Source organism: Phaethon aethereus (assembly GCF_964289735.1).
Source record: "Phaethon aethereus genome assembly, chromosome: 2".
Classification (NCBI taxonomy): Eukaryota; Metazoa; Chordata; class Aves; order Phaethontiformes; family Phaethontidae; genus Phaethon; species Phaethon aethereus.
Window position 1 is genome coordinate 65,675,685 of NC_138582.1, and position 135,089 is coordinate 65,810,773.

The window sequence follows — 135,089 nt, forward strand, 5'->3', positions numbered from 1 at the left end:
CCCAACTGACAAAGCATACTGGATGATTAATAAATGTGTTATGTAAGTAGAAGGATGAACTGCTAATGGCAAGTCACCGTTTGTGCACCAATTTCTTAAAAAAACATGTTGAGTAAGGACATATTTGTGACCCAATACACTTGCATAAAGACATCACTACTGCTTGACTCGATACTGAATACTGAAAAACATTTTTGAAAAATAATCAAGAATTCCAGTCAGCAACCAAAAAAAACCCTTATCCTACGATGTTACAGTTGCACTATGCAAGCTAACTGAAATAAGCTGTTTGCTAAAAGGCTATTCAGAGAAGACCATCATCAGTGCCTGATAGCTGACATGGACCATTGAGTAGGCAAAGCATCTATGTTCTGCAGAATGAAAACTGCTTACCTGGGACAGATCTATTAGGCTGTGCAGCTTCATTGATAGGAACAGAATTATAGCCATGACAGCACCACTGAGGATATTAGATCATAAAGGAATGAGACTAAAAGATTACTGTAGTAACTGATGGAGTGTTAAGGCCTGGTAAGTCTATTATTTTTTCCAGTCCTGATTTCTTAGCATTGTCATTCCACTGTTAATTACCTAATTAAAGGAGCTGTGTGATATTAACAGCACATCTACTTCTTGTGGAGAGCTGAGAAGACTGAAGATGAAGAACGCATGGTCTCTTGCCACCTTTGGAACAATGACAGAAGCAACATGAGCAAAAGAAATAACATACTTTTTGTTAAGAAGTCCCTAAATTCTCCAAGAACGAGTTCATAACCTGCTGACAAACAGAGCACCTGTGAGTTAACTCCAGGCTCAGAACACCAAGCAAATGCCACATATGTCACATATAGTAAAATGCAAAGTTGACAATCCCAGTGTAAGATGAGAGGAGCTAACACTTCATGGGGGAACAGGCAATTCATCTGTCATTTTAGGTATTGCATACCATGATTCACAGTGTCAGCATTTAGATGCAAGCTTTTACTCAGCAGCTTGCAAACAACTGTCAGCAAAGTCTTGGGGTGGCTTGATTTGCTGATAGGCTTGGGGTGCAGACAGTGCTCTCAGTGGGCAGCTGAGGCCGAGAACCCTAGAAGCAAGATTAGTTCACAAACATAAAATGGCAGCTGAACCTGATGCACTGCTTGGACTTCAAACAGAGCATTTATTAACTGGAGAGCTATGTAAGACAATGCCATGTAGAGCAAGCATGAAAAGCTTTCTGGTTTGAACCTCTTCTCTCTAACAGTGTGAGTAGGTCAAAAAGCAGGATGACTCTACCGAAGCAGCTTAACTTTCTAAAAAATAAAACATGGATCAGTAGTTTTAGCAGTATTTGATTCCTATCCACTCTGTGCCAAAATTATCAACAACAGCTTATTCCTCAAGCTTGACCTAATTCACCATCTTCTGCTAGTGATAGAGTGGCTTAATTTTTAGATGTTCAGTTAGCAACATCTTAAAAGAATAGATCTCCTTTTGAAAGGCAAAGCAGTAATTCAGCATTTCTAGAGAGAAGAGTGCAATACAGGTCCCTCACTAGGTGCATAAAATTGATGCATGCAACTGTTCTAATTGCTTTTGAAAATACTGACCTTAGTGTTGAGCAAAATAAGCAACCCATCAGGAGAGTTGCACATTTTCCTTTAGCCAAACTTACAAAAATTCCCTTCATTTTACCTCCTACTACTCCCTTCCATTTCCAATTTCTTCTCTTGCCTTGTCTGCAGCCCTTCAAAAACATATAGTCAACACTACCCACAGAATTATTCAAACAAACAAAATGACAGTAGTGGGACAGTTATTGATCCCATCTTTATACTTTTTAGATTGTGCTCAAGAACCGAAAAATGGGTTTTACTTTGCTCCATGGCCAATAGTATGCTTCACAGGCTAAAGGGACTCATGCAGGTCATCATAAAATGTTTCCTTGAATTTCTTAAATATTATGAAATTTGACATTGTTCTATCACAAAGTCATTAATTTGAGCACATATCCATTTGAATAAATGGTCAATTCATACCTGAGAACGATACTTCCCATTTTATACAGACTCAGAGGTATACATTCTACCTTTACTTCCGTCAACTCAAAACATTAAAGAAAATCCTTCCAACAACTTCAATTTAATGATGTTCATCATTACCATCAGTAACAAGCTGAGATCCTGGAATACCAACAAAGTGTTAGCTCTTCATTGTGCCCCCTAATATTTTTTAAATATATTGCAGAAACTGATCCTTCACACCAAATGTTTCCAAGCACAGCCTCTAGAAGCTGCATTAAAAACTGGTAGCTTATCAATTTAGCCATGCCGAAGAAAGTTTTTACAGCAATTTTTCACAGTACGTCCAAGGAACATTGCGTTTCTCAGAAAACATTCAAATTAACCATAGTTTGTTAGTCCTTAACATATGGGAACCTACAATTTAAAAAGACAACCAAGTTGCAGCATACTGGTGTCTCAAAAAGGTCCAGCTGCAGGTGACCTTAGACAGCTCCAAAATGTTTTGTCCGAGCATGAAAGACTAGATTTGTCATAGTATTAGTCTGCACTATATACGGTAGAGAGGATTTAACCTAACAGCATATTCAACCATTGAGCCGAATAACTGCAAATTTACTTCCAAACTCATCATTTTGAGTACCATAACAGTTATAGTTTCCTCTAAATTCTTTAGTTGAGATTATCAGGTTACAACATTTATTGTAACAGAAGAAAATATTAAATAAACCAATCAGTTCACAGAATCACAGAATCACTAGGTTGGAAAGGATCTTTAAGATCATCAAGTCCAACCATTAATCCAGCGCCACCATGTCCCCTAAACCATGTCCTGAAGTGCCACATCCACAGGTTTTTTGAACACTTCCAGAGATGGCGACTCTACCACCTCCCTGGGCAGCCTGTTCCAACGCCTGACCACCCTCTCAGTGAAGAAATTTTTCCTAATATCCAATCTAAACCTCCCCTGGTACAACTTGAGGCCATTTCCTCTTGTCCTATCACTAGTTACTTGGGAGAAGAGGCCAACACCCTCGTCGCCACAACCCCCTTTCAGGTAGTTGTAGAGAGCGATAAGGTCTCCTCTCAGCCTCCTCTTCTCCAGACTAAACAACCCCAGTTCCCTCAGCCGCTCTTCAGAAGACTTGTGCTCCAGACCCCTCACCAGCTTCGTTGCCCTTCTCTGGACACGCTCCAGCACCTCAATGTCCTTCTTGTAGTGAGGAGCCCAAAACTGAACACAGTATTCAAGGTACGGCCTCACCAGTGCCGAGTACAGGGGCACAATCACTTCCCTACTCCTGCTGGCCACACTATTCCTGATACAGGCCAGGATACTGTTGGCCTTCTTGGCCACCTGGGCACACTGCTGGCTCATGTTCAGCCGGCTGTCAACCAGCACCCCCAGGTCCCTTTCCGCCAGGCTGCTCTCCAGCCACTCCTCCCCAAGCCTGTAGCGTTGCATGGGGTTGTTGTGGCCAAAGTGCAGGACCCTGCACTTGGCCTTATTAAACCTCATACAGTTGGCCTCTGCCCATCGATCCAGCCTGTCCAGATCCCTCTGCAGAGCCCTCCTACCCTCCAGCAGATCAACACTCCCACCCAACTTGTTGTCATCTGCAAACTTACTGAGGGAGCACTCAATTCCCTCATCCAGATCATCAATAAAGATATTGAACAAGACCGGCCCCAGAACCGAGCCCTGGGGAACACCGCTTGTGACCGGCCGCCAGCCGGATTTAACGCCGTTCACCACAACTCTCTGGGCTCGGCCATCCAGCCAGTTCCTCACCCAGCGAAGAGTAAACCTGTCTAAGCCACGAGCCACCAGTTTCTGCAGGAGAATGCTGTGGGAGACGCTGTCAAAGGCTTTACTAAATTCCAGGTAGACAACGTCCACAGTCTTTCCCTCATCCACTAGGCGGGGCACCTGGTCATAGAAGGAGATCAGGTTGGTCAAGCAGGACCTGCCTTTCATGAACCCATGCTGGCTGGGCCTGAGCCTTTGGTTGTCCTGCAGATGCCCTGTGAGCACTCTCAAGACCAACCGCTCCATAATCTTCCCTGGTACAGAGGTCAGGGTGACAGGCCTATTGTTCCCAGGATCCTCCTTCCGGCCTTTCTTGTAGACGGGCGTCACATTGGCAAGCCTCCAGTCATCTGGGACCTCCCCTGTTAACCAGGACTGCTGATAAATGATGGAGAGTGGCTTGGCAAGCTCCTCCGCCAGCTCTCTCAGTACTCTCTGGTGGATCTCATCAGGCCCCATAGACTTGTGGGTGTCCAGGTGGTTTAGCATGTCCTTGACTGCTTCCTCCTGGATTATGAGGAGTACATTGTGCTCTCCATCCCCATCTTCCAGCTCAGGGGGCTGAATACCCTGTGGATACCTGGACTGGCTATTAAAGACTGAGGCAAAGAAGGCATTAAGTACCTCAGCCTTGTCCTCGTCCTTGGAGACAATGTTCCCCGCCATATCTAGTAGGGGATGGAGATTCTCCTTGCCTCTCTTTTTGTTGTTAATATATTTGTAAAAACATTTTTTATTATCCTTTACGACTGTGTCCAGACTGAGCTCTAGCTGGGCTTTTGCCTTTCTAATATGTCTCATGAGCCAAAACCTTGTCAGAAGTCCCAAAACCTTGTCAAAAGTCCCAAAACCTTGTCAAAAGTCCCAAAACCTAAAATTCGTTCATCCAGGCTGAGGTTTCCATAGTATATTTTTACTAACTGCACCATCTACTGGCAGAATCTTACAACTGTTTTCAATCGATTCCCCCTACACACAAATTTTGATACTTCAGTTGTTCTCAATCATCTAACAACCCTTGAAAGATCACAGGCAATTTCTGTGAAGTTCATAAAAGGCAGTAAGAAAAGCAAATCCATTTTCCGACTTAAATTAGCTATTAGTGTGACTTTACCTCACCTGGAAAAAGGTACTTAAATCAAAGAAAACTGAAATCACTTTGTTCAACTATTAAAACAGTAGTGCTTCCTACCCCTAGCCCCACCCACCAAAAGAAAACAAACAAAAAAAAGATTAAATATTTCCACAGGTCAGGTTAGTGTAATATCCTGGGTGGACACACTACACAGGCCCCCCAAAAAGCAGGACCACAGTAACCAAACTTTGAAAAATAGCTGCATGAGGAAACAAATCTAGATTGTGTGCATGGTAACTGGAACAGCCAAAGAAAATATTATCATCCTTAGTTTTACTTTTTCATGCACTTAAAGCTTACAACTCATACTCCTGCCAAAGCAGGCAAAGTGAAAACAAGCAAATAAGTCACCTGTGTACCATCTAACCCGTAAACATCAACTGGTACATACATTATGTCAGCAACACCAGTGACTGATTACTGGAGCATCACAGCAATAACAGGTCACTGGTAGGCTTTCCCCAAACAAAACACTACTTATTTCCCAGTACTTTGCAGTTTTTAAAAAAGTTTTGTAATGCAGACTGGATCTCTCTTAAATTGTATAGCAACAGGAACAGCAAAAAATATACAGTTCATCTTCAGAAACAGTCACTGATCACACTAAGCTTCTTTCATTTTTATCAGGTCATTTACACCCACTTCTGTCCTTGGCTATATTTCATTGGGCTCAAAGTCTTCCCCTACTCTTGCCTGCAGTGACCCTGCTGCTCTTCACTAGAAAGAAAGAAACCAAAACACTGGGCCAGTTCTCTGCCTGCTTCTCTCTGACACATCACAAGATGTCATCACTTCTATTTGGAAGGGACATTTGTCCAAAAGGGACACCTTTGGAAACATAAAGTGAAGATTTTCAAAATAAAAAACCTCAGTGTACAATTTAAGATACCTTATTAGAGAGCAATCATCTCTCTTTTGCACATATCTAAGAGTTTGTTTTCTAATTTCAAGAGAGCAAAATACATGGTTCAACTGGATAGTGTCATGAGAACTTTTTGTGTGTGTGTGTGTTAGAAGAAACATAAGGATTTGTTGATTCAGTGAAACACATGGTCATATTCAACAACTTTGGTAGTCTTCACTAACTCCCTAACTAGAAGCACCTCTGGGCAGTATAAACTACCACAAAATATCCCTATCAAGTACACAAAGCCACTTTCCTGCATCTAAAGTGAGGGACCTAGCAACACTTCTGAGCTTCCAGTAGAGATCCACACCATAACTGCATAAGTCTGTAACAGAACAAAACCTGGAAGGGTTCACTGCTCCCTCACCCTTGAGCCTCATTTTTCCTATGATGAGAAACAGGAATAAGAGTTACTACATGCTCTGGCCAAGCCCTTGATCTGGAGGAGTCTGGATCAGAGATGACAGAACATATGCAAAGACAAGGGCGTTGTGCAGTTGCATTGTAGCATGAGGTTGTGCAGAGAGGAGAATGGAGAGCAGTCACGCCACCCAGAAAGGTCATCCAGCTATTTGCTGACATACAACAAATGCTGGCTTCTGAAGGTTAGTGCGCTGCATCGCATCCTTGCTAGGTACCTAGAGTAAGCTCTGTGAATATTTTCCTCACTCTCCCACAAAGTATTTGTACCAGCAGTTGACAACAGGGGCCATACCATTGCTCATGTTAAAAGGCCAAAAATGTAACCATCATATGCAGATGTAAAGAGAAGTTAGTCCAGGCCATTCCCAAGAGCTCAAATTAAAAAATTGCTTGCATCTTCCTTTGAAGTTTCAGCCACTGAACTAAGCAAAATACAAAGTTAGGTAAATTACTGACCCTATTCAGAAAGGCAACATCTATATTCCTCAAGATCTACATTACCAATGGGCTGTTTTTACCTCAGAACAAGGGACTAAACAGTCTTCCTACACACACCAATTGCCACTAAATTACCATGAGATCTACTCCAACCCACACAAGAATCTATTTGTATCCTCACTGCAGTTTTGGCAGTACATCAATTACTTTGACAACCCTCACAACTGTAAGAAAACGTATAAACCTTGATCCAAAGATGAAATACTCCTTTCATTAGCTTAAAACAGTGTTAGATAAGCAAACCTGCCAGCTATATTGGAACACTGCTGTTTTATTATGTTCTAGGGGAACCATCTCCTCCCTTTTACCTCTGTCTTTTTGGTAGTTTGCAGCAGTACACCAGGGGATACAAAGAGCTTGAAACCTGCAGCAGACTCTGACCTCTGGAATGTCAACCATGCTAACTATTTACTCCAAATGGTTTTTATTCAAATTTAGTGCCTTGCAAACATTCACTGTCCATTTGTTAGGTGAAGGTAAAGTGGTGATCTTTTGTTCTACACAGTTTTAAACAGCAGATAATTGCAGACAGATAATCATGGGTATAGTCTGTAGCCTACCATCACTCCAGAAGAACACCCTGGTGACTTGCAAGAGAGACAGGAATCAGTATCAGAAAGATGCTGCCTTATGAATTTAAGGGGCTCCAGGGGAGAAGGAAAGGAGGCACTACATACATCTCCATTTTTAATGCTTTCTATTAGAGATTATTTCTGATGCTTCTCTGGTTTGAAAGATTTAGGGGCTGAATAAATCAATTGTTTGTGCTATGCGTTCTTGCCCCTCCTATCTGTGCAGCTCAGTAATTTGTCCCCCCCCAATGTAAGATTGTCTTAAGCGTTCTCAAAATTATACGTGACCAAGTACACGTCCACTAGATGACTCCAGGTGGCCCAACAGTGCAGCTCACAATTTTGCTTCATAGCTCCTGCCCACTGCCACCTTTCCCAAACTGTCCTAAGTTACCCATACTAGGATCAAAGAGGCTGCTCTACCCTGGTCACAACCGTGCAGCTCCTATTACCCTGAAAAGGCTCTCCTTGTTGTAAGGAGTGGCAAACATTCAGAGCAGAGTGACACTCGCCTCTTCAACACTACCCATTTGGGAACCATTATCTTAAAGGCTAAAGTATGAGTCTTTTTCTCTTGTCAGTTCAACATCTGCACCACCAAGAACTGGTCCTTGTTTTGCCTGGGGTCTTCAACTGCCTCCTTGCTTCTCCTGCCTTTTGTATTGCCAGATCTCTTCCCCACTACGAAGTACACCTGCCTAGAGTATATCAAAGCTAACTGGAATGTGAAAAATTCAGATGGTCAACCAGAAGTCAAGGATTACAGAAAGTGGAAATTTTCTGTCTCTGACATATTAAAACATTCAAACAGTCTAATTGGGAAGGTGGTGAATATAGTACCTGCAAAACGGCATTAAAAAAAATGGTTAATCTCCTTGCTTTTAAAAGAATTGCACAGGATTTTGAGAAGAAACATACAAATAAAAAAGGTTTTTATCCCTCCTCCTATTGACATTACACCATGAATACTGTAAAAAAGTTAATTAAGTTACTGATATTGCAGTAAGATTGTGAAAGAAAATATACCACCCAGCAAACACTGTGCAGCAAGTAAATAATCAAAGATTATTTAAGAATAAAAGATAAATGGAATGCAAGAGGGAATGGGAGAAGAAAAAAATAGATGGCAATTCCTGTGATGGAGGAGTATTTCATTATACTGTTGAAATAAAATAGCATTTTCATAAGGCAATTATTCCACAGAGGAGGAATGATTTCACTAGAAATTTGCAGTTTTGGCTTGCTGGGCTTGAGCAGGCAGAAAGAACTTTTATCTCAATGGTCCCTGACACAATATCGCCACACTAAGATAACACCTTCTAACTTTTTTAATTAGCTCCACATGGAATTCCATACACATTTGGAAATTAGGAAGCAGAAGAATGTATTATCCCTAAAGTCTTAAAAGAAGAAAACATCATTTTGTAAAGTTCATCTCCAAGTAAAAGAGACATTAAAGTCTGCATTCTCCCACCTAACCTCCACTGGTGTCAGGAAGCAGATACTCGATCTTCCTCTACATAAAAATCAAGAAATATGGAAAATTGTAGAAAAGCAAAAAACAGTAACCCTATCTAGGCTTAAGTGACACTAAAACATTAGCAGCCACTCACTATTCCCTATAGATGTGTATATTATTACAGCATAATGAGCCTTTTGCCGGTTTCTCTACCATTATGATTTCATGAGGATGCAACATTCGTCTTAGACGCGCTCCTATTCCCTCTCTGCCTAAAAGGGCTCGGGAAGCTCTCATTAGCTCAGCAGCACAGAGGAAGGACTGAAGGCAGGTGTCAGGGAGCAGGGGGCTGCTCCGCAAGGAGCTGTGGCCATGGCCAGGGCAGGGCAGGGCATTGCCCCACCAAACAGGGGGCAGCCCCACAGCACCCGAGCAGAGCCAGGGTGGGGACAGTGCCCGGGCTGGGGACCACCACACAAGGTGAGGCAGGGTCAGGGCCAGGGTCAGGTGTTCAGGCAGCAAGTCAGGACTGCTGGAGGCAGGGCTGCCTGTCTGGCCTGAGCTCTGACCCGAGCTCCTGGCCACAGGTGGATGTTCCAGGTGAGGCTGGTCAGGGCAACCAGTTAAGGCTCCCAGTGTCCTCTGGGCCATGGCAATAGGCACCCGTTGCAATGGCATGATGCCATGACAGCAACCACAGCTTATGGCTTTTGTTGGTTTGTTTTCTGAGGCTCTACGTCGCCTTTCTCTGTACAAGTGCCTTAGTCAGCACTGCCTCTTTGCTCTGAGATATACACGCTAGCTATTATTTACTCCAAACTTTTTTCCATTTTCCTGCAAGAAAGGAACACGCCTTACAGGACTATCTTCTTGCCTCTCCTGGAACAAATAGCTTGCGCTCTTCACAGGAGGATGTGGAAAAATAAGGACACCTTACTTCAACCTCAGCTGCAGGACTCTCCTTTCTTCCTTAGTTCTAGTCACTAGCAACAGTCATTGCCTTATCTCTGGTCAAAGTATTCAAGCCATAACAATTAGTGATTATTCACCAGTTTCTTCTCTACCCTGTGATCTTACTGACACCTTCTGCTCTGACCAAGCTGCAAAGCTACAGGACAGCAGCCAGACAGCTATTTTAGCTGGAATAGCTGCCCTTCCATATTCCAGAAAGACAGCCCCAGAGTTGACCCTAACCAACATCAAGCGGAATGATGCAATCTGCATTCTACAGTACAGGAAGAGCACAAGGAAGGTATGTTTTTCTTAAAATTCACATTTATACATTTTTGGAGCAATAAATAACATATGCTCCAGAATACTTAACAACAAGTTAAACATTTAAATAATGCCGTATATATTGAATCCAGAAACACAAAGGATAAATAAGAGACACTTGGAAGGGAAACACACCTTCCATGGGCTAGTTAAAAATACTTTTACATTATCCAATTTATTGTTATTTGAAAATACCTCACCTATGTGTCATAATGGCAGTATCAAAAAGTACTTTGTGAAGGCAAAGTGATGTACTTTTATTCTATTAGGTACAACTTTTTTCCATTTGTTAAAGTGGACTTCTAGGCGCTGAAGGTGAGCAGAGTTGTTTGCAGCTGCCTCAGATATTTCCCAGCTCAACTGAGGAGTTTCTAGATGAGAGAACCCAGTAGGCCAGTACTGTGCAATCACACAAACTCATGAATGCACATGCATAAGCTTTGTATACAATTCCAGAACAGTCTGTCAAATATAGCAAAACATTTTTAACATATCAGGAGGGGGAATAAAGGAGTTCTTTGGGCTTTGAACCAGTATTTGAGTTCCTGATGTCCAAGAAATTTTAATAAAAGCCTGTTGAAAGAACACCTACCCAATACTTATCTCATTGACCAAGTGGTATAAGGATCTAAAAGTTAGCTGCAAATTCAAGGGTATAAAGAGCAACTTCTTCACCTACACATGATTTAGCTTGCTGTATTCAAACCCACAGCCATCATTTAGACTAAGAATCTTCTAACAAATATATGGAAACAAGACTGCCCAGAATTGTTATTTCACAATACTAAAAAGCATTTTAAGAACTCTTATTTCATGGTGTGGAATAGTTACTTGGTGTATGTTAAAATGAGCTGATGTTCAGGGAGATTAATCCAGCTCTTCCACCTGTATGAATCACATGCTGCTTTGTCTTATTCAGCATCTGTGCCTTATTTTGAGCACAACTCTAACTGTAACAGCCATGTAAATATGGAATAAATCCAGTAAAGTTAATGAACACGATTCAGATATTTACCAGTTTGAGAGGAGTTTGGGCCTTCGGTAGACAAATGGACCACAGGCTGTGAAACAAGCATATTGAGAATGAGAAAGTCCATTTGTTTAAGGACAAGGATGAAAATAAACATGAACAGCTGCCTCTATCACTCGCCAGTCCATCTAAATAAGGCAAGGTTCCAACTGGAAAGAATTGCACAAATATATTACAGAGCATATGAAAGCACTAAAGGCTGCAGAGACAGCTTTACTGTAGATGTTTCCTGAACTGCAGGGTCTACTTGGCAAAACTGGAGCCTGTTTGCAAAATAAAATCCTTAACTTCATAGTTGTTTGAGTAATTAAGTTTTGAAAACTTCCTCCTTGGCTCTCTTTCCCTACTTAAGTAAATCAAAAGAAATTAACTTAAGGCTTACCTAGTTGGAGATCTGGGGTGGGGGGGTAATTCTACTAGACTGTCATTTGCGTTCAGCTCTAATTTTCCTTGAATACATATATGTGTATATTAACCCATATAGGTTTGAGGATCCATTTTTTGTGAGCACTTCAGAGAAGACTCAATGTTATTTAGCACCTACCACCCACAGAGATCCTGGTACCCTGCTAGAGTTCCTAAACAAGTAGATGGTATAATTATAAAAATAATACTTCTACATAAGAAGTTTTCAAAGTTAGCAATCTAATTTAACATTGTTCCTAACATATTCAGATCTGTCTATATATTTCTACCATCCTCTTCAGTTAGGTAAATACACTAGCAGAAGAGCACTTTCTGGGGGGACTATTACAGTAGCAGCTCCTTCAATTTTCACTTTGTACAGAAATTTCAAACAGCCATAGCTGATATATGTTTTCAGTGATAACCAGTAAAAAGCCTTGAGCTCAAAAATCTCCAAAGAAAAAACCTCCTTTGCCGAGTTAAGTGATTTTACAGAATCACTCACAGAAACAGAATTACTCACATGAAGTGCAAGCATTGCCACTTCTAACATGTAGTCTTATGTCCTCATCCTCCCATCCCTAAGCCTGCTTGCTCTCTGCCATCTTAGCTTATTTAAAATCCAGAAGAATAAAGCAGAAACTCACTTCAGTTATGATTCACAAATGTTGTAACACAAGTGATCCATATCCAGCCTGTAAAATCAAACTGGAACAGCATTTAGCAGTAATTTTAACAGCCTCTCAAAAATTCACATTACAGGCTGAGAAGCTTATTTAGCACAGTGGTTCTCCTTTGAGGTTGAAATATTCTGTCTGCAGGAAGTAACTGTCCTGTCTGGGCAATTCAGCAGCTTAAAATACCCTGAATCTATGTCTGTACATGTAAACTAAAAAAAAAAAAAGAAAATTTCTGGGAACTTTCTACTACTCGTGCGCCACTAGTCAAGAGTCAAGCCTTTGTAAAAACAGTCCACAGCTCTGTTTGCAGTAGTGCCAAAACTGGATACAGCTTTGAGAGGGAGATGACGTACTAACCAGCATCTATCGTGGGTGTCAGTACAAACTGCAACCATTAGCAGCCAGTACAGTGGTCAGCGTGCTCTTGGAGCGACCCCAGGACATTCACGCCAGAGCCCGATACAGAACTGCAGCACTCTATCACAATAGCTCTGATTGCGGATTACATTTTGGAGCAGTATGTCATTTTCCTGCAGATACCTTTTCACATCATGCCAGAGAAAGGAAGAAGAATATGATGTAGCAGTGGATGCATGAACTGCTCTACAGCAGGAGAAAAAGCAGGTGGGGAACAGCTTTCCTGGTACCAGTAAACCTGCTTTGGTAAGGATCGCACAATACGCGCAGTTTGGTCACTATGCCACAGGCGGCTGTCCTCTCCCAGCTAATCCTGGAACACTGTACATCAAGCAACACAAATTTTCCTGAGATTTAGGAAGATGAGAAGTAGCAAAGCAAGTATAGGGGCATACTGCAGTAACTAAGCATGGTGAGCAATATCCTTTCCTCTTTACTCATTGAATCATTAATTCAAATTATCTTCAGTATGCATTAGCAATGCCCAAGGAGCGGAAGCAGAGTACAAGCAACAAACAAAGCTCTTTTCTGCTAAAAGTTGTCAAGTTTCAAATAAAATATTTTAAATACCAGTGATCTTAGGGTAATGGATCTCATTGAATTAATTGCTAGACATCTGAATATTTCAGAAGCTATTAAGAAAGCAAGAGACTCTTCCACTAACTCAATAAGCTTTGGGACAAGTCCCAAAATCATTAATACTTAGGAAATTTACCTATGCTCAATCATTTCTATTCAATTACTCAGAATTCGGAAGCTGCATCAAGGAAAAATCCCCCCAGCAGCAAAACTCAATGCATGGTTTTGCTCTGCAGTCCATGCTATACTTGTTTAGTTTGCTGGGTAACAAGTGCAGCCGCTTGAGTCATTCAATACAGCAAGCTCTCTAAACCAGAGTGATGCTCAGTGAAGTTTTTCAGTGAAAACTATGAGTTCCTTAAAAAAACAAATGCAGATAAACAGTAATGCCTGCCACCAAGAAAGCATTGAGGTTTTGCAGTCAAGGAGAAATGGCTGCACAAGGAAAGATTAATTTTACATATTTGCAGTGCCTTCTGCAGGTATTGTAGATTTGAAACATCAATACCCTGTTGGAAACAATTTGGGAAGTCATGAGAAGGCAAAAAAAGGAGCCATAAACCAAGCACTGTAATCTGTTGACAAAATGGATAATAGCTGCTCTGCTGCATAATAATAAATTTACCAGCACATTAGCAGATCACCTTTCATCCAAAGGACCTTCAGTTAGCCATAGGCAAAATATAACCCACACCTCTGCATCAAACTATACACACCAATTATGCATCTCTACACCCTGTGCATATGCACACAAACACTCCCTTTCATTAAATTACAGCAGTTGCTGAAACAGTCACCAGTATAGCAAGGGCTTAATGTCACACTCTTTTCTTGCATATTGAATCCACAGACTTTCTTCAACAGCTGCCAGATTCACCCCACGTTCAGTCAGCAGGATGTGAACCTTGCTGTTTAAATGGTTTTAAGTGAGTCAGAAACGCATCTGTCCAGTCGCAGTTCTGCTCCAGAAATAGCGCTGTGCTCATTCTGAAACATTTCAGCAAGAGATGGGCCAGGTATCTTCCAAGTCTTAGCCAAGAAATTATCTGCATCAAGAAGCTATACTAATTGGTATTTACCATATTCAATTCATTCCAGCTGTGGGGAGATACAGACCAAACCAAGAAGAGACAGTTCCACCAAGGAATAGCATTTGCTCTGACTCTGGGAGAGCCCTGCTATCTTAATAGCCACAGGTGAAAGTGGCTATGAAGGTCAGCAAAGTAAGGCATGTACTTACTGTATTAGTTAAGCTCTAAAGGTCTAATTTAACCTTACCTTTCTAGAACATGGCTACATTCAAGTCTTCTCAGTCTTTTCTACTAAATTGGAGTTCCTTTCTTTCCCCATGGAAGTATTACAAATGCAGTAGTTTAACACTTAAAAAGTCTCCCACATGGCTTTGAACAAGTCAGATAAGTCAAGTTTCAGAGCACTTAACAATTTTTATTCCCTAAATTATTTAATTCAGTCTTTAAAAGATTTTGAGTATGTTTAGATATTTGGCCAAGAACTTCTGACGTTTGAAAACTGGACCTACCAGAGGAACCACTGAAAAGGAAGTCAGTGAACATGACATTGAAGAAAAAAACATGTTCAAAAGCAGATTACTACAGGTCAACATTAATGGATGAAACCACTTACAAATGTTAATAAAAGACTAAGCTCTCCCCTGAAGCAAGTCCACATCAAGAGGTGTAACTGAATACTAGGGGGAAGAACGAGATTTGCAAGGGATCTTACCATCCTGATAAAGTTTTCTGTTTTCTGTAATAGAAGTAGATGGATTGGAAACATATATCAAGTGTAAGACACCTAATCAAAGATCTGTTGTCAGACCTCTGCTCTCCGAGCAGAATAAACCAAAAGTAGCAACTGAAATGTTCTCCTGAACTCAGCTGATTCCAGTTACATTGTTCTATTTCTGTCATGACAGGCTAACACTGAATAAAACATTTAAGTTTTTCAAGAAAAATCTTAAGAAAGGACTAGCTGACAAAAATAAAGACCTTCATTGCTGTAAATCAATTCATAAAATTTACTGAAATCCAAGCTCAAGGTGTACAGAAGTCTCAATCTATGCACCAATGAAGACTGAAAATACACAAAAATAGACAAGGCATACACTTAGGCAGAAACTCAGATAGTTTTACATTCATATAAACAAACTCACTGTCATTTAGTGAGACCAGATACAAGGCAGCAAGAAAAAAAAATATATTTTTGAGCTTTAAAAATAAAATAATAATAATAAAACATTTTCTTGAAATACAAATAAGATATTTTTTTCCTAAACAGCTGAATATCCTTATTATGTGCTGGACAAAAGTAAGAGGGTAATGCTAAGAAACTCACTCTAACTATGCATTTACTCATGGTAGGGACTGGATGATGCAAAATATGACAGCATGCTCCACACTGTGCAGTAGGTCAACAATGGGAAGATAATGTTCTTGCTTTCTCTGTAGCATTCATTCATCATTACAAATCAAAAACACATCTAACAAAAACCTCACTGAAGAGGATGGCTGATGCCTTTATATATATGTTCTAAATGAGAAAGCTGAGCTGTAAAGACAATCTCTAGTTGAGCTGAGCTGCTCATTCTTATTCAAATTTTTGAATAAATTTTGAAACTAATTCATAATTATTCAAGAATAATTCTGTTGAGGTTAGGTGACAGGTTTTTCTTTTTTAAAGTACCAATTAAATGACAAATATATTCAGCAAATCAGATTCTAGAGTCATACAACGAGCAGATGCAACCAACACTTGGGAAGCCACAAGGTCAAAGACAGTGCACAACCTAACTGTTCTTTAAAGTAAATTTCATATCCTTCCAACATCCTCCAGCCGATTCATCGGCATGGCTAATATGAATCACACCTCCCTTGCTTGCCAGGAAATAAAGAGCACAGGTATTCACAAGGTATGTGAGGTAGAATCACAGGTATTCCAGGCAAGAAAGGTGGTGGCATGCCAGCTCTGCTAGAAAAGCAGTTTCTTGTAGGAGGCATATCAGTCTTGCAACTGAGAAACAGTGAAAACAAATTTTCCTGCACAAAAGCGTAAAAAACAGCCCTCCCAAACTTTATATCTTTTCTTCTTTTAATCACAGATCCACTTTCAGAAAACAACCTCATTTTTGCTTTAGTATTTTGAAATGAAGTTCAAGGTAAGGCACTGCAGTATATCTTGCTCTGAAACAAGGCTGAACACAATCAGCATTTACAGGTTTGTTGGAATTCAGCACTGCTCAGGGGAGCATTTCACTTTAGCACCTACTGTTGATCCTGAAAGACTGGTGGGATAGCATGATCGTGTTCACTGCTCAAGGCTGTATGCCTTGGAATTGCCAGATTTGTCCAAGACAGTATGACCTCTTCTTTAGCTTGATTTCAAGTTACTTCAGTATCTAGAGAGCGATAGCTGGCACCATTCCCTTGTATAAAAGCTAGTGGATGACTTTGTCCAAAATGCCCACCACTGAACCTTGGGCAATTTGCTACACCACATTCTGAACTCCACCAGAATGCTGGGACTAGAAAACAAAATTGTGATCCTAAAAACATCAACATGGCTTTCAACAGCTAACCGTCTGAGCTTGTCACAGGCCTTTCAGCTTTCTGTTTTCAATGCCCTTCAAACAGCAGAGGTAGTGAGGAAAGAACAATTTAATAAGAAGTCTCTCTCAGGGAAACAAGCTGAATGAACCTCAGACTCCAAGACTCATGCCAGCACTCTAGCTGCTGAGGCATCCTTCCTCCCTATGTTCCCCTCTGCTGAAAACTCTTGCCCTGGAAGAAAAGTCTCTCACTAGAAGTTAATTTACTTGCCTTAGATTATGTTAATTCAAACTGTTATCTTCACCCAAAGGAAAACATCATGAAATGACTCATAGGAAAAAAAAAAAAACAAACATGTTTGTTTCTGCACTTCTCACTCTGAAACTCTGTCTGTCTCATTGGGATACTGCCATAAGGGCATGCTATGATATAACACTGAAGCCAATGCTGAATGTCACTTACCCCCTTGGCAATGACAAATGCAAATGCAAAGAAGGCCAACTGTGTGTTGACATTTTGTGTCCAATTCACATGTTTATACACCTCATTTGCTGGATTCGATATTTGTATTCTCTCAAAATGAGACTGAAAAAGGGTTGTTTCATTTAGGGAAAAAGGAATTAAAACAAAAATTAGTGCAGCTGACTCAAGAAATAAAAAGATGGAAAAAAGAGCGTATTCTTAAAGTGTCAAGACTATTTCTCTGCTTTTAAACTTCTTGGCTTATGATTTTCACAAAAGACTAAGTCAGAACTCCTATCAACATTCCTGTCAAGTCATACATTTTATGGAAACAATTAGTTATTTAATATCATGCTTACTACCATTGCTCATGAAAACTGATTAAAAGACATTTGGTCTCGTGGCAGTCCTTAAAGTCAGCTTTTGTGCTATACTGGCATTGGAGAGATTTTGTAAACTTGCATGAGTGCTGAAACCCTGGCCTTACTGTGAGAAACTAAAGTTCAAACAGCATCTCTTCACCAGAGGCAGGAAAACCTATGCTAAAAAACTTTGACTCAAACTGAGCAAGAGCTTGAGTCTGTATATCCCAAATCCTAACATCCAACCACTAGACTTCTGTTTCCATCTCTGTTCACTGAAATCTCTACTCTTCAGGCCTTCCCAATATTACCTATTAATTCTACTCACATCAAGCCTAACTCCAAGATCTCAGAGGTAAATATCATTTCTTAGCATCTGTTTTACATAACACTCCTTTAACAAGACTGTGTATAAAAGTAACAGTACATCAGTACACAGGTGTATGCTAGGAAAAGAAGGAATATCCCAAAAGACAGCACTACATTTCATGTGCAGGAACCTAACTAAGAAGTAGAACATCAAATCCTGATGCAAAAGAAGAAATACTGCTGCAGAGCCTTTCTGACAGCATAGCACTTAATTTCTGTCTAATCAGCAGTCCAGTAACTGTGAAACCCCATGTCATTTCATCAGCCCCTAACTACGGTCATCCCACAAAGCATAAAAAAATATTTGAACATGACCCTGCAATGTGCGCTCACAGAAGGCCAACTCTGTCCTGGGTTGCATCAAAAGAAGCATGGCCAGCAGGTCGAGGGAGGTGATCCTGCCCCTCTACTCCGCTCTGGTGAGACCCCAGCTGCAGTCCTGTGTCCAGCTCTGGAGCCTCAACATAAGGACATGGACCTGTTGGAGAGGGTCCAGAGGAAGGCCATGAAGATGATCAGAGGGATGGAACACATCTCCTATGAGGCCAGGCTGAGTGATTTGGGGTTGTTCAGCCTGGAGAAGAGAAGGCTCTGAGGAGACCTGATTGCAGCCTTTCAGTACTTAAAGGGGCCTACAAGAAAGCTGGAGGACTTTTTACAAGGACATGTAGTGATAGGATGAGGGGTAATGGCTTTAAACTGAAAGAGGGTAGATTTAGATTAGATATAAGGAAGAAATTCTTCACAATGAGGGTGTTGAGGTACTGGAACAGGTTGCCCAGTGAAGTTGTGAGTGCCTCATCCCTGGAAGTATTCAAGGCCAGGTTGGATGGGGCTTTGAGCAACCTGGTCTAGTGGAAAGTGTCCCTGCCCATGGCAGGGGGGTTGAAACTAGGTGATCTTTAAGGTCACTTCCAATCCAAACCATTCTATGACTCTCCCCAGTGTCAGTTTGCTGAGGACAGGGATTATATAGCTCTGAAACATCATTGTAGTTTCAATTGCATGGTATTTTTCCGATTTGATAACACAGTGGTATTTGAGGAAGAGAATCACCACCTAAAATTCAAGATGTAGTGAAAATTCTTTGTTGGAAACACAAATTGTATTTTAAATTATGTGTTTTGCTTTGTTTTAAGTAGAAGAAATCTATTTTATAGGTGAAGTTTGGAAAGGGATAAACTGATACAGAAAGAAGAAAAATTTTATGTAAGCTTTCAATTATCCCTACAGTCAATCCAAACCTTTAATGCTTCCCCACCAACTCCTACAGTTTCCTAAACCTGGTTTCCTGTGGTTTAGGAAACCATGGCTTCTCACTGTAGGAAAACTATAAGGATTTCTTCTAGTACAACACTGAACTGTACCAAGAAGCAACTAAGTATGGAGTTGCAATAAAATCTGTCAACTAGTTAAGGAACAGAAGATCTTTATTTCCTCTAATCAGTGTATGTCTGCATTTGAGAGACTATCAAATTTTTATTGAAGATGGACTATGCTGGAGGTTTTTTTTAATAAAGAACCTTTTTTTTTAATGTGAACCTTTTCTCCCTTTCATATCTAGCAGTAATTTGCAATGTTGCAGCTTGTCTTGTCCTTTCACTACGCTCACTGAAAACTGTGGCTCCATCTTCTCTATAACCACCTGTAAGGTAGAAGACAGTAATTTGGTCCCATTAGCATTTTTGTCTTCAGTCTAAAGACATCCCTTTCCCTCAGACTCTCCTTGTGTATGCCCTGTGCTCCATTCCCCAGCCATGTTAGTGTCCCTCCACTGAACCATCTCCAGTTTATCAGTGTCTGTTGTGCAACGAGGAGCCCCACACCGGACACTGTTTCAGGTGAGTGTTTGTAGGTGCTGCACAGAGGGAAGTAATCATTAACTACTAACTATAACTATTAACTACTATTAACTACTAACCTTTTGACTGAAGACAAAAAGGCTAATGGGACCAAATTACTGTCTTCTACCTTACAGGTGGTTATAGAGAAGATGGAGCCACAGTTTTCAGTGAGCGTAGTGAAAGGACAAGACAAGCTGCAACATTGCAAATTACTGCTAGATATGAAGGGGAGAAAAGGTTGACAGTGAACATGGACAAGCACTGGAACAGATTGCCCTGAGAGGCCTGGGAATCTACATTCTTGGAGCTATTTAAAATTCAGCAGGCAAGGCCATAAGCACCCTGACTTAACATTGAAGCTAGTTCAGCCCCTGTTTCAAGCAGGGTTAGATGGTCTTCATTGGTTCCTTCCAATCTTATCATTCCATAATTCAAGGATTTCTGGTCTTTATTGTTGAATATGGTTGGCCAATATTATACTCTAGATAAAGCTAGACAAGTTATTCTTTCATGTTGTGAAGTGCTAAGAATGATTCTAAACAGATCAAGCATCCAGCAGGTATGAAGAAAATCAAGGTGTTTCCCACCCAAGGACTCACATTCTGGTTTGCTTGTGAACTAGGGCAATGATAGGTGTCACACAAACAGGTGGAAGAAATGGAGTGATCTCTTATGCCAGGAAAAACACCTTTATGTAAACAGTTCTTGGAAAACGTATCCAGTCATTGTAGCCTCAGCTTTGTAGCTGAATTAAAAAGGATTTTTTTTTTTTACTTCAGATTTGTTATCTATAGCCAAACTCGGTCCTCCAATGTCAGCCACACGTTAGTAGTAGACATTCTCATCATGAGCAATCACACAGAATATGGAGAACAACCTGCACCATCAACTTGGCCATTTTATAGGTTTCGAGTTAACTGCACCTACCAAACTGTTTTAACAGAGAAGTTCAACTTACCCTGTGCCACTTGATTTCAGTGATGTAACTGCAAACAATAACCTTTGTTTGAAAGCCAATTAGAGAGTATGGTGGCTTCTATTTTGGTAGAATAAGAATTTAATTATTTCAAGAGTCAAGAAATTGGAGGACATAGAAGAACTTGCGGGAACTTCCCTTTGCAGCAAAGATCTTCCATACCTTCTAAATTCAGTCTATTTGTTCTACCCCGCCTGGTATGATACTAAACACTTCATATCCCCAAAGAGTATCATCTGATTCCTTCCAACAAAAAAATCTCCTTTTCATTAATTAAAAACAAAGAAAGCAAACTAAACTTATTGTCTAGTGACGGATACCCTATCTTAAAAATAGCTACTAGGATACTGTGTCATCATCTAATTACAGCAATACTCAGGCAAGTGGAAACCATGCCCTGAGGGAATAACAAAATTGCCTGAAAAGCTCATTTATCCAAGATAGTAAGAAATATATGTATTAATGGATTTAGTCATCAGGATTAAACATTAATCCAGTATTTCAGTGGAGTATTAAAAAAACCCTTTGAGTTTGCATTTGCGTCCAACTAACATTTATCCTATTTAACATAGTATTGGTTCACACTTCCTCTTCACTTCTATGAAGAAAAACACATTTACTCTTAGAAATTTATTTATGAAAATATAACCCTCTCGCTGCCCACTAGGTCAATTTACTTCTTGTGAAAACCTACACCTTCCAATGTATTTCTTGTCTCATTAGAAGGTAATGCACACCCAGCAGTCACAGCAACACCTCTACTGCCCCAAGAACCCTTGGACTTGCTTCACAGATTTCTTCCTGTCCTTAAGCAGATTAAGGAAATGTTCTGACAGCACTCTACTGGGGGAAAAAAGACTGACTAGCCCTCTGTAGAAAGAAATATCATTATCTGGAAAGTAATGAACAAGCAGACCAGTTCTTCAGCCTCAAGATCAAGTGACCTTTCAAAGGGAAGCCAGAGCTCCAGTCCACGTTCTCAAGATGTTACTGTTTTGATTATTACACCCACCCACCCTACTCCCTGGCCCTTACTGCATACCCAATGGCTAACCAAAAAGCATGTGACATTTTTCTTGCTCCCTCCCCACATTCACAGCAACATGCAAAAAGTCCAAATGAAGAAGCAACAATTGTCCTCCACCTCTATGCAATAATTTGTTACTTACACATCTAAAGAGATGAAAACTGATGTTCAACTCCTTCTGCAGCTGACAGGAAGCATGCCTTCTCCTGTGTGAGGAAAACAAAGAATGGTATTACAAACTGTATTTTTCCAACTATTTTTGATATACCAACCTAAATCTGTCCAGGTACAACAGGTACAATATGAGACTGAGCTTCTGCGGAAATAAGCTGCTATGCACACGACCTACTGTTAAGCTCCCAGAAGAACCAGAAGGAGGCAAGACTGTCAGCTTAGGGCAGATTCTGGCAGGAAGAGTTATAAAACAAAGCTAAACATCCTAGAAATAACCAGAGTTCAAGTCAGAGAAAGTCAAGAAGAAGAGGATGAAGGGACCGAGAGCAGCCATGCTGAGAAGGACTTGGGGGTACTGGTGGATGAAAAGCTGGACATGAGCCACCAATGTGCACTCATAGCCCACAAGGCCAACCATATCCTGGACTGCATCAAAAGCAGCGTGGCCAGCAGGTCGAGGGAGGTGATTCTGCCCGACCACTCCGCTTTGGTGAGACCCCACTTGCAGTACTGCATCCAGCTCTGGAGCCCTCAGCACAGGAAAGGAGGAGGGTTGGAGAGGGTCCAGAGGAGGGACACAAAGATGATCAGAGGGATGGAACACCTCTCCTATGAGGCCAGGCTGAGGGATTTGGGGTTGTTCAGCCTGGAGAAGAAAAGGCTGCAGGGAGATCTGATTGCAGCCTTCCAGCACTTCAAGGGGGCTTATAAGAAAGGTAGGGACAGACTTTTTGGCAGGGCCTGTTGCAATAGGACACGGGGTAATTCTTTTAAACTGAAAGAGGGCAGATTTAGACTAGACGTAAGGAAGAAATTTTTCATAGTGAGGGTGGTGAAACACTGGCACAGGTTGCCCAGAGAGGTGGTAGATGCCCCATCCCTGGAAACTTTCAGGGTTCAGTTGGATGCGTCTCTGAGTAACCTGATCTAGTTGAAGATGTCCCTGCTTATTGCAGGATGACTAGATGACCTTTAAAGGTCCCTTTCAACCCAAAGGTTCTATGATTCTAAGATGCAGAGAAAAGCAACAGGCCCGGAATATTTTGAGGGGTGGCAAAGGAAAGGATTGTCTTATTGCTACTTAAGCATCAAAGCGTCATGTAATTTGGATGCCTGATCCTTTTTTCATATATAGCTGCAGAACCAGTAATATTACAGACCAATCTGACCATTTCATAACAGGCAAAGACTCCTCAAGAGAAAGTTTATTGCAGTAATACTGACGTTCCTCATCCTGTCAGGATTAAGACAGTTATCGTTCAAGTTTGCAATGTTTCTCCATAGATAGGAAAAATAAAACAATAAAAGATCAGCTGCCAGAGCACTGAACACATCACTGCTTCCCACACCCAGCGGCCTTCAGTTGTGGGAAGGCTCATCCAACGGAGTATCTCACCAGACTTCTGACAGACTCAGAAACTTCCCTTAGCCAAAGAGATAATAAAAAATGAGCACTGTATGATTCCCTAAGGCAGAAGGAAAATGAAATCAATACTTATTTCTGTGAAAGTGTCATAATTTTCATTGAGAATCACCTGCTAGTGGCTGTCTGGTGCTTACCACTGCTCTTCAGCAAACAGTTCATTACCCTGTAATAGGTCAGAGAACAGAGGTGTTCTTCTTAATGACTTCCATTTCCAAACAAACACACCAAATGCTGCACTTCCAGGTTTCTCTACAATTCATTAATGTTCATTCTCTTAATCAAGTAAGGCATTCTGCAATCGGGCAACAAATTCTTAAACAGAGAGCTTGCCCAGCTTTCCTTATAAGCCTTTACTTTTATCCCTGAACAGAATTCATGAGTGTCTCTTTCCCACCTCTTTTTTTTTTTTTAAGATCTAGCAAGTAATTAGCTGCTGTTCCCAATACTTTTCCCTCAACAGCAAGGCAAGTGTTATTTCTTACATAGCTGTACCATGGCTGCATTCAGGGATACTCTTCAGTATATTACAGAACCTTGTTTATTGTTCTCACTCTTTCCACAGGCTCTTCCCTGCCACATCAGTTTTAAAGAAGAGCAACTAAAGTCATATCCTTGGCCACCAGATACCATGCAACACCAGCTGTTAAGAGTCATAAGCAAAACTCATCCTGTTGTCATAGGAATCAAACAGCTGCAAAAGAACAGACAACTAAGCCTTTACCTATCATAATTTGGTAACAATATGGTAAGTGTACATAAACATAATTGTTAAAAGGTTGCATATCATGAAGTACAAAGGTATTTGGACATCTTTCCCCATACAGGAGCCAGTTTCAAATGACGCCTCAACCACATGCTGAAACTCACAATAGGAACTTCACAGAAGTGCTGATGAGAAGGGGCCAAGCACAGCTTCATCAGATTCATGGGTTCAATTCAATACTTGTGGCTAATGCAAGTTTTTCTACCCATGTGTATTTTTATATTGGAACAACTCTACTTTTCAGATGCATAATATTCTGTGTGTTGCTTCCTGTGGATGCAGTGCTTCAAATGTGATTTTGCCTATTTCACAGAATCTACTTTTGTATTTTAAAAATTTCCCTTTAATGGGGATTACATGGTGATTTAAATGAAAAAAGGTCACTACAAAGGAGTACTACATATACCCACATATCCTCACATTCAGAATCATCAAGTAATTGCAGTGATTATTCTGACCTTGTAATTCAACTTAGCAAGGATGCTAACAGAAAAAAGTCTTGACACATTATCCCCCTAGATAATTTGATATTTTGGATCAAATAGTGATTTGGTGTTCATCTACCTCTTCTCTAGTCACATACAGTAGACAGAACTACGCCAGTGTTAGCTCTTACAGATTTTTTCACAACTGTTGACTGAACCAAGTGGAGATGGTGGTAAAACAGCCTAGTACTGACATCTTCTGGCACAGGTGTCTGTCTGGATTAGGCCAAAAGCACGGTTAGGTCCGTGAGCCTGTCACAGGGTTTCTCACACACACACACACACACACAAACACCAAGGCCTTTGGGAAATATGCAGGGTTCCCGAGTTACTGTCATCACAGACCCCATGACATTTTTTATTTCACAAAAGATACACTAAGTGTGTACTCAGTGATATTATTCAGTCAATGAATGTGATCATTTGACACTGCACATTTAACGTTCTGGTATCACATTCAATTGGCTAAGACAACTTTACTCCTAAAAAAAAAAAAGGTGTCCAGTTCAGCATAAACCCATCATCTTCCTCTCTAGAGGTACTTTTACTTCAGTGACAAGCAATGAGTTTTTTATAACCTAGGCCACTGGTTTTGTGCTCTAGGGTGATGCTCATGAGTTATTGTAAAAGGCCCATAAAAGATAACCAAGAAAAACAATCTTATTTCTACTGGAATTTTATGTACAAAACCATAGAATAGAATTCTGAAATAAATGCAAGAACAGTCCATTGCTCAAGCAGACAATAGGTGAAATGCTCTGCACACTACCTTGATCTAAGGTGGTACAACACTAAAATGTATAGTTTCACTACTGACGGAAGACATCTCCAGATGTGGAAGACCACATTCACATTTGTATGATTGCCCACTTGTAATAAGGCTGTGTTCTGCAACTCATACATGTTTTGAACACTTTCCTGCAGCTGTAGCCTCATCAGACCTTCTAAATATGCTCTAACTCTTCTAACATTATTCGGAAACAACTCCATTTAAAAGAGCAGAGCTGCTTGAAGATGTTCAATTCAGTTTAAAAAAAAAAACACAAAAAAAGCACTTTTTTTTCACCCTAAGAGCACTATGATTTCAAGGAATGTATAATTGCTTCACATTTATCCTCTGCATGTAGAAAGATACAGGACTGATGAACTGAACACCAAAAAGCTTGAGTCACTGACTTCAAGCAATCTAAAAATTCTTGTGGAATCTTTAAAATCATTAATTACTTAGAAGGCTTCCTCTTCCCTCCACCCCTTCATATTACAAATAGAGAAGAATAACATGGAGCTTTATCTCATAAATGACAAGTCAACAACCCTGAAGAATGACTGGTCAAAAGACAGCCAAAACTTCTCGTTCAGCTTACTCATACAACCCCAATCTTCCAGATGAAGTGAGCAGGAAAGAAGTTGACTCTCACACTTCCCAAAAGTTAGGGAGGGACAGAAGAAATCTAGAAGTACATCTGCAGATCTTGCAAAAGCATTTGCAATGCAAGGATACATTGATGTTATACATTCTACCAAAGCTCATACTCCCACATATTCAGCCAGTTCAGAAATTGAACGAAAACTGAGAAACTTTCTGGACAACAAGAAGAAAATACACTTTGAATAAGGAATAAACTGCTATAAAAATGGTTAATAAAGGGTCAGATTTCAATGGAATAATGAAGTCAGTCTGCTTGTAGACTTTACATAAGCAAAGCTGAAAGTTCAGATGAGACACAGGCAGTAATTTCTCCCACATGAAGCAGGTACAACCTGACCTAGGTGCGATGTCAGTCAATGTTGCCAAAGGAGCACTCAAAAGTCTGTACATCATTTTTAATCACCGCTAAATTAGTTTGTTGGAATTTTGGAACTATTTTACCCACACACATACATCCACCCCCCCAAGTTCATGAATGCAGAGCAGCTTCTGTAGGCTGAGCAGCCAAGATCTGGAAGAAGAGGAACAATGACCTGAAGATTTTCTTATTTTGTTTCCAAATGACACATTGCGAGTGTGGAGGGAGATAAATATATCGATATCCTGAAGAGCAATGAAAACAACTAGTCTGCCAATCTGAATAAAAGCATTCAGTTTTCTTTTTGAATCTTTGCAAAAGGCTATAATTTATACAGTAATAAAGCTGACTAAATATTACTATGTATTTGGTTCTTATAAGATAATGAATGCTAAATAAAAATAGTACTTCCAAGATACATACAGGGTCGCAGCTCCTGTGCCAGGAAGTAGCTTGTTTCAGAGACCAAAATATCACTACCCAGCAAAGAAAAGCAAAGACATTTGGGAGACTTACCCAGTACATATCCTCCACCTTTAAAAAAAGGCAAGATTGTTTCTACTTATACATACATAAAATGCTTTCAGATTCTATTTGCTCTATTCTATTTTATCCTTATCTCCCCCACCTCTCCTAAATCTGTGCCTAAACACCAACACGATGCAAGGAACTGTCTAGTCAACCAATATAGCCCAAGTCATATAGCAGAGACAAAACCAGTTTTCCTGCTATTTGCTATGGCTGCTCCCTCTCTCCCTATCTAAACACTGTTCCAAATACACCTATATAATCCATACCCTACCCCCCCAAAGAAAAATCAAGAACAGCTCTTCCCCAAATATCCTGTATAACAAGAAAATAAAGAAACATTCTTGAAAACCTCTGAAAGCGCTGGTGTGCAGGGCAAGTCTCTAAAACCATATAGATATATTTAAAATTTTGGCACTTTAGAATTTGGCTTCACTGCATAGGAGTGTTTTGACAAATGATCAAACTTCAAGGTCATCAGAGTATTGGGTTATCCTCTTGTTGGCTGCTAATTCATAAACAAGCAGAGTTACTCAGGAAGCTTTTAATCAAGTAGTGCATTATGTGGCATGGTGATGATAATTTCATCAATTATCATACCTTTCCTAAAGTGCAGGACTGGAAAAAAGCTATTTTCCCAGTTCTGTTCTACCTGAAATAGACTGTAATTACTAATCTGAAAGTTGTAGCTTCTACAATGTCTTTTTCTCAAAACTATTCTGAATAATCAGTAGACATTGTCAACTGTCAAATGCTCCTGAAGGCATAACTGAGGACAAGCAAAATGAACCTGACTAAATGCATGGTTGCTTTTGTATCTTCCAGACGTCCAAAGTAAACAATTCTGTCATGCAATGTGATAACAGCATCTTGTAAAATTAAAAAAAAAAATAAAAACACAAACAGAACATTAGCTAATTGGACAAATGTTTTCATCCATCAGATGTGGAGGTAGCTGGTTCAGAAAGAGTCAAGACTTCCAGTTAATTTGTTGACTTCATTTGTAGTGTGAAAGACCATCACTAACTTTCTGCAAAATCATTATAAAAGTATGCAGTCTGGTACAGACAACAGTTTATTGGTCTAAGATTAGATAGAATAAATAATAGTAACAGATTAAATTCTAGTTCCACAGTGACCATTGCCCCTTATTTTCCCTTTTGCTTTTCATCATGTATCTCTCCTCCCAGCTCTCATGGATTCTATAAGCCGCTTCATTTGGAAACCACCACAGCTAAGCCAGCAATCTTCCCACCCCCAGCACCAAGCAAAAAGGGAAGGAGCACAGTCACTCCATTAACATCTGCCAACTTCCTCCAGGCTGCTTCAGTTAGAACACATTAAAAGCAAACACTTGCACAAAGATTTGTCAGCAAGTAGCTCTTAAAGAACATGAATTAAAATGATTGCTTAGTGGATGGCATAGCAGTCATAAAACCAAGAAACATGAATCTGAGACACCACCCAGTTATGAAATATTTATCCCCGTTGCACCTCACTGAAGAAGTTACACATCACTGAAAATGGTCCTAGATATTAATCATCCACATTCTTGCACTTCAAATGCAACTCGCTGATCACCAAATGACTTTGCGCTGTCTGTCCCCAGAACATCCAGCACTGTAACACACCAGCTTTCTTCCTTTGCAAAAAGGGGTTAGGGACTTGAAAAAGGCAGGATTAGCAAAAACTTCTCCCTGGTCACTTCCCCTTCCTAGCCACTTTTTTCCAAAACATTGTAACTAAAACAACCAATCAGCCATTGAACAAAGTTTTCATGCAAAGATTTCAGTTTTTCAGTCATTCCTCCCACCAAGTCACCTCTAATGTAACTTTTTTCATTCTGAAGTCAGCACTTGGCTTCAATTAAAAATAATGACTCAACCTAAAAATGTTGCGATTCAAAACCATGGGTTTAAAAAAAAATGGTTTCAAGTTGTGCTAAGATTGTTTAAATTTAAAAAAAGTTAATTTCTTGTAAGAGCAGATCTTTCCAGATCACTTGACCCTAGGAGCTTCAGTGCTCCACTACCTATCACAAGACAGCCTAAATGAACTCTGGAAGCCTTGACCATTCCATAAGCACCAACTCAGATTTCAAGAGATACTCAAATAAAAGTATGAAAATAAGGAAGGTAAGAAGGTTAGACTCATGCAGCGTCACAGGAAAGACTCTCTGAAGATGAAGAGTTCATAGAAATATCTGCTTGCTTTTCATCTCTCTCTCCAAAGTTTTCATACAGTAGTCTACATACCCACAGACAACACCGCACTACACTGAGTCAATGTCACCACTGAGTTCATACTAGAAATTCACTTTTGAACAGGATAGCCCAATCATCCCCTCTTCCTATGCTTTGGTTCAATTCCTGAAGTGGTCGTAGAGCACGTGAGCCGGTTCCTTTCAGGTGAAGAAAAAACAAAGGTGCAACAACTGCTTATATGCACTCAGTCCACTAGAATAGTCTCAGCTAAGATCCCTACATCTACAGCATGGGTACCAGATCCTCTGCGCCAAATGTTTTGCCTTTGTGAACCACTGAAAATGAGCTCCACTACTTCCCAACATATACACAGGCAGTCAGTGTTCCCCCAGATGCAAGTTACTTGTGCGTGCTCAACCACCAACATAAATGAAACTTTTGAATTGCTCTCACTGCGGAATTTGTGTCTTCCTAGTTCCGTAAATCAATAAGGTCAAAACCAACTGTCCTGGATAGTTATTATTACAAAGTATAACTATATAGGGTTTATTTTCAGAAGCAGAAAACCGCACTCATTCTTGTTGCCTCTCTGCCAGAGGCAAAAAAAGCTTAACTTCACAGTCCTGCTCTAAAATCCAAGCTGAATCCTTTGCAAGCTCCGCGCGCCTCACCAGTGAGCAGTGACTCTATAGCTTGTGTCTGTTGTTTCAAGCCATTGTGAAACCCAGCATTGCAAAGTAGAACATATTAGAATCATAGAACAGTTTGCACTGGAAGGCTCTTTTAAAGGTCATCTAGTCCAACCCCCTGCAATGAGCAGGCACATCTTCAACTAACTGACAGTAGTAGATATTGAAGGGTATCTGTAAGTCCAGAGAGAAAGTGCTAAAAGTGTAATTTTCACTTTGCTTGTCCTACATTAATGATTAATTTTATGTCAGCTGCAGTAATTGCTGCTCAGCTCCTCACATCTTCATCACAGCTGGAGGAGAACACATTCAGAATTAAATATTTACATGAAGCAATCAAAACCTGCTTTAGATTGCTATTACATACCCACCAGTTACTAATTCAACTGCACTTTAGATAGAACATATACCTTGAAATAAACTTAAAGCTTTCAGCCATTCCATACTTACATATATTTTCAAAATATGACAACCTTGCACTTTTTAAATTAGGTTTACCATAATAAAAATCCTCTTTGCTTCATTTCTAGAGGTCCAGCTACTTGAATCAAATATCTACCTTAAGTTTCTAAAAAAAGGTAAGAAAAAGGCAACCTTGCCCTTCAAAAAACACAGCTGTGTTTTACAAAGCCTTCATTGAACAAAGATGCCTCTAGTCCCAAACACTATAGTTTCCTAAAAGGCATCTTACTTCCTTAAAAATAGGTAAGTGGGCTAATAGGTTTTTTTAATTCTGTATTACACTCCCATTTTGTGGTAAATTGGAACATGCAAGGGCGGTTGTTAAAAATGTAACTCAGTACAGAATCATTGAGACCCAAACAAGGCTTAGTATCACACTCCTAATACACCATTTTATTTAAAAGACTTCAGCACTTCTGTGACACAGCAGCCTTCCCATATTCAAAAGAAGAGCAACATGCATGGGGTAATGTAGCATTCAGAGAACTTGCAGAAAAGCATTGGTACCGGAGCCAGAAGTGGTGTGGTATCTCACAGCTTCTCTAAGTCAGCCTTTGGCATGATATTACAGAACGTGGAACTATTTTTATAGAAGATAAATTATTGCAAAACATTAAAAAGTATCAGTTTAAAAAAAAAAAAAAGTTCATTTCTCTTAAGTTTCTGGTCCCTCTCAAGTGACATGGAAAAGCACTACAGCAAAGTGTAATCCCTGGCTTGCAGCTGGGGTCACTGTTCTCTGAACCCTCTTCCTCCATGCCGCGCACGTGGACTCAGCAAGGGGCTGCCCCTTCGACTTCCTGCTTAAAAACAAAGCACAAGAGAGGTCCTGTGGGAGTAGATGGACAAATACAGCGCAATGCTAGTTTAAGACAGTACATCCTGTCTTTTGCATGAATTTTATTATCCAACTGCATAGGCCAGAAAAAACGCTGCCACACACTCCAGCCCAGCTACAGAGGGAGTGTCCCCGACGCGTCTACCCAAAGACGCTCAACCTGCAGGCAGCCCTAATGCACGTACTCGGCCTCCTTGCGTACCCAAAAGCACCACGGTCTGCCGGAGGAGGGCCCGGTGGACGGAGCAGCCATGCGGTACACAGCTGGTCAGAAGTGCGACCTTTCGCTCAGAAGGAAATTCTGAAGTTTCTAAACTACTCTGAAATTTGCCAGCCAAGTCAAACTCGTGACACCAACTGCACCGCTTCCAGGCCAACGGCAAATGTCACATCAGAGTTAGCAGAACCTTAGAGGAAGCAACTTTTTTCAGCCTTTGCCACCTAGGGATTTAGTTTCCATTAGAAAGGAAAAACCGAGTCAGTCAGTAGTGACAGAGATGACTAACAGGCATATAATTCTGCAACGCAAGGTGTGTTACTTGCCAATGCTATTATCAATAGCTAAATGACTCAGTCACAAATCAATACAACTAACTCAGTTGCTCTTACACATACATAAACATTCCAAATGATTTAAAACACAGCACTAGATTTACCTTGTCAGGGCAGAGTTTGGGAACAGATGAGGTCTGCGTAGTGCTCACACTCTCAGAGCTCCACCTGCAAATCTGGAAAACAAAGTGTCAGGTGACCTACGCCAAAGCCATCAGGCTATTCCCACATAAGAAATATTGCATTTTACCATCTGCAGCTGGTTATCTAGAGGTCTTTATATGTCTCAGTATGACAGATTCCATTTTCCTCACTTTCTTTATCAGGCAAGCTACCTTAGAAACTGAAGATCATCTTTGCTCTATCCAACTGTGCAGATGAAAAAAAAAATTGATCAAGGACCAAAAGTGGGTCCACATTTTGTCACAATTGCAGAAGTTATTCAAGAACGTGCTTAACCTGTCACCAGTCCTAACAAAGTGAAGGCACTCATATGCCCACCCAATTCAGCAAGGTACATATCCATCTTTGTGTTCAGACTGAAAACATCTTCAGCCCACTAATTAAAACATCAAGATGGATGAACAATCAAAATGAGATGGCAAACTCCTGCAAATACTGATTTTAGATATTGATTCAGACATTTAAACTACATTTGCATCAAGCTTTAGTTAACAAAAAAAAACCCTATTATGCATAACGCTCTTAAACACATTCAAATAATAGTATACAGGTTAAACGTATGAAGCCAAAATATGCTCAGGCTTTCAAATTCTCTTTGGTAATAAAGTTTTTAAACTCTGATTACACAAAGCTTGGGTTTACTTTTCATTGAGTCTTCTAACAGTCTCATTACATCATCAGCTGGTTTTTGTCCTCCAAAGCCTTTATATTACATTTACCAGATAAAAGCCTGAAATGTTAAAGCTAGAATTATTGAAGATCTGACAAAAGTCTTTCATCTCCAGGGATTCTGCACAGGGTAGAAGAAAGAGGCCCAGAACAACTCTTCAGCCTTTTGTCCACCGTGTTTACTGGAGCTTCAGCACTTCAGCCTCCTCTATGCTCCAGTTTTTAATTCCTTAACCATGTGTTGTAGCTTAATGAAGAGACCATCTCACAGGTAAATCAGTGACCCTACTGCGTGTGACATTTCCTATGTTCCAGCACAGTAAAAAGCTGAGTATCATAACCTGGTCCCTAGGGTCCTTCTCCCTAAACTAAGTACAGTATACATGTGAACTGCCTATGCATGGATAGGCAGCTTTCGTACCAAAAATAAAAATATAAACCCAGTCTAAACCCCAAATAGACCTATAAAAGAAATCACACATGAACCATTATGTGAATCCCTTTAAAAACAATACTCACCTATATGTAACTCTAGGCAGAGAACAGCAACAGTTACCACATATAAGACATGACTTAAAGATAGCCACAGGGAGTGGAAAAATACAGAACAAATTCTTCTGACAAATCAGGAAAAACATAGAGTCAAGTGCAAGTTATATAAAAAGAGTGCTGAAGTATTCCGTAAATCTGCTTCAGACTTTTCCACAGTATCAAATACCTAACTCTATTGTCAAGCAGGCAATTAGCAACTAAATCTCTGCAAGAAGTGATCAAGGGAAAGTAATACAGCCCGAGAAAACATCTCAAGGCCAGTTAAAATTAGTGTGGACTTCAAGGCATAGGTCTGCAACAATGTTGGTCTGATGTTGTACTGTAGAGAAATACCTCAGAATATATGGAAAATTATTCACCAGCAAAACAATGTACCATCTTTTGGAGATTAATTGAATCAGTAATCTGTTACACTAAATTTCTTAGAATGAAACAGATGAACCTTGATTGCATCCCCTGGCTCACTGGCTGATGTAACCCAAAACATCCCAGGTAGATTCATCAGAATGTGCAGACCAGCAGCAAATTTTATTTTTTATCTATAAGCTAGGTAGAAGCTGTTTCTGAGGCCTCTATTCCTCTGAAAGGAGGAAATTAATTTGAATTTATACTTGAGAAGAGCACAAAGTACTGTGGGAGGACTGGATGCGGTTGGAGCAGTCTGTGGTGCCCACCCTACAATCTCTTCTTTTGAATGCCCCCAGATCTTCTGCAAATTGAGCTGAAACATCACAAGTTCTTAAATTAGAGCTTTAGGCAGAGGCCTAAAGCCAGTCAGACAGAGTCTGTCTGTATTGAAACTTGTTTTAGTTAGAACTGTCACATATCTAATTTTAACAATAATTTCTTTGATTTATTATTTTATTATTATTATTAAATTAATAATAAATTAATGAAAACATTATTTAAGTTGTTTAAATAATTTATGACATGCTAAGCATGTGAAGTGCATGACCAAGGAACTGTTTCCAGAAAAAGAATATAGGTGCCACTTATTGAAAAATCAAAATATTTTATTTTAAAAGGTAAAATCTCTGCATATGCAAATTCAGCTGTTATTTCAGGCAAATGAATTCCTATATTCTACAGTTACGGTTAACAAACAAGAAAGACCAGCTTTAGTAACCAAATTATAATTGCAGGGAGCCCTGCACTGAACCAGCTTCAACGGACTCCTACTAGCATCAGGACACCTATGGTCCTCCTCCTAAAACGGAGAACTGGCACACTTCTAAGGGATTAACAGGGGCAAACACATCCACTGGATCTATGAATGGAAATGATGTGGCCTCAGAAGGACCAGCATTACGTTCCCTGGCAACTCTATATATGAATAAGGAAGCAACAGCAAGCATAAAGCATTTGCCATGTTATCCCTCAAAGCCCATGAGATGACACTGCACGCTTGATACACACGTGAAGATGGATCAGCTAGATACGTTTCAGTCATTCCTTGCTCTCTTTACATTGCCAAGGTAGAAATGTGATAAATTGCTGCTACCCCAATTTTTGCTGAGTAAAATGTACCAGAAAGAAGGCTGCCTGCCCCACTGCTGGGGCGTGAGGAAAAAATTGTTCCTCACATACAGCCTGAACCTCTTATTTCAACTTTTACAAATTGCCTTTCGCCTCCTGCCCATGTATGAGGTTGTTCTCCTCAATAACCTCCCCACAAGCATGCAAGGCTGCTGCTAGCTGCCCCCGAAGCTGTCTCTGCCCCCGGCTGAACCAGCCCTGGTCCCTCAGCCTCCCCACAGGGCAAGGGTTCCCACCCTGACACCTCTGCTGAACTCACTCCAGCACAGGAGAGACATGGACCTGTTGGAGCGGGTCCAGAGGAGGGACACAAAAGTAATCAGTGGGACCGAGCACCTCTCCTGTGAGGACAGGCTGAGAGAGTTGGGGTTGTTCAGCCTGGAGAAGAGAAGGCTCAGGGGAGACCTGATTGCAGCCTTCCAGCACTTGAAGGGGCTTCTAAGAAAGATGGGGACAGATTTTTAGCAGGGCCTGTTGTGATAGGACAAGGGGTAATGGTTTTAAACTAAAAGAGGGCAGATTTAGACTGGATATATGGAAGAAATTCTTCACAGTGAGGTTGATGAAACACTGGCACGGGTTGCCTAGAGAGGTGGCAGATGCCCCATCCCTGGAAACATTCCAGGTCAGGCTGGACGGGGCTCTGAGCAACCTGCTCTAGTGGAAGATGTCCCTGCTCACTGCAGGGGGGTTGGACTAGATGGCCTTTAAAGGTCTCCTCCAGCCCAAACTATTCTGTGATTCTATAATTCTTGTATTGGGGAGGGGGTTGTCCAAAGCTGCGTGCCGTAGTCTAGATATGGCCTAACAAGTGACAAGTAAAGGGGGATAATCACTGCCCTTGATCTGTGGTTAATGCAGCTTGACTTGTAAGTTACGTGACCACAAGCAGAGTTCTTGTTCCTCCTGTTTGTTTCCCAAGCTGCATGCATTTGTGCACATATGTTTCATGCAGGTGTCTTTTGCCCTGTTTTATCATTCTGGAAGATTCTCTTCTACCTGCTACTCTGCATCCTCACCTACAGTATCTTTACTTCCCACGTCTTTCCTTACTTAAGCTCTCCTCACCAGGTTGGCCAGGCTGTCGGCAAACATGCTTTCTCCCCATTTGGTCAGGTAGATTCTCCTCTCCCCAGCAATCCTTGATCTTCAGAAAGATCCCTGCAGTTGTAAAAACCAGCTTTCCGTCTACAACACCAGCTCTAGCTGGGTCCCTACACAGACATGTCAACCTATTTTCCGTCATCCCTGGTGCGGGACAGATGGCTTCCCTCCTCCTGCAGCCCCTCAGCCAGCACACCCCTCCTGCAGGCCGGCCACCGCATCCCCCCACCCCTGCCCCAGCCCCAGCCCGACCTCCAGGGCTCTGCGAAGGCCCGTGCTGTACCAGGGGAGCCGCGGGAGCAGAGACCCTGCCCTGCAGAGCAGCGCTGCTCAGCAACAGCGGCTGAGCAGACCTGCACCGTCTTCAGCAGAGTCTGGCCAACCTCTAAGCGCTTAAAGATTTAGACAGTTTCCTTAATGCAGATTCTTCCTCCAAAAATGACCCCTCTATCTGTCCCCTGATAGAAACAGCCCCTGGAACAGATGGGGCCCATCCTGATCCAACACGGCAATCCCTAAGTGTCATTCCGCCCACAGGAAGGCTAATAAATAAATTAGGAAGGTCACATCCCTTTATATTGCCTCTTCAAGAAACAGTCACTACCCAGTTTGTATCTGCACCTAGCCATAACACAGGCCTCTACCCTCTTCTAGCTTTTCAGTCGAATAATAACTGATAAAAAAGGGAAGCCCAAACAACTTGCAGGAGGCTCAGAATGGCACCATGAGCAGAGAGACACAAACAGGGCACAGGCACACAACAGTTGCACTCGCCACAGCCACGGAGAGTAATCGGTACTTAAAATTATTCAAGACTATCAAGCCAAAAAACAGACTACTTATAAAGTGAATTTTTTTACTTCCAGTGGTGACAGTCAGTGCTGTTGTGAGAGCTGTAAGAGCCCCCAAGGGATGGCAAGTATATAAATGCACTTTTAAGCACTGCAAAATGCTGACACTTATTTCTGTCCCAAATCCTATTGAAAGGCCTGTATCATATGCTGAATCTAATGGTCACTCTCTCATATACGTATTTTAGACACGTACCGTTATTATATATCAATGCTAATATAATGACTGTTAGCTATCAAAACGTTCTTTAGAAAAAGCTCCCTGCAAATTATTTCAAATTGAATTTGAATAAGCACTTTTCTACAGAGAAGTGCTCTACTGAAACTTTAAAAGGAACTTGGAATTCATTTTCTATTATAACAAACCTGATGTTCTCTGCTCGCTGGCTTTGCCCAGCTCACTTGTATTCTTGCTCCTGCACCTTTCACAAGCTCTGCCAAAGACCATTCAAAATATCAGCATTAGGCAGAACTCTTAACAGAACAACTGTTAGCATTTTGGAGTTGTCAATGCAAACAAAAACCAGCTGCAGCCTTACTCCAAAGGAGTTTATTTTCCAGGTAAATCCTTTGGCTGATGAGTCTGGTTGGAGAGTCTCTGCATGACGCAAAGCAGAAGCTCTCTCTGAGCTGCCCTCTATATTCCCCAGGAAGTTGGAAAGCTGGGCTGGGGACCATTAAGTGTGATCACAGTGCCTTGTGTGCTTGAATTTCTCCTTGAGTTTTCTTGCTCAAGAACACCATGGTAAAGTTGAGCTGGTATGGCTTTGATATGAAATCAGAACCTAGAAGTCCATAAAGCCAGAACTGAATTCATCAAAACCATTTGTAGATCAGAGAACTTTGCTTTATGTGGCTTGAGATGAGACACTACGAGAGACAGACGGGCCTTCAGCAGTACAGGAGCAGAATATTAAAAGGCCTTTGAAGAGTCCTGCCAGGAGGTCAAGAGAGGGTGATCCTTCCTCTTTACTCAGCACTGGTGAGGCCACACCTGGAGTACTGGGTCCAGTTCTGGGCTCCCCAGTACAAGAGAGACATGGACATACTGCAGAAAGTCCAGTAAGGGCCATTAAGATGATGAAGGGACGGGATCATCTCTCCTACGAGGAAAGGCTGAGAGCTGGGACTGCTCAGCCTGGAGAAGAGAAGGCTCAGGGGGACCTCATCAGTGTGCACAAATACTTTCTCCTTCGTGATCCCACTGTTTTCCTATATTAATTCAAATTGGGTTTTGTGTGACCTTAAGAAACAAAAGAATAAAAGACCAAGAACAAAGAAAATCAAGAACAACATCAAAACCTACAAACTGTTTAGTGAGGTGCCTGAAGGCTTTAAGTGAAGGATTGACAGAGATTAGTGTAATTTTATAGTTATTAACAACTTTTTTTAATTATTACTATGATCAGTCACTCAGGATTTAAGGAGGAGGATAGTTGGTGGAAAAAAAAGACTGCAAGAGTTAATGTATTCTAAAAAAGATGCCAAACAAAGAAAAACAATGCATTTTTCTGATTTTTAAATTCATACACTCAAGTTTGGGTTTGTAGCTGCAGAGTATAGTGTACCAATACAAATAAACTTTACCTATTTCACCTAGGTACTTGTGGTAAGTCACTCAAAACAAGTAAGAAAAATCACACACATAGCAGAAGATATAGACTACAGATAACAGTTAGGAAAACTTGATCTTACGGAAACCTGATTTCCTAAAGCATTTTCCCAATTTACTAGAAAATAAAGTTTTTCCAACACATTCAATATGGAAATGAAAAAAAAAAACCAAAACCACCCAACACCAAAACAAAAAAAACCCCACCAAATCAAAAATGTAGGTTTCTGTCAATAAGTTTTAGAACCATGTAAGATAAAGGACACTAATTTGATCTTGGCATGCTACAGTCAAAGAAAACAAGCTCAATCCGAAGGCAATAGAAAAAGTCGGAGTTATGAGCTAGATTTTCAGCTTCTTGTGCCAACTGAGAATCTCGGTCGTATACTTGGGCAACCACTGTGTACAGGTGTTGCTTTACCACCATGGTGCTATGTAAGAGTAATAAACACCTCTACCTGGAACTCTTAATTATAGATGGCAAACTATAAATCACCAGCTTGTTGCAGCATCAGAAACCTCAAGATGTGATCCATCATGTCTACACCCCAAGAAGTAAGTTAACCCCTCTGTTTTGTTTAGCAGAAGGCATAGATTTATTACATTTATTTATGAGCATGATCCTGTTGCAAGAACCAATTAGGGCCATGCTTGTCTTGAATATTGCTTTTGTCCATTCTTCTGCCATTGTCAATGCCATTTTGCACCGATACCTTTCGATACCCATCGTATGCAAGCATAAAATAACAACGTAAGGTGCAAGGCAGTGGAGAAGAAAGTACTGTATCTTAATACAGAGTGAATCCCATAGGATATTCGCTCACATGAAGAACAGCCCTCTTCATGAACTTCCATGAACTAAAAAAAATTCGCAATATAACCCAGGCACATAAGATTATTAAACATTCACTGGACAGCATCAACTACTTACATAAATATATGTATGCATGAGTGTGTGTCTGTATATATGCACAAATGTATTTTTATCCAAATCGCTAGCTATTGTAATCTAGCAGAAGTGGTTCTTCAGATGCTCACTCTTAGATGTTACAAACAATGTTACAAACAAGCCTGAAAAACATTTGGAAATTTAACAGCCTCATCCAGTGATGGTAAGAAGACAATCAGAATTTGAAAGGGGAAAAAAAATTGACAGTTGAAATCAGTTTAAATCCTGGGGTACTGAATAAGGGTTTCCCACAATTATTACATTTCACTATTAAATAGTCTAGGCTCACCCACGTTGTTTTACAGTATAATGGTAAAGGTCAGGCATGCAGTCAGGAACTTTTTAATGGAAGAAAAAACTGGCTGGGCTGTGGGGGCACTCTGCCAGGAAGAACAGCAGGTGATCACATCAGTCATTTGTGTATCATAAGGTATTATGTTCACGGCAGGACCCAATTACTCTTCGGAAACAAACTTCCTCGACCATCATTACTGTGATGACCAACATGAAGTTATATGCTGTTACCGATGATACAAACGTAGACCTTTATAGTCCAGCCGAGCAGAGAAAGCCCAAATTCTAGACTAAGTCTATGCATATTAAAAAGGCAATGAAAAATGCTTTATTGTTTCCTATGAAAAAGGCTTTTAGTACAAAGAGTATTTGGGGGACTTTCTGTCTCTCCTTTTTCAGGATTTTAATTGCCCATTATGTGCACTGTCGTTCCCAATAGCAGAGAGCTGCGGGTTCGTGACAGGCCATGAGACCTGCAAACAAAAGTATGGATGTATTCTGGCGAATGAGCATTTTGACCAAAAAAATCCTGCTACTTGACACAAAAACCCACGAGTATTACATATCCAAAGCTGTCATAGTGCAGGACTACTGAGAAAAGCAACCAACACCACCACAACAGCTGCTTAAAAACCAGCCGACTAAACACCTTTCCCATGTGTAAGAAGACGCATGTTCTCACACGAAACCCGATATTGCTATTGGTAGTAGAGGATCTTCACTGAAAAGGATCAGTAAGATTATGCAATTGAGGTAACTAATCCTCCGTAAGTTTGCAGGAAGGGGTTGTGGTTTCTCACACATTTTGTGAAGAAATAAACTCCTGATTTAAGTGAGTTTATAATCAGACACTAATTAAATTATAAAGTGTAAATTAAGCCTTACTGGAATAAATCGGGTATTTCCAATACAAGGCTCAGGTCACTGCTGATTTAAATCCAAGGCTGACGAAAAAAACAAACCAAATTACAACAGTAGTAGCACTCACCTCCCCTCCCCATCTCTGAGAGAACCAGAACCTACTGGGTAGCTCCAAGGATAAATACCCACAGCGCTGCTCCAGCTACACCCGCGTGCAACAGACGCGCGTTGCAGGCTAAGGCTTGCCCCATCCTGAGCGAGGGCAGCAGCAGACCCACTCCCTCCACTACGCCCACACTCTGCCAGTTGTGCGACTAGTGCTACCGAAGACCCAAACCCCTCTGTGCGGGTCCCTGCGGCCAGGCAAAGACGACTTGGATGGGTACAAGGCCCTACTGCGATCTGCAAAAGTCATCAACAGCTTATCCACGGCATTAAACTCCATGTAAACAGCCAGTGTGCTGAAAGCTGTTTTAAGTTTCCTCAAATTCTCTGCACAATTGGTCCATAATCATCTGAGCGCTCACTGAAGCTTAGCACCCTTCTTTTTTCCGTTGACTGCAAATTGCCTGTTCAGTTCCCTAACCCGTGTTTCAGCCAACGCTGTGCTCAGCGGAAAAGGCTGTTTGCAGCGTCTGGCTGTTCTAGAAACAGTAATGCGATCACACACAGTATGCTGGTTCTGTGTCCGGTTCCTTCGAGAGCTATCCTTGTTGTTTTCTTTCAACCCTTGGGGGAATATATAAATGGAGAGTTTAAATTGAGCCCATGTCATACATTCCCAAACATCTGTATGAGACAGCAGGAGAGCTGGAAAAACTATTTGAATCAAGATTGCTGAACTGACTACAACTAAATCCTCACGTACAAGTGCTAACACCACATAAATCATCATCAAACTTGAAAATAATGGGCAAATCAGCTGGCAAGCTTGCTAAAGAAGCCACGAATGGGAAGGCCAAAGAGACAACTACCCTCTCCAAACAGTGGTAAGGCCAACGACAGAGGTGGCTCGTTGTGGAGAAATATATGACTGCCACTGCCACCAATGTCTGTGCTTCATTAATTAGTTTCTAGGACTAATTGCTTAATTCAGTTCCTAGGATTCCCAAATACTTTTTCTTTAGAAGGCAGGAAAAATAATAGGTGCAATTCAAGTTCTGATGAAGAGCATATCCAGGTAGAAAAAAAAAAACAAATAGAAGTCCTTCTAATTCATATTTAATCACAATTAATTTGCAAGGAAAAAGCAGGGCTGTGTGATCCTGTTAGTGGTGATCCAAGAAAGAAACAATTGAGGTAAATATCAGATCTGTCCAAACTAAAACACTTGGTTGAAACATTTAAAGCAACTGTGTTCTAAAGAGGAAAAAATATTTCCAAAAAATTTTTTCTGTAAACAGCAGCAACAGTTTCAATAGATATTTTAATACCCCCCAAATCAGCAACCAAAGCGGCAGCTGTGAAGCCTTTGGGGTAGGGCTTTTATTTGTTTCAAACAAAAAATGTGTACTAACCATTAATTCCTCTCAAATAAGAGGTTTCAGGACACAGGGGTGTATGCTATTTTCTTTATAGATGGACCTAAACAAAAACCAGCCAGAATTCTCTATGACAAATGTTGTTCTTTGAACTATTTGAACTCAAACTACTTTAAGTAGAATTTGCATGTTAATTTGAACAAATAAACACAGCACCCTAGAATGACACGGATAAGGAGAAAATCAACACAACTTAGTCTAAAGAAATAATGTATTCAAAGGTATTTTTGGTCAGTTAGAAAGTGCATTGGTGACTTTTATCTTCCTTCCCTGCTGGCAGTGATCTGCAGGGTAATGAATCCCAGTGAAAGAGGTTCATTTATTTCTTGACTAGCAAATGCACAGTTGTCTTGAGCTCACACAAAATAGTTCTCAAAGGAAAACCCATTAAACTGGAACATATATTAGTTGTTCTTAAATTGTTCCTAGCAGAACAGCCACATGAAATTGCGAGTTCAATTAAGCTTAAAAATACAATGCTGTCTTTAAAATGATGTACCTATATTTCTCATGCTTCCCTCCTCCCTCTCTCTTGTTTTTTAAGGCTCAGAAGATCCTATGCTCAGAGAAGACACAAAACGTGTAAATTATTGCTAACTTTTAAGTGAGGTTATCTACAACGGCTTTCAAAAGATGCTACGTACTTCTCAAGTTCTCTTTCTTTCTACTTTAAACTTTTTGCAAGGAAGATTTCCATTTCGTTGCTTAACCCTAATGATACACAGGGCCCGCACCTGGCACCGCACAGATGCCAGATTGCAGCTGTCCCGCTTACCCCACAATAATTCCCTAGTTCCAGTGAGCAGAAAGATTTGGGCTACCATCCAACCATCCAGCAAAGAGCACGCATGTACCTTCAGAAAATGAGTAGCGCCATTAACTTTAACAGAAAGCCCATGTGCTTACACATGGGCATGCATATGTTGTAAAATCAGGTCACTAGTTTACTGCTATCATTGAAAAGTTTATAAGCATCCTCGCAGGCTAAAAGAAAAAAAAAAACCCACAAAAAAACCCAACAAAAAACAAAAACCACAACCACCCTACTGCAGCAGTGAACATATTAACGGTACTTATTACTTTAAAAAAAAAAAAAGGTAGACTTCAGTATCAAAGAAATTCATGTACCTATTCACCTTCCAAAAGTACAGCGTTCTTGTCATTCTTTTTCCTCCAGAAACAGAACTAAGTTCCATAACTCAACACAGGGTTCACCCTCCTTGAAAATGCACACGTAAGGTACACCTAGTATTTCAACCTTGCTCTACTTGCACATGCACAGAATTATCTACTACAGCAAAGAACGGCAGAACACGAGCGGGATGCTCCGCTGCACACACGGCATAATTTATCGCTTCACTGTTTGTTCACAGAAAGATGCTTTTGAGCATGTTTGTTGTTCTCTCTTTCTCTTCATCCGTTCACGCGTGCACAGGTATTGAGAGGACTTAGAAGAAAGACCAGAGGAAATCGGCTCGGTGTCGTTTTCCTCAGAGAAGCTCCGAGAGCAGAGGCGGTGGGAAGCGCTGCCTGGCCGACTACTCCCGGCTTGCGCTGCAGCCGGCGACTCGGAGAGACCCGCGGCAGACGGCGCAGCGCCAGCGGGTCCTCCACGGACACTTCTCTCACAATCAGATGCTCTATTAGACTAACAGAAACCAAATTCAGCTTTAGCAGTCCCAGACTGAAAACTGTTAGCAGGTGGGAGAATATTCTGTCAAATAATCGTTACAGGCTTGCTCTAGCCTTCTGCTCTCCCCACAGCTTCCTTTTGGCCACTGCTGAGGAAGAAAAAAAGAAAGAAAAAGAAGACCTCTCAGAGACAGCCTGCTGAAAAAGACTTGGACTGTAGTCAAACAATTTCCCCCGTGACCACCACCCTAATGTCTTTAAATTCATATCTAATTATTTTAATTTTCTTATTAACAGAAATTATGATTTTCTTTTTTTCTGGAATAAGCACTGTGCAGAAATACAAATTTGGCCCTTTGCTGCCACCTCCTAAGACATTAGCCTTGTGCCTTAAATATGGCACAAGTTTATGAAAAGAGAGAGCGGTAAGTTAGCTCCAAGAGTTTGCTACTACAATTTAACAGGTACTATAGTAAAATCTGAATAAACAAGTTACACTAGCACAGGGTACATAGGTACTGCCTAATACAATATAGTGATGCGTGAACAAGACATTAATTGTAAGATCAGAAATTCTAGATACTGGATAAAGGATTTTTGCCTTTGTCGTGGTTTAGCCCCAGCCGGCAGCTAAGCACCACGCAGCCGCTCGCTCACTCTCCCTCCCACAGCGGGACGGGGGAGAGAATTAGGAAAAACCTCGTGGGTTGAGATAAACACGGTTTAATAGGACAAAAAGAAAGAAGGGAACAATAATGATAATACCAACAAAGGAATGTATAAGAACAAGTGATGCCCAATACAGAAATTGCTCACCACCCTGTGATCGACAGCCCGTCCCTGAGCAGCGATTTCCGCCCCCCCGGCCAACTCCAGTTTATGTACTGGGCATGACGTCGTATGGTAGGGAATATCTCTTTGGCCAGTCTGGGTCAGCTGTCCCGGCTGTGTCCCCTCCCAGCTCCCCGTGCACCCCCAGCCTGCTCGCTGGCAGGCCAGCACAAGAAGCTGGACTGTCCTTGACGGCTCAGCAACAACCCAAAACATCAGCACATTATCAACAGTTCCTCATCCCAAATCCAAAACACAGTCTCACACTAGCTTCTGTGAGGAAAACCAGCTCTATCCTGGCTGAAACCAGGACAGTATCCACCCCTTATTCCATACCATTTACGTCATGCCCAGGTCCTATACTTTTCAATACATTCCAATTATTCATTATTACTCTTCCTGTCCTTTAATATATACACACAGATATCACTCTCTTAGTCCATGGGCCATCACTTAAAATGTCTATGGAGTTCAGTCAGTCCATGACTCTGGGCTTCATCCATCATAGCAGTCTCTCAGGGCAGGGGAGATGGTATGTGGTGTTGGATTGTCATCTGGCACGGTCCATGTCCATGATCTGCAGGTCGAAGATGTCGATCTCGAGGGATTTGTTGGGCGCAAGCTGCTGAAGCCAGTTCTGGTTTCATCACTGCTGCACGTTGCTTGGTTTCAGTGAAGCTCATTCTTCATCAGTCTGGGTGATTCTTACTATAATACCATTGATATGGTAGATAGCAGCCATAGTAGTAATGTCATTCTGAACAATTAACATAATACAATTCAAATCATTGACTGTTTTCACCCAAAATCAAGTCTCCTTGAGGTACACATCGGACTTCCCCATCCTTCCGCATTACCCACCAAGTGCACCCAGGTCCCTGGGCAAAGGCAATCCCACGAATGGGTTTGCCTTTTCCTAATGCAGGAGTAACCCAGACTGTCTTCCCCAGCATGTTTCTCACATGCACCACAGGGACTTTATCCCCTTCTACAGTACGTAGAAGTTTTGATTGGGCAGGGCCGGCTCTATTAGTAGATCCCCTAGTGTTGACTAACCAGGTGGCTTTGGCTAAATGTTTATCCCAATTTTTGAATGTCCCATCACCCATTGCTCTCAGTGTAGTCTTTAACAGTCCGTTGTATCGTTCAATTTTTCCGGAAGCTGGTGCATGATAGGGGATATGATACACCCACTCAATGCCGTGCTCTTTGGCCCAGGTGTCTATGAGGTTGTTTCGGAAATGAGTCCCATTGTCTGACTCAATTCTTTCGGGGGTGCCATGTCGCCATAAGACTTGCTTTTCAAGGCCCAGGATAGTGTTCCGGGCGGTGGCATGGGCCACAGGGTATGTTTCCAGCCATCCGGTGGTTGCTTCCACCATGGTAAGCACATAGCGCTTGCCTTGGCGAGTTTGTGGAAGTGTGATATAGTCAATCTGCCAGGCCTCCCCATATTTATATTTCAACCATCGTCCTTCATACCAGAGAGGCTTTAACCGCTTGGCTTGTTTGATCGCAGCACACGTTTCACATTCATGGATAACCTGTGCAATAGCATCCATGGTCAGGTCCACCCCTCGATCCCGAGCCCATCTATATGTTGCATCTCTTCCCTGATGGCCTGAGGTGTCATGGGCCCACCGAGCTATAAATAATTCACCCTTATGTTGCCAGTCCAGATCCACCTGAGCCACTTCAATCTTAGCAGCCTGATCCACCTGATGGTTGTTTTGATGTTCTTCCGTGGCCCGACTCTTGGGTACGTGAGCATCTACATGGCGTACTTTTATGACGAGATTCTCTAGTCGGGCAGCAATATCTTGCCACAATTCAGCAGCCCAGATGGGCTTGCCTCTGCGTTGCCAGTTGCTCTGCTTCCATTGCTGCAGCCACCCCCATAGAGCATTTGCTACCATCCATGAGTCAGTATAAAGATAGAGTACTGGCCATTTTTCTCGTTCAGCAATATCTAAAGCCAGCTGGATGGCTTTCACCTCCGCAAACTGACTTGATTCACCTTGTCCTTCAGCCACTTCTGCAACTCGTCGTATAGGGCTCCATACAGCAGCTTTCCACCTTCGATGTTTGCCTACAATACGACAGGACCCATCAGTAAACAGGGCATATTGCCTTTCGTTCTCTGGCAGTTCATTATATGGTGGAGCCTCTTCAGCACGCGCCACCTCCTCTTCCGGTGATATTCCAAAATCTTTGCCTTCTGGCCAGTCCATGATCACTTCCAAGATTCCCGGGTGATTAAGATTTCCTATTCGAGCCCGCTGTGTAATAAGCGCGACCCACCTACTCCACGTAGCATCAGTCGCATGATGTGTAGAGGGGACCCTCCCTTTGAACATCCAGCCCAGCACCGGCAGTCGGGGTGCCAGGAGGAGCTGTGCTTCAGTACCAACCACTTCTGAGGCAGCTCGAACTCCTTCATATGCCGCCAATATCTCCTTTTCAGTTGGAGTATAGCGGGACTCAGATCCCCTATATCCTCGACTCCAAAACCCTAGAGGTCGACCTCGAGTCTCTCCTGGTGCCTTCTGCCAGAGACTCCAGGTAGGGCCATTCTCCCCGGCTGCCGTGTAGAGCACATTTTTAACATCTTGTCCTGCCCGGACTGGCCCGAGGGCTACGGCATGAACTATCTCCTGTTTGATTTGTTCGAAGGCTTGTCGTTGCTCAGGGCCCCATTTAAAATCGTTCTTCTTCCGGGTCACTTGATAAAGAGGGCTTACAATCAGACTGTAATTTGGAATATGCATTCTCCAGAAACCCACAACACCCAGAAATGCTTGTGTTTCTTTTTTGCTAGTTGGTGGAGACATAGCTGTTATTTTGTTGATCACATCCGTTGGGATCTGTCGACGTCCATCTTGCCATTTTATTCCTAAAAACTGGATCTCTTGTGCAGGTCCCTTGACTTTACTTTGCTTTATAGCAAAACCAGCTTTCAGAAGGACTTGAATTATTTTCTTCCCTTTCTCGAAAACTTCTTCTGCTGTGTTGCCCCATACGATGATGTCATCAATGTATTGCAGATGCTCTGGAGCTTCACCCTGTTCCAGTGCAGTTTGTATCAGCCCATGGCAAATGGTAGGGCTGTGTTTCCACCCCTGGGGAAGTCGATTCCAGGTGTATTGGACACCTTTCCAAGTGAAAGCAAACTGTGGCCTGCACTCTGCCGCCAAAGGGATCGAGAAAAACGCGTTAGCAATATCAATGGTGGCGTACCACTTGGCTGCCTTTGACTCCAGTTCATATTGAAGTTCTAGCATGTCCGGCACGGCAGCGCTCAGTGGCGGCGTGACTTCATTCAGGCCACAATAGTCTACTGTCAGTCTCCACTCTCCATTAGACTTTCGCACTGGCCATATGGGGCTGTTGAAGGGTGAGTGAGTCTTGCTGATCACTCCTTGGCTCTCCAGCCGACGAATCAGCTCATGGATGGGGATCAGGGAGTCTCTGTTGGTGCGATATTGCCGCCGGTGCACTGTTGTGGTAGCGATCGGCACCTGTTGTTCTTTGACCCTGAGCAACCCCACCACAGAAGGGTCCTCTGAGAGACCAGGCAAGGTGGACAGCTGTTTAATTTCTTCCGTCTCCAAGGCAGCTATACCAAAAGCCCACCGGTACCCTTTTGGGTCCTTGAAATACCCTCTGCTGAGGTAGTCTATGCCCAGGATGCACGGAGCCTCCGGGCCAGTCACAATGGGGTGCTTCTGCCACTCATTCCCAGTTAGGCTCACTTCAGCCTCCAGTACAGTCAGCTGTTGGGATCCCCCTGTCACTCCAGAAATACAGATGGGCTCTGCCCCTATATGGCTTGATGGCATCAGGGTACATTGTGCACCGGTGTCCACTAAAGCCTTATATTCCTGTGGGTCTGACGTGCCAGGCCATCTAATCCACACAGTCCAATAAACTCGGTTGTCCCTCTCCTCCGCCTGGCTGGAGGCAGGGCCCCTCTAATCCTGCTCATAGTACTCGTTACCCACTTCTTGTAAATAGGAATCAGAAGTCCCTTCAAGAGGATCAGAGGTGAGATCAGCTCTTCTATTCTTTCTGGGAAGCTGCCCACTGGAAAGTGGAGCGACGATTTTCCTCGAGGAACCTGAACCCCCTTTTGTAATTGTTTTTCCTTGCAGCTCGCGTATTCGTGCCTCTAGGGTCGAGGTAGGTTTTCCATCCCACCTCCTCATGTCCTCTCCGTAGTCACGCAATTGAAACCACAGGGTGGCTCGTGGTGTGTATCCTCTATATCTTCTCTCTTGAACAGAAGAGCGCTTACTCCTAATGGCTGAGACACTGGTCCGTATGGGTGGAGGGTAGGGCATATCCTCTTTGAATTGCCGGAACTCTCGGGACAGTTTCTCTATAGCAGAGACGCAGGCCCGTAGGGAGGAAGAGAGACTTTCTTCGTATTGCCGGAGTTGGCCAGCCAATTCATCCACCGTTGGTCTCTCTCCGTCCTTCCAGGCCATTACTGCTAATGAGTTGGCATATGATGATGGTGCACTCCGTACAAACTTCCGCCACATAGGTTGCGTGCAATTGACTTCATCTGGATCTTTGGATGATTGTCCATTGTCCAAGTCACCATAAATCACTTCCAGCACCGCTAGCTCCCTCAGGTACTGGATACCTTTCTCCATGGTGGTCCACTTGCCTGGGTGACATAGAACATCTTCCTTGAAGGGATACCTTTCCTTCACACCCGACAGGAGTCGTCTCCAGAGGCTGAGGACTTGTGCACCTTTTCCAATTGCTTTGTCAATGCCCCCTTCCCTAGAAAGGGATCCCAGCTGCTTGGCTTCCCTACCCTCTAATTCCAGGCTACTGGCCCCATTATCCCAGCATCGGAGCAGCCAGGTGACAATGTGCTCACCTGGACGACGGCTGAAATCCTTTCGCATATCTCGCAATTCACTCAGGGATAGAGATCGGGTAGTTACCGTCTCTTTTATAAGTTCTTCCTCTTCCTCCTCTTCAAGCGATGACTCGCTCTCTTCCCTCTTCCGTGCTTGTGATGGCCCTGCTTCAGAGCACTCTGCCTCCTCACTCTCTTCCTCTGGCTCCTTCTTAGCAGGATCTTCCTCCTCCCTTACTAAACGAGCTGACTTCCGCTTCCAAGATTTCTTCTTTTGTACAGGGGCAACTGATACCGGGATGGGCTGGTTCTCTGGTTCAGCTGCAACAGTCTGAGTAGCTACAGTGCCCGCCGTGGGGGTTGGAGTAGTGGCAGTGCCCGCCGTGGGGGTTGGAGTAGTGACAGTGCCTGCTACAGACGTTGGAGTAGTCACAGTGCCTGCCACATTGCCATCAGACCCAGAGAGCCTCTCTCCCCTTTGCACAGTGTTAAATAGGGTTCGGTAGGCATGGGCCAGGCCCCAGCACATGGCAATGATTTGTGTCTCCTTGGAGCTGCCAGGCTGACAGCATACTTCTTCCAGATATTCTGCTAGTTTATCAGGATTCTGCACTTGTTCGGGAGTGAAGCTCCAAAACACCGGAGGTGCCCACCGCCCCAGGCATTTGCCCATGCTGTTCCACACACCCTGCCATTCATAACTATCCAGCCTTGGGGCAGATCTCCGGGTGATATTCTTAAATTGCTTGCCAACCTTAGACAAAACTGAAACCATGTTCCCCAGAAGTAGCAATAGAGGTATTTTAACCAGCCAAGGGTGTTCAAAATACTGAAAAATTATTGTGATGAAGGAGGAAATGTTATGATAGAGGGTATCAAAGGTACCATTCTGCATTTCCTCCATAAAAAACCTTTCAGAGGCAGAAGTATAATTGCTAATCGTCTCCACAAGACTGTAGCCAAAATACAGTAACGGCTTTAGTACAGAGCTCAGATGATACCACATTAAGCTCAAGGTCAGTGCTCTAAAAACAAAATTCACAGGCGAGACATTACTAATCATTGCAGAGTACAGCAGCCCGCAGAAACCAACACTGATCCTTAACATGTACAGCAAAGACGAGAGCATGATGCAAATCAAACTGATATTGTGACCTGCAACCGTTATTATCTCAAGCCTCGGGCCCCACGTTGGGCGCCAAAAAGGACTGTTGTGGTTTAGCCCCAGCCGGCAACTAAGCACCACGCAGCCGCTCGCTCACTCTCCCTCCCACAGCGGGACGGGGGAGAGAATTAGGAAAAACCTCGTGGGTTGAGATAAACACGGTTTAATAGGACAAAAAGAAAGAAGGGAACAATAATGATAATACCAACAAAGGAATGTATAAGAACAAGTGATGCCCAATACAGAAATTGCTCACCACCCGGCGATCGACAGCCCGTCCCTGAGCAGCGATTTCCGCCCCCCCGGCCAACTCCAGTTTATGTACTGGGCATGACGTCGTATGGTAGGGAATATCTCTTTGGCCAGTCTGGGTCAGCTGTCCCGGCTGTGTCCCCTCCCAGCTCCCCGTGCCCCCAGGCTGCTCGCTGGCAGGCCAGCACAAGAAGCTGGACTGTCCTTGACGGCTCAGCAACAACCCAAAACATCAGCACATTATCAACAGTTCCTCATCCCAAATCCAAAACACAGTCTCACACTAGCTTCTGTGAGGAAAACCAGCTCTATCCTGGCTGAAACCAGGACAGCCTTAAACTATTTAAAAAATACAAAGCTCACACTAGACTCCTTAGTTTGAGTTTACACAAGCTGATGGAAAAAACCCAAACTGATCGGGAAAGGAATAAAATCAAGAAGCAGCAATGCAATTTGTGCAGGTCTGACAGAAAACAGCATAAAATAAGTACTTATGGGTTCTAAGTATTACAGGCTTTAAAATGAGTATTTATGGGTGCTACAATAAGTATTTACAAGCTCTAAGATCAGGTCAGACTCGGACTAAAATTCAGCCCAAAGCGAGGTTTTGGCAGCCAAGTCCTGCACTTCCAACGCTAGGTTTTATCGGTGATGCTGATGGAGCCTCACCTACAGCTTTATAAACGGCATTTCTGCAATCCTCTTCCGCCTCTGAAGGAAGTCCTACCACGCTGTCAAACAAACTTCAGAGCTGTCTGCCCACTTCCACACGCCTGTGCTCGCCCGGTGCTCCTGCATCTGAGCAGCGCCCGAGGACTCCGAGCCCAGCGGAACTGCTCCCCTCACAGCGGGCGCCTGACGAGGGCTGCGGGAGGCAACGGCTCAGGATCTGCAAGTCCATTAATTGATTATTTTACATTTAGCTCCAGTAGGCAAGCTTAGCTACATGCTGAGCCGTAGCAGCTATTTTCTAAGCAACTACTTCCTCGAGTGAATGCTCTTATACTTTCAAAACAGCCTCGCCTTTTTTTTTTTTAATAAACTTTTAAAAGAAAAAAAACCCCCATATCCTGTGGAAAATTGTTTCTTCTTTCAAAAACTACTTCCAACTGTGAGAATTTCACAGGAATTGTAATTTCACTAGTACAGCTAGAGCACACTATATATTCTTTCCATTCATGTTTTAAAAATCTCTATTACCAGCTTCTCTGTAGGTGTCACAAGCTCATTGTCACTCAGACTGCCTTTACTTTTAATTAATTTTACTCTGAAAAACGTAGGCCAAGCCAACAGAAACTCAGCTGGTCAAGTTCACAGAAGAAAAACATAGGCACGCCTATGAAGCCAGCATATTGCCGGGCATGTAGAATATTTCTAAGTTTTAGAAGTTTCAAATAAACTCCTGTAACACAGGCCTTTACCTGATACAGAAAATAACAGAATACAGACATTTTGCAGAATTATTGCGCCAATCAAGTTTTTCAAACAGATCTGGAAAGCTTTGCCATTTTCTAGTGGATCTTCCCAATTGCTGGGGAAAAAAATAATCAAAGTTTGCCATGCTCTCATTAAAAAGCATGAGCAATACAAGGAAAGTAATAAATATTTAAATGGCAGCAGCAGTACATTGTTTTAAACAAAACTTTACATAAAACAGAAAGTCTGTAAGAAAACCTAGGTCTGATATTTTTCCCCTTTAAAAAACAAAGTTCTTTCCTTTTTTCTATGAGTAGAGCTTCGTATTTTCTTGAGGGAGCACGGTGTTTGTTTCCCAGCCCCACTTTGTTAGTTAACCTTACCTAGTAAGGCCAAAGGAAGCAACTGTACCTTCTACAGCTTCAGCTGTGACAGGACCATGTTGTTTACAGAACCTAATTCAGTAGGAAAGTTGCAAGTACCATGGCATTGCAGAAGCCCAGTTTCTGCACATTTTTTTTTTAAAATCCCACATAGGACATGGACCTGTTGGAGCGGGTCCGGAGAAGGGACACAAAAATGATCAGGGGGATGGAGCAGCTCTCCTATGAGGACAGGCTGAGAGAGGTGGGGTTGTTCAGCCTGGAGAAGAGGTGGCTCTGGCGAGACCTGATTGCAGCCTTCCAGTACTTCAAGGGGCTTCTAAGAAAGATGGGGACAGACTTTTTAGCAGGGCCTGTTGCAATAGGACATGGGGTAATTGTTTTAAACTAAAAGAGGGCAGATTTAGACTAGACATAAGGAAGAAATTTTTCACACTGAGGGTGGTGAAGCACTGGCACAGGTTGCCCAGAGAGGTGGCAGATGCCCCATCCCTGGAAACATTCCAGGTCAGGCTGGACGGGGCTCTGAGCAACCTGCTCTAGTTGAAGATGTCCCTGGTCATTGCAGGGGGGTTGGACTCGATGGTCTTTAAAGGTACCTTCCAAACCAAACCATTCTATGATTCTATGATCTTACATAAGACCTTAAATACAGGTCTTAATCTAACAGTTCACAAGGACAGAGAGGCCTTCAAACACACACACAAAAAAAGGGAAGTAGCGCTAAAACACGAAGGGCTGGAAAGGAGCAAAATACATGATTTCTTAACTCAGGAGAAGACAAACATACACAACTGGAATATGTTCCAGTTTTGTCAAATTTTGTCCAGTTGTTTATAAACATCTGAATTCTGAATAAGAGCATGGAAAATTTTGAGGAAAGAGAGGGCATTGTGGAGGGAGGACACAGATGAGGAAAAACTTTACTCCAAACATTCAGTGAAAAAAGTGGCTGTGAAAGAAAGGTCTGAAACCAGAAAAAAAGAAGTCCTCTGATGAAGTAATGGGACAGAGAGACCCTTTCAGTGCTGGAATAGCAACAGAGAAGGAAACCAGGAAAGAAGGATGGGGAGAACCACCAAACAAGGGACAGAAAACTTGAAATCAAACTAAAAGGACCAAAAGTATGATAAAGCTTTCCTTTAGCTCTCTCATCTCTTAACTGAAATTGCAACAGTCCTGATGCATTTGCCTCCAAGAAAGCAACCAAGAAAGACAGGACAAGCTGTTATACCTGGGAGATATGAGACTGGGAAACTATTATCAGGAGCAAGATGTACAGAAGGCTGAGGAAAGAGAAAAATCAAGGAGGGAGACGAGCAGCACAATACAAGGATCATCATAGCACTTTTCTTCATTCTTCACGTTCATGATAAGCACGTGTTGTAATTTTTCACAGACTTGGGCTCCAGTGAACTTCGAAGTCCAGCTAAAAGCTTTCAAATACTTCCAGAAGTGACTGCAAAGAGAAGAATACAACATAGACAAGTGGCTGTTTGAAGCAGTCATTCCATGAATGGTGCAAATCATAGCTGTAATTTAAATCTGAAAGATAATTTAGTACACGTAACATCAGTACCTTTGCACAGTATATAAACTCAAGAATTCAGTGATCTAGCACTTTGTTGTCCTGATGCACTGAGACATAAAGCTTTTTTGCACTCTTCATCAGTATAATCTACATTGCCCTAAGTAATGATATATCAGTGCCACCTTACATCTTATATATAAATTATTCTATTCTGTTAATTAACATAATTGAAGAATTATTGATGGGAAAAGTCATGTTGCATAAATAATGAACCTGCTCAGAAATCATAACTTCTAGAATTAGCACAGCAGTTTTTGAGACTAAAATTCTGCTTTGGACTGGAAGAATTTGAGTCCTAAACTGTAACAATTTTATTTTAATTTGTGTGCCTTGTTAAAGAGGTAACTTCAAGCAGACTTTCACTTCATGCTGACAGTAAGAAGTTTTGTTTGTTAAACATCAAAGCTCCTGTAGGCCTCGGCGGTGTAAGTGAGCAGGGTAATATTATCATAAATTGAAAGAACTGCAAAAAAAACTCCAGTCCCTACGAAAAATACTGAAGGAAACTTCATTTGCATATAATAAGATAATGCAGGGACACATTTCAATATTGAGAACAAATTTCTAAATCTGCAGGAAGATTCTGCTGAAACAATAACACCTGACAGAAGAGCTCAGAGAGTTAATGAAATAATAAAGCCTTGAGATGGAAATAAGAAATAATACACAGTTTTATAGCTTATTATGCAGTTTTGTACAATAAGATAATTTGTAGTGTCATAATCAATCCTCCTACATGGAAGTCATAAGCCATCAATCTGTCATCAAAATTACAATTCTGATTTATTTTGAGAATATTCCGGTGTCAGCTACATAAGCATTCTGGGAAATGTAGTACGAAACATCCCTCAGCTAAAGTATCAATGCTGAGGTGAAAATACTGGAAGTCATTCTGAAAAGCGGAGTAATTGCCATAAAGAGGAAGAAGATTTGCACAACAATCTTTAATCGTTGCAGTTACCTGCAATCTATTTGCATTCTAAAAGGCTTCACACAAAAAACCGGACTGAAACATATAACTCGTATCAATGAGCATTGCCACAAGTTCACTCTTTCTCCTCAAATATTATGACAGGAGAATGACAAACAGGAGAACACATCTGCCACCCGCCTCTGTCAATGTACCGCTCCTGCAATGAGGGTCTAACCCCACAATATGAATCACTATGAGAATCTCTCTCAACACAAAGACTTCACTCCCTTCCTCTGCTAAAATACTCATTTTACCTGAAAAGAAATAGTGGCAATGCAAATAAAGGGCCATAAATACAAGCAGTAAGAAAAGACTAGTTGTTCTGATGTCATGTACATTGTAATACACATAGATGATGCCATAGATTTATTTTTTCCTCTCCAAGTCAGACTCCTTAGAAACAATTCATCTTACTGGGGCAGTTTTTAACAGTTTTTAACTATTTGAAAGCCTTAATTAAGTTGATCTACTTATATCAAAGTATTTTTCTATTCTGGCTCTATATGCTATAGATTTTCAAATTGTCAAAAAGTACCTGCTTGACAATGGTGTTATTGTTTTGGAGAGGAGAGGGAGCAATAATTTTAGCCATTTTATTGTAAAGCACCTTGCAAAAACAAAAAGCCAGGGTTGAAAAACGTTAAATGAAATGTTAAATGAAACTCTGTAACATAAGCTTCTGTTTTGACAGTTCAGAAAATGGTAAATTTAAAAAAGTGGCTGCCACCACCACCAACTCTTTGCAAAGCTACCCATTTGAAAAATTTAGGATAACTGAGTGTTTTACGCGAGCTCACCAGAATGTCTTGACAGCGTCACCATCAGAAGCATCGTAACGCAGGAAGAGTTAGACTACATCAGAGCCCGGCCACTCGACACAGCGTTCAGATCTCAGCATCGCAGTTATCAGAGCCTTGACCCAGCTGCTTTCCATAACCATGCATTACCACCTTCATAGGCATTTACGACAGACCAGCTTTTATAAAATAATTTCCAGTCATCTTCAGTTTCATCACTCCTCTCAAAGGGATCCTTTCCTCCTCTGGGTCCCAGAACAGAGACGCATCGCAGGCAAGGGGCAAAACGAGATACTACCTGTAGTCAGTGTGTGAGACAACAGCACATCCACTATTGTCTTAGAGGTAAACCTTACTAAACACAGATACTTACAGAAATAAAGTCTTCCGAAAGTTGGAAATGGGTTATTATTAGTCTAAAATAAGAAGGCCGTTCACCTTCTCCTCTCTAGTTTTTGCCAGGTGGCGAAAAGACTACAAAGGACACTGAGGAAGATACACTATGCATTCACATGCTAAAGAAACATGAAGACTGCATGTGAGACTGACATTATTAGACTACCCCCTTTACAGCAGTCATTTTGATTGACAGATTATTATATTTCCATTGAGTCATCCCCCTAACTCTGACGCAATTGCTTGTTCACTGCAAATACACCTTTTCCCTGTTGGCCAAAAACTGCCAGCTTCATGCTGTGGTTTTCTCTTTATTCCCATGTGCTACAATGCCTGGCAACGGGGTTCTGAGACAGTATTGTTTACAACGTCTCACGTAGTGCAGATAATTATGAGTTTGCATGAGTCTGCATTGTCCAGACCTATGCATTTATTCAAATACTTACCAAAATCAGTAGGGTGCTCTAAAGAGATCCAGCTGAGTCTACAACAAGAATATTGTTCTACCTCCCCTAGAAGGAAGACCTGCTGCTGTGAACAATTCAAAGCCTTTAAATGCTGTCAGCATGCAAGAAAATGGAAAATTACATATCAGTGTATACCACAGACTCAAGTGCATTTTCCAGCTGCTAAAATAAATTACTCTCACATGCACAACAGAGAACATTTGAAACAAATCATGTCAGGCAAATGCCCAATAAAAACCGTCTCCACTGAGTGTAGTATACAGCATGCAACAAGTCCCTGACACTAGAACATTGAACGTAGCATTTTTTGTGAAGCATTGAGGCCAAAGAATTACCATAATTTCATAATAACAATAATAATTTTTATAAGCTGTTCAGCAACCATAGCATTTTCCGTAGCACCATAACAAATTATCCTCAGTTTCCATCTTATTAGAAGTTGGCTGTTACGATGCAACTTATGATTCTTGTCTCAGAAAAGTATGTGTTTCTTGCTATCTGCTAGAATCATCTTTCAGTTGTCACTGTGGCATTGCATACTTCTTAAGGTGAATCTACTTACTGCAGACAACACCCACTTGCCATATTATTGAGCTTCATCACAAGCTGAACTATCCTCATTCATCAGGTATAAGGAATATTGTACAGTTGTGTCTCATTTAACTTCACATAGATAATAGACTGGCTTTTGGTTACCTTCAGATGCTGCACATCACTTCCAGAAGCAGTGTAGCTCGTAGATTTAAATTTTTTATTTTTTTTTTTAAACCAGGAGGAGGCTGTCTAGTAACTGAGAACGCTTACAGTTTTTCAGTGTTGGGGCTGCTTGTTGAAAAAAAAAATCAAATCATTTAACATTTTGTTGTGTGTTGTGCAGAAGAATTCAGAAAAATACCCAAGTTAACACAATGCTTCTAGATCCAGAACTGTATCAATATAGTTCTATATGAACACATTAACCCATTGTCACCACAGGTCTACTATTCTTTGAACCTGCACGTGGATCTACAAATGTCTTTGAGCAGTGGAGTTTCATTATCTGAGTCATCTTTCGCATCCTGAAAGCAGTAGTGCATCACACGGTCCTAACACGTCTTAAGTCAGATGCCTTTCTCCACCGCAACGTTACAACACAGAAATGGTGAACGAAGAAGACACCTATGGTGAAAGATGTCGTACAGAGTTATTCATATTAAACATCTAAATATAACTTTCCCAACATTTTTACATTTTCAGAAAAGCAGGAAACAGAACAACTGCATAAACAGAAGCACTTGCCTTGGACTCTGGCATTCCTTAGGATATTGTTCCATCAAGACCTTTTTGGGATGTTTTGGCTTCTTTTACTAACTGCCAGTTAAACAAATGCAGTCAAGTAAGAACACATTGAATTGTTTTTTCAGTTTCTAAAGCCTGGCACTTCAGCAGCTTCTACCCATTACTTCATCACAAATAATAAGAAACGGTGGTGGATTTTTCTAAGATGTTGCCATTTGTACTAGCAGCCTTCTGACTCGCAACAGGTAACAGAAATTCCAGGTCAACATTTAGGTATAAAAGAAGCAACGTCATCACCTCCAACATTAAGCACACAAAATGAGCCTTCAACAGTGATGGTACAGCTTCTCAATAAGGTGCAATAGGGTTTGGAAATTAACTGGGGAAAATGTAATAATCACCTGTAAATGGTATGATACATCTGTTTTAACAGCACTGGCAGTAGTAAGATTTACAACTTCATAATGTTCTTCACGCTTAACAAAAGATACACAGTCCAAAGTCTCCCCAAATATATACTGTCCTTTCTCCTTTCCATGGGAGAACTCTGGAGATGGGTGTGGGTGCTGTTGTCTGGTGGGTGCTAGCTGCTGACCCATTTCCTGCTTTACTTCCAAATAAATTTTTACCACCCAGAAATGGGCAATTCAGCATAAAACACCCGCTCAGTATAACAGGTCTTAAACAATGTATTTCAAACTTTTTTTAATTTTCCTGTGATTTGTAAGTCTTCAAGATGCATTTAAGTCACACTCTCATGCCTGCTTTCACCACCAAGGCAGTCAGACACCTGGGTGGGGTGGGGGGACAGTAAGGAACCACAAAGCCAAAGGTTGCACTGCCGAAGGCATAATACAAATTATCAGATTTTCCAAATCCCATAATAAAAAAATACTTAGGAGTACACCTTAAAAATTTTGCTTTTTGAGTTTTTTTTCGGTAAAATGGAACATTTTCTGAATCTGTCCAACTTTGTGCTGTGCAGAAAACTGAGCAGTTCTAAGGGAGCACTAGACAAAAAACATTGTTATGATATCAAAGACAAATATAGCAGTCATTTGCAGAGCATGGGCAGTGAAGAGTGTTAAAATTTATATAAGTTGTTGATTCTTGGTTCATTGATCAAAGATCTGCTGGCATTAAAAAAAAAAAAACAACAAAACATTTCAAAGCAATTTCTTGCTTCAGCTTAGATGAACAATTATGTTTCAACCATACAAATTAACAAAGAGGAAGTGAAATATAACCCATTTTTTATGCAAATCCTAGCAGCAAAGTCCAACTCTGACCCCACATACACATTTAACAGTGGAACCATCCTGACTCTTCCACCCAAAGAAAGCAACTTCATATGTACCATAGAAATTAATGCAGCAGGATATGGAAATACTGGGATTGACCCAGGCGTAATGAAAACAAGGAGCCTGGAACATAGTTCACTGAGGAGACAGGAACTGCTAGATGGTAGCTAGAATGCTACTGAAAAATCATCATTCAAGACAAAATGTGCAGAAGCCCAGAGGCCACAATGAGCACGAACTAGAACTGCACTCACTTCGATGAGTGACTCTAGGGCAGCGATAACAAAGCACATATAAGCAAATGAATCCTGACCTACAACCTAAAGATTGCTAATCAGTGTAACCACATGGGGAGAGCAGTTACTAGGAAAGGATATTTGCATGACTACACCTAGATTTACTGCCGCAGTTTCAAGATACATTGGCTGGAAGAGGGAAAAGGGAAAGGACATGAACTTCATTTTTCTCAGGCCAGCAAAACTGGCCCACCTACTTTTAGAATTATCTTCAAGCATCCATTTCCAATTGTCAACCTTCACTTCTATAAAAAAAAGAAAGAGTTTTTTGACAGAGACCTTACAGAATTATCTTTCTTACAGTAACCCGATTAGGAACCATTACAAGGAGATGAATTTTACCATTACATTACACGACTGCAGGTGCTTCAAACAAGAACAGTGCTTCCTCTGTAATGCTGGAAAGACAGAGAGAGAAATTTTCCAAAGAGCACAGGAAGAAACCTTCTCATAAAGGCAATGAGGGAAATGTGAATACAAAAAAGCAAATTATGTCTTGACAGAACCCTAGATTTTTCAAATGTATGCTCACATGTTCAACTACGCTTGTCACATAAGTCCTGCTGGGATCAAACCCTTTCCCACATATGTGCTTCTGTCAATATTCTCACTGAAAAAAATCTGGGACTATGGGAGAAACAGGTGGTGATTTTATTCTCAAAAAGCCAAACTCGATGTATGCATAGATACTCAAAGTGAGATTTTTCAGTAGATAGTACCTTTAAAGTCACCGATTAAAATCCAGTCAAAGAAATTCAACATAGCCTTCTGTCATTATCAGGTAAGATATGCTACCTCATAGTTCTTTCAAGGCAGCAGGATAAGATCAGCCACACAACTGAAAAGCAGGTAATACAGATCTAAACTGCTTGCGTGTCCAAACCTGTCTCTCCCCACAGTTAACTGACGACTGTAACCAAACTGCAGGTTTTTGTTACTGCAGGGTGGAATTTCTGTATGATGCTGCTAACTTGCTGCATCACCTTTAGTATCTCCAGAGGTAGCAAAGGCGAAAGGCCATGACTGCTGAGCTACTTGCATATGTCCGGAGGTGACATTCCCAGGGTGGAGGTGCTGACAAACCTTAGTGACATCCATGCTGCACCATTCTTGATCTACTTAGAACTTCTCTGCCTGAAGGGAAGCACTTTCCACAGCCTTAAATTCACTTAAAATGCAAACTAGGAAAAGCATTGCCTATAATATCAACGGGGGGGTTAAATCCAATGAATAAGATTAACCAATTTCAGTGCAAATTACAAAATTCCATTCAGTTTAAACTAACTCATTAAACTCTCTCACATATTAACATTCTTAAGGCTAAATGACTAGTATGCAATTTCTAAATAATAAGAAACGGTGGTGGATTTTTCTAAGATGTTGCCATTTGTACTAGCAGCCTTCTGACTCGCAACAGGTAACAGAAATTCAATCAGTAAGCCGCAACAGAAGCCAAGCTTGTCACAAAAGGACCCTCTTCCCCCCCCGCCGTTATTTTACAGCCTGAAAATCCTGCTAGCCAAGACTAATCTCACATGCCTGTGACTTGTTTCGCTGTCTGTCACGAAGTTATGGCAGCATAACGTGAAAACAAGCACTACTGAAAGTGGCAGGGAAAAGTGCTGATTTATGATTTCTGTCCTTTTCAGAATAGATGGCTAGAAAGTTCACCGAGTCCCTGCTGCCAGATCACAGCTACCATACAGATTAACCTCCTGCTTCAGTTCACGTTTACCTTACAAATGACCGAAACCTGTTCTATAAACTGTCCAATTCTGCCAGTAGTAAGCAGATGCTACCAGTGTGCCATATTCTGTATAAACTTTGCTGTTTTACAAGTTTATATTACACTGGATCCTTCTGTCTCTCAAGTTGTTTTAATCCACTGGGCAGCTACTGCTATTTTCATCGAGGACATCAGGAATTGCCCCATACTTTTGTAAGATATTCAGTTCCATACTTGTGGGAAGAGATCAAACAAGATTTATTGTAGTCACTATGAGGCCAGACCATTTGCCTGACACTGATGAAGCTAAAAAAGGTCCTGGCATCTCCCAGCAGCAAACCTGCCAAATACTCAGCAGATAAATGAACAAGGGACATTCCCCTGATTCCCTCTATGGATACCACTTGGATTACGGTAAGAGAGAGGCAGTATCTGATGTAAAAAACTGTGGGAAGAAACAGGTAAAGAAGCAAAAGGAATAGTAAAAAAAGTAAGAAAAAGAGGTAGAGGTTGAAGCCTGAAGAACAGAACTTTTTCAGGTTCCACCTTCAGCTGTAATCCTTGTACATGCCATTATATACAGTGACCTCCTTCTTGCAGTCTCCTGCTGCAGTCTCCAGGGAGGAAAGATAACAATTTGTTGGCTACGTTTGTTGTACCAGCCTTACATTGCATTTCCTGACCCTCAACAATGGTCCACAGCACAGGAGAGTGGTATCACCAGTAACACCATTAAATCACAGAAGGGCTAGTCCGTAACACTCCAGTAAGTTACTGCTCAGTAAATTTCCCAGCTCACGGGTAAACTTTGCATTCTGAGAGACATCCTGGAAATAAAAAAAATTCACTTTTCCATAAGGATTGCAACAAACCTGTGGGTTCCACGGACCATCCACACTGACTCTGCTTCCACCCAAACTCCATCTCTCGTCTGTGATTCGTCTCATGACAAGCTTGCTCTTCTACCTTGGTGTGACGAAGTCGATGGACTCAACGGTCTTAGATTTACCTCACCTGCCTCCATGCACCTTAGCGAGTTACCTGTGGTCGGAACCCTGTTACTACAGTCTTTCCCTACCTTCACGGGAAGGAAGAGGTACATGGGGGAAGCCGAGGGGGGAAGCATTCATTTTCCCCTAAGACAGCAGAACTCAGTGCTGCACTCCAGTTCAAGTCTTGGCTTGCTACACAGGAAACATCGGAAGCGACCAGTGCATAAACGTTATCAGTTGTTGCCTCTCCCGTACCCCCTTAGCAGTAAGGAAGTCCTTTGCCTCCCCATGCAAACACCTTTACAAGGAATATGCATACCGGGAGAGGGAAGGAGAAAGCGGGTCAGCATATGCAAGACAGAATCATTCAATGAAAACAGATGACAGCCAGCCTACCAGCTATCCTGGTGCCTTGAGAAGCAGCACCCCAACAGTAGAAAAAATGAATGCTTAACTGCAGGTGACCTTGCACAGATGCCAGCTGCTGCCCATGTGAAAAACAGAGTGAACTGTCACAGGCCATTCTCTATGAGTAAGATTTGTGTGCACGTTAGCGTGTTTTATTTTATATATCACGTGAAACGAGAAAAGGAAATGAATGAGATTGCTCTACACAGGAGCTGCCTGGAAAGCCAAATGTACAAGATTAGTAAAAGGTGGCAGATGCTTCCATAGGGCTAGGGAAAAAAAACAAACAGTAGAAGAAGTAAAATGAGAAAATCTGCTGCAATGACGCGACATAGGCCTCTAGCCTCTGGGGGGGAGCTGGGGAACAGAGACAGACAGACATCCAGTGCCTTAAAATTGTCTCTGGGTCTTGAAAAACAACTTTCCAAAAAGTCAGTCCTTGGAAAAAGATTCAAATTGCAGATTTAAAGGAGGCAGGGAATTATTCACAGCTAGAAAATGTATGATGATTACCTGGAGTTACAAATAAGTTTTCACACACAGATACATGCTTAGTCTCTACCTAGGTAAGTATGTCTACACTATGAGAACATAAATGTAATGAAAGCTCAGCAAAAATTGTTAATGAAGGATAAAGTGGTAAATCAACTTCTGTTAATCTTATCTCCAAAAGAGAAGAAATTACTTTCTCAGAGAGGAACCTCAGAGGAACAAGTAGCTGCTACAACAATGAGTGTGCATTATTTTCAGCTGGATCAAGCAGTCATAAATTTGGGGAAGTCTTGTAACATCTGAGAATTAGTTTCCACATACATTCTGACAAAAAAGGCAAGAATCGAGACTGGTTTTATGCTAATACCTAAGTATTAGTTGGAAACAGGTCATTTGCTAAAATCAGATTTTTAATAGTCAAGGGGAAACTATCAACACAACTCAGAAAACTTAAATCTTCTTCTTACTGAATGTAATTCTGCCCAGTTTCACTGCTAGATAATTTATTCCAGCTCTCAGAGCCACAGATTATAAAGGACATCTACACTGGAAATCCTTACTGCTGAATTAGTAGGAATAAACATAAAGAGCCAAGCTAAAGCACCAACTGAAACTCCAATTTTAATAAATCCTGGAATAAATGTCCCATGTACCACAAATACGGATGTGCAGTCTGACTTGCAGATGGGCCTCTCTTTGGACTTTAAAATTTGCAGACATCTTCCTCTTTGCACTGAAATATTACTGTGCACAATTTGCACAAAATTACTGCAGGTGCAAAATGACGGATGAAGGCACAGCAGAAGAGTCTCAGAGAATGCTCTGGGACAGTGAATTAAAATTCCACATGTAAGTGTGTTTAGTAACTTAAATGGAAGGCCCCTAGCACATTAGAGATTGCGCTGTACTTGCAAACAGTCATTGCATCATCAGGAGATGCCAGAAAAAAAAAAGCTTCTGTCTCTCAAAAGCAATAAACTCTGTGGCACTGGGTTTTTTCCAGTTTTGTTTGCTAGCTAATGAGAATGAGGCAATGTATGAATGTACTCATCAGTAATGGACAAATTTTTGAATTTATGTTTTTGAGAAAGAACCCACTGTTGCAGGCGGGCTTTTAACAGAATAGAGCTGCATAAAACAATGCCAACTTCTTCACATATAGTTCAATAACAGCCAGGTTAACTAGCACTTCTAAAGAGTATCCTAAACCAACCCATATGTGGAGGTCTCCAGCTGCATAAAACTGTAGTCCAATACTTCAGCTTTGATATTTTGGGAATACTGAGTAAATTGAGCAAGAATCCTTGTGCTCCACCAATTCCTACACAGATGCAAAAATCAGTGAAAACTGAAGCCCAAAATAATGGTCTTCTGCTCATGTTTTATACAGATCAAAGTCTGTTTTCATAAACTTTTCATAAATTTATCTGTGGGAAACTAAACTAGTACTATGTCGTCCCTCGCCAATCCCACACCTTGCTAGACTTATGATACTATCCTAACCTCAAGCTTCACTTCCAGCAGTCTCATTTACAATTAGCTGAACCAATCATTTCACATTCAGATGAATCTTTATTCTGGAAAGTGTTGCAAATCTTTAATTGGGCTTGGGACTTTGAAAATATGTACATAATTGATTTCTTCAGGATACCATGGAGGGAGCAGTGAAGCAGAAACTGGATTGTTAACACTAGAATATCACCTGCTTAAGACACAACAGGAGCAGGATTCAGACATAAATCTGCTGATCCCAGAGGAAAACATAGATCACGTTCAGTAACTTAATGGCTTGTCCATGCAAGCACATTTGTGTCATCCTTTTTTTTTAAGACTGTATAAACTGTAAAAACTGAAACGCTGAGATTAAAAAAAGGAGCAGGATGTCAATTACTTCTACGGCTTGCTAAAGACAGTGTATTTCCAATTCAGTCTTCACCATAGATCCTGCAATATGTGAAAGGAGATGCAAAACTTCAAATAATAAAAAAAAACCACCTAAGTAATTGTATTATTCCATTACTTATTCATTAAATGTCTTTTCAGGATAGTCTAACATTAGTGTTACAAAGTTCTGTCTTTCCTCACACACAAATATTCCACTCTTACAAATCTACTCTACAATAGAATTATACTGACATTTTAAGAACCTTCTATACGTGTGTAAAAATTAGAACAAAACATGTTGGGCATGTGGTATAATTACTATGTTGGGTGTTTTTTTCCTCAAAAACATTCTTTTACTTGCCATATCATACAGGTAGCAACCTTGGAACAGAATGATTTTGTTTCAGAATACCTTACCTCTCTTTTAAAGGTTTTGTTAAACATTAACTAGTTACACACAGACAGCTCTCTTTGCACATTTCTAACAGGAAAAAAAATAAGGGAAAGCTGTAAATCAAGGTGTTATAAGACAAATGAGGTAACAATGAACAACAAACAAGGAAACACTGATAATCACAAGTAAGAATACTGACTTTATTCATTAGTTCCAGATTTTTCCAAACACTGAGAGCTTTCAGTATATATCTAAACACATTTTTTTCTATCTTTACTCATTATTTCCAGATTTTTCTGAACATCAAAAGTTTTTTTTCAGCACATTTGTAAAAATGTATTTTTTATCTTTGGTACAGGAGAAATATTGATGATACTGAACTATGATAAGCTAAGCATTTGCCTTAGCTTGAGGGGTTTTGTGGAGGGAGGGTTTAAATACTTTCCAATCCCTGTAGACTCACCTGATTTATGGTATATTTCAGTGAATAAACAGGACATTACCTAGCTATTACCTGTTCTTCCCTACCTTGCATTTTTTTAATACAATTTCATAAAGACAGCTGAATTTAACTTTGTGAATGAATGATTCAGGAGAGAAAAAATTATTAACACGCATTCCAAGTGGTCTGTATGCAGAACAAAAGTAATTCTACCTACTCATATACGATCAGTATCTGACTCATAAGTGCATTTCACTTCAAAAGGTTCATCTCTCTTCAAAAGGAGGTAACTTAAATCTAGAAAGAATAACTCTCATTTCAGTTTTCTTTGATGTGTTTAAAAGCCTTACAGTTTTCAACTTTATTATAAACACTTCTACAACTGAAGTAGCATTAATACAAAGAAACATTACTCCTTTTTCACAGACATTTCAAAAGAGGCACAGCATGAGAAAGACTCCTAAATAATTTAAAATTTGAAGCAAAAACAGAATAAGCAATGCTTTGACATTCAGCACAATAAATCTTTCCTCACCACACACAACTCACTAGTTATACTTATTGCCACCATTTCCCATTCTGATTTATGGTGGAAGCAAGAGACAGGAAACAATGACTTTTGACTTTTAACTTTTCATCTTAATATCCTTCCAACCCACTACACACAAGCAGGGATTAAAAGCCATTGCTCGTTCTCATTTTAATTTCTTGAAACAGTTTTATCTGTGCAGTTTGTAATGCAGTTATGCTTGAGCTCAGATTCAGTTGTCACAACTTAGTGAGTCACTGCGTATCAGCTGAGCTGTAGTAATACACCAGACATGCTTTTACCTAAATCTCCTTCTGATTGTTTGAATGTCTTGGAACACCTGGTAAATACAAGGTAGGCTACTACATCAAGATATACTTAAGATATACAACTTGATCACTTGTCTAGGTTTTTAATCTAAAAGAGTACTAAGCCATTTCAGCTCATGGTATCCTTATTATACTATACATATATTTTTGCTAAACACTTCAAACACTAGCATCAGATAGCCAGAAAGCAAGCATATGTCAATGAGAACACTTTCAATAGAACACTTTTCAAGACCATACCTAAATATATAATGGATGAATGCAAATAAAAACACGCCTGCTAAATAGGGAGAGAGAGGCCAAGCCGGGGGGGGGGGGGCGGTGTGGAAATCTGTGAGGAGGCCATCAACCATACAACTGCTTTCTGTATTCAATCACATGTATTAAAAGCGCACTGGAACAGAAATGCATTATGAAAACAGAGCTGGTTCTCTGATAGCAATCGCAGAAAGATGGAAAGAAAAACCAAAACAACTAAAAGGCCAGTTTGAAGAAAAATACCATGATTACCGGTCTATACTACCAAGACTTCAGAAATACACAGTTCCCCACTAAAGGAAGTCAATCGCAATAAAGAGCAATGACTCCAGAGTTGCAGTGTTAAAATTAAGGACAATTCTTCAGATGATATAAACCAATGCAGTTCCACCTTGCATCAATGGAAGATCACCTTAAGTGTCCAAGAATATTAATGAATTGTTCATTGAAGATATGTTCCATTTACAAGTATCTCTTTCAAAAAAAAAAAAAAATCAAGAACATAAAATATGGAAGCACTTAGGTATACAGCAGACATCTGGCAAAACAATGACAAATAGTAGGATTAACATTTAGACTTAGTTGGAATAATCTCATAAAATCCCTTTCATTAAATCAGTCTTTCATACTAAGTGATTCCTTTTCAATGCAATTAAATTCATTATGTTAAATGAGCACTATTATATTTGCAAGAAAATAAACATAAGTACTGTTTTTATGCTTGCCTGCCAGGTAAATCACCCTTTTATAACATTACAGGTCTATCTGTCGCAGGGTACTTAAACATACACATTTAAGAGTTGGTGGTGGTTACTCTCTTTTTAATTTCGACTTTTTTTTCCACTTACAAGTGCTTATACTTTCACAGAAATTGTAATACTACTTGGATAAATGATGCAATTACAACAAAGACATTGTCCTGTCTTCAGCATGGAACTCTAACAAAATCATTAAAAGCAGCTGCAAGAAAACCTGAGGCATTAAGAGAAAAATGTGGTGCAAGGCTTAGTGTCACAACCAGTTGTGTATTTTGATGATGAGACTTCAACTAGTGCCTCCATTTTTCTTGTTTGTTGTAACAATTGTCTTTTATACAGCAAGAATCATTTATCACAGAGTGGGATACACAACTCACCCTACCATCTTTTGCACCAGGTATATAAAAAGGGACTTAGTAGAAGGTTAGCCGAAGATTTTATCAAAACATGTAGGGTTTTTGGAACAGATATTTTCTTTCATGAAAAGGGATGGTGCAGTTACCTAATGTCTTACTTTTTCTTTGCAGAGGTTCAGTGTATGTCCTCACATATAAAGCAACGAAGATGGGAGTTGAAGAAATGGAAGTTTGAGTGAAGCCACATGTAATTTTCCAGGTTTGGTGATACAGGTGGTAACTACTAAATTTCCTTCTGCTGTGCAAGGGCAAAGACAACTGTCAGCTGAAATTAAAGCAGTGTCCACAAGGCATAATACTAGAGCAGGTTTATGTCAATCTCAGGTCTATGTGAAGAGGTAAAACCGGATTCTTAGTCTTCACATCTTCAGAAAGGACAAGATTGTGGTCCCGTTACTTCAGTGAAAATGCTCAAGAAAACAGCTCTGCAACAGTTATGACCATTTTTGAAGATCTCAGAACCACCTTTTGCTTGGGTCTGCTGCATATACACATTCTTTTACAAACAGCAGAAACAGCCTGAGAAAACTCTGCTATGCCTTGCATCACTTTCTAGGTTGGCAGTGCTGCTACAGACTTACCCTCTTTCCTCATTAATTCAGTTAGTAAATTTTCAGAACGCCAGATTGGAATATTGGGGGTATGGACAGCATACTCTCTTGTTTCATTTCCAATAGTGACGCCAGATTTGCTGTAAAACATTCAATTGTACAAAACAGTCAAATGCTTTAGAAATTGAAATTGCTTTTTAAAGAAAAGGAAGTAGTTTACTTTAAAAAAAAAAAACACAACATTGGAAATGTAACAAAATTTCAGCTAGAATGAGCAGTGACAGAACTCTTACCATTTTAGGGCTGCTGAGTGCCCATTGCCTTTGGCAGCTTCACAGCAGGTCAGAGAACACACTGGCACATCTCAAAGGATCAATGAAGCCAGAATAATTCTACATCTTCATTTACAGGCTGAGCAGTGAGGCCAACAACCGACAGGACTTTGGGACTGAGCTACCATTTCCTTGCTAAAGGTGGTGCCTCAAAGTCTGACTTCAGGCAAAAGAAAATCTTGACTGGCCACTTGTCTGGGTGGCATGAATTTCAGTGTCTGTTGTTCTGGCATTCATCACAGCCCGTCCACTTGTTGAAATATTGATATTACTTCAAGGGATCCTAGTCATCAGCAGCAGTCAGTAGGAAAGGAGACAGAATGCCGCTGATCATGCTTGTTGCACTGGCTAACCACCAAACACAGAAATGTTTCAGTTTCTTCATAAGGCAAGGTTATACAAGTCAAACTAGAACTGTTATCAGCCTTAACTTTATTATCCTTGAAAGTTATATTAAGAAACAACCCTATCACTGTAGTATGGATCTCCTATTGTCTCTGTGGTACAGAGCACAAGTGCTTACACATAAACACCGCTTGCATGAACCAATTAATGTACTTAAATGAATAAAGGAGAGAAATTCTTTTTACGGAAATCAGTACCATAATAAAGTCACAGAAGTTAACAATACTGTTGTGCTTTTTTTTCTTAACAGAGTATTGTGAAACCGCACACATTTGCTGTGGTTTGTAACATGCTATGTAATGACACTGGAGTCCCAATATCACGTAATTTTTTTTTTTTTTATATAGGCAGTAGAAGATTTGGTTCTAAAGTTACTTCAAGGAACCTAAAAGATCAGGCACATACATTCAATTTTTATATGAGTATTTACTGTTAGATAAGCAGTATCAGATGCATTGTTTCCAAAATAACTGAATGTTACGTACATTCAGTAAAAGCAGACTTCAGCTCAGCAGTGCTGATAATTGGGACACTTACTCATAAGCCAGTACATGAGACAAGTATGTAGGCTCAAATCAGACAGAAGGTTAGAACACAAGGAAACAGAACAAACAAGAATTTAAAGAAATTTCATAACAGATATTATATGTGATTTTCTTAATAAATGCCTAAACTACCATATTGTTCAGATCTATGACTTCCTGTCTACCTTTTAAATCCTCTACTAGAATGCATTTCAGTGAAGCATATTCTGGAAAAAAGGTATTTCTGCATTTAACAAAACCTGTCAAAAACTGTTATTTACCAATAACAGTAACAAATCTGAAGGGAACAGCACACACGCTCTTTTACTACTAGACATAAAAGTCAATGTCCTCAAAACCAGTGTAGCTTACATAAGGTAAGGCTTCTTCACTGTATGGCTCTCACAAGAAGCAATTCGTTAACCATAGTAACAAGGATCTATAAAGAAAAAATATTCCTAAAAATAATTTCAATATATCCAGTACCAGAAACAGACTAACTATGTGATGTTCAACAAAGAAAAACATTCATTTATATCAACATGTCTCTTCAATTCCTCCAATGCCAATTAAAAAAAACCCTATGCAATTGCACTTGTCACTGAAAAACTAAAAGGCACAAAACTTGCAGGAACAGTCTTGCTCATTGATATCAATTTTAAGCATCAAAAGTTTAGTGTGTTTTTTTGGTTTTGTTGGCTTTTGGTTTTTTTAAGGCAAGGAAATCAGTGAGCCAATTAAGTCAATAATTTGTTCCATACCAGTTATTTACCTTGTTGGTGCTTATATAAAGTACCAAATTGACTATAAAATACTCCTTGGTTTCTTCTAACCATATCAACTCAACACAGACTTTACCCTCTGAATCTGCATAGTCTGTGGTATAGCTATGGCCCATGTACTCATAAAGGCTGGATGCCTTGGAAGACGGATCCATGTAGACCGGGGCACTGAAACACCAGAACGGCTTTCCAGTTGCATCCAAGAGAGTAACATCCATCACGTAGCAGTCCTACAAACACAAGCAGAAGATATTAATTCCCTATGCCATGGTACAGCAAGTAGATCTGTCCCTGATTTCAGGAGAAATATCAAGGGTTAAACAGATAGTAAATTTTGGTATGAAGGCTAAAAACTCAAAATATAATTGATAGTGCTCCACTGACTACTGAAAAGTAACAAATACTTATTTGGAGGTTTCCTACAGAAATCAAAATTGCAACCTATAGAAAGTAGCACTGCCAACCTCAATCAGACATTATTTCTTGAACATTTTTTATGCCTTTAACACCTGTGTGTCTCAATTATTAGTTACCTTGCCATTCAAATAGCGATAGTCCCTTCAATATGAGCAAGAAACCTAAGTTTAAACTCAGGTGCTAAACTTGTGTGAATGCAGCAAGGTTTGCAAAGACCCTAAAAGAGACTACCCCCAAGGCAGTGTACACTCAAAATCACCCTTACATGCCAGCTATAAATGAAAGGTATACAACACTTTTTGAATGGCTGCAAGCTTCAGTTCCCAAAAAGGTAATGTATCTTTCTACCCTCCAAATAATACTTCCTTTTAAAAATTCTTCAAAATATTTCTTTACAACACTACACAATTACATCATTTTATAATGCTAGAGTCAGGATGCCAATTCTTGGGCACTTGGAAACTGATGGTTTCACACATGTGCCTTAAAAGCATATGGGTTGTGTGTCACTTAATATCAGCTGTTACCTATTCTCACGAGTTCTGAATCACTAAATGAATCAGATTATCCTAATTATGCTGTATATATGCATTACTTACAGGAGTATCATATGCTCCAAAAGGATAAACAAACCAAGATCACATATTCCATGACAAAAAATTAATTGGGAATGCTTTATTTCACTGCACTACATAGCTGTGCTTCTGTTGCTTCAACATTTCTTTCACTATTACTCTACTTCAATCAAATAATACAGAGCAGATGGCACAAACATAAGAGGTAACGTGATATATACAGTTTTCCTAAGTTTGTTAATGTAGACTGTGTTGAAAATATAAAATTCAAACCAAATCTGATGATCATTTCATAACTTATATAAGCTACAAGTTTACTTGAAACAAGAAAGAATTACTTTTTTCTCGTCTGACGCCTTGCATATCAAAGGCCAGTTATGAAAAGTAGAGCAGGGTGGCCTTGAGTGTTGGGTGGTTTTTTCTTCCCATGTATTTACAACTATCTGTACTTTAGCAATTAATTTTTTTACAAAAAATACCCATAAGTGACAAAAGAAGCTTTTTTTCTTCCCCTTAGAGTACTGGACAAAATTCAAATAAATTCAAAGTAGTGGCATGTTCTGCTGCTGTGACTGATTTTATTTGGCCTTCACATGTTTTATAGAGATTTATGTTAAAAGCCAAATTGAATTCTACCCACAGCGATGTTTTGACATGTCCAATCTCTCACCACAAAATGAGGGGTTTAAAAAAATTATTTATTTTTTCCTAGAAACAAATATTCAGTATAACTTATGCTGTAAGCATATAGGACAGAGCTAAACTAAGGACTACAGCCATAGCTCTCTGTTTCCTCTGTCAGTTAATTTCACGGATTTTTATGTGCTACTCATGATTATTTCATGGAAGAAAAAATTCCATCAAGTAGCTGTAAATCGTACAGAATCATAGAATCATTTGGGTTGGAAGGGACCTTTTAAGACCATCTAGTCCAACCCCCCTGCCATGGACAAGGACATCTTCAACTAGACCAGGTTGCTCAAAGCCCCAACCATCATGACCTTGAACACTTCCAGTGATGGGGCATCCACTGGGCAACCTGTTCCAGTGCCTCACCACCTTCATCATAAAAAAAATTCAACCTTATGTCCAGCTTAAATCTACCCTCTTTCAGTTTAAAACCATTGTCCCTTGTCCAGTCACTACAGGGTTTGGTAACAAGTCTCCCTCAACCTTTCTCATAAGCTCCCTTCATATATTGAAAGGCCAAAATGAGGCCTCCCCGGAGCCTTAATTTTCTGGTATCAACCCAACACAGCAGCAAGATTTCCTACCTCCTATCACATGCTTTTCAAGCAAATGAAGTATATTCTGTAATTATGCGCTAAGATCTCACTAACTTTAAGCATGCAAATGCTTCTAACAAAATTAATGGGATACACAATAAAAATAAAATAAAAATAAACCTAAAGTTTATTAGCCTAAAATTTTTTTAGAAGCCTTAAACAACACATATTATGCAACATGGCTCTTCATGAATATTCATGGCAATTAAAGAAAGATGGCAAATGATTACCTTAAAAGTGTTTTCTTGTTAGCTTCAATTCCTTCTAATTACCAACATACCGTATTTTTGTCAACACACATGGGGGGAAGGATTTGTTGTTCTTATGAAAACAAACACACAACTGAAAGTTTAGCACAAACTGAGAAAAAAAAGCAAGTGAACAAACTTCTCACTATGCATACAAGGAATGTGAAAAAAAATTGTAATGAGCAATTAGAAAGGGAACACTGAATGGAAACTGTAACTGAAGTTCAACTTACTGTTGATGTTGCCAACAGATACTAGTCGATTATTAGGTTTTAAGATAAATTTTATATTCTACATTGCATAGGAAAGCTGGCTGACGCTGTAAACTGTAAAACAAGTATGCTAATGTCCATGAGCAAAATATAGACGGTTGGACTTGATCTTCGAGGTCTTTTCCAACCTTAACGATTCTATGAAAATATTATGTTATCAAATAGTATTCCATTCCACACTTATGTAGAACAGTTATATTAATTTTTACTTTTTTCAAAGTAAGTGTCAGAATTGAAATCAAGTGTTGAACCAGAACATTTTTTACTAGTGTTTAAGTTACATTTATCAGAATTTTCAGTACTTCTAAAATATTCATGCAGCTGAAGTCCACTTAAAAATATGTGCCTTCGCCACTGTTGCAAAATCTACAGAACTACTCTCAAACTTTCTTTAAAATAGTTCTTTTATGAGTTCTGTACAAGAGAACGAGTGAGAAGTCCTCTAAAACACAGTTAATCCAGCTGACCCATGTACATGAGTCAAGAGCTAGGTGCTGACTGCATGAATGTCCTGGCCATCCCCCATGCACCCCCAGGCTGCTCACTGGCAGGCCAGCACGAGAAGCTGAACAGTCCTTGGCTGCTTAGCAACAATTCAAAACATCAGTATATTATCAATATTATGTTCATTTTAGATCCAAAACATAGCCTCATACCAGCTTCTATGAAGAAAATTAACTCTATCCCAGCTGAAATCAGGACAAAGAGTTTCTAACTTTCATTGCACATACATGCTACAAAGACAACTGCAGAGTATTTCCCTGGGGGTTCAAGACTTATTGCCTCTAAAAAAATCAACCCAAAAACCCCTAGAAAAAGCACATCTGCAGTACATGTTTTGTTCAGCATTTCCAAGCAGTGCTGGTCAGTCACAGCATCTTTCCCGAGTGGAAAGCACTGGAGTCATCACGCATGCATAATGGCTCTATCATGCAATCTAGACTCTAGAGAGAAAGGATAAAACTATTTTTCCCCAAAAGTCACATCATTTTTGCAGTATTTGAATTGAGGGGGGTTCTCTATTTACAGACACCTTCCACAAATAAAAACTTTTTTTTAATTAGCATATTTAGGATGCACAAACATAATTGTTTTGAGATAAGCATTTCTAGAAACAGAAAATATTTCTGACAGACCTGTACATTGCCTTTAAATGCATCTGTTTGCCAGGATAAGCCAACTGTCCCAGTAAGAGGCAAGTGCTTCGTATTATCTTTTAAGCTTACAACTGTGAGCCTCAAATATCCATTTTCAATGTCACCTGAAAATATTAACAATATATAACATTATACTATTACAGATCAAACTAAGTCCAAGTACACCATAAATGTTCTCTCTGCTTCTCTCTCTGTCTTTAGTTTCCTCCCACCCACCAATAAGGAACCCTGACATATACCAACAGCTAGATATCAAGCACATTATAAAGAATTTAAGTTCAGGGCTTTGATTCCGTGATCCATAGTAGAAGCAGCAGGTAAAAAAAAAAAAAAAAGGTATAATTGAGTATAAAAATCTGAATGTCATCTAAAGGATTTACACAAGGGTGCAAGGAATAAATTCCACATTCAACATTTCAATTTCATGCCACCAGTGCCTCCACCACTGCCCACTCTTCAAAAGACAAGTTGAACATGTAATATATGAAATAAATTATGGCATACCTTTTTTTTTCCCCCCTACTCTGTCCAGTAACTCAAATAACTCTATACAACATGGTATAAAGATAACTATCAGTCCTCCCTGGAAAGGATGTTGCATCATTTAAAATGACAAGCAGTATGCCTTGATTTGAATCAAGTTTTTAAATTATGGATTTGTTCATTTTTTAAATAGCTTTCCAAAGGCTCACTTTCATTTTTTGACAGAATTATTAAGATTTCTTTGTGATTTTTTTATTTTATTATTACACATAACTATATTTCTTTGGTATGTCTTCCTCTCCCTCCAGAAGAGATTGACTTTTTTCAACTGTTCTTTTTTCCCTTGTTATTGGAGGAGGAAAGTTAACCACGGAGTCCAATGGTCTAATTATAATTTGGGGTACATCATAACAAACAAGATCTCTGACTACAAAAAAAAAAAATCTATCACATCATCACACAAGCAGACTTCTTAGTAGGACATCCCTTAAAAAAATTTCCTTGAACAAGACATAATCTCTTAAAAGAGCAAACGAAAGCACTAGAGACCTCAAAGGAAAAAAAAAAAAAAGGAACAGAATTAAGTAACTAGCACTTGCAGAAGACAGATAGTAAGGAATTCCCAGGAAAATACAGCTTGTTAGGATCCAGTAGCAGGCTCTGGATGGTAAGATGACAACTGAAAGGGCTTGTAGAGGTTTAAGATACAAGTGGAGAAAGTGAAAAAAAAAAGAGAGAAGTGTTTTGCCTGTGGTTCTGCTTCAATCAAGCCCAAGTAGCAGCATGAGGCCGCAGATAGAATAAGGGACATCAGAAAGGCTGGCTTTGGGTTAAAAAGCTAAAGCCTTTGCTTGGTGGCTGCTGAAGACAGACAGCTGGAGGCAAAGTGACAGAGAAAGAGAGCCCACAATTTACCACAGAAGCCAGAAGCTTCTCTGAATTGGTACTGTGGGACCAAGCAACTTCCAAGGGACACTTGACCGCAAACCAATGCTGGAAAGACATCACTCACAAGCGGGTAGTCCAAAGAATACTTTTGTGTGGAGGAAGCAGCCCAACACATGATGGGACGGAAGCAGCACAGACACTGTCTGGAATATGAGTGTGAATACAGTGGAACCAACATGACTATGCTGAGGAAATATTATATATGGTTGAAGGGAAATGCATCACTCCAGGCAGTGATACTCACTGTCTTTCCAGTGAAGTCCCAGAGAACTCAGTGAGGAAAATGTAAGCAGAATTCACTTTCGAGATCCAGCTCAAAGTGCAAAAAAGTCTATTAAGATGATACCTATGCAAATGGTTCAGTTCCAAACCTCGGTAAGTCAAATCCAATTACAAGATTTCATTCAAGATAAAAATATTTTAGATAAATAGTCACGCTTTACCAAGTGAACACTGAAAGTCCACATTTACAGTTGAGCTTTTATACAAGAGACTCTAAACTACATTAGAAATGGTAACACAGATCAGGAACCTGAAGGTTTCATGGGCTAGTTAAACCTTTATAATTTTTAAAAAATATAAAAGCTCCACTACAGTCATCATACCCAGAGGAAAGAAAAAGTATGCCTAGAAATTAGCAAGAAGCTGAAGTGCTATGTACTGAAATCTCCCTTTCCTCATCCCAGTCAAATGAGAAAAGGAAATTAAAGGGCAGAGCAAGCTATGTTAAATATACCAAGGGAAACATAGAGGGACCAAATGGGATAGGGCTTTCTTTAGCCTGATCTAGAATTTGTTTTACTATCCTCTTATAATAGCTACAGCCAGAGTTTATGCAAGACACATAGAGCAGCAAAGCAGCCCTTTCATTAGTATAGGTCATAGGGAACAAATATTTCCAAACAAGGAGAATACCAATATAGAGAACATATATCATGCACACAAACCTCAAGGGTAAAGAAACAAATACCTCCCTTATTTTAGCTAAAAGCCAAGCGAGTTTGTTTCGCTACACAAGCCTTTGTTGGCAAGTTGTAATTTGATTGTTATTTTCACAGGGAAGGCTGTGCTTAACATTAATTCTGGTGGCAACAAGCAGCCTTACCATGCTGAAAAGATCATTTAAACTTGCAAATCAATCTTCAAGGTCAAGCAAAAATATTTCAAATATATGATGTGATATTTTACAAAAAAATCTTGAAAGCTAAAACACACAAAAATCACCCCATTAACATTTTGCAAACACAACACATCAACTTACATCAAGGAATAACATTGAAAAGCCAAAGCTTAGACTACCATATGTCTACAAAACCATGCTTAAAAAGTTGAAAACCTAGGTACATACATTTCAAGAATGTTTATTAAAAAGCTAGATGCAGTATTCATGGCTTCTATGAGTCATATGAAAAGCCTGTCACAGGTTCCTGAAAACAAGAAAAGTTTTGCAATATATTCAATCCCATTTTAAAGTATTTAGCATATTCACCCTACAGTATTTGTCAACAATATGGTATTACCAATTCTGTTTAAAATGGAAAGAAGCATCAAATAAAATGCTAAAAAACAGCCAAAACAGAGTGGCAAAACAGCTAGTTACTGCAGTGCAAGTATTAGTAACAGAAAAAAAATATCACTTAGTTCAATGAAGTGTGATAAAACTTTTTTAATTTAATGTTTAGAATTTTGCAGAAACAATTTAAAATAGAGAAGCAAAATGGAAAACAGAGCAGCAAAATGAAGTACAACATTAATGAACACTAACAAAAAGCAGACAAAAATAAAACTAAACATGAACAAATAAATCAGTTAATTCCCTGGTAGCCCAGGAGAGTCTACATCTTCCTAAAGGAAACAAATAAATAAGTAAAAACCCAGTATAATAGCTGACAACTGATCTGTGTCTCAGGTTGTAGAAACTGCCATTGGCACGTCACATCCATAATTTAAAATAAATCTGGATTGGGTGGAGAATTTTAAGAAATAGCAAGACTTCTCATTATGTTGGAGACCTCCATGTTTTCAGAGCCCTCCCAGAGAACAGGACAAAGAGTATCATTAGAATGGAGCCTAAAAACAAAGCACAAACCATCAAATATAACCAGCTTGGACAAACCTACACTGTTGGCCACATTCAGAAATACCGTATTTGCCAGAAAGAGCAAATGAACAAGTTACCATAAAGATATGACAGCAGACAGACATAAGCTGCCTCACTACATCATTTTTGAATGCTAATTATGGAGAAAATCAAGCATTTTCCAAAAGGCATTAATGTGCAAGTACATGGATGGGACTACATGACAAATGAGCTTATTACCTGCACCATCACGGCTTCAGCTGGCTGATGTCCTGTGAGAGCAGAATCTAGCGGCTGGAACACAGCTAAAGGACACAAAACTGAAACAGTTCAGAAAACATTCCTGATCATAAAACAGATTCTCTATCAAAGTGAGATGGCATCACAACTGTGGATCCTGGACATTTGCTACAATTTGCATAAACATCATAGAATCATAAAAATCATAGAATCATTTAGGTTGGAAAAGACTGTTAAGATCATCAAGTCAACTGTTAAACCAGAACTGCCAAGTCCACCTCTAAACCATGGCCCTAAGCACCAGGGATGGTGATTCAACCATTTCCCTGGGCAGCCTGTTCCTATGCTTCCTAACCCTTTCCAGTCTAAACCTCCCCTGGCACAACTTGAGGCCATTTCCCCTCATCCTATCGCTTGTTACTTGGGGAAAGAGACCAACAATGACCTCTCTACAATTTACCTTTCAGGTACCTTTCAGGTAGTTGTAGAGAGCAATAAGGTCTCCCTTCAGCCTCCCCTTCTCCAGACTGAACAACCCCAGTTCCCTCAGCTGCTCCTCAGAAGACTTGTGCTCCAGACCCCTCACCAGCTTCGTTGCCCTTCTCTGGACACGCTCCAGCACCTCAACATCCTTCTTGTAGTGAGGGGCCCAAAACTGAACACAGGATTCAAGCTGCAGCCTCACCAGGGCCGAGTACAGGGGCGCAATCACTTCCCTACTCCTGCTGGCCACACTATTTCTGATACAGGCCAGGACGCTGTTGGCCTTCTTGGCCACCTGGGCACACTGCCGGCTCATATTCAGCCGGCTGTCAACCAGCACCCCCAGGTCCCTTTCCGCCGGGCAGCTCTCCAGCCAGTCTTCCCACAGTCTGTAGCATTGCATGGGGTTGATGTGACCCAAGTGCAGGACCTGGCACTTGGCCTTATTAAACCTCATACAGTTGACCTCGGCCCATTGATCCAGCCTGTCCAGATCCCTCTGCAGAGCCCTCCTACCCTCCAGCAGATCAACACTCCCACCCAACTTGGTGTCATCTGCAAACTTACTGAGGAAGCACTCGATCACCTCATCCAGATCATTGACAAGGATATTAAGCAGAACTGGATAAAGGTATTAAACAGAACCAATCAGCTTAATCTTTAACAGAACCAATCAGCTTAATCTTTAACAGAAGTAGCTTCTAAGCAGCAAAAAAGTGATACCAACAAAGAAAAGTGTGCCACATACTGCCCTCTCTTGTACAGCTGTATTGCTAGGTGTGTAAAATTTTCATTTTAGAAAACAAAACATGACATTCACCTCAAAAAAAAACGCACGAAAGTCAACCCTCTGGCAATTTCCAGAAGAAAATTTTTTATGGAGTATAAAGAAGGATCCTGTATTGAACAATACCTCAGGAGAGATTTCTATTGCTACATGGATAGAATTTCACTGAAGTTTTATCCGTATAAGTATTCCTCTATTTCAAGTTTGGACCTTTTCAGGAATCTGAAAACATGTAAGTTTCAAATTCAAAGCACTACAACGCTTCACACCGTGCACAAGTCTACAGTCTAAATGACAGTTCTTGGAGCCATCAAATACCGAGTTCAAAAAAAAAAAAGAAAGCTGCAGGGAAATTTGTTCTAACGCTGTAAAAACACTCAAGCCACTCAAACAGTGCCCTCTACTGTTTTCATAGTATGTAGAAAATAATGTATGCCTAGATCCAAGTAAGAAATTTTTCACAGTGAGGGTGGTGAAACACTGGCACAGGTTGCCCAGAGAGGTGGTAGGTGCCCCATTCTTGGAAACATTCCAGGTCAGGCTGGATGGGGCTCTGAGCAAACTGATCTAGCTGATTATGTCCCGGCTCACTGCAGAGGAGTTGGCCTAGATGACCTTTAACGTCCCTTCCAACTCAAACTATTCTATAGTTCTTCAAAAATGGTATTTTCTGACATCAGCAGAAGGCTTCTTAGTACTTTTTAGAAAAATAGTGGGAAACAATAATTAATTTCCAGTGTTTAATTTAATTGTTTAATTTTAGTATTTTAATCTGCCTCTGCTGACAGGAAGACAGCTGTGTAGCTGTAGGCAGGGTTGTGTTGAAGTTAAGTCAAAAGAGAGATCACCCACATATTTTGCAAAACTCTAGCAGAATTATTAAGTTGGGCTGTACATGAACAACAAGGATGGCTAATCATGTCTCATTTAAAGAAATGCTAAGAACTGAGAAAAAGCAGTACAGTTATAAATAATCACTGAAATTATTCATTACACAATGAAAGGAATTCACAATAGACAACCTTAAGTTGGTCTAAACAAAAGTTATAAATCTTAAAGTTCACAGTATCTTCTACAAATATATTTAATCTCTCAATGCACCTGAAGTATACCTGAGAAGAATTCCACAGAAATAGGTCTCCAAAATGTATGAAGACAAACTCACTCTCCCTTATAGTATAAAAGTGGAAGGAACATCAGTCTGCACCAAAAGCTGTGCCACTGCATTATTAACTCAGCACTGAACCAAACAAAAATATCCTAACAATCTGCAGAATTTATATTGCAGGCCTGACACTATGTCAATGTAATAGCCAGCAGACTTCATATAGAGCAATCTTATGACACCACACAACGCATCATGCAGATATAAAGAAATCATACTACAAAAACATAGCTTACTCTTAAAAATCCATTTCCGTTTCTCCCCTTAAAACAGAGAGATTGAATATAAAGAGCACAACAAAACACCAGGGATCATTTTAAAAACAGACATTACTGTTCTGTCAACACTACCTTTTCTGCAGAAGAGGCTCTTGAATGTTCCACACAGGTAGGTGCCGCTTCCACCATGCATATCAAGATGCAGATCATAGTCATGCAGTCCATATTGTGGGTCAACATCATCCAATACAGGTTTATTAGGCAGAAGGGCATATTGACTTTAAAAAATAATAATAATAGAATTAAGCAAGGGGGAAGGATTTAATAGAAAAGAGATACCGTAAATAGCTCTACACTGAGACTATCACCTTAGGAGAGGTTATAAGAGGGGAAAAAATTACTAGAAGACACAACTTTTCTTTATTAATGTTTTTGAAAATCAAACATCTCTAGTTCATCATAGTTCTTTTAAGCTGTCTAATACAGTGTCTAATACTTCTACTCAGCTGTGCAGTATAGCCAAAGGCAGAAACTATGGCAGTCGACTTTAAAAGGTACATCTGTTAAACTCCAAAATATGGACTTGTTTATGCAAAAAAAAACCCCAAAAAACCAAAAACAAACAAACAAAAAAAAACCCATCAGCTTTACAAATCTGAAAGCCAGCTAGCTACAGACTTCTCTGGAATAGCAGTTACTGAAAAATTTTGGCTGTGCCTAACTTAAAAGGGAAACTACTGCACACAAATGACCAGAAGAGCCCAAATCCCAGAGGCAACTGAGCAGCTCCGATACAGGATCCTATTTGGCAATAAGGGAAATGGGTTTACCTTCTGTGTGAAAAAAGCCATACTAACTTACAGCAGGCACGTAAGACTATCAGTAGATACAACAGTACATGAGCAGAAAGCTGAGGGGGTGGGCTGTGGGGAAAAATAAATCCCCCAAATCATCCTCTAAAGCTAAAAAACTCCATCTTTTTAAACAATTTACAGTGTATAAACAGGTATTTTACTATACACTGCAATATAAACATATACACAAATACAGCATAGGAAATCCAGCTAGTTTTTCAATAGGACTGAAAGATAAATGCAGGTACCTTACCAGTTTACTCTAATTTTTTTCTCCCCTCTCACACAGCTAAAAATTATTTTCCTACTTCCTAAAATGTCTCCCTCTTTTCTAGGTCTTTCAGATAGGAGGAGGGAATAAAAAGATGCTTGTGAAAATGGAGAAAGTATGGGCAGTGTATTTCCACCTTTCTCAATACAGTAAGCACGCATACACTTGCATGACTAAATTATCTCCTTAATAGAATAACAATGGCAACATTTTAGTATGAAAATACTTCTACAGCTTTGTATATAGTTACTGTAACTGTTGTTTATATTAAACAAGAATAGTTAATTACTGCCTAAATAGAAACCTCTTACCAGCAGCCAATTTTAACTGTAAAACTCAAAGCTTTATTCAAAAGGTTATCTTTATTACCCACAAAGGAGAAACCAAAACTTACACAGTAGCAGAACCCAAACTGCTTCTCTCAAGAAGTTGGTGATAATGAAGACTTGCCATAACAAAAGCAATTTCATTTTTCTCCTGAAAAGTTAATTAAAGTAGATGTATTTTTCATCTGGAAATACTTCTTTTCACAAGTTCTTCCTGAGCATTAAAATTCATAGATAAATGCTGCTGCTTATTATTCTGCCAGTTACTGTAATAATGTTAATAATGGCTTGCTTTAACACTTGGACTCCTATAACTGCTACCATCTTTTCACAAAGTACAGAATATAGAATATATGTAAAAGATCACATCATTTCTATATTGTGGGGAAAGGGAGGGAAACTAGGTATGCCAGGGCAAAAGTTATCAGCGTCAATCCATGAACCGTACTTCTCTAGCTCCTACTTACCACTTTAGAACCAGACACTTAATAAGAGTCAAACAGGCCTTACTCCCAGCTACTAATTACCTAAGCATCAAGCTTATTTTCATATGTAAGGAACTGTTTGCAAAGAGGGCTAACACCAGTGAGGAATACAGAGCTATTCAACAGAAATACTGAATTTCAAAGTAAAACCCCAGATGTCTTCACCAGATTACATACTCCTGGGAAAACGAAAAGGCATACCTTCTATAGGCCTATATAGCTCACAGAAAACTTCAGAGCTCAATGTGAAAACTAAGCAGACCCAAAGGTACCTATTTACTTCAAGAACACAGAATGCTAGGATTTTAGTTGTTTTTTTTTTTTTAAAGAAAAATGCATTTTTAAATCCTACAGTTGCAAACACATAAGGGAATGGCAATATTATTCACTGCTAGCAGTTTATTACTGTCCTGAAAAGTGGGTAACTATTGTTTTCATCTCTCTAGGTTACCAAACAGAAAATGACATCCCCTACTCAAACTTATTTTTGTTTTTTGTTTTTTTTTTTTTTGTAGTTACTCCTGTAGTTTTATAGTGGAAAATTACAGCTATAAAAGATATAATGACAGAGATTTATCAGTCACCTAGAGCCTCTCAGTCTTTCTCTATCCAAACACCAGAAGGCCCACATAAGCTGTCCTTGGTTGTCAGAACTACTAGCATCAACAATTTCTGTTATGCAGCTAAGCTACATGTAAAAAAACAAGATGTGTGGCATTTATGATTACTACACCCATCTACAGTTAACTGCCTAATGTTACTCTGCCCACACAGAGAATAAGAACAGCTGTTCAGAAAAGTAAGCAGGAAAAAATAGAGTGAGGCATTTGATGCTTAACAACTTTGTGGATCTTAGGATTGAATCATTTCCAGTTGCTGAAAGAGTTCTCTTTCCAAGCATGGGAAGGGGTAACACGCTGGCAAGACCAGAGGGACAACAACACAGGGACACCAATCTACTAAACTACTGAAGATACAATAGGATCGTCTGTCCACTTATCAGAGTTTTTAATAGATTGAGACAACCCATAATAGCCTCATGCAGGTCAGCTAGTCTCAAGTTTTCTAGGAAATGGACACCTTTAAGTAAGTGAAACACACATTCCTTCCACAGTTTTAAACAATTCCTCTGGTTGATTGTGCACATTTGAGGTAGCAAGAATTTCCAGCTGGAAATGCAACACAGCTTAGAGCAACTGTTCACAGGCTCCCTGAGGGAAGTTCCTCGCCAGTGCCAAATAATGTAAGTTTACCTCATCAACATGGCAGGGGGAGGAAGAAAGGGCTGCCACCTCTGGATTCTGTCCAAAAGCAGAACACCTGAGATAGGCTTCCATAGCACCTAACCGTATGCAACTCCAGGCAGACACCTAGGTCCCAGTGTATTCAGTGCGAAGATGCAAATTCCTTTAGAGCAGAAGTCTACTTTAGATGTTCTGCACAGCTCTCTAAAGACATCCATCTCTACACACAGCCTACAGAGACTAACCCCTTAACTTAAGCACTTAATACCAAGAATTTAAGATCTCCAAAAGGGCACAATTTACAGTGTTCCTACTGCTGGAGCAGGATACAGCTACCTGGTGATGTAGATTAAAGGAAACAACTAGCAAAGCTGCCTTGTGAGAATTCATCACTTTGAGTGATGGGGACAGGGCAAGGCATAAATCAGGGAAGAAGCACATGTCTTCTCAAACTGTTCTATTTAAAATGTCTTTAGGATATCAAACTTTGGCATGTGAAGACTGCAAAATAAATACAACTGAACACAGAAATAAGATCACTATTATATATATAATAATATAATAAACTATGATACATAACTGTTCTTTAACTAGAGGTGAGGGGGGTTTTAAAGCACAGATACTCCTGCAACAGCTCTTTAGAATACAATAAATCATCAACTAGATGTCCTTACCTGTATTTTCTTGTTGTTAGTTTAGACTAGATCTTTCAAAATCCAAAGAAAAAAGGAAGATTAAAAAAAACAACAAAAAACAACCCACATCCCAAACTACAAGAAGAAACAGATTCCTTTGCCAAGTCATAATAAAAGTATTGAAACAAAATATTATCTTACCTTCCAAAGCCCTACTAAGAGTCCTGGATTCAGGCTAAAGAGCTGGACAAGCTTATCAGCACCAACTGCTGCACTACTTCCAGTCATGTTAGCAAGATGGTATTCAGCAATTAAGGAACGTCGACGAGGTCTTTGAAACAAAAATACGGAATGTAGCAACAAGACTATGTCTCCTTATTTATGTAAAAGTGCAGCCTAATTTCAGTTTTAACTCTGAAATCTGACCAACAGCACATAATGAAAATGGTTTTAAAAGCATTCAGCATGCACAGCCATAAACTTTACTTCTGAACAAATACAGCATACAAGCAGGATCTCAACCCCTAACAGGAAAAGAAACAAAAGCCGCCATAGGATGGCCTAATATACTACTTAAAAGAGGAAAGATTTATATGCTTGCCCGATATTTCAAAATAGCCACAGAATTACTTTATAATTAATTTTTAAAACTCTGTTGGTAATAGATGAAATCACTGAATATTTGTCAGTAAGAAGCAAGCTACTAAGAAGGTAAATTCTTCCTCCACAGAATCAAAATGCCAAGGAAAGGATCAAACTGTACACATAATAAATTAAAAACTTATGTTAGAGGAAGCCTCCCTTCTTGAGAAAATTGTTTCAATTTTGCATGTAATTGAAGTGATTCAGCTCTATAACACCCTTTAACTAAAGTTCATACTTCACAGGTGTTCTTACTGGCTCATGATGCATAACAAAGAACAGAAAGTGGAGTCTGCATTACCTGTTCAGAATGGAGAAACTCTTTTTAACTCTTTCTAAAATGCTTCACAGACTTACGCTCTTATTATATTCAAAAACTGTTCCTAGACTTCCCAGTAGTATCATCTACCACTACACACTGCTAGGAAGACAGCAACAGACAGGAACTGTGTCACATTACCTAGAACCCTAAGATTTGGGGCTGGGACAGGACACCAATCCATCTTTAAGTCAATTAGGCAGGTATAAATACAGGGACTTTCCCAAAATCCCTGCAGTAGCTCCTTACAGTCTTAACGTTCTGATATTTCTGAAGTCATTACCTTCATGTATATTCACAAGCTCTAACAACTTAAAATTCTGTGAAATAAATACACTAATGCCTGGAAGTTTTATTTTACTGTTTTCTACATGTGAATTATCATCTTGGTAGAAACAACTACACTCCTCACATAACTTGACTGCAAGATTTCTAGCCTGTGCTGTTCAGCTGACTTTACACAAAAGTGTTTTTTTAGGCAAATACTCTCCTTCTGCTTGATGAACCATGTTTTTTGTAGGTGAACAACAATACTCTCTTTTCAGAGCTCTACTGCTAGAGGTATGTAGCTGATACTGCATATACTAAAACCACACATAAGACACAGACATGTGAAAAACTCCTTGACAGCAAATACATACATACCTCAAATACACAATTTTAATTTAAACATCTTTTCTCAGAATATAATGCTAGAAAAATATTGCCCACATTTAAGTTACAAAACAACAGCTATCCCACTTTGTGCTGCAGACTATTTATATGCATCTACTTATACTGTACACACGGTCAACCACCAAGTTCCCTAAATTCACATACACACCTATGGCAGGCAGAAAAAAAAAAAGTGTTAGTAGCATAGATTATCTGATGGTAGCCACATTGATGAACTGTTCCAATCTAAGTGTCTCACATGAAATTCTCATAGATTTACATGTTTGTTTCATGCTTATTTGTATCTATGCCTTAGATTCAGCTTTCCAAGGCAGGACCTATCAGTCTTGCATGCCAGTAGCTACATTAACCTATGGATTAATGTCACAACTTGCTGGATTATATCTATTTCTTGCTAAAAAACTCTACCAATGAAAAGAAGGACATAGGCTTTGGAAGAAATACCACAGAGAGGCTTTCGAAGAAAGAAATAACCTGTTGAGTCAAACCAACATCAGATAGCTCCTAGAGACACATTATCAACCAGTTACACTAAAAAAGCCTCAAAAATTCTACGTTAAAACTCACCCATTCTTGCTGGGAGCTCTGCTTTGGTCAGGAAGCAATGGTGTAACTCCAAATAGTTTTAGAGTTGACAAGGTGTCTAAGCATGGCCAACTTGTACTATACCAAAGTATAGTGACAGATGTGTCCTTAAATGATAGGTTTGCCTTCTCCATTACATGTTCCTTTCCATTTTTGTCCTTTAAAACAATTATCCAACTCAAGCCAGAGGCTCTGTTATTTAGGAATTGAGAGGGGAGAAGGGTGTTTAAAAAAGGTCTCAAAGTGACAAAAGTTAAACTATCCTTTCAACAGAATTTTTAAACTTCTATTAACTGCTACATATGTTTCTCAGGCTAGGTCATTTATAGGTTATCATCATATCTTCCCATTACCATATACATTTTATAGCTCTATTTCCATATCCCCCCAACGTTACCAAAGCCATTAATATTCTCTACATTGTTCCTGAGTAAATATCTTCTGTGAGAAAGCATTGCTTACTTCATAGCTTCTTTGTTTTTACATGGAAGACCTGTGTAAGGATCTACCGGTTTAACAAGTCGCATTACTCTAGTTTTGACAGCAGCTATTTGTTTGAAGATGTATTCTTTCTTCCAGTACCCAGGCTTTCTATCATGTAGAGCAGCACAGCCCAAGGAAACAGTTTCTGTTTGTTCAGACTTCATTGCTCACATTGTCCTTTTTGGTTGAAAACAACGGGAATAGATTTTCAGCCAGATTCCACTGAAAATAAAAATAGAATAAAGATGAAAACCATATAAATTTCACGAAGAGTTAACTTAATTATTCTTACATGCAGATTTCAGCTACCACTGAGCATAATGTTAGCAGAAAAATTTAAAGTCCTGGATCATCAGCAAACTGTGTTTTATCTAAATCTAAGTTTATAGAAGACCGGTAACTCTAGCCTCCCAGGTACTAGTCAAGAAAATGCAAAGGCACAGTTGCACACTTTTCCCTATTTTGACCTTCCAACAGCTCATACCAGGTTAGTTCCCCTGGTGCAAACATGAAGGGTCAGGAACCAAAAGATGCTAGATGTCAGCATTTCTCATGGGCTTACCAGGTTATCTCAAAGAATATGGAATCTCTGAACATACTTCTTGTTCTGGATTATACACACCACATGAGAGCTACTTATGACTTTCTGCTCTACCACATCAAAATTAAAAAAAAATAAAAAAAAGTTATTCAGTTAATTCTTACTATGTGCCAGTGAGGTTGATAAACATCCCAACTACATATGCAGAAAATGTTTGACTGGTGCTCTAGAAAGTAGATATTTATCCCAATATTTAATAAATAATATCCTAATTAGATACTGGGAACTTCTGACTGTTTTATATCTCTCAATAACACACTACAGTATGTGGTTTGTAAAAAGTCTTCCTTCCCCTTACACGGCTACTTCCCTTAAACAGGCTATCCCTTAAACTCACTGAAGCAGATTTAAAAAAAAACAAAACAAAAACAAAACAAAAAAACACAAACTCACACCAGTACATATTTGAGAGGAAGCTACCATAAGAAAACAAAAAGGTAAATCTTGCCTGTCTTCCTGAAAATACAGGATCCAGGATGAAGCTGATTAAGGTGAAGCAATTACTTTTGAAAATTCCACCCCAAAACAATGATGCATCCTTCTCATGCAAAATTAACTAGTGCAAAAATGTGTTTTAATACCTCTTACTCAACAAAGACAATCTGGGCCCCTCAAGTTTCTCACACAGATCCAGCTGAAAGTGAGGCAGAGGAGGACAATTAGAATCACTGAAGTTTGGTGGTGGTACCACTGTCATGTCAATCCCTTCTGCACCCTTTTGAAAAGCTTAGAAAAAGATGTCTTTTTGAAGAGGTCAAAGAAACATACAACAGGAATGATGGGTTCACCTCTTTCCTGTTAGGAAAAATACGAGGTCACATTTCCACCCCCCACATTCCAGTACCTCTAGGACAGTACAGGGAATATTGAATACAAGAAGTTACAAGAATTCAAACAACAATCTGTGAATAAAGTTAGAAAACTTATTGGAAACGTTTAAAGTGCTAGCCACACAGTCTACATAACCGCCCTAAAGAAAATTAATAGCAACAGAAACAAACTCTCAAGAGAAATTCTCTACCATTTATCAGTGAGATTACCTTTACCAGTCCTCACTTATCCCCAGGCAAACGTACACCAACATGCTTTGTAATGCATTTTTCCCCTCCTTAAAGCATTAAAGCATTCAAGGACTGAATCCATCCCACACTGCCTCCTACCCAGGAAAACCATTCTCACTTCATCAGGTGCTGAGAATAAGTCCCCACATGCCGAGAGCCAGGCTCTTTGTTATTGATGAAAACTTGCTCAGGAATTTTGCAAAAACCTTCCAGCCTGCTGCACTGCAGATATATGTAAATCTCCCACTGCCATTTTTTGAGTCAAAGCTGTTTAAAATACACTGAGCCATAAGCTTCTATGACTGGTAAAATGGGGTTCACAGTCAACATGAGCTTCCAACTTTCCTTTCCCAGAATGCAGGGTGGGATGGCGGGGGGAGGCAGGCAGAGATGAAGAACAATCTCATAAGTAAAACAAAGATTTAAGAAACCTCAATCCTGAGACCAGAAAAGACAGCCCAATAATCAGACAGTATAAAACATTTCTGATGGAGGGACGAAGTTATTTAACTCCAAAGCAGCTAAGAATTGTGGGATGATGAAAACAGGAGCGATGTCCTTGACAAACCATCATCAGGGGAAACTGAGCTGTGTATTATCCAAATGGTCTTCTTCAGCGTAAAAAGTCCAATAAGATGACCCCTATAACCCTCTACTTAGAGGGTTACAGTACCCTCCCAGTACAGACATCCTTTCTCTCATGGGGCAAGATGCTCATCATCTGGCTGCACGATGCTGAAAAGACAGGGGTTAACAGTAGGCATTTCCTGCATTTTGAAGGTAGAGTCTCTGGCAACATAAGCTGAATGAAGACAGACTTGCTACCAATACCCACCGCCCTTCTCACTCTCAGTTACATATTGCTTCTTCCTTTCCCAAAACAGCATTGTGCAAGCATATGAGAAAGCAGTTCAAGAAGCTCAAAAATTCAGTCAGGGCAGGGAGGCAGAGAAGAGAAAAAGAGGAACTTGGAATCACAAGTGTTTAGGGAGGTATCACTGCCCCTTCAACCTCACTGAAGAATTCAGGGTAGACAACTCACAAAGGCACCCAACAGAGAAGCATGAATTTCATAGAATTATAGAACGTTTGGTTTGGAAGGGAACTTCGATCATCTACTTCCAACCTCCCTGCCATGGACAGGGATAACTTCCACTAGGCCAGGTGGCAGGTTGCTCAAAGCCCCATCCAACCTGGCCTTGAATACTTCCAGGGATGGGGCATCTACAACCTCTCTGGGCAACCTGTGCCAGTGCCTCAACACCCTCACAGTGAAGAATTTCTTCCTTATATCGAGTCTAAATCTACCTTCTTTCAGTTTAAAACCAGTACCCCTTGTCCTACTGCAACAGGCCCTGCTAAAAAGTCTGTCCCCATCTTTCTTCTAAGTCCCCTTTAAGTGCTGGAAGGCTGCAATCAGATCTCCCCGGAGCCTTCTCTTCTCCAGGCTTAATAACCCCAACTCTCTCAGCCTGTCTTCACAGGAGAGGTGTTCCCCCCTGCTGATCATTTTTGTGACCCTTCTCTGGACTTCCTCTAACAGGTCCATGTCCTCCTTTTGTTGGGGGCCCCAGAGCTGGATGCAGTACTCCAGGTGGGGGGGTCTCACCAGAGTGGTGTAGAGGGGTAGAATCACCTCCCTCAACCTGCTGGCCATGCTTCTTTGGACACAGCCCAGGATATAGTTGGCTTTCTGGGCTGCAAGCACACATTGCCAGCTCATGCTGAGCATCAACCAACACCCCAAAGTCCTTCTCCTCAGGGCTGCTCTCAATCCATTCTCTGCCCAGCCTGTATCTGTGCTTGGGATTGCCCCGACCCATGTGCACGACCTTGTACTTGGCCTTGATGAACTTCATGAGGTTTGCATGGGCCCACCTCTCAAGACTGTCAAGGTCCCTCTGGATGGTATTCCCTATCCTCCAGCACGTCAACTGCACCACACAGCTTGGTGTCATCGGCAAACTTGCTGAGGGTGCACTCAATCCCACTGTTCTTTTCACCAACAAATATATTAAACAACACCAGTCCCAGTACCAACCCCTGCGGAACACCTCTCATCACTGCTCTCCACTTGGACATTGAGCCATTGACCACAACTCTTTGAGTGCAGCCATCCAGCCAATTCCTTATCAACCAAGTGGTCCAACCATCAAATCCATGTCTCTCCAATGTAGAGAGAAGGATGTCATGTGGGACAAGTGCCAAATGCTTTGCACAAGTCCATCAGTTGCTCTTCCCTTATCCACCAATGCTGTAACCCCATCACAGAAGGCCACCAAATTTGTCAGGCATGATTTGCCCTCTAGTGAAGCCATGTTGGCTGTCACCTGTTACCTCCTCATTTTCCATGTGCCTTAGCATAGTTTCCAGGAGGATCTGCTCCATGATCTTCCCAGGCACAGAGGTGAGACAGACTGGCCTGTAGTGCCTTGGGTCTTCTCTTTTTCCCTTTTTAAAAATTTGCCTCTTTCACAGCAGAAATATATGCCACTTTTGCCTCAAAGTGTTAAGTGTAATATTAATCTCAAAGCCTCTTTTTGGACATTACAACAAGCCAATGCAACCTCTTACTGCTAACTCAAATGCCAGAATCAGACATGCACCATTGTCAGTCATCACTTAACAATAGCAAAAAGATCTGGGCAAGGCAAAGAGATCTTCCCCTGTGCTCCAGCTTCTCCCTTCCTCTTATACAGGCACTTTGTGCTGGTGATCAAAACCCTCAGGCTTTCAGACAGACCATCTGTGTGAGTTTCCCACTCTGCTGGAGGGTAGGAGGGCTCTGCAGAGGGATCTGGACAGGCTGGATCGATGGGCCAAGGTCAACTGTACAAGGTTTAATAAGGCCAAGTGCCAGGTCCTGCACTTCGGCCACAACAACCCCATGCAATGCTGCAGCCTTGGGGAGGAGGGGCTGGAGAGCTGCCCGGTGGAAAAGGACCTGGGGGTGCTGGCTGACAGCTGGCTGAATATAAGCCGGCAGTGTGCCCAGGTGGCCAAGAAGGCCAACAGCGTCCTGGCCTGTATCAGGAATAGTGTGGCCAGCAGGAGCAGGGAAGTGATCGCGCCCCTGTACTCGGCACTGGTGAGGCCGCACCTTGAATCCTGTGTTCAGTTTTGGGCCCCTCCCTACAAGAAGGATGTTGAGGCGCTGGAGCATGTCCAGAGAAGGGCAACAAAGCTGGTGAGGGGTCTGGAGCACAAGTCTTCTGAGGAGCGGCTGAGGGAACTGGGGTTGTTTAGCCTGGAGAAGAGGAGGCTGAGGGGAGACCTTATCGCTCTCTACAACTACCTGAAAGGGGGTTGTGGCGATGAGGGTGTTGGTCTCTTCTCCCAAGTAACTAGTGATAGGACAAGAGGAAATGGCCTCAAGTTGTGCCAGGGGAGATTTAGATTGGATATTAGGAAAAATTTCTTCACCAAGAGAGTGGCCAGGCATTGGAACAGGCTGCCCAGGGAGGTGGTGGAGTCGCCATCTCTGGAAGTGTTCAAAAACGTGTGGATGTGGCACTTCAGGACATGGTTTAGGGGACATGGTGGCACTGGATTAATGGTTGGACTTGATGATCTTGAAGGTCCTTTCCAATCTAGTGATTCTGTGAGTCTGTGTGATGGGAAGGCTGGAATAATGCCACATGCTGGGGCAGGGTGGGTACAGAAAGTGGGATCAGAAACATTTCCTTGCCTCAACAGTTACATTGAAGACATAGACATCAGTGCCAAGGAACTATTAAAGTGCAGATTGTATTTGAACAGCCTAAGACAAAGCACAGCATTAGGCAGCACAGACCTCTCTCTCTCTCTCTCTCTCGAATTTGTGATATATCGTGATATATCACGATGAAAGACTGATGGTCAAGGATTGCATCCTTTACATCCAGCACAGCTGAAATATCCTCAAAAAGATACTCTGCCTAAAAAACAAGATCAGATTTGTCACAGAGATATGCAGGGGCTTCAGTTAAAACTTCTGTTAATTCACCAAAAGATTCAGGGACTCAAGAAGGTCGGTCCATGGAAATCCAGTTGGAAGAAGTGACATGGTCCCACTGAACCAGTCAGTCTCCTAGATAAGGAAAGGTATCTCTTCCTTGAATCCCATTTGTGCACATACTGTAATCTCTGTTGAGATTAGAAAATGGAAACAGACATTGCTGAGATTAAGACAGATGAATCAGCTTCCCTTGAACAGCTGCAATGATTTTATCCTACCTTACTATCCTGAAGTGGAAAACACATATTAAGATATATAATTTGTGTCAGCTACACAATTTTTATCTGCATGCACCTGCTGACAGCCTCAAAAAATAAATCTGGATTATGGCCTTCCCTTTAAATTCATCAGTTCTAAAGGTGTCAACATGAATGTTAACCGATTCACTGTACAAGTTTTGACAAATAAGTGAGAAATGGATGAATACCAAATGCAGCAACTTCCCATATAGAAAGACATTTCCTCATTTAAACAACACTAATGCATCAGAATCCTAGAAAAAAAATTATACCCAGACATCCTTGTTATCACGTAGGGTCTCTCCTCTTGATCCTTTCACAAAATTATCGTGATACTGGTAGGAGCAATTTGTGAACTCTGTATAAGTAATCACTTCGAAAAAATGTGTCAGTGTTTATCTTTGCCCCTTTGGTTTTCATTTAGAAGTCACCAAAATTTCACAAAAAGCGCAACAGATAAAACCCACTAGTGAATCACTCAACTAAATCAAACCCTCTGCAAAAACCTGATAAATGACCTAGATAAGTAGGACTTCAAAATGATCAAAGCCATGACAATTCTACAAAGCTACTGGCTACACACCACTAAGGATTGCCTGAACCAAAAAGCTTGTGCTTTTTGCATGTGAATGTGAATACAAACAAATATATGCAAATTTTACAACCAAATAAATGCTAATAGCAACATTTGAAAACACTGTATTTAGTTTTCACCTCAAAACTCCCACTAAACATAAAAGGGCTTGCACAGCTAGAATTCCATACAACACATTGTCCTGTGAGCTATGCAGCACATTTTCTGCTGAGTAATTGCCAGTAGATACATGCATCAGTGCTCCAGCATCAGTGAAACTAAATTAGAAAGACTCATAACTCACGTAAACTCAACTGCTGCACAGTTTAGACTAGCACTTATGCTTCCCTCTGCCTTACTTGTCATTGGCCAGGTGATAGAAGTGCTTGTTCACACAACCAACACGCAACAGGGATACAGCATCCAAATAAGAAAATATCTTCATCAGCATTTCTGACGGCATGCTGGAAAACAAGAGTGAGAGAAATACCATTAGACTTGCCTGCAAACTTCAGAAATGACAATGTCAAAGAATTTCAATCCCAAACCAGAGCAAAACAAGAGATGGAAACTACCAGCTTCTAAATACACAAGCCAAAACTCACCTGAAGAGTTAATTTGCAGAGTTTGGGTCCTGATTTGTCACTCTGATCTAACATATTTGCTTAAAACAATTCACCACTACCTATTCAAGTGGCACAGCACAATTACATGAGAAGTTATGGGTTTGCATTTTCATTAAACTTTGTTAACTTTAACCCAGTTTGACACAAAACTATCTCATTAAATTTCAGTTTCTCACTGCTTGTACCACGATTTTAACACTTAGTCCACAAGCACCAGCATTTTCCAGAACTGCGTATACTCACTCTTCCCCTGATGGTGGTGTCAGGTCTCAGGATGTACCAGAACAGAAATGTCCTAGTCAAACAGTGAAATAATGCTCTACCTCATCAAAATCTTCAAACCACATGTGCTCAGAGGTCTTACACAGTTTTCATTTATGTCAACAGAAAGATATAAACTTCAAAATAAGAGCTGAGTGGCACCTTGGCAACATTGCATCTGTAAGGCTGCCTGAAATGCAGGTGCCAGCCTAAGTACAGCAAGCACAACATAACCTGGAGATAAGCCACCATGATTTTTGTATTAACAGACAGAAACCTCATACCTTTTGAGTAGTATGTGGTAACTGCACAGAGTTTAAAAAAAAGCTGTATTTCATACTCCAACTTTTTGGAGCATGACTGTATGGTAACATCAAAACCACTGAAAATACAAGCTGCTGTGAAAGTCAACACCTCAGCTGTGTCTCTTGTCAATTTACTACTGTGTTTACATTTACAACACTTGATGATTATAAGACTTTATTCCAGAAGCATATAGCTTTCAAGCATAGAATGATAATAATGCCAATACTCCAAGTTTTGTATTAAAACTCAGAATCTTAGTTGCACTAACAGAGAAGCAACCGTGCCAAACCTTGCAGCTATTATGTGAAATAACTCACAGTCTAAACCCAAAGCAGTTAGTGCATTTATTCCAGAGAGAATTTAGAAATGATCCTTTAAAATGCTGCAAATTAGCTAAAATAATACATTTGATCTAGAATTCTCAACAGTAATTTTTACAAGCATATTATTTTTTTCTTTGAATAAAGCTGATAGAAAGGAATTTTTTTCTTTTTTCTCGTCTTTCACACCAGACTAACAGCATAAGGGACTGAACTGGCCATAAAATAGAAAACAGAGAAATAACTACACAGGAAGCTACAAAATGTATAAAACAAAGAAAATGAATTAATCTTTCGTGTAACATATTCTTAGATTTTTTTTGTAGAAACACAACAGGTTTTCAAAAAGAAAACAACTCATGATTATATTGAAAGTGCCCTTTCACTGTCAAACGGAGGGAAACATTCACCTCACAGCAAATATGCAGCAGCCACTTTATTCCTCCCCTGTCATCCCGTCATCCCACTCCACCATTCTAAGCCTCCCTGTACAAAGCAATAAGCATTAAGATAAACATCAGAAGTTTAATTCCAAACTGGCTTTTATGGAAATAATACAGTAGCAATTTTTATTCTCAAGGAACATCACAGCCCATGATTTGTACAGAAGTTGCTGAAGGCTTTATAAAGTGGAAATGACTTGGAAAACCTACATACTTCATATGAACTTAGAAAAGGAGGTGAGGGAAACCCATGCTTGAAAACATTAGAAGGTCACCATAGGATCACAAAGCAGGCCAGGAAAGCTATCTTTCAACTCAGAACACGGAAACATGGAAATCTCCAAGGTATGAACATAATAACTGTAAGCAGTGAAAAATGGCTGACAGCGTGCACCCTTACTCCTAAAATAAAGACACACTCACCTCTCAATGCACAAACTAGGTTTTGGTTTCACGGAAGGCGTCAAATACAGACTTTTAATTCCAGCATTTACAGTTTTGGAATATTCCCCACACCTGGCAGCAAAGCTCCTTGACCTATTTCTGAAAAGGAAAAGCTGTTAAGAGTCACATCATCACAAAATGAAGAAATACGCATATTGTGCACACCTACACACCATGTCTCAACTGAGACAGGATTCAAGGAATACTTCATATGGCGACTCATTATTATCAGTTCACAAGTTTGAACAATTATCACCAAGTTAAAATACCTGACATCAGGAAGATGTCAGATTTAAAGTCATAGGTGTCTCTCCTATGACTAATCTCTCACAGTAGTCAGAAGGGAATAATGCCACACCACCAAATCAGTTTGAATCCAGTAGTGGTGTATTAACGTTAGACAGCTGCACCACCATCGCCACCATCATCAAGGGCCAGACAGGCCCCTGCAGTAAGTCAAACTCACTGATTGATCTTCTGTTTTGCAACATTACTCCAGAGATGGTTTTGAGCCATCCAACTTTGCTAAGCTATTAAAAGACAGCAAATAAAACAATACCTTGAAACTTCCTCAAAAACTGACAAGGCTCAAAAAGAATTCCCTTGACCCTTTCTTTACTAAAGAAAGCAACTTCACATATTTCTAACACAAATAAATTCTTACAATCCAGCCAGACACACTTTTTTTTCCAAGTTTTCCAATAGCAAGAACTTTTTAAGCTGTAATTAAATATTATCATTAAACCACATAGAAATATTCAGATGGAGTTTCAGTCTTAATCAAACCCTTACACTTCATACTCCCTGATGCCACAGAGCAGGCAGAGCTCCCCATACACTCTGTCAGCGATGGTTTGTATTGCCAGCTGACTTTCCAACACCTGGTCAATCCAACTCTGGGATGAAGTACCTGGGTACCACGTACATTTAATGCACACTGTTCTTAAGACTGGTTTACACTCAAAGAAAAATAAAAAAAGAACAACTCTGCCCTACCTTGCCAACTGTGCTATGTAAAAAAAATCCGTCAAGTTTTACTGGGAATTGTGATAACCATAACACAAGAAGACATGCACATTTCAGCTTGGGTGCCAATCATTGATAGACTAACAAATTAACAACTACAAAAAAAGTAACTATATCAAATACACCCTGAAGATCAAGAAAATGTTTTACTCATGTGTTATTACCATGAAGTAACACTTAGATGATGAGATGAGGCTGTAACAAACTGCATTTTTTCAAAAGCCTTTGAAGGGGTTTAGAGACACAAGTCATGTTCAACAGCAGCAGAACTACCACTTCTGTATCTTTCTGGGCAGCACGTCCCAGGCCATTCCACCCTGTGTCTATGCTGAAAGCACAAAGATTAGATCAATGCCGAGTTTGGGCATACCCTACAGTGACATACCTACACAGACTCCAGGCACAGGAGTAATTCAGATCAGGAGCTGCTGGATCCTGGATTTTGCAGCACACTTTAACTGGTACAAGCATAACTTGCATTGACTGTATTCAGTCCTTCTTGCTCTCTTTTTAACCACTCCTTGCATGCCCCTCTTCTTCACCCCAGAATTTCTGAAGAGAATGTTGCCTACACATCTTGAAAACTTTGACATAGTATCTACCACTTTTGTAAGCTTCAATCAAAAAAAGTATTGAATTTTTGCATCTTCCAAAACAAAAATATTCTCAAGGTATGAAGAAACAACAGCAAATCCACTGCATAAACTATTTTTCAAGTATAGCATGTGCTAAGATTTTAAATTAGTATTAACCACATTGGCAAAACTTGCCTTCCCAAGTTAAAAATCAATGGCAGCTGTTACTCCTCCTCTTTAGAGACTTCTAGTAACAACTAAGATGCTCTTGCTTAGAGGCACAACAACCTCAATTGCTATTTCATTAACTTTCGATTTGTGGGAATCAGTTTTGTACCAGTATTTTCACTTTCATACCCTACATATGAACATACATACATTATCCCCTAAGCTAACTAGTACTTTTTAGACAGGCTACTGCTTATTACACTAAGTTCAAGCACATACCCAAAGTTCGAGTCCCACTACCCTGACAGAAAACCGCGCATTAAACCTAGGCTTTCCGTATACCTGGAAACGCCCGTGTTTCCTATCGCAAGGCATATCATCTCTACAAAGACACGCCCCTCCACGGGGCCGGGGAAGGGAGGAGAGCACCATGGCCGTTAGGGATCCGGGCCCAAGCTGTGGCAAGTTTAGAGCTGGAAACCAAAGCCGTGAGGCAGGTGGAAGGAGTTTTCCCAGAGAGGCAAGAGGAGTTAAGGGGAAACAACAAACCACCCCACACGGACAAAGGTGGAAAAGGACAAGCAGGAAGCCCCGGGGCGACAGCACCTTGCTCGACGCCCCCTCCTGAGGCCACGCAGAGGCCGTTACCTGGGTCCGGCAGCAACAGCCGCGGGGGCGGAAGGCCGCGGCGGCCCGACCTCGGCGGCACCAGGGGCAGCTGCCACGCCGGCTGCCGGCGCCGCGCCGCTGCCGTACTGCCGCAGGGCCCTGCCGCGACCCGCCGCCATGGCCAACCTCGCCGGCACGGCCAGCGGCTTCGCGCCAGGCGGGGGGAAAGGGCGCTGCCACCTCCCACCTGAGGCCGCGGGGCGGCGCCCAGGCCCGGGAGCGCTCCCGCAGCGGGGGTCGCTCCCTCCTCCCCGTTGCTCTGTTGCTGCCCGAGGGAAAGGCAACCTGCGGGAACTCGTGTTCGCCCCCAATAAGTTTATTTTTAACTGGAGAAAAGGGACACCGCCTCCACGGAGGCCTTCCAGCCTGCGCCGGAGCAGGCGCCGAACGCATCAGCGGGGCGGCACTGGCGAGCTCCGTGCCGGTGCGCCGTTCCCCGGGAAGCTGGGGCACGGTCTCCTCAGGTGTTCTAGTCTCTATTCACGGACACGTCAACGGCATCACTTTTACGCACCTGTGTGTGCAAGATCAGAAAACAATTTGGAGGGAAAAAAAAAAACCAAAACAGTTTAAAAAGGGTGACCGGGACCGCAGGCGCACGATGCCGCGGGCAACAACCCCCTTTCCTGTAAGAGCCGGCAGGTCCCCGCCCCGCGAGGGCGGGCTGTGGCGGCGCTCGGCATGGCGGCCGCTGTAGTGCTCTTCCTGGGAGCCGTTCCTAGCGGTAGGCGCAAGAGGGAGCCGTTCAAACTACCGCTCCCAGGACCCGCTGCTGCTTGCCTCGCCTCCGCCCCCAAGGTTTCCGCCGGAGCAATGGTGAGGGTGGCGGCAGTCGGAGGGTAAAGGGTAATGGGGGTTCCTGGCCCGAAGCACCGGCTGCAGAGCCGCGCTCAGGGCGGGAGGCTGCCCTGACTCTTCCCCGAGGGGACGGTGGCGAGCGGCTGAAACGCTCCCTTGAACTCGGCCGCCTCCGCCGCCCTCCCGTGAGGGCGCCGGGGAGCTGTGCCCCGGCATGCTGCCCGCTTCCCTTGCGCGGGCGGGGCAGCGCGGCGGGCGGCTGCCGGCCTCCCTGGGGAGGTGGCTGCTCGCCGCCCCCGGCTGGGCCCGGCCGGGGCCCGGGCCCTGCCCCTGCCTCTGCCTGAGGTGGTGGCACCAGGGCCCCCGCAGGGAGCCCGCCCTGCTGCTGCTGCCGGCCCCCCGGCAGCGTATCGCGACGCAAGCGGGGGGGCTGCGAGCGGAGAAGCCTGGCCAGGACAGCAAGCACCTGTCCCTGCAGAGGGGTCGGAAGGAGGAAACCCTGCTGTCGGTGGCCCAGAAGGGTAAGAGGGGCCGCAGGCGGTCGTGAGTGGGAGTGCTGTGCCGCGCCCGGGGGGGGCTGGCAGGCAGAAAGTGAATTACAGCCCCCAGACCCAGCAGTCGAGGAGGGGGGAATACAGTTCTCACAAAACGAGCAAGCGCGTTGCTTTTCATCTCGTGTTGATGGCAGCGGTCGGTACATTGCGGTGTGCGTATTGCACACGCAGAACAGAAACTATGCGGCTTCTTCCAAACGGCTTGTTGATTGACTGCTTAAGTCACATCAGGGCTAAGGTGTAGTATCCTCTCACTTTCTTTTTTTGAAGGGAAAACTTATCACACACAACCTGTCTCGATGCTGTTAAAACAAGTTTACCTCCAGAAAAATTGTCGGAGCTCTACGTGTGATACTAGCTTCTTTATAGGATGGCTGCCACTCTGGTCTCCTTCACTGCAGTGAAAAGTGGTTACTACAAAATTAGTCTCAGAAATTCTACATGCTTTGGCAAATTTATGAAAAACACCCTCAACTGATTTGAAGACTGCAGGAAAAATTGTTATTAAAGTTTCCTCCGTAACTCGTACTTCACTGAAAGGCACACTTGCTGACTTAAACGGATCAATAGTCTCTTTCCAAGCTCTCAAATAAAATTTTGTAACAGAGAATCTCATATGACTTTTTTTTGGTGCATACTGACACTTCTTCTAGTACATTAGATCAAAACTAATAGATAAAAACTTACCAGATAAATTGTTAATGATATCAATAAATAACAAACATATTTTGATCTAATATCCCTCCTTTTTATTGGTCACTTGATTGAGAATTCGTAAAATCAGTTATTTTCAGCTGTGTGCAATTTAGAAGCTTACGCTTTTGTTTTCACTTCTCTCTTTCTCCGCATAAGGATTGCGATGATTGTGGGTTTACATGGTAGCTTGAATACTGCAGTGCTAAACACCTCATTAGTTCTTAAAAAAGCTAGCTCTCGTGTACACCAAAAGTATCAATAAGTGCTGGTCTGGGTCTTAAAACATCTACTAGGAAAAGAGAAAATAATAAGGCTTAATACAGAGAGATAAACATGCTCTGTACAGCATAAGAGATGTTCCATGGCCTGTTCTTTTAGAGTTGAAGCATTATGGAAGCTGTTGTTGGAATTTTTTTTTCTGCCAAAATGTTGTTTGAGCTGCAGGCTAATAGAATAGCATTTACATAAGAAAGCTATGCAAGTCTTACTATCTGATATTTTAACTGTTGTGTTGTTTTCTATTTCAGTGAAAGAAGCTGGAAGAGACTTTACCTATTTTATTGTGGTGCTTGTTGGAATTGGTGTTACAGGTTATTTTGAAAAATTACATTCTTTATCAGAAGACGTTTGCCATTAATTCCGTCTGATTTGATTAGTTTTCATTCCATTTGCCGTTGTTTCTGTTACAGGTGGTTTGTTCTATGTGATTTTTAAAGAGCTATTCTCTTCTTCTAGTCCAAGTAAGATCTATGGAGATGCCTTGGAGAAATGCAGATCTCACCCTGAGGTTGGTTTTTGAACCTTAGTCATATGTTTATGTTTCTCAGTAGTTACTGTCTCTCTTTGAGTCAAAAGTTTGCACAAGGAATATCACAAGCAATGCTACAGGAAGACCCACCTAGTGCTTAGCAGGCAAACACCAGCAGATCTACGCCAGAGGTGGGTCAGCTCCAAATTGGAGCCTATATTAGGACAAGTTAATGCAAGCACTGAGCCTGAGTGAATTTGCCTGCTAAAAACCAAGTTAAGTGAGTGTCCCACAGTGTAACAACTGATGCAAATACAAGGTCTGCCCCTTCAGAGCATGTGCCTGTGTTCCCATGCAGAAAGACATACCTGAGTGCCTACTAAATGTCGTACTTAAGGGGTTCTGCCAGTCAAAGAGGCAACTGGCCCCACTTAAATTCTGTGTATTTAGCCTGCTGCCTTTCCTCAGCGCAGTTATTCTGTTGTGACACTTCGCTCGGGTTCTGTCATTCTGCAGAGCACTGCATAAATATCTAGGAGTTTAAGCTCTTCATTTAAAACACAGTTAGCATTCCTGTTGCTGACAGGAAGAGAGACAGAGAAGAGTCATGTGATCACACAGTCATGTAAGATAGCTCGATGTAAACGAAGATCAATCTAAAACTGGATTCTAAAAACCACTACTTCAGGCAAAAAAAAGAAATGCATGGAATAATTTTCAAACAAGGTTGCCACAGATGCCACTAAGGATAATCTAGAAATGAAATGACAAGTTGCCACTGGAATACAAATGAACACTGCTTTGGAACAAATTTGTAGAATTAAAACTTCTCTCCGGTACTTATACAGTAAAAATCACCCTCCCTTTCTAAACAACTTTAAAGTAAGTTAAAAACTAGGTTAATTTGGTCTGGTTTTATAGATTTTTTTTTTTTAAATAATAATTTCTTAAACAGCAGTGTTTTGTAGTTAATGTGAAGGGGAGTGCATTTGCATTTTAAACTGTGAAACATATTCTCTATCAGGAGACATGAGCAAATATTTCATGCTTTTTCCTTTTTAGACAAAATGTCAGTAAAGTATAAAATACACAGTGAGAAGAGAAGTTAAAATATCATCTCCGAGGTCAGTACAAATGGAAGATATTAGTAGGATTTATTTTAGACGTTTAATATGTAAAATGTAAAAAAAAAAAAAAGAATTTTCTTTCATAAACTCTTTTTCTTGACACATCAGACACACAAGGGGCATTTTGTTGAAAGAAAATGCATTCACAACAGGGGCATGAGCTGATACTGGAATACCTGTTTGAATACAATACCTTCTGACAACTCAAACCTCTTTTCTCTTGTAGATAATTGGTGTTTTTGGTGAATCTATTAAAGGTTATGGGGAGACAACAAGAAGAGGAAGACGACAGCTTGTCAGGTGCCCTTTGGCGTTTGCCCTGTACAGACACTAGTTTTTGCACAACAAAGACATTTTGGGTCACATTATAGCAAGTGAGATCTATATTAATGAACTGTATGTGACGTACCCTGTCACTTTTGAGTGAAAATGAAAGCAGTTTTTTGCACTCAGTACAGAGTACTTAGTACAGAGGTTTAGGCATGCAGTGGGGAGCAGGGATCTGACTGAAGCTTACAGTCTGAAACGCTCAAATAGAGTGAAATTGTTCTTTGAAAAATTGTTCTTTGAGAGCTTTTTCTCTGTTTGAAGCAGTAGTTTTTATCAGGCCAGAAAGAGCAGGAGGAACTAACTTTCAGACTTTCAAGAATCCAGCTTGCTCTGTTTTAAAAGCTAGGCTGGGTCTGACTGTACAGGTTGTAGTCACTGCAGTGACTATATTGTCCCGAGCTGATATGCACTATTGTCTGCCCATTTCTTGTATTGCTTTTTGGTACTTGAGGCCATGTCTCTACTGCATATTTTACAGAACATCTCTCACTTAAACCTTTCATGAGTGTGTCTATTTATTATTCCCCTTTTGAGGGAGACAACAGAACTAATTCTTAAAAAATAAGTAAAGTATGTAGTGAATTGTTTGTTTTGATGTGATTTACCCAACCTGATAATTAAGTTGACAAAACATTCTTTGTGTCTTTTGGCTTGGTAACTTAGTTTAAGTGCATTAAAAAAAAAAAACAGCCCTCGCAGTCTTGGTGAAGTGGGTGTTCATTCCTAGATGTCAGGCTCTGAATCTGGGTGTTCTTTAGAATAAATACAAGGAAATTCCAGAATCTTTAGCTATTGGATTGCCATTTAGTTTTGAGGGGACGACTGGAGTGAGGACATTTAAGCGATTCATCTGTTAATCCTCAACTTTTGATTAGTTCTTCTAACTCCGCTAGTGCTTATAGGCTTACAGTAAAGCTTGGCAAGAACAGTAGAGAAGGAACCCATGGTAGCATAAGGACTGCGTTGGAATAAATTTTCTCCCAAAATAGTTGAAATTTGAAGTTTAACTAGCGTATAATGTGTATCTTTGCTGGGTGGTTTGGGTTTTTGTTTTGTTTTGCCGTTTTTAGTCACATTGAATACGTTAAGGATGGACTGAAACATATGCGTTTGAAGTTCTATATTGAGGGCTCTGAACCAGGCAAGCAGGGAACAGTCCATGTGGAAGTCAAAGAGGTATGTACAATTGCTTGATATAGCTGACAAGCTTAATCTTGAATTTAAACTACCGAAGAGGAAAAAAAAAACAGCCTGAAATTCTTTTCCTTACAGAATCCTGAGAGAGGAAGATTTGAGGTCCGCTACATATTTGTGGACGTTGACACCTATCCTAGAAGAACCATTGTCATAGAAGACAACAGATAGCCAATGATCACAGTTGCTGCCTCATCTCATTGCGTATTGGATGATACTGGTGTAGCCAGTGTACACATGAATTATTTGCCGTTCTCGGTTGTATCTTGCAACTTTGAGGTTGTGTTACAGGTAGTAGATTCTCAGGGCCTCCATTAAGGTCTTTCATAATAACAGGTACAGGATTTAAGTGGAGCCAATGAAATACAGTAGAGCCATCACTTATGGCAAATACTTTTGACATAGGAAAATAATGGCTCATAGTAAACAGTTTAATGCTGGATAATATTTCAGCACACCCAAAAACTGAGTCTTCCAAGATTTTGGGTTTGGATGGGGAGGGTTTTTTTGTCTTCCTTTTGCTTGGATTTCCCACTGGCAGTGCAATAAAGAAAGTGGTATTTTAAGTGTAGACAAACTCACCGTTTCCTTTCTGGATGCTTTTTGTAGATAAGAAGGTAAAGTAAGAATGTATGTTAATAATGCAAAGGAGATCTAGCCCAAAAGCATGTAAAGATACGAATTGTGGAGAGACACACCCATGGCAGATGACGATAAAGACTTAATTATTGGTATTTTCTAAATCATAGAATAGAATTGAATCGTAGAATAGTTTGGGTTGAAAGGGACCTTTAAACATCATCTAGTCCAGCCCCCCCCTGCAGTGAGCAGGGGCATCTTTCACTAGAGCAGGTTACTCAGAGCACTGACCAACCTCACCTTGAATGTTTCCAGGGATGGGGCATCTACCACCTCTCTGGGCAACCTGTGCCAGTGTTTCACCACCTTCATTGTCAAAAATTTCTTTTACGTAAGTTAACAGCACACAGAACAGCAGTATTGTCTGTTCCTTCCACCATTTGCCATGCTGGTCTGCAATGTTGTAGCTGCTCAGCACTGCGCACAGTATTTCCATTAACTAATCTAAGTCTTCTGGGAGTCAGATTCATATAGGTTTACCCAAGCTCAAAAGCTCGACTCGTGGCCAAATTTCTCACCTGGGTTTCTTCCTTAGTACAATATGGCAGGTAGCAAGCATAACCCTGTGTATTCATAATCTGATTCAGTCGTGCTGATCTGTCAAGCAGCCCCAACCAAAAAATTTCAAGCCTTGGCTTCTTACATTTAACCACTTTCTTAAACACCACCTAATGCATTTTTCTTTAGTTACCTATCATATGTTATGAGCTTTTTAGTTCACTAGTGGATGATCCCTACATTAAGTGTACACTGATGTTCAGTTACCAGCCCTTATTATGAGTTTGTTTAATGGTACACTTGGACTGTTCTAAGGTTCATACGATATTCCCTCAGACAATGCCACAATATCGTATATAGACCTTTAGTAATACTTTACTGGACGTTAGGTGTCCTGTACATCTGTCTCCCAGTAATCTCACTTGCATAATTGTAATAACTAAAACATAATGTTCTGTTAGATTTTTGTATAACTTTGCTTTATATTAATCACTACAACCTTGACTTCAGTCAGATGCACATATTGTTTGAAAGTATTCAACACAGAGGAATCACACCTTCATCCCAGTTCAGTGAGCAGAGTAACCACGCGTTGCAGCGCAGCAGCGGCCGGCATCGGTCTGTGTTAAACTGCAAGGCATTTTGGAGTTTCTGCACTGTATACAGTATAACTGACTTCTACTGTGCAGGCCAAAAACTTCAACCATCAGTTGAGATTGACCAAAGTGATTTAATCTCCGTTAGTTTCAGCAGTTATAAATTTGTCTGCTTGCTTTCATCCCTCAATGGATGTTTGTCAAGACTAACAAGCCCACAATTTTACGCATAGTCAAAAAGAGATGGGCGTCCATGTTGGGGGCTGCTTATTGTAAGTATGAGAAATTGGTGTGGTACTCTATATCATCACCATGAAGTAACTTTGATAAACTTTTATTTTTTTTACCTACAGTTACTGACATCATTAATGTCCATCTCGAAAGGTGTCTTTAAATAATGAAAGCAACTGACTCCCATTGTTCTTCATGTTATTTTCTTGAAAACAGTAGAGTCAATAACACCTTTTGACTTATGCTTATGGTTCTTCCCAATTCTTAGCATTACACTTGCCAAAACTTGTGTTTCAGAAGAAATTTTCAAACCAACTGAACTGATTTATAACCTAGTAAAAAAAAAAACCAAACTGATGCCTTCATTGTTTCATTGCAGCCTGCTGCAGTACTGACTGATAGCATTACATACCACGTTTACCTGCCACTGCTTATGTCCACTTGCTATAAGCATGTGTCATACCATGGTGGTTATTGAAAACCATCTCTGCAAGAGTTTTGTCATGAATGCAGGACAGCGCAGTTGTCAGAGCACGTCAGAAATACTGCAAGCTGTGTAAGTTTGTAATACTAAAATGACTAGCCTTAAGCCCATACTATGATAAAAATGTAATTGTTCTTCACCTTTTACAAAGCAAGACTATATAAAAATACACAGTTTAAACTAGAAAATGTAATACTATTTTTGCCCCTCTTTTATGAGCTTGTACCATATCAAGCTGCCTGAAAGCCATTGTAAACCTCCGTGTCAATAACAGAACTGACAGACTAGGTTTTCTTCTGTGTCCCAGCTTTGCTTTCTTATCAGTCCAGCTGTGGCTTATTTTCAGTGGGTTTCACTGCTGGAGAAAGTAGTACTTCCTAAAGCAAGATGTAAAAAACATTTAGTATAGTAAATGGTATAGGTACAGCAAAGAGGCCAGCTGTTAGGTTTACTTTTGTCTTGCTTTAGAGCCTTTTTTGCACTGAAGAAGGAATCTGTCAGGACTAGAAACTTCCTGGGTAGGAAAAGATGATGACCTCACATAATGATGTTTTTCCAATAGTGCAGGTATGTGAAATTCTACGTCAGGCTTGTGGTAAAACGGCAAGAATTGGCCATTGGGGTTAGTGTGTATTTTTGGCTTCAGCTTGAGCAGACAGACTGAGAATTTGATTCCTTGCAACCAGATTTATTTACAGTTTTTTTTCAGTAGCAAGGACTTCCTAACATGCGCAGAAATCTAATGTATTTTAAAGGTTGCGAGAAAGAACTGTCTTATTTCAAAATCAGATCCTGGTTGTCTGGTCCCTTTGAGACATCAGAACAGAAGTCTTTTTCAGTTGTGTGTAAGCTGTCAGTACCATGGTTCTTGCACTAAGTGCCCTTGTCATACTTTGGCATTTGTGTCAGGCCTCACTATCGTGCTCCCCAGCCGGGAATAAATGCTAGAATTACAGGTGTCAGAAGAAGTCTTAGCAAAGTCAACATAACAATTCTGTCTGGCCCTTTGGCAACCAGTCCAGACCCATATGAAAAAAATGGAGACAGACCAAAACCGGCAGTAAGGGAAGAGACATGAGTATAATTTAAAAGACACAGATGGATGTGGAGTTGTCCACAGTGCAACTGACTTTCACGATTTCTCCACGATGCTATGACTGTCTAAAAGCAAAGTACAAACCTCTGGTTTATGCATTGCATTTCGGGGAACTGGAGAATCCAAAGAAGTCGGGGGATTACTTTCAAGCTTATTTTTTCTTAGGGTAGCCCCAATATGACAGGGTTATAAAAATGTTTGTCATCCTGTGCTTGCATGGAGTTCACTGTTGTCATTTTCACAACTTATCTTTCTCCTGTGGAGTTGCAAGAAAGCAGGTGGGTGGGCACACTTTCTCAAAGCAGCAGGATACGCAGTGTGGTGGCACCCTCCATATACTTCCTAACAAAAAAACATTTCACAGGCTGGAAAGAAGTTGCAGTGGAGGAGTATATCGTATATAAATCATCTTTGTATATCATCCTGCTTTGTAAATGGCAGAATACAAGAGAGGCAGGAATATATTTTCCTTTTAAAGAGTGAAAACCTAAAATTGCCATTATAAATGTAAAATTATAACTATTTTCGGGAACTAATTGTTCTTTCCGAACTAAAGCTTAACCTGCTTTTATTATTTTGGAACCCAAGGAAGAGAGCAAGTCAGTCAGTCAGCCGCCGCCCTGGTGGGAAGGGGTGCAGAGCCCTCACAGGGTGCCATCCGTCACCTCTTTGCTGAGGTTGCGTTACACACCCGATCACGCTTGGGTCTAAAAGTTAGTCCCAGACTAGGGGAGCTGCAATACTTGCAGCCCTATTTCTGACAACCTCCTGTCCCCCTTGGCCACCTCCCTCAACATCATCACCTCCACAGAGAAAAGGGAGAAAGACCTCGGTGTCTGTAATTGGCTTCTGACATTCACATACTTATAATCAGTGACATGGGCTCTGCCCCTGGACAAACTGGGTAACACAGGTGGTCGTCTTACCATGCGGTGCTAGATGCTCTCCTGTAATTTCAGGAGAAGATTTGGTATTTCTTTTAAAGCCACCTTTTTTATGTGGAATAACTGAAGTGCCCAGGAAGTAGTGTACTCCATCAGTATACTTGGTTTTCAAGCCCTGATACCAAAGCACTAGCTAAATGCAACTGTAAGAGAGATGGGCGTACACATACAAAATGTCCACGAAGCCAAATGGTAGTGAGATCTTCACTGGTGTCTCTTTAAGAAAACTATCTAGCCTTAAATACCTTCATATACTTTCAAATACCTTCAAAACATTCTGAAAAACACAATATTCCATTTAAACTTCACAATATTCCTTTTAAACTTCTCTCCTTCCCATCTTGTCTATGTCTAGAAGTAGTATTTATCGAGGTGTGTCCTCAGTCCATAAAGTGCTCCTCATGATTTTTTTTTTACTGCCTGCATCACCTCGCTAGCTGAACAGGTATACAAGGATATTTTTCTTCATATTTCTCGAATAGGAGGACACAACTCTAAAGGACATCACTTTTCCTGCTTTGTGAAAAAGTTGACAATATACTTGATAAAATGCAGGCAAAATAAAAAGTAGCAGAAGAAACCCACCTTTACCTGGGCTTAGATATATTATCGTTTTTAATTTGGACAAATGACAAATACAAGGCTTAAATGTTTTCAAATCTCAGTGGAGGAAAGCTTTCGGGAATCCTTTTTCTAGCAAAACCTCTTCAGTAGAGAAAAAAAAAAGGAACTTCATAGCTTGATTTATCATCCTCCTGCTTGATGATCTTGAAGGTCCTTTCCAACCTAGTGATTCTGTGATTCTGTGATTCTGTGCTAGCTAGATACCTATCACCAGCGAGATTATTTAAGCCCCGTGAGATTTCAAGGGTATTGAAGTTTTATATGTATGCAGTTTGGCTGCAGAAAAATAAGTTAAATGGCTCTTGCTAACACAGAAGTCTTGTGGGAACTAGTTACTTCTCTCCATATTCCTTGTGAGACTGAAGTTCTGTCGGTCCCTATGGACCAAGCTGGGATCCATGTTTAAAAAATGATTTTCTCAAATCCTGTTTAAAGCAAGTAAATATATGGGGACACCTTCATCCAAATTAGGTGAAGAAGATTAGTCCAGCAAGACATCTGGTTTAGAGCACGTTGAGCTCTTCTGCAGTACTGCTTTACCTGGAGGCAGTTTTGCACTGGAAGAGAACAGCTGCGTTCACTGGGTTTAAACATCATGTTTTAGAACACCCCTGTCCTAACTTTGGAAACTGTGAGCCTCTGTTGTTCCCTACAAAAAGCTGTCCCTGCTTCACTGGATCATGGTGCTACCGGTAAGCCGTGCAGAGCTCCTTCTGCGTGGCAAGCAGCCCGGAGTGTTCCGTCTTCTTACCGGATGGTGCTTGGCTGGAGAGAATGCAAAGTAAATGGAAAGTTCAGCTTCACTTTGCAATAGACATTTCAGTGTTTCCTTTTTAAAGCTCTTTCCTCTTTTTCTCTGGGAAGGCACAAAATTATAGCATATGCCAGTTACTTTCTGATGTAAAACCGTCATGTTATCGTTACTGAAGCTGTGGGAAAAAAATCACTGCCAGGAAGTCAGGGCCAAAACAATGATGTTTTCATGGAAATTAAACACCCTTTCCAGAGTTAAGTTTTGATTGTTGCAAAATTAATAAAAATACATATGCTCAAAAACTCCTTCTCCTTTAGGAAATAAAAATATGTCACTCACCAGAGAAATGCTGTTTTTCCAGAAACATTGTGTGGAAGACTACTCAAAATGTATTTGAGGTAGGTGTGCAACTCGGTCTTAACTTTCCTGTCTCTGCCTTAATTTTTGTGGATGCCAAAACTTGTGTATATAGTATAGTCAGCCAACATCCTTAGAACTGGTTTGTGGGAATAATAACATTACTCTGCCATCTACATGACCTCTATTTGAGTCTAGGTCCTATGTATACTTGCTGTAATGTGACAAAAAGAAATATGCCTTCACAAAATTAATTTTGTGAAAACTTTAAAGTATACAAAAATTAATACTCTTTTACTAAGCTTCAGTAAACAGAAGGTCTTGCAAAGAAAATTAAATTTTAGACTGGGAAGGAAAACTGTTGTTGTGCATGACTGATTGAGTTTAAAAATTACCTTAATACATAATTCCAGCATGGAAGTCAAGTTTCAACAACCAGTTTAGGCAATGGATTCATGATCTTGGGAATGGCTGCAAATAAATGCATGTCTGACACATGAAACTTCAACAAACTCACTTAACAAGCAGAAAAGACAGGAATGTGAATAAGACAATTACTGTATCACATGACAACTGCAGAAATAAAAAGACAAAGAAGATGTGCTGGGAGTTTTCACAATTAATTTCAGTTCACTTTGTTCTCAGCCTCATCTCACTATCACAAGGGATTCCATCCATCCTAATATTCATGGGATTATTCTAATGTATAAATTATCAGCAACCTAACCTGGTGAAGATTAGGTCCAAAAAATATTTGGGGCACATTTTGAGTCAAAGCTCACTTTTAGGATTCATTGCAGCCTGTAAGATGATGGAAATATATAAAGAAGGCACAAAGATTAAAAAAAATAAATAAAAAAAATTAAAGGATAAAAAGTTTCAAGGAGCAAGCTTAAAGATGACAGTAAGGTCTCATAACTGGCTTCTGTATACGGGGTTGTGAAGTCTGCTTGAAGATTAGAATACAGTTGGCACTGAAAAAACAGAGAAATTTGAAAGCAAAAAGATTCCCCCCCTCTTCTTTTTTGGGGGAAAAAAAGGCTTAGTCCCTAGAGAGATGTTCACTTCCTCAGTGAACTCCAGTACAAATTCTTCTTAGGCAGCTGGGAATGTATATCATTCTGATATAATATACCAAGAATTATGAAACAATGATTCCAAACTGTACTGTAAATAATTGAACAGCAGAAGTATTTGATAGCTTTTCTCAATAAGATCTCAAGGGGTTTTTATTCTCTATGTATTATGTAAAATAAAATATAGGAATTATAAAAGACTGTGAATTAATACCATCTTGTATTCAAATTCAGTATATTTAGATTTTCTTAATAATGATACATAGTTAAAAGTTGAAAATGTAGAGAAATTATTTTGCAAGTAAAAGGAAAGGGAAAAGAAGAAAAAAAGGTTATTTGGAAGTCTTCTGGTTGTCCTGGGAGGAATACACATGATTCCCTTCTTCTCATATAGGTCATCAAGGAACGTTTGTAACTCGACAAATAAAAGAAATAAGCACAAGTACCTGTCTCAGTAAAGCAGTTCAGTTTGGAAAGTCTCTGTTTGCCTCTCAGTGTTCAGTATCAAACTACTGCATTTCATTTTAAATATCCACATAAAAAATAATGACAGTTACAGAAAAAACATAGTAAGTAAGCTTATAATTATCCACATAAAGGAGACAACACAGCACGTCTGAACAAAAGTATCACACTTTTTAAACTAATAGAAAATCTCAGTTTTAGGTGTCCTGTATGGCAAGCACAAATATTTACCCATCTATACAAAAGTTTGCTGTATAGGCTTTGGTACAGGCTTTTGCCCGAGGTGGTGGTGAGGCGAGAGCGGACGCGCCCCTGTCCCTCTGGCTGGGGGGGATGCCCTCACCCCCCGCCGGCCCAGAGCCGCACCGCAGCAGGGTAGCCTTGGCCAGCGCCCGGCCTCCCACCCGGCTGCTCCCCCTCCCCAGTGGGATGGGGGTGAAAATGGGGAACAGCAGGAATGAGAAATCTTGGGGGTTGGGATGAAGGCAGGGAGACCACTTGCCAATTACGGTCACAGGTTTCACAGGAGGTTTCATAGGAAACTGGTGATATTAGCACTGATAATGAAGGGCCAAACTGTCATAGAATCATAGAACAGAATAGTTCGGGTTGGAAGGGACCTTTAAAGGTCATCTAGTCCAACCTCCCTGCAATGAGCAGGGACATCTTCAACTAGAGCAGGTTGCTCAGAGCCCCGTCCAACCTGACCTGGAATGTTACCAGGGATGGGGCATCTGCCACCTCTCTGGGCAACCTGTGCCAGTGCTTCAACACCCTCACTGTGAAAAATCTCTTCCCTATATCTAGTCAGAATCTGCCCTCTTTTAGTTTAAAACCATTACCCCTTGTCCTGTCACAACAGGCCCTGCTAAAAAGTCTGTCCCCATCTTTCTTATAAGCCCCCTTTAATAACGGAAAGGCTGCAGTAAGGTGTCCCTGGAGCCTTCTCTTCTCCAGGCTGAACAACCCCAGCTCTCTCAGCCTGTCCTCACAGGAGAGGTGTTCCATCCCTCTGATCACTTTTGTGGCCCTCCTCTGGCCCCGCTCCAACAGGTCCATGTCTTTCCTGTGCTGAGGGCTCCAGAGCTGGATGCAGTACTGCAGGTGGGGTCTCACCAGAGCAGAGCAGAGGGGCAGAATCTCCTCCCTCGACCTGCTGGCCACGCTGCTTCGAATGCAGGATACGGTTGGCCTTCTGGGCTGTGAGTGCACCTTTGCTGGCTCATGTCAAGGTTTTCATCCACCAGTCCCCCCAAGTCCTTCTCAGCAGAGCTGCTCTCGATCCCTTCATCCCCCAGCCTGTATTGATCCTGGGGGTTACCCCAACGCATGTGCAGGACCCTGCACTTGGCCTTGTTGACCTCATGAGGCTCATTCCTCAAGCCTGTCCAAGTCCCTCTGGGTGACATCCCCGTCCCTCAGGCGTGTCAACTGCATCACTCAGCTTGGTGTCATCTATGAACTTGCTGAGGGTGCACTCAATTCCACTGCCTGTGACATTGATGAAGATACTAAAGAGTACTGGTCGCAATACGGACCCCCGAGGGGCACCACTCATCACCAGTCTCCATCTGGACATTGAGCTGTTGACCAGTACCCTCCAGATGTGACCATCCAACCAATTCCTCATCCACCAAACAGTCTACCCATCACATCCATGTGTCTCCAATTTAGACCGAAGGATGTTGTGGAGGACTGTGTCAAAGGCCTTACAGAAGTCCGGATAGATGACATCGGTAGCTCTTCCCTTGTCCACTTATGTGGTCACGCCATCGTAGACGGCCACTTAGGTTGGTCAGGCAGGACTTCTCCTTGGTGAAGCCAGGCTGGCTGTCTTGAGTCACTGTCCAGTAGACCAAGCCATCCCATGTCCCTGCACTGCAATTAATCTCTGGTTTTAGTGAAAAGCTCTTCAGACTTGAAGAAGAATGTGACAAGAAGCAGAAACTCACTTTTAAGCTCAGACTAAAAAACAGATCAAACCAAAGAGTTTTAAGCATAACAGAACGAAACCATCACTTGAAGACAATATGAATTTTATGCATACATAAAGAAAAAAATACATTTCTCTGAGCTGGATACAGCTTTCTTCTGATGTGAACAGGAGCCATAGCACTGCGTGCTGTGAGTGGGAGCACACACGTTGCTCCACGACATAATGGGCTGCGTGACTAATAGCAATTAAAAAGTCATTGAACTGCCACCTACTGTAAATGACAATGCTGTAATTTACAAAATGTAAAGATCATTTTAAGCCTAACCATCGCATGGTACTGCAGGGTTTTCTTTTTGCCTCTTTATAGCTTAACCCCTCAGAAAGTTTTCTTTCATTAACCCAAGGGGTCTGGCTGGCCAAGCGAGGCTGGAGCACAGCTCCTCGTCTCCAGGCGCAGGGACAGGGTGCAGAGCCTGCGAGCGTGAGTCCCTTACAAGCACAGCTGCCCTAGATGAGAGGGGGGTAGGAAAAGCAGGTCTGGAAACCTAGATCCAGCTGAACACGAGTGTATTATCTTACACTGCAAGTGGTCTAACAAGTGGACTGGTCGAGATTTTGCTCCCTTGGCTGACTTTTAGTGGATATTGTGAAACACACACAGAGAGAAATTTGCATGTTTGTGTGTCAAACGTGCGTCTCAAAGACCCTGAGACCTTGGGCTGCTTCGGCCCCAGAAGGATTACGCAGATGATCCCTGCTGAGAAACTGCTGCGGGCAGTCTGTGCACCCGAACTAACCAGCACGTCGCAGCAAACGGTTGGGGAGCAATCCACAAACTCAAGTGTGGATTGCTCCCACGTGAGTGGGACTTGTTGGCAATGATCAAATTAATTGTAGGAGTGAACAAATATATGGGAATGATAAAGCAATGATCTGCCCATCTGTATTTCAGAAGCAAAAAGGATGGCAATAATTGATGAATATCGCTTCACTGTAAATAGCAGGTCCAGCTGCATCATACCTGGCTCTCACTGAACGTATGCTTAAAAGTTGGTGGAAGTAAGTGAGAACACTTATGACTTCAAATATCTTTTTAGTCAACACTTGAAAGTTTTACATTATTTCGTGTCTGTGCACATTAATTAAGCTTTCTAGGAGTTTTCATAATAGATTCTCACTGATCATGGAAAAAAGCCACAAAGTTGAGAGCAGATCTTTATTATTCTCACACAACAAAAGTAACAGATGCTGCAGAAAGGATTGAGCTTTCCCAACACCGAATTAGGATTCAGAACTTTATTAGGAGACAATAAATAATATTACCCTAAGCCCATTCACCATTCTTTTCACCTCCCTACAACGTTCCCTCTATAATCTTTCCGGATTTCAAGAAACAGTAAGTACCATCAGTAAGTCCATCTTTATCTGCAAAGAATGCACATTCCTTCAGCTTTTTCCATAATTTGTAGTTTAGCACCACCTTCCTAGACTTGAAAGAATGACAGCTTTGCACTGCCAGATCTCTGGCCTTGAAGCCTTCATACAGAAGCAAAGAAAAAGGAAAATACAAAGAAGGGTGGTTATTTCCCAATCTGTTTTAATTACTAGACATATTTAGTAATGAGATGGAGTTCCCCATCCTCACTGATTTTTGGACCTCAGCAGTTTTTAGAAACTATCCCACAGACTGATGATCCCTGTAGCACCTCAGTTAAGGCAGCTCTATCAATAGCTGTGGATCTGTGCTGTCACGGTTTCAGGGCCCATGGCTTATGGTTCCATGTCATGAAAGTCATGAAAACTGACGTTTCTAATGCAAACTGCAGTTTATGTTCTATACAGTGTATTTTCATATTAAAAAGGAGACTGAGTACTTGATCTGAACACAGTACATTTTCTACGCTTCATCATAAGCATCTGTTAAGCTGTTAAAAGTTTCAATGATTGCTTGAAAAACAAACAGAATTAACAAATGTATTTCACTGCCAGCCTCAGGGTCCACAATATAAATATTTTCCTCCATAATCCAAGGAGATGATAAGAAAAACAGTAAAGGTGACAGTAATAAGGGTAACTGACCTGCATTAGCATCAAAGGCAAGACGATAACTCAAAGAAAATTCAAGTGAAGCATCTAGATTTTTTTTTTTAATGCATTCTTCAGTTTTTCCCTTCTGCATGTTCCCCAGCATGCCCTCACTTGCATGGGGCACATCTAGGACCAGCTAACCAAGAATAAGCTTAATCAAAAAATCACCTCAGTCACTCTCTGCAAAACCTCCTTCTAGGCTGAGCTCCTTATCTTGTGACCCAGAAGCTGCATATACCTGCCATGAGATGACCTCCTTTCAAAAGTCTCACATGTTGATACTTCAAAAAACCCAAGGGGTCTGTGTACTTTTTCTTGGCTTGGTGCTTCACTTCAGCGCTCTATCAGAGTCATGGGAGGTGCTCCCCAAGACGTGGTCACAACATTCTGGGTGACACGGTTGTGGCAGTCCTGCCTGTGTGTCTCAGGACAGCCCAGTGGCTAAGCCACTCACTGCCGTGCTGGATGTTGAAGCTGCACCCCCTCTTAAGCCTTTGCTTCCTTCTCTGGTTGTAAAATTATTCTCCACCCAGAAAATGCCTGTAATAAGGGGGAAACCTCTTAGGAGTTTTGTGTCTTGGTTTCTTTGCCTATGCAATTACTCAAGCATAATCTAACTGTGAACATAAAGCAACCACTCATTTTTATCTCCTTTGGGAAAGAAAAAAGTACAGATATTGCATCTAAAGCAATCATTGCACCTTCCCTGGCAGGTGTCCACCCTTCTATCACATACCTTTCTTTCCCAAAAGCAGAAGCCCAGAGGCAACCAGCAGCAGTTTTAATCATGGCAGTGAGGTAAGGAATGAACACACATTTATGTCTGCTGACTCTGGGCAACAACACAAAGAGAAGATGATAAATGAGAAGAGAGGAGGTGTCAGCCTTTAAAATCTTCCCTGAACTCCACACATGAATCAATATATCCTTTCTGGAGGCACCCTCAAGAAAATCCATGTGAATGAGTCTGTTGAGGTGGATTAGTTTAATTTCTTTACACTTCTGGATATTCTCATTCAGAATTTAAAAATTAAAGGGGCTAATTTCTAAGGAGAACTAAAGCAGATCGAATTAAGGACACTGTAATTCTGGCTAAAAGTATCCCCATAATCCTGTGTAAAGCAGTTTGATTAATGGCATTTCAATTCACATCTTGAGATTGTTTGGACTGCATTTTCAGCGTGGCCTGGAGAAGGCAAACACCAAATGCATTACTGTTTGAAGAAGATCACAATAGCATGCAATGCTGTGCTGGTTTTGGCTGGGATAGAGTTAGTTTTCTTCACAGTAGCTACTATGGGGCTGGTTTGGATTTGTGCTGGAAACACTGTTGATAACACAGGGGTGTTTTAGGTACTGCTGAGCAGGGCTTACACAGAGCCAAGGCCTGTTCTGCTCCTCACAACACCCCACCAGCGAGCGGGCTGGGGGTGCACAAGAAGTTGGGAGGAGACACAGCTGGGACAGCTGACCCCAACTGACCAAAGGGATATTGCATACCATATGACGTCACGCTCAGCATATAAAGCTGGGGGAAGAGGAAGGAAGGGGGGCACATTCAGAGCGATGGCGTCTGTCTTGCCAAGAAACCGTTACACGTGATGGAGCCCTGCTTCCCTGGAGATGGCTGAACTCCTGCCTGCCCATGGGGAGTGGTGAATGGATTCCTTGTTTTGCTTTGCTTGCGTGTGCGACTTTTGCTTTACCTATTAAACTGTCTTTATCTCAGCCCACGAGTTTTCTCCCTTTTACTCTTCTGATTCTCTCCCCCATCCCACCGTGGGGGCAGTGAGCGGGCGGCTGCGTGGGGCTTAGTTGCTGGCTGGGGTTAAACCATGACAAATCGTACAGGTACATATATTATTTTCCTCTCCCAGTTAATGGAGTATATAAATATCTCCATAGACATTGCTACTCAGTGGAGACAACCGAATAGACAGACCTGCATGCTCACATGGCACGTATTTTGATGCTTCTGCTAAAACTCAAATTTTACTTGAATTGCACCTGGAGTTTGCATAGAAAATGTATTATATCGGAGAGTTCTTTCAACTGTGTACGACATTTACACTTGCAGAAATTACTGTTTTTCATACCAACATGCCCAGTGTAAATAGATTAACTCCTACTTAGCAGGAAAACTAATTTTAGATGTCTGTACTCCCCTTGGCTTTCCAGAGCTTCTCAGACATGGTTCAGTACCTCTAAAACCTCTCTCAGATTTCTCAGTATCAGATCAAGACCAGCCACAGTGTGGGACAGGTAGCTCAGTCAGGAAAGCCATGGGGAGGACTCAAGCATCATGGCATTTTCCAATCATAATGTTGACATCCCCAGTTCATTAAATTGATTTGGGCAAGCTCTAAATTCTCTTTACAAAACTTCATAAAACTGAGCCAGCAGGTATCTCAGGGTTGTTAACACTGAAGAGCAAGCCCTTTACAGCTCTGGTCCATCCAAAGCCACGATCCTGGAAGGCGCAGCCCACAGAGCAGCCAGCATCCCCTTCACTGCCAGTAATTGTCCATCTTCCTCTCCATCATCCTTGTCATTGCTGGCAGTGGCAGAGGTCTACACAAAAGGGAAAGCATCACCCAGGGACTTTTGGGCCTTGTGAAAGGGTGGCCTGGGGAAGTGTCTGTGGGCCATCTGTGAGAAATCAAGTCCAGGTTGAAGCAGAAAAGCAATGGATTGGGAGCTATGGACTCAGTCACTTTGATTTAATGTTTTTCTTCAGTGTAATCCATCTTCCCTCATGAGTGACTGATAAGTCAGTCAAATATTGTGGGCAGTAAGAAATTTCTACCTCAAATATACTGGCCGGTGAAGACTTTTGTTTGCCAAGTAGTTTTCCATCTTTCAGGTAAGTGAACTTCACAATTAGCTCCCTGAGCGCGGTATTTGCATGAAAACCATGCCATTAAGGATGCTCTCTTAGTCTTCCAGCTGCTGCACTTCAAATTTGACAGCATTGCTGTGTTGTTAGAAATTCGAACAGAACCAAGGGCGTACAGAGAGAACAGAAGGCACACAGTATTAGCAATTATTGCCTGATGAATACAGAGATAGCACCAACTGTAAAAGCTAGAAAAGCCGCCTTGCTTACAGTTGTTTAACAACTTGGAATTAATTTTTACACAGTGAGCATCTGCTATCAGCCGATTTCCCCCCACACTCCTTCACCAAAAGCTTCAGCCAAGATAGTTTGCCCATTTCTGGGGCAAAGGCTGAATGAAAAATGTGTCTCCATTTCTCATCTGCCTGATGTAAAATATGAAGACCCTCTTCTGGCAGCTCCAGCAGCATCCAGTTTGAAACAGGGATTTCAGATTTGTTTGCAGACACCTTCTGCTGCAGAAACATGGCCTTTTATCCCCAGGAAATTCAGGCAAATTTTGCCAATACACCAAAAATTAATAATTAACCTTGTTTGCTTCCTACAGGCCAACACCAATGCCCTCCGCCCCTGGTAGTCCTCCAGTAACTGGAACTGGCAGCCCTTCCTCAATCATGGCACCATCAAATGCCTTGGGGACCCCAAGCCCAGGCATCTCAGGGTGACCATACCCCACTCTGCTCTGGCAGCTGGGCCATATCCGTGCAGATTTCCCACTGGGCAGCAGGAAATCCCCCGGAGCCTTGCAAACAGCCTTTTCCCAGCACCCCACCCTTTGCCCCGGGACTTAACGGCAAGCAACAGGAAATAGCTATCTTGGAGAACTTTTGCGTCGGTAACATCTTACTTCTTATTCTTGAGCTAAACTTTTCTGTGTGCTGACAGATCCTTGCATCCTTCAGGCTCAGGAAGGTGAAGCCAGCTGAGCAGCTTGCTGCTGAATCGGAGTTGTGCGGCTGCAAAATCCATCCGTCAGACCCAACACAGCTGCCGCAGGGAGATCGGGACCTCTACTTGGGCACCCAAGAGATGACTTCTAATTAAAGCAGAGCGGTGAGATTCTGCTATAGAGAAGGTTACTAATAACTAAAAAAGCACTTATTTAGAAATTTATTCCGACATGGATTTGTTCTTTTTTGTCCTCATGTATGTTGAGAGCACTGGCGGCTCGCAGCAGCCCCAGCAGACATCCCTTGCAAGGGCAGGGACTGGCAGATCTGAATTAGCACATCCCACCTCACTGTGGGGACTGGTGGCTCCTTCAGCCACCATGTCTCAGTTATACCCAGTCATGTCCATAAGCCCTTCAGTTTCTCCTGTCACCATAGGAGAGGTGGTAAGCAGAGGCTGGAGCAGAGGTTCAGCTATAAGAAGTGGAAGAGGATGTTTTTCCCAAGGCGTTTAGCAACAGCTCTTATTGAATGTTTGCAACCTCCCATGCACTGCTAGCAATTAAAAAATCTGAAAAAAATTACCAAATTGTCTTAGATCACCTGTATAAACAGTTTAACTCATACAAATTGCACTCTGCAGGTAAGCTGAGGAGGAGGCTGCTGGCAGACAGTGGTGAGGACCCACTGGGATCCATCATCTCTTTCCTTGATACACTTGGGTCAGGACAGGATTTATTTGCATGGCCTGGCGATTGAAACTCCTTAGTTTTAAGCCCAGCTCAGACTCATTAAATCCACTTTGATGCCTTTAACAAGTTTCTTCCACTTCAGACTTCTCGGTGTGGTAACTGGATTAATTGGTGTTTACGCAGAGCTTTATGATGGAAAGTCTTGGTAAAATGTGTTCTATAGATTCAGCACTGTTTGGACTACAGATTCAAAAAATTGCAATACGATGTTATTTGAGGGTCCTCATTCGGCAAACTACTTAAGAGCATGTTTAAAATTAAGGATTAGGGTTAAGAAGTCCACTAATTTCAAGCCTAACTTTATTAATTTCTTATACAAAAGGAGCAGTTTTCCATGTTGGCATGCATGCCAGATTTCAAGAATGTTTTATTTAAAGGCGTAAGCAAATTACATTTTTGTCAGACATTTGTAAATACTACTGAAAATGTATCCGAGTTATTTTGCATAAATAATTTGTAAATGTATGTTAGGAAATTTTAAATGTTCAGAAGCAGATGCCTCTTCTACATCCACGAAGAAAAATTGAGAATAAAAGTGTCTTAAACTCCTTAGAACAGATGGTAGGGCAATAAAAGTGCTGAACAGCTATAAAGCAAGCATCAGAAAATGACATCCATCAGAGAAGAGCCAGTAGCAGTGTGTCACGGTTTAGCCCCAGCCGGCAACTAAGACCCACGCAGCTGCTCACTCACTCCCCCCCACTCACTCACGGTGGGACGGGGGAGAGAATCGGAAGAGTAAAAGTGGCAAAACTCGTAGTTTGAGATAAAGACAGTTTAACAGGGAAAGCAAAAGCCGCACATGCAAGCAGAGCAAAACAAGGAATCCATTCACCGCTCCCCATGGGCAGGCAGGGGTTCAGCCATCTCCAGGGAAGCAGGGCTCCATCATGCGTAGTGGTTACTGGGAAGACAGACGCCATCACTCCGAACGTCCCTCCACCCCTTCCTTCTTCTTTTTCCAAGCTTTATATACTGAGCATGACGTTGTATGGTCTGGAATATCTCTTTGGCCAGCCTGGGTCAGCTGTCCTGGCCGTGCCCGCTCCCAGCTCCCCGTGCATCCCCAGCCTTCTTGCCAGCAGGCCAGCACGAGAAGCTGGACTGTCCTTGACTGCTTAGCGACAGCTCAATGTTGTTCACCACTCCCCATGGGCAGGCAGGGGTTCAGCCATCTCCAGGGAAGCAGGGCTCCACCACGCGTAACAGGTACTTGGGAAGACAGACGCCATCACTCTGAATGTGCCCCCCTTCCTTCCTCTTCCCCCAGCTTTATATGCTGAGCATGACGTCATATGGTATGCAATATCCCTTTGGTCAGTTGGGGTCAGCTGTCCAAGCTATGTCCCCTCACAACTTCTTGTGCACCCCCAGCCTGCTCGCTGGTGGGGTGTTGTGAGGAGCAGAAAAGGCCTTGACTCTGTGTAAGCCCTGCTCAGCAGTACCTAAAACACCCCTGTGTTATCAACACTGTTTCCAGCACAAATCCAAAACACAGCCCCGTAGTAGCTACTGTGAAGAAAACTAACTCTATCCCAGCCAAAACCAGCACACAGGGAGATGCACAAATACAGATATTAGAGAGATCTTACTTAAGAGTAAAGAACAAGCCTTTTTATCCCACATTATATTCTGTTAGCCTCTATGTCTTTTTGGTGCTCCTGGTGACAGTCTGCAATTAAAGAAAATGAAATAAAATGAAAGAAAATGCAATGAAAGAAAATACAAATAATTTCTTTATTGGAAACAGGTCCGGCCATATTCAGCATTTATTCCCCATGGGCAGCAGCGGTTGTATGGTGTATGTATTACTGATTTCTTCACCTACCAATGCTGCCAACAGCAAACATTTTTCACTGTAAATTTGAAACATGCTATCAGACATCCCGAGGAACTGTTTTTCCCCCTCTTCTTTGTCTCTGCTCTGACTCGCCCTGTTACTACTTCCATGCACAACTGTAAGGAGCCAGGTTTCCCTGCCTGGGTAGTCAATGGCAATATTCAGCGCGTGATGTACTCGCATGCGTGTTCATTAGTGATTTCAGTGATACGTCTGTCTCTGCTACAACCTGAACTTCTGTGGCTTTCAGCAACTGATTTTCAGACTTCTGTAAAGAGTATTTTAGTATTTATTAAAATTATTAATCATTACGTTATTATTTTTACAGTTATCTCTAACACTTCAGAGCTTACTGAAGAGCTGTAAAACATAACACTTCTAGACTTTTGTCTTAGCTGTCTACTCTGGAAGACCATTAATTAAGTGAAGTAGCCTATTTGAAAAGGTAAATGGTTTCAGGATCTCTCATTATTTGCTATCTTCAGACCTTGAAAGTGTCAGTAGAATTCTTATGTCCAACCTCATCTATTCCAAAATATCCATGTGTCTCTGTAGCGCTTTCTTACCTGGTGGTCTTGATGTCTCTTTGGGTTCCTCATGATTCACATAAGAACTCTTCTTGTCTTCAGCTGTTTGACTGAAAACTTTGGAAAAGAAGAATCTCTACAAAATAAACATTGTGTTTCAAATGATATTGCTAGATTTTGCAAGTTTTAAAAGGCTTTAAAAAAATAATACCTTTTTAAGAAAACGGAGTTTTATCAACCCTCACACAATTCTTTTAATGAAGTGGTTGTTTTAACTTGTCACAAACAAACTGTGATGCTAGCACCACCTATTCACAAATTTCTTATCCTTTTATTTTCCTTATTTAGATTCTTAGGCTTTGAATTAAATTTTAATATGCTCTGATTTTCATCACAGTCACAGAGCCTACAAACCTGTAAACTGAGAATCTTGGATCACAAAATCACAGAATCACTAAGGTTGGAAAGGACCTTCAAGATCATCAAGTCCAACCGTTAACCCAGTGCCACCATGTCCCCTAAACCATGTCCTGAAGTGCCAGGTCCACATGTTTTTTGAACACTTCTAGAGATGGTGACTCCACCATCTCCCTGGGCAGCCTGGTCCAATGCTTGACCACTCTCTTGGTGAACAAATTTTTCCTAATACCCAATCTAAACCTCCCCTGGCGCAACTTGAGGCCATTTCCTCTCATCCTATCGCTAGTTACTTGGGAGAAGAGACCCACCTCGCCACAAGCCCCTTTCAGGTAGTTGTAGAGAGCGATGAGGTCTCCCCTCAGCTTCCTCTTCTCCAGACTGAACAACCCCAGTTCCCTCAGCCACTCCTCAGAAGACTTGTGCTCCAGACCCCTCACCAGCTTCGTTGCCCTTCTCTCGACACGCTCCAGCAACTCAGTGTCCTTCTTGTAGTGAGGGGCCCAAAACCGAACACAGGATTTAAGGTGCGGCCTCACCAGTGCCGAGTACAGGGGCACAATCACTTCCCTGCTCCTGCTGGCCACACTATTTCTGATACAGGCCAGGACGCTGTTGGCCTTCTTGGCCACCTGGGCACACTGCTGGCTCATGTTCAGCCGGCTGTCAACTAGCACCCCCAGGTCCCTTTCCATCGGGCAGCTCTCCAGCCACTCCTCCCCAAGGCTGCAGCATTGCATGGGGTTGTTGTGGCCGAAGTGCAGGACCCTGCACTTGGCCTTATTAAACCTCATACAGTTGTCCTCAGCCCATCGATCCAGCCTGTCCAGATCCCTCTGCAGAGCCCTCCTACCCTCCGGCAGATCAACACTCCCACCCAATTTGGTGTCATCTGCAAACTTACTGAGGGAGCACTCGATCCCCTCATCCAGATCATCGATAAAGATATTGAACAAGACCAGCACAAGAACCGAGCCCTGGGGAACACCATCTGTGACTGGCCACCAACCGGATTTAACACTATTCGCCACGACTCTCTGACCTTGGCCATCTAGCCAGTTCTTTACCCAGCAAAGAGTAAACCTGTCTAATCTATGAGCCACCGGTTTCTCTAGGAGAATGGTATGGGAGACGCTGTAAAATGAAGCAGGAAAAGTAAATTAGATACTTCAAGTCTTTCTTTTTGATATAAGAACTCTTGGTAGACAAGACGAGGATTATTTATAACTGAAAGCATAATTTAATTGTTTTATCTTATCTTCATTGTTTTGGTTCCACTGAGAGTGCTTAATCACATGTATTGGCCATGGAATGTGTGTCTTTGAGGCTGCACAGAGCACTGAAAATCACATGGCAATTCCTATAGAAGTGGAGCTACGCTTCTTCTTTCATATAGAAGTACAGAAAATATCCAAGTTCGTTTCGTCTCTAGAAATGGAAAAACCACTTCCCTTTGGTTGTTTCTTTATATTTTATGACATGCAGAAGAACGCTTGAAGTTTATTGACAGCAGGAGGGTTCACATCAACTGACTCTTCATGGTGATGTCTGCTGCCTCAGATCTGCTGATGCTCCATTTTCTTTTCTCATCACCACATAAAAATCAGACCTGTGAATTATGTCTTTGCTTCAAAAGTGTTTTGTGGTTATCTAATGCTTCACACTACATTGCAGTGTTGCAATGACAAGCATTTTACCCTGAATGAAAAATAGATGAAAGATAGCTGGAAATGCAGCTTGTTTTTTTTCTGAACAATATTTTTTCTCTATTCATAACCTGCCTTGTTCAGCTGATCTTTACAAAAAGCAGGTATAGGGTTTCATAGTGCTTTTGTCTACATCATGCATCACTTTTTATATCACTACAGTTATACTATAACATGGGAAAACAGCCAAACAAGGTTGATGAGTTTACAAATTTTTCTTGATGACCAGCAGATTTGGCTAGAGTATTTTTCTTTCCATGGTGTGTTTCAACAACTATGACTCATACCAAATTCACAGAGCCCCTAAGAAGATAATATTAATTCTGGTTAAAGCCAAATAACTCAAAGTTTTTGTGTGTGACCAGGAAACAGATTCAGCACAGATCTTCTGTTATATCTGAGATTAACATAGCAATGAAGGGGCCGTAGCAGGCAAAGGAATGAGCTATTGAGTTGGGTATGCCTAACAGCTTCCGAGAACTGAAGAAATGTCTTTCAAAGTCCATGGGTAGTACCTTAGAGTCAGTAAGTCAGTAGCAAAACTCCCACTGCCTTAGCTGAACTACCTCTGCCTGGATGGCTCTTCCCAGATATTTAACTGCAGGCTTGCCTGGAATTCATCCTGGCAGGTCTGCCTGCAGGCACCGATCCTGAATAACACGGGAAGACAGAATTTGAAATAGCTACACTGGCATAACTGCAAACAAGCTAATTAAAATGTGTTGCATCGCGCAATAACCATCAAGAATGTACACATGAAAACACAGTAACTATTGAGAGATAATAACTTCTAATCCTTCTGTCATGCCACCATTAATAACTTCTAATCCTTCTCTGTCATGCCACCATTAAAGCAGAAGTAGCCTATTAGTTCAAAACACATACTTTTTTCCTAGTGTAGATGCAAAATGTTTTAGCATATCATGGCAAAATTCAAGAGAAAGCGCACACTAGTTTACAGGACCGCATACCGGTCTTAATGCAGTTCTTTTCTTACTCAGTTAGGAGAAAATGAAGTCACAGTAGCTTTTAGCGCTTGTACAATCCTCTGTAAATTTTCTGAGATGCAGTCATCCATTTTTTCAAGCAGTAAATACCTTACTAAAGCTGGAGTGTTTTCACCAACACAATTCTGGGTTTCACTCACAACCTCTGTTCCTGTCTCCCGCCACGAAGCCGCGCTGGCAGCAGTCCCTTGCCCTCACCGGTGATGCTGCGTACCTCCGCACGGCGGGGGGAGCCGGGGCTCCGCGCACAGGCAGGGGAAGCGCTGGGGCTCCGGCCGCTGTTCACGCTGCCCTGGGCGTGGGGAGGGGCGTGTGCCGCTGACCTGGGCCTGCGGCTCCGCCGCCTGCCTTCCTTCACAAGGAAGAGAGAAGAAAAAGGTTAAATTCATCCTCTTGCCTTTTGAGTCTTTAGATGGGCATTCTATAAACACACAGAGATTGAAGGTTATTAGACGGCAGCTTTTTAAAAAAGATTTTTTTTAATGAGGGTTCATTACTAAGGGGCTCACTCAGATTAAGACTTTCACCTCGACTCTTGCCTGGCAGACATAGTAAATGAAAGCTTTACACTACCAATTACTGAACAAGCCTCTGATTCCTTTTATACTATAGGGTCCAATGTTTTGTTTACACTTATGGCAGATGTGTTACGCCTATATGCCAAAGCAGTAGCTGGGAATACCCTGACCCTTCATGATTAAACGCTCACATGAATTGCTTTGCTTTGCTACTAGAACATGGGAGCGGTGTGTTTGGCAAATGTAAATTGGTGTTTCGCTGAAAAACGGTTGTGCAGAAGGTTGCAACAAGCAAGTACCGAAACCAGCCAGCTCCTCTCCTATGCACCCAAAAGGGGTTAAAAAGGACACAAGGCACACGTATGCTGAAGGCGTATACCTCCAGGAGTATTGCGGCAGCATGTAAAATTAAGGATGTGCCCGCACTGTACAACACAGTGCTGAGGAGGTGTCTGCAAATGCTGAGACAGCTGAAGCAGCGTGGCTGTGTCAGCATCGTGCCGTGCCCATGCTGAATCTTACTGCGGCTCAGGCCAGATACCACATGCTCTCAAGCCAGTACACACACTGTGTGTTGTATCGACAAAAGCTCAGAAAAAATCAAAATGGACTCCAGTTGAAGAAGTCATCAGCACTCACAGAAACTATGCTCAAAGGTTTTCCTCCACCCCTGCTCAAAAGCTCGTGCAGACCCTGTGTGGGATCTGTCACTTTTGCACGGGGCAGGGAGGACACCCAGAAACGTCTTCTGAATCCACAGACCACACGACCTGCACGTCTGTCACTCAGATCCCCCACGGCTGCAGCCTGCCTCTGCTTCCTCGAAGGCTTTGCTGGCACCGCTGTTAGCACTGCCTTTGGCCTTAATGCTCAGGCTCGCGTTTGCTACACTGATCATTATAGGCAAAGTCAATATAGGTAAAGTCAAGGTCAGCGCAACCAAACCGTGTCACAACAACATATGCAAAACCACCCAACGCACCTTCGCGCTCGCCGGGATGCGTAGCCCCACAACAAAATTTGGAAATGAGCGGGTCCTACCCACGCAGCCACGAGGTTGTCACCGCTCGGTGCCCAGGGAAGGTGACAGCGATGCCCTCGCCCCTGTCCCCTGGCTAACCCTTCCCTTCTGCTTCGCCGGCACCAGCCGTGGCTCCTCTCAGGTCTGGTTAAGGCAATTCCTCACGCTCTTCCGAGCAGCTGTTCCCCATGTGTATTTAGCTTCACGAGTTGCCAAGAATGTAAAATCCAAAGACCTTCTGCTGTACTTGCACCACGGAGTTTGTTGCAGAAAGCCACCGCACGCACACCCACCATTTCAGCTTCAGCTGTAATCCAAAACTGCAAGTTGTGCTTTTAGACTTGAGAAGTCATGGAAGAGACAGACTACTCTTACAAAAGTAATCTGAAGCTAAGACATCCCACACCCCCAGCCAGCACTGCCAACATCCAAACAAATGGTAAACGGAAATAAGGGAAATGGAAACTAAGTTGAAAATATGTTGTAACTAAAATATCTGCAGCATGTTTATCAACAACAGCTAGGTACTTTCCAGAAATGTAAAACAGGATCATATTTTCCCTGAAGAAACTACTAAACAAAGTCAGATAAACGTTAGAGGATCCTTATACCCGAGATGCACTAGAAGGTCACCAGAAGCTATTTAATTAGAATTTAAAGAAAAAATAATTTTCATAAACAGTGGGAAAGTTCTTAAACAACCGCTGAATCCAACTGAATTATTTTTCACCCAAAGTTACCCTTAAAAAATTTTGCGTCATACAACATAACTTTGAATAGGTGACTGAAGAGCCCTTTCACATGAAAAAAAAATTTTCCTTTGGGATTACAGGATGATTCTGGCTGGACGGGAGCTCAGGGCACCTGAGTCCAACCTCTTGCTCGCAATGGGGCCAGCTCTGAGCTCAGACTGGGTTGCTCAGGGCTTTGTCCACTTCGTCCAATTCTCACCACAATGGATCCCCCCCCCGCCCCCAGTAAGGAAAAAGAAAAACATGAGAAGCAGCTGTACTCATTCAAACCAAGGAACCACACAGGCCAGGATCTCATCTCCAGTGGTGCTTCACCAGCTGGGGCATCAAGGGCTGCCTTCGTTTGTGTCCTTCACGTGGCCCCAGGCAGCTTCACCTGATGCCTCAGTGTTGTGCGGGGAGAGAGGGTGTCAGTCCCTCTCTAACCTGGTCATGCCAACCATGATTTTATATCGCTGAGGAGCTACAACAACAGAATTTCCTCCTTTCCTTTCCTGGATTTTTCCATTTCTTCTTTTGTTTAATTAAAAAAATGTACACTAACGAGCCCATAGACCAACAGTACCTCGTGTCTGAGCTTTCAAATACGACAGAAAGGACATATTCAAAGATGACCGGATTAAGAGCAGCCAAATCATCACTTACCAGAAAATAACACAGGTAACAAAATACAGGTTCTTGTATGACCTTCTCAGTGAGAAGTTTGCACAAAAAGAACACATCAATTTTTTTTTCCCCAAAAGATAAAATTCTAGGAATGAATAAACATTCATTCAAAAAACTTTACATGATTTTGTACTAAATTTGGTCTTCCAGAAAAATCTAAACTGCCATGTTGAATAGCAAAAGGGGGCATTTTAGCTTAAAAATGCTACTAATTTAAAATTCATCACTGCAATAGCAAAGGCCCCTAGCAATGTTGTAAAATAAGTATTTTTGAAGGCCACAAGAGAGGTCCGCCCAGACACTTGAAGGGAACTGAAGTACCTTCTCTAGGACATACACAGACTGGAACAGACACCTCAGAATCCATCTTGTGCAAATATGAACAAGCTCACTTTGCTTGCTTTACATTCATGGAGGATATCAATTTCTGAGGTAGTAAAAAATGTTTACAAAAATGCTTTTTATTTATGAAAAATAAGTCCCAGTTGTTAGGGTAACTCATTCTGCCTGCAAGATCTGTATATTTGTGTTGCTGTTACCTTACATATTTTTCAGCTGCAGGTAAAGACTTTTTTTAATCCAGATTTGAGAGGAAACACTCTCTCAAACTCGCCATTAACTCATATGCTTCACCAGCTTATAGATGTGCCGCTTGTGAGACTGAACTGCTGCCATACCTACTGCCATACTGTAAGAAAGCTTGATGACATTTCTTGTGGCCATGTCCCTTGGAGGTGATGGGTTGCCCCAGTTCACTCATAGCTCCTGCCAAGGCCCGGGATGGCAGTTTGCTATCTGCAAACAACAGAAGATAATAAATCCCAATAAAAATGAATTGCTGGCCTGTTTTTATAGGTGATTGATTTGGTAGTTCGGGGCACAGAAACATGTTATTCCTTTGTATGTTACTAGCAGAAAGTTAATAGCTCCTTTCTTTGGCTACAAGGGCAGCAGTGGTAGCTGCTTCTCTAGTGGAGTCTGTCCTGCTTCTCAGCTTATTTATCAGGAATGAGTTCAGATGAGAAGCATTTTGGATCCTGTTCTTTAGTTGACAGCTCTGGAGCCCTTAGCACAGGAAAGACATGGGCCTGTTGGAGCGGCTCCAGAGGAGGGACACAAAAGTGATCAGAGGGATGGAATTATCTCTCCTACGAAGAAAGGCTGAGAGATAAGGATAACAAAAAATGCTTTTACAAATATATTAACAACAAAAAGAGAGGCAAGGAGAATCTCCATCCCTTACTGGATATGGTGGGGAACATTGTCACCAAGGATGAGGACAAGGCTGAGGTACTTAATGCCTTCTTTGCCTCAGTCTTTAATAGCCAGGCCAGGTATCCGCAGGGTATTCAGCCCCCTGAGCTGGAAGATGGGGATGGAGAGCACAATAACCCACCCATAATCCAGCAGGAAACAATTAAGGACATGTTAAGCCACCTGGACACACACAAGTCTATGGGGCCTGATGGGATCCACCCAAGAGTACTGAGAGAGCTGGTGGAGGAGCTTGCCAAGACAATCTCCATCATTTATCAGCAGTGCTGGTTAACAGGGGAGGTCCCAGAAGACTGGAGGCTTGCCAATGTGACGCCCGTCTACAAGACGGGCTGGAAGGAGGATCCGGGGAACTACAGGCCTGTCAGTCTGACCTCCGTACCGGGGAAGACCATGGAGAGGTTCATCTTAAGCGTGCTCACAGGACATGTGAAGGACAACCAAGGGATCAGGCCCAGCCAGCATGGGTTCATGAAAGGCAGGTCCTGCTTGACCAGCCTGATCTCCTTCTATGACTAGGTGACCCGCCTAGTGGATCAGCCTGCCCAGGGAGGTGGTGGAGTCACCATCTCTGGAAGTGTTCAAAAAACGTGTGGATGTGGTGCTTCAGGACATGGTTTAGGGAACATGGTGGCGCTGGATTAATGGTTGGACTTGATGATCTTGAAGATCCTTTCCAACCTTAGTGATTCTGTGATTCTGTGATTCTGTCTTTCCCCACCTTAATGATTCTGTGATTCTGTGAGAGTTGGGGTTGTTCAGCCTGGAGAAGAGAAGGCTCCAGGGAGACCTGACTGCAGCCTTCCAGTACTTAAAGGGGGCTTCTAAGAAAGATGGGGACAGAATTTTTAGCAGGGCCTGTTGCAACAGGACAAGGGGTAATGGTTTTAAACTGAAAGAGGGCAGAATTAGACTAGATAAAAGGGAAAAAATTTTCACAATGAGGGTGGTGAAACACTGGCGCAGGTTGCCCAGAGAGGTGGTAGATGCCTCATCCCTGGAAACATTCCAGGTCAAGTTGGACGGGGCTCTGAGCAACCTGGTCTAGTGGAAGATGTCCCTGCTCATTGCAGTGGGGTTGGCCTAGATGACCTTTAAAGGTCCCTTCCAGCCCAAACTCTTCCATGATTCTATGATTGTTTTTTACACACTTCTCCAGAACATATGCAGTGACACACTACTCATCCCTGGGAGCTGCTTGTTTTTACAGTCATTTTTTTACGCCTTGCCTTATAGTACTCTGACACACGTGAATATCCACTGAAACACATTTAACATTTTTTCTCTCCTTGTATTTATCTAAAGATTTTGTGGTCTGTTCTCCTTGTTCCCTGACGTAGGAGTTTTCAACACGCCAAGCAAAGCTGCTTTGGCATCTTGCTGCTAAAATGTAAAGCTGTAAAGCATTTAGAAGTTTGTCTGAGTTTCCTGATTTAAGGAATGTTACTGTGTGCCTTAAGTCAAAACAGTTTTAAGAGAACAATTCTTGCCTTAAAGAAACTGAAATCATACAGCATTGTATGGATGTAGTTAAATAAATGTACAGACACAAAATAGGTATTTTGGATACACTTCAGCAAAAAACCCCATTAATTTTATCAAAATTTACTCGAAAAAAAATTCTGATATGTTTTTTTAATGAAGGTTTATATATAGCTGAAGGTGCAAGTCTGTCTTGAACAGACGGGTTTTAAGCAAGTATGGGTATGAGGCTGGGTACCTATACTGTCTCTCAAATGCATTTTAAATCTGCTGAGTTTACAAGGTCAAACAGTTTAGCAGGGCCTGTTGCAACAGGACAAGGGGTAATGGTTCTAAACTGAAAGAGGGCAGAATTAGACTAGATAAAAGGGAAAAAATTTTCACAATGAGGGCGGTGAAACACTGGCGCAGGTTGCCCATAGTCAGACCTGGAAAGCCTGCCAGTGAGCTGCCAAATTAGGGATTTTTCTTTTTTTTTTTAAACCTTCATTAATTAAGGTCTCACAGGACACAAGGTTTCCATGTCCCAGTAGCACCACTGTATCCTACTCTTCATTAAGCTATTTACACTGAAAACTGTGAAGTGGCATGAGAGTTTTTGACTTTCTTCCTGATTGCAATGCAACATCAGTTCAGGTCCCAAGTGCACTTGCAGGAGAAAAATAATTTGTTCTGAGCTCTTAGCTTATGGGTCTTGCCTACATTAGGGATTTTTTACACAAAAATCCCCAGTTATTGCAAGCAAAGCTGAGACGATATGCATTTAATGTGCTGCTGAAAAGAAAAAGCGAGGTGCCCTGAAGTTTTGTATGGTAATATATGCAAAACTAACATTTGAAGATGTGATCTCATCAGAAGGAATGAAAAAAATCTAATTACAGACAAGTCTTTTTACGTCAGTATTGTGATGCTAACAACTCTAAAGGCCAGAAAGAATTTATTTTAATTTCTAAAATATGCATAATTAACTTTACATACAGCCTGGATGCAAATTTACTGACACAGCAGACACTATTCTTATTGTCATGTGCCAGAGAAGAACTGCTCTTTAAATATAATTAAAATCCTCACAGAGACTAGTTTAAATACTTAACGATTTTCAGGTCTTCCTAAAGTGATGCTGATTATTTTTCAGATTCTGCACCCTTCCACCTTTAGAGATGTTTTTGCCGTGAGTGTTATGTGTTCGCATAAATATCTCATAACCACTGAGACTGAAATTTAAAATTACCAGGGTGGTGGGTTTTTCTCTAATTGTAATGACCACAGCGCACAGGATGTGCATAGTATCTGGCAACTATAATGTCCCTCCTTCTCTCGCCTCCCCTTACTGGGTTTGCAGAAAATACTGCTTTTCAAAACACATAAAGAAATCAGTGGAAGCCCTTTTAGTATTTGTTAACCCTGTCTTTCTGCACATGCTGAGTATTCTGTGGATGAAAACACATTAAACAATAAGAGTATAATGTGTATGGGGAGAGATGGAGGCTGGGAGAGAGGCAGGTCACACATTGTGCAGCTTACCAAAGCCGCACGTTGTGGCAACGCAACCCTCCAAAACTGTCTCTGGTGTGTTGGGGATGGATGGCTGAAAGGTCACTATTCCCCCAGCCCCTCCTCACCCCTTCCAGGTCACCTCAATGAACACAGACACGGCAGCCTTTAGCCAGTGGCAAGTGACTGTACGAGTCAGGGTCAACCAAAAATTTGTTCAGAGCTAACCCCTCTTTAGCACTTTGCATCAAGCCTTTCCTACAGAACTAAGAATAATATACAAGAAAGTGTTTTAATCAGAGTATAAGCCATTTATGCAAATCAGGCTGCCTATCCAATGTTTTAAAACTTAGTAACTTATGACTAATTCCTAACTCATTAAAAATGTTGGTACCCAATTCATCATTTAATCACTCAGTTCTCTGCACTCATCAAATTAGGCAGGACTACAGATGTCCCATTTCCTTACATTTCATTTTTTCTTGACTCTTTACGTGAGTCACTCTGGGACCGCAGTGCCAACACCTCTTTCTCAGGCATCAGACATTAGGATTTAAGCACAGGAAACATCATTCATGTAGCCGTAAGGCAGTAAAAGACCACAAGAGGTCAGCTAGTCTTGGTTCAGCTTCAAGGCCAGGGAAAATGACACCTAAACTGTCTAACCTGAAGACCTTTGGCTGTGGCAGCTCCACAACTACCCACGCAGCCTCTTCCATTGCTTCCTATCCTTGGTAAGTTCTTGCAGTGCTGTTGGACCTGCAATCCCCAAATGTCCTCTGATCTTTTCCAGCAGAAGAGAAACGGCTGTTCCCTGTGCAGTGGTGGCACTCAGTGACTCCTGCCCAGCTGTACCACCTTTCTTTTACCTCCATGATAAAAGTCATCCATATCTCCAGTTTCTCGAATATTTTGAATTCTAACCTTGTTCCCTTTTGTTCAAACCTTGTATCCAAGGAAACCTGCACAAGAGACACCTCGAGCAATGTCTCAATTACCTGCTATCTAATCAGGCATGAGCCACTAATGAAGGTGTGGCTGGTCACTCTCCATGTCAGCCTTGCACGCGTACTCTGTGTCCACACAGACTCTGGTCATACACTGCTGTCCCTCAGGGCGTGCATTAATAGCTTTTCTTTTATAGCTGGCTAGCTATTTTTACAAGTAGTGTCAAAATTTAATATCTCCAAAACCTTTTTTCTACTGACAAGTTTATTTGACTGTAGCCAATAATTTCAAAAATTTTCAGGGGAAATAATACACGCTTTTGACTCCAAAAGTAACAAGTTCTTTAGAAAATAACAAGAGCAAAAGATTGGCTAATCTATTTTGCACTTACATTAAGTAAATAATTTCTTCACTGACTGAGCAAAATTAATGAATCCACACCTGAATCTAACATTTTGAACCCTCGAGCATCTATTTCTGCTACAATGTTAAAATCCCAGCATAGGACAACAAGTCTTAAAATAGTGATAATTCTCGAGTGTGGAGAAGACGAGATATTTTCTAAAACTAAGAAAAAAACTGGTGAGTTACCCGTAACACCAGAAAATATGTTATGCTACTCATCTTGCTTTCAGACATAGTGTTTTTTAATCCAGAATAACAAACCTGGTGTGAATGTACATTTAGCGCACAACTTTTTGTTTTTAATTTGAAAAGGGGTTTTTGTTGGTTGGTTGTTT

The 135,089-nt window shown here is 41.3% G+C and overlaps 2 protein-coding genes across 2 annotated transcripts; one reads left to right on the top strand and one right to left on the bottom strand.

The window, feature by feature from the left end:
* Window positions 1-70,695: 70,695 nt before the first annotated feature.
* FBXO15 (F-box protein 15) lies at window positions 70,696-94,549 on the bottom strand (the record flags this gene model as incomplete). The annotated part of the gene is given in 9 exon segments (XM_082014813.1): window positions 70,696-70,965; window positions 74,670-74,794; window positions 81,227-81,372; window positions 82,614-82,696; window positions 85,111-85,240; window positions 87,113-87,322; window positions 87,593-87,780; window positions 87,784-87,835; window positions 94,445-94,549. Coding segments are annotated over 9 exon segments (1,308 nt in total). The 5' UTR covers window position 94,549.
* Window positions 94,550-99,935: 5,386 nt separating this feature from the next.
* On the top strand, window positions 99,936-104,541 carry TIMM21 (translocase of inner mitochondrial membrane 21; the record flags this gene model as incomplete). Its single annotated transcript, XM_082014592.1, has 6 exons — window positions 99,936-100,242; window positions 101,499-101,561; window positions 101,661-101,758; window positions 103,073-103,146; window positions 104,247-104,352; window positions 104,449-104,541. 6 exons carry the CDS (start codon window positions 99,936-99,938, stop codon window positions 104,539-104,541), a joined length of 741 nt encoding a protein of 246 aa, XP_081870718.1.
* Window positions 104,542-135,089: the final 30,548 nt, after the last annotated feature.